The sequence below is a fragment of the Tachyglossus aculeatus genome, chromosome 1, assembly GCF_015852505.1.
Source record: "Tachyglossus aculeatus isolate mTacAcu1 chromosome 1, mTacAcu1.pri, whole genome shotgun sequence".
NCBI lineage: Eukaryota > Metazoa > Chordata > Mammalia > Monotremata > Tachyglossidae > Tachyglossus > Tachyglossus aculeatus.
The window spans coordinates 103,499,670-103,621,565 of NC_052066.1; the positions used below are offsets into that span (position 1 = coordinate 103,499,670).

At 46.8% G+C, this 121,896-nt stretch overlaps 2 protein-coding genes across 2 annotated transcripts; both read right to left on the minus strand.

Annotated features, from left to right (window-relative positions):
• Positions 1 to 16,948: 16,948 nt before the first annotated feature.
• Positions 16,949 to 41,019, minus strand: COMMD2 (COMM domain containing 2). Its single transcript, XM_038751523.1, has 5 exons — positions 40,756 to 41,019; positions 39,448 to 39,525; positions 29,519 to 29,601; positions 27,010 to 27,183; positions 16,949 to 17,487 (listed from the first exon to the last, which is right to left on the minus strand). The coding sequence occupies exons 1-5, from the start codon at positions 40,820 to 40,822 to the stop codon at positions 17,290 to 17,292; spliced, it is 600 nt and encodes a 199-aa protein (XP_038607451.1). The 5' UTR covers positions 40,823 to 41,019; the 3' UTR covers positions 16,949 to 17,289.
• A 12,365-nt stretch (positions 41,020 to 53,384) lies between these two features.
• On the minus strand, positions 53,385 to 115,511 carry ANKUB1 (ankyrin repeat and ubiquitin domain containing 1). The gene is made up of 6 exons (XM_038751510.1): positions 115,392 to 115,511; positions 108,629 to 108,772; positions 88,105 to 88,321; positions 79,091 to 79,205; positions 69,860 to 70,777; positions 53,385 to 53,855 (listed from the first exon to the last, which is right to left on the minus strand). Exons 1-6 carry the CDS (start codon positions 115,479 to 115,481, stop codon positions 53,684 to 53,686), a joined length of 1,656 nt encoding a protein of 551 aa, XP_038607438.1. The 5' UTR covers positions 115,482 to 115,511; the 3' UTR covers positions 53,385 to 53,683.
• Between the last annotated feature and the right edge of the window lie 6,385 nt (positions 115,512 to 121,896).

Genomic DNA, 121,896 nt, shown 5'->3' on the forward strand with positions numbered 1-121,896 from the left:
TGAATTCCTTTAATGGTATTTATTGAGCACTTACCATGTGCAGAGCACCCTACTAAGCACTTAGTAGGGTACAATCTACCCATGCAGACAGGATTACTGTTTAGGACTCGTTCCATCTCTGTACCCCAGTGCTAACATGACTGCTTAGTTGACATGCTTTTCCAGTCACCAAGGCAGTCCCTCTCACGCTCCCTACCACCAAAGGAAGTCCCAGGGATTCATTCATTCATTCAATCGTATTTATCAAGCGCTTACTCTGTGCAGAGCACTGTAGTAAGCACTTGGAAAGTACAATTCGGCAACAAGGAGAGATAATCCCCGCCCACAACGGGCTCACAGTCCAGAAGGGGGGATACAGACATCAGAACAAGTAAACAGGCATCAATAGCGTCAATATAAATAAACAGAATTAGAGATATTTATACCCATTAGAACAAGTACGGCACTAGTCAGAGCCATCAGTCAGTCAGTCAATAGTACTGATTAAGCACTCACTGTGTACAGAGCGCTGTACTAAGCGCTTGGGAGAGTACAACAATAAACAGACACATTCCCTGCCCACAACGAGCTTCGTCTTCTTGAAACAATCCCTATCAAAAATACCTTGTCTGCAGAGCTTCCACCTATGCTTTTGAGCTCTCCTGGGTTCTATTGTAACAGAAAGTATTAGTAAAAAAATCCACGCTCTGTTTGCTGGCTAGTGTGTGAGATGTTGTTAGAATCATTAAGAAAAGCAGATTCTATACATTTTCCTATATCCGTTGTCCAGTTTCCCCGTAAAGACATTGCACTTGGATCTGTCCCCATTGGGCTCTTGGAGTTCACCCCACCCTCAATCCCACAGCATTTATATACATAGCATATACATACATACATATTCCCCCTCCCCATCCCCCCCGTCTTACCTCCTTCCCCTCCCCACAGCACCTGTATATATGTATTTATGTTTGTACATATTTATTACTCTATTTTACTTGTACATATTTACTCTATTTTATTTTGTTAATATGTTTTGTTTTGTTGTCTGTCTCCCCCTTCTAGACTGTGAGCCCGCTGTTGGGTAGGGACCATCTCTATATGTTGCCAACTTGTACTTCCCAAGCGCTTAGTACAGTGCTCTGCACACAGTAAGTGCTCAATAAATACGATTGAATGAATGAATGAATGAATATATTGAGAAGCAGTGTGGCTTAGTGGAACGACCCTGGGCTTGGGAGTCGGAGGTCACAGGTTCTAATCCCAGCTCCGCCACTGATCAGCTGTGTGACTTTGGACAAGTCACTTGACTTCTCTGTGCCTCAGGTACCTCATCTGTACAATAGGGATTAAGACCGTGAGCCCCATGTGGGACAACCTGATTACCTTGTATCTAGAACTGTGCTTGGCACATAGTAAGTGCTTAACAAATGCCCTGACTCTGTCAATTGTCAGCTGTGTGACTTTGGGCAAGTCACTTATCTTCTCTGTGCCTCAGTTACCTCATCTGTAAAATGGGGATTAAGACTGTGAGCCCCCCGTGGGGCAACATGATCACCTTGTAACCTCTCCAGCGCTTAGAACAGTGCTTTGCACATAGTAAGCGCTTAATAAATGCCATCATTATTATTATTAAATGCCATCATTATTATTATTCTAGACTGTGAGCCCGTTGTTAGGTAGGGACTGTCTCTATATGTTGCCGACTTGTACTTTCTAAGTGCTTAGTACAGTGCTCTGCACACAGTAAGCGCTCAATAAATACAATTGAATGGATGAATGAATGAATTATTATTATATCTGGAATTTATTTATTTACATTAATGTATGGCTCCCTGTCAAGGCCGTGAGCTTGTTGTGGATAGGGAACATGTCTACCAACTCCGTAACACTGTACTCTCCCAAGAACTTAGTAATTAATAATGGCATTTATTAAATTCTTACTTTGTGCAAAGCACTGTTCTAATCACTGGGGAGGTTACAAGGTGATCAGGTTGTCCCTCGGGGGGCTCACAGTCTTAATCTCCATTTTACAGATGAGGTAACTGAGGCCCAGAGAAGTGAAGTGACTTGCCTAAAGTCACACAGCTGACAATTGGTGGAGCCGGGGTTCGAACCCATGACCTCTGACTCCAAAGCCCGGGCTCTTTCCACTGAACCACGCTGCTCTGTACACTCTAAATGCTCAGTAAATAGCATTGAGTGACCGGTTGAAGACACGGCCATGTTCGTCAGGAGGTAAGGTGGTTTATTGGGAAAAGGATGAGGATAGGGATCTGTAGTCCTGAATTTGAGCCCCAGCTCCACCACTGGCCTGTGGACCTCTCTGGGCCTGTTTCCTCATATCTGTCTCTCCCTGCCTCACAGGGAGAGATACTGAGGAAAAAAAAGAAATAATTGATGTGCAAAAGCATTTTGAAAAAATAAGAGCACCTTACCAATCTAAGGTCTTTATCGTAGAACATTTGCATCTCCTGCATTGTGGGTCCTCATGGCCTGATTTATCGCTCATGGCCTGATCCTCTAGTTTTCCCTCACCAGGCCTCAGTATGTCGTCAGAAAATTTCCAGACATGTCCAAAGACGCCATCATTTAAAGGGTTCCAAGGGAGTGCTGCCCCACAATTAAATATTCCTTTTGTGGTAGAAAAACGAAACTGCTCGCTTCCTCAGAGGTTTGCTGGAGGAAGCAGGCTGGTGAGAGAGAACTCGTGTGTGTCTGGGCCCGCTTTGAGTGAAAGCCATCAGGAGGAATAATATCCCTTCTGCCGTCCCAGAAACATCTGGGAAGATGTTGGAAAACCATCTCTGAAGGGCAAGAGCAGTTCCTTTTAGTTTTCCACTCAGCAAAAGCCAGATAGCAAGAAGTGGTTTGGGGGCTAGCCCACACCACTAACCGCCTTTCCCACCCTCAGACGTCTATTTCCTTCGGAGCGGCGGGCTCTCTGACACTCTGCCGACCGTACGACTGTCTGAGATGCTTGAGTCTGGGAACGACGTCACCCGGAGCCCACAGGGCTGGTTTAGAAACCACCCTCTTCCTGGGGAGAATCACCGGGCCCGGGATTTGGGTCGTTGTCGATTCCGGATTGGACCCTTTCTCCCTTTCTCATCCCCCAGGCCTGGAATGCCCTCCCTCTGCCCATCCGCCAAGCTAGCTCTCTTCCTCCCTTCAAGGCCCTGCTGAGAGCTCACCTCCTCCAGGAGGCCTTCCCAGACTGAGCCCCTTCCTTCCTCTCCCCCTCTTCCCCCTCTCCATTCCCCCATCTTACCTCCCTCCCTTCCCCACAGCACCTGTATACATGTATATATGTTTGTACATATTTTTTTTACTCTATTTATTTATTTAATTTATTTGTACATATCTATTCTATTTATTTTATTTTGTTAGTATGTTTGGTTTTGTTCTCTGTCTCCCCCTTTTAGACTGTGAGCCCACTGTTGGGTAGGGACTGTCTCTATATGTTGCCAATTTGTACTTCCCAAGCACTTAGTACAGTGCTCTGCACATAGTAAGCGCTCAATAAATACGATTAATGATGATGATGATGAGACCACCTCGGCTGTGTTTGAGAGGGCACCTCCCGGAGAGATTTGCCACGTGGGCCACGTTCCTTCTGCCCCATACGGTGATTCTGGCTGGACAGGAAATCTCAGGAGGGTTTTCTACCCCGTGAAGCTCAGCAGTGACGGACGTGGCCCTGTGGTAAAATCAGAGTTGGCGGGTATTGGGCTAACCATTGCTCCCTTCTAGCTCGACCTTTCCAGCAACCTTGGTAAACTCCTCCTGCCCAAAGTCCATACACCCTCCCCAGCGGCAGAGGTAAATCTACAGGCTTTCAGAGCGACTCCTCATCCATTCCGGGCTCTTTGCAAGCGAGGGGATCGGGACTGAAAAAAAGTTCCCCTCTGTGCTCCGGGCCCGTGAACAGGGAGTTGTGTGTTACCGAAGCAAACCTTCCTCTGTGAGTCCCATGGCTTTCCCCCCTCTAACGTTGTCAGTGGCCACAGAACAGTTCTTATTTTTAGTGGCAGGCTGGTTGGAGCTGGAAACCCAGAACTGAAAGAGGAGAGGGAAAAACAGTCCGTCTACTGCAAATGTATGAGTTGGGTAAGGCCGCAGACGTTAACGACTGCATTGTTTTGAGCAGTCTGGGAGTCGAGGGAAAGGGCCAAATGTTCGTGAAAGGCTGGATTCTGGATAGTTGCACTGCGGTTAGGAGAGGGATCTGATACTAATCTCATTTTCTCTGAGGCTAGTTTCGCCCCAGAGTTTGCTCTAGTGATGAATGTTGTGGGAACCGTGCCCAGGAAAACTCTTGAATGAGGTGAAAAATAAGGCCTGCAGCCCCTGGGAGATTAACAATTGCCCCTTCTTTTTCACCTATTGCCCCTTCTTTTTCAGACTGACTATTCATTGATTCATTTATTCATTCTGAGGAGAGCGTTTCTGTTATCAAGGGCTAAGCCCTCTGCAAAGCACAGCTCCCAACCCTTCAGGGGGACGACTTTCCCTTCAGCTTTCTGAATAATGATACCCTGTTGGGTTAGAGAAGCAGCGTGGCTCAGTGGAAAGAGCCCGGGCTTCGGAGTCAGCGGTCGTGGGTTCAAATCCCGCTCCGCCAATTGTCAGCTGTGTGACTTTGGGCCAGTCACTTCATTTCTCTGGGCCTCCGTTCCCTCATCTGTCAAATGGGGATGAAGACTGTGAGCCCCCGGGGGACAACCTGATCAGCCTGTAATCTCCCTAGCGCTTAAAACAGTGCTTTGCACATAGTAAGCGCTTAATAAATGCCATCATTATTATAATTATTCCATTTGGACACCCACAACGACACTTTTTAGCATCCATATCCAGCCTGTGACTGCCAAGGTCTACTGGCCTGACTCAATCCACATTCAGAGTCATTCATTCATTCATTCAATCATATTTATTGAGCACTTACTGTGTGCCGAGCACTGTACTAAGCACTTGGGAAGTACAAGTCGGCGACATATAGAGATGGTCCCTACCCAACAACGGGCTCACAGTCTAGAAAGGGGAGACAGACGACAAAACAAAACATGTGAACAGGTGTCAAGTCGTCAGAATAAATAGAATTAAAGCTAAATGCACATCATTAACAAAATAAATAGAATAGTAAATATGTACGAGTAAAATAAATAGAATTATAATTCTGTACAAACATATATACAGGTGCTGTGGGGAGGGGAAGGAGGTAGGGCGGGGGAGATGGGGAGGAGGAGAGGAAAAAGGGGGCTCAGTGTGGGAAGGCCTCCTGGAGGAGGTGAGCTCTCAGTAGGGCCTTGAAGGGAGGAGGAAGAGAGCTAGCTTGGCGGATGTGTGGAGGGAGGGCATTCCAGGCCAGGGGAGATCTCCTGGTGGTGCTGTTATTTCGTCTTAAGTTGAGCCTCTTGATTTTTAAAGTTTCTCCCCGGGAGGGATCCATCAGCACTCTAGTTTTTGTTTAGTTCACTCGTGGCAGGGAACCACCTACCGACTCTGTAACTCTATTGTATTGTACCCTGACAAACACTTAATGCAGTTCTCTGCACACGTTCAGCGTTCAATGAATACCATTCACGGATTGATTTAAAAAAAAATGATATTTGCTAAGTGCTTACAGTGTGCCAGGCATTGTACTAAGCACTGGATTAATTGATTGCAGAGATTAGGAAGTGAGTAATTTTAGTGAGTAATCACTGCTGCTCTATAGCCACCCCTTGCCCACAGCTTTGCTGCTAATACCCAAAGTGAAGAAGCATGACCTACTGGAAACAGCATGGGCCTGGGATTCAGGGGATCTAGGAGCTAAAACCAGCTCCAACTCTTGGTTCCTATGATACCTTGTGCAAGTCATTTAAACACTCAATCATTTGTATTTATTGTGAGCTTACTGTGTGTATAGCACTGTATTAAACCCTTGGGGAAGTACCACATAACGGAGCTGGGAGACATGTTCTCTGCCCACAACACTCTTATTTCCCTATGTCTTCATTTCTCCATATAATGGGGATTAATACCATTCTCCCTCCTTCTTGTGAGCCTCATGTGGGAGCGGGACTGTGTCCGATTTGCAAACATTTTATCTACTTCAGCCCTTTGGACAGTGAATAGTGAATGCTGAACAAATACTCCAATTATTACAATCATGATGATTATTATTAGAACTGGCAAACTGCAGGATGCAGGTCCCTAACTCCAGTGTAAGACTCCCAAAAGACTTCAGGAAAAATGATAATTTGGGGGAAGCAAAAGAGAAGGAACCTCCCTAGCGCTCACCTTGTAATCTCCCTAGCGCTTAGAACAGTGCTTTGCACATAGTAAGCGCTTAATAAATGCTATCATTATTATAAATGGGAACTAGAGCAGAAGACAGGTTTGAAGTGAGGGTTGGCAAATGAGAAGAGCACTAATTCCATGACCCTAGGAAGTCTTGGAATCTTGTAGGATGTGTGGAAAAGGGCAAAAGGAGAAAAAAGGAAAAAAAAAACCTAGGCTAGAGCATAAGGTAAATAAAGAGAGCTTTTAAGGCTTGCATTTGCATATAACTCTTTTGGGAATGGTCTTTCAGCCCCATCTGAGAAGAGAAGAGAAGCGAAGCAGCGTGGCTCAGTGGGAAAGAGCATGGGCTTTGGAGTCAGAGGTCGTGGGTTCAAATCCTGGCTCTGCCAATTGTCAGCTGTGTGACTTTGGGCAAGTCACTTAACTTCCCTGGGCCTCAGTGACCTCATCTGTAAAATGGGGATTAAGACTGTGAGCCCCCCGTGGGACAACCTGATCACCTTGTAACCTCCCCAGCGCTTAGAACAGTGCTTTGCACATAGTAAGCGCTTAATAAATGCCATTATTATTATTATTATTATCTGCCTCAGCAGGGCAAAGCAATACAATGTGCATCGGACAAATCTCCAGTGACCAGCCAATTTTTCTCCAGTATCTGAGAATCTCCTCCTTGTTGCCACTGAAATATGCCAGTACCATCTCTAAAAACGTCCGACACTGCACAAATTGCAGGTGAAAAAATAATCCCAAGCAGGGTGGAGACTCGTTTTGATATCTTTTTTTTAAAAAAAACCCCACAAAACACTTATCATATTTTATAAGAACTCCAGTTTTTAAATGCTGAAAAAACCCTTTCTCCTTCCTTGGAGGAAAAGCGGGGAAGCCAGCGGAGGTGGCTTTCAGAACTCGCTGGGAAAGTGGAATCATTTACCGCAATGAAGCTCAAAGGCCACCGGCAGGTTCTCTTCCTCATTCCCCAAATTTCTCTCAGGTCGTCTTTAGGTTTCTAGTTAACCAGAGAGGCCTTTTTGTTTCGTAAACTAAGCACATTCCTTCTTAACCACAGGCATCCACTTCTCACTGGATTTATGACAACCGGGAAGGTGGTGTGAGGGCAGAGGAGCAGAGCATTTGTTTTTCCCATCGCACTTCACAGTAGTAACCCCCCTGATAATAATAATAATAATAATAATAATGGCATTTATTAAGCGCTTACTATGTACAAAGCACTGTTCTAAGCACTGGGGAGGTTACAAGGTGATCGGCTTGTCCCACTGGGGGCTCACAGTCTTAATCCCTATTTTACAGATGTGGGAACTGAGGCCCAGAGAAATGAAGTGACTTGCCCAAAGTCACACAGCTGACAGTCGGCGGAGTCAGGATTTGAACCCATGACCTCTGACTCCAAAGCTCGGGCTCTTTCCACTGAGCCACGCTGCTTCTCTATCGTCGACAGCAGCTGAATGATATCCGTGGACCTTCTTAATGTCCTGTCTGCCCCATGGGTTTCCATTCGGCAATTCCAAGGCCCTCTTTCCCCGTCTCTTTGGGAAGCAGTGTGGCCAAGTGGAAAGAGCCCAGGGCTGGGAGTCAGGGGTTCTACTCCTGACTCTGCCACATCGATCAACGGTATTTATTGAGCGCTCACTGTGTGCTAAACACTTGGGAGAGCGCAAAATGGCAGGGTCAGTTGACATGTTCCATGACTAGAGGGGGAGAGAGACGTTAAAATAAATTACAGATAGACAAAATGGGCCATATAACCACATGCCTGCTGGGTGACTTTGGGCAAGTCACTTAACTTTTCTGGGCCTCAGTTTCCCCATCTGTAAACAGGGTTAAACACCTGTTCTCCAACCTCTTTAGACTGAGAGCCATATGGACCAGGTACTGTGTCTGGCTGGATTATCCTGAATTAACTAATTAACCCTACCACTTATTAGGTGCTTAGAGAAGCATCGTGGCTCGGTGGAAAGAGCCCGGGCTTGGGAGCCCGAGGTCATGGGTTCAAATCCTGGCTCCGCCACTCGTCAGCTGTGTGACTTTGGGTAAGTCACTTCACTTCTCTGGGCCTCAGTTCCCTCATCTGTAAAATGGGGATTAAGACTGTGATCCCTATGTGGGACAACCTGATCACCTTGTATCCTTCCCAGTGCGTAGAACAGTGCTCTGCACATAGTAAGCACTTAACAAATGCCATCATTATTATTATTATTATTATTACTATGTGCCAGGCACTGTATTCATTCAATCATATTTATTGAGTGCCTACTGTGTGCAGAGCACTGTACTAAGCTCTTGGAAAGTACAGTTCAGCAACAAATAGAGACGATCCTTACCCAACAATAGGTTCACAGTCTAGAAGGATAATAATAATAGTATTTGTTAAGCACTTACTATGTGCCAGGCACTGTAGTAAATGCTGGGCTGGAAACAAGCAAATCGGGTTGGACTAAATCCCTGTCCCTCATGGGGCTCACAGTCTTAATTCCCATTTTCCAGATGACGTAACTGAGGCCTAGATGAGTGAAGTGACTTGTCCAAGGTCACACAACAGAGAAGTGGCAGTCAGGATTAGAACCCTTGACCTTAATAATAATAGTGATGGTATTTGTTAAGCGCTTACTATGTGCCAAGCACTGTTCTAAGTGGGGGGTAGATACAAGGTCATCAAGTTGTCCCACGTGGGGCTCACAGTCTTAATCCCCATTTTACAGATGAGGTAACGGAGGCCCAGAGAAGTGAAGTGACTTGCCCAGAGTCACACAGCTGATCAGTGGCGGAGCCGGGATTAGAACCCACGACCTCGGACTTCCAAGTCCGGGCTCTATCCACTACACCACGCTGCTTCAAGTTGATCCAACACCTTCTCATCCTGAGGCCTAAACCTCGATCACCGCTATTCCTAGACTGTTTGCTTGGACTCCTTACCAACCCTCCCCTCCCTTGATGCTAAAGTCCACAACCTCAACACCACCCTTGGCCCAAATGTCTAGATTGTAAGATCGTCCTCTAGACTATAGACTCATTACGGGCAGGGAACGTGTCTACCAACTCCGTTCTATTGTCCTCTCCCAAGCGCTTAGTACAGGCCTCTGCATACAGTAATCACTCAGTAAATACGATTGATGGATTGATCTGTCTGTCCTTCTGTCGCTCTCTCACACCAACTCCGCGCCTCCCTCCCGCGGCCTGGATTGCCACCTCCATAATCCCTCCCCTCCCCTCTCAATCAATCAATCAATCATATTTATTGAGCGCTTACTGTGTGCAGAGCACTGGACTAAGGGCTTGGGAAGTCCAAGTTGGCAACATCTAGAGGCGGTCCCTACCCAACAGTGGGCTCAGTCTAGAAGGGGGAGACAGAGAACAAAACCAAACATATTAACAAAATAAAATAAATAGAATAGATATGTACAAGTAGAATAAATAGAAGATCTAGGTACCGGGCAGACTCCCACCCCTTTACTCCGACCTGCTACAATTCAGGCCTCTCCTCTACTCAACATTAATTCTACTTCTCCCCCATCGACTCCCATGCCCACACTGCCACCGATTACTCCAAATCTTTATCATTTCCCTTAAGCCCTCACCGCTCTGCCACTCCTTCTCATTTTCCTTTTCCTTTCCAGCCACCTCGCAAAACATTTCTCAAGAAGCCTTCCGACTAAAGCCCGGGAACTAGGGAGGGCTGGGAAGGGCAGGAAGGAGATGGAGTTACTTACCCAGGAAATCCACAGAGGCAAAAAACACAAAGAGAGGTGTACTTTCCACCAGGCCGAGTGGAGACCGAGGTGGGATTATTAGACTTGGGCTTTTTCATTTATGATATTGAAATTGGGGTCATTTTGCTGTATCACCCCAGATTAAGACCAAAATAAATCATCTGATAGGTGATCTGAGAAAGTTGTATATAAAACACGATCCTGTCAGTTCTACCTTCACAACACCTCTAGAATTCATCCATTCCTCTCTATCCAACTGCTACCACGCTGATCCAAGCAATTACCATATTCCACCTTGACTATTGGATTTGCCACTTTGCTGACTATCCCGTGTCCCATCTCTCCCCTGTCTACTCCATACTTCTACCCCGATTGTTTTCTTAAAAATAAGTTGAGGTGACATCTTCTTGTTCACCCAAACCTTCTAGTGGTTATCCACCCTCCCACCCAAGGGAAACTCCACACCATCAGCTTTAAAGCACTCAATCAATCCGCCCCTCCCCCGCAACCTTACCCATCAATCATCGTATCTATTGAGCGCTTACTGTGTGCAGGGCACTGTAATGATAATAATAACAATAATGATGGTGGCATTTATTAAGCGCTTACTATGTGTAAAGCACTGTTCTAAGTGCTGGGGAGGTTACAAGACGATCAGGTTGACCCATGGGGGGCTCGCTGTCTTAACCCCCATTTTCCAGATGAGGTCACTGAGGCACAGAGAAGTTAAGTGACTTGCCCAAAGTCACACAGCTGACAAGTGGCGGAGTCGGGATTTGAACCCATGACCTCTGGCTCCAAAGCCCGGGCTCTTTCCACTGAGCCACACTGTTTCTCTAAGTGCTAAGAGAATACAATGTACTAAATACAGGTGTACTAAGCACTTGGGAGAATACAATATTACAGTCTTGTTAGACACATTCCCTTCCCACAAGGAGTTTATGGTCTAGAGGGGGAGAGAGACATTACTATAAATAGATTATAGATAAGCACAAAAGCGATGTGGGGCTCAGAGTGAGATGACTAAAGGGTATAAATCTAAATGCAAAGGCGATGCAGAATGGAGTGGGTGTAGGGGAAATGAGGGCTTAGTCAGGGAAGGCCTCTTGGAGGAGATGAGACTTCAAAGGTGGGGAGAGTGGTGGTCTGTCGGTTCAGGCCAGAGGCAGGATGTAGGCGAGGGGTCGGCGGGGAGATGAACTCCAGATCAAGGTCCAGTGAATAGATGGGCATTAGAGAAGCAAAGTGAGCGTGCTAGGTTGTGGAAGGAAATCTGCGAGGTAAAATAGGAGGGGACAAGGTGATTAAATGTTCTAAAGCTGGTGGGAAGGAGTTTCTGTTGGATGCGGAGGTGGACGGGCAACGACCAGAGGTTTTTGAGGCCTGGGGAGACGTGGAGTGAATTTCGGTTTGGAAAAGCGATCTGGGCAACAGAGTGAAATATGGACTGGAGTGGGGAGAGACGGGAGGCAGGGAGGTCCGGAAGGAGGCCGTATCAGCAGTAGTTGCGGAGGGGTAGGATGACTGCGTGGGTTAGCTCGGTAGCAGTTTGGATGTTGCGAAGGCAGAACCGACAGGGTTGGTTCAATCTGGTGACAGATTGAATATGTGGGTTGGATGAGTGAGAGGAGTCGAGGATCGGGCTCAGGTTACGGGCTTGTGAGACAAAGGTGGGGGTGGTGCTGTCTACAGTGATGGGAAAGTCACAGGGAGGGTGGGAAGAGAGAAGTTACATTTTGGACATGTTAAGTTTGAGGTGTCTGTTGGAGAGACATCCGAGTACAGGAGGAAATGTGAGACTGTAGAGAAGGAGGGAGATCAGGGCTGGAGATGTAGATTTGGAAATCATTTACATAGAGATGATAGTTGAAGCCATGGGAGCAAATAATAATAATAATGATGGCATTTATTAAGCGCTTATTATGTGCAAAGCACTTTTCTAAGCGCTGGGAGGCTACAAGGTGATCAGGTTGTCCCACAGGGGGCTCACAATCTTAATCCCCACTTTCCAGATGAGGGAACTGAGGCACAGAAGTGAAATGTCTTGCCCAAAGTCACACAGCTGGGATTTGAACCCATGACCTCTGACTCCAAAGCCCGTACACTTTCCACTGAGCCCCGCTGCTTCTCTGATGAGTTTTCCAAGGGAATGAGTACTGAAGGAGAAGAGAAGGGACCCAGGACCGAGCCCTGGGAGTGGGAGGCGGAGGAGGAACCTGCGAAAGATATTGAGAAGAAGCAGCCACAGAGATAGGAGGAGAACCTGAAGAGGACAGGCTCGGTTAAACTAAGGGTAGATAATGTTTCCGGGAGAAGGGGGTGGCAACAGTGGCCAAGGCAATTGAGAGGTCGAGATTTAGGATGGAGTAGAGGCTGTTGGATTTGGCAAGAAGGAAATCGCTGGTGCCTTTAGAGAGGGCAGTTTCCATGGAGAGCACCTCACTAATATACTACAATCCAGCCCACGAACGCCTCTCCTCCAGTGCCAACCAACTCACTCTACCTCAATCTCGTCTATCATGCTCTTGACTACCTAACCCTCTTGCCTAGAAATTCCTTCCCCCCTCATATCTCATCCCCCCTTCCCAACAAAGTCCTCATTTCCCCCATTTGCACCCCTATAATAATAATAATGGCATTTATTAAGCACTTACTATGTGCAAAGCACTGTTCTAAGAGCTGGAGAGGTTACAAGGTGATCAGGTTGTCCCACGGGGGGCTCACAGTTTTAATCCCCATTTTACAGATGATGCAACTGAGGCACAGAGAAGTGAGAAGTTAAGTGACTTGCCCGAAGTCACACAGCTGACAACTGGCGGAGTCGGGATTCGAACCCATGACCTCTGACTCCAAAGCCCGGGCTCTTTCCACTGAGCCATGCTGCTTTCTTGGTCAGTCACCTATACATACCATCATCATCATCATCATCATCATCAATAGTATTTATTGAGCACCTTCTGTTTGTAGAGCTTGGGAGAGAACAATACAGAGTTCGTAGACACATTCCTCACCAACATAAGCTTCTAGCCTAGAGAGGAAGAAGGACACATAAATATAATTTATAAGATATAGCTTATAAATAATGTACATATGTGGAAAGACCATGGGCTTGAGAGTCCGAGGTCATGGGTTCTCACCTTGGCTCTGCCACTTCATTCAGCTTTGTGACTTTGGACAAGTCACTTCACTTCTCTGTGCCCCAGTAACCTCATCTATAAAATGGAGATTGAGACTGCGAGCCCCACTTGGGACAACCTGTAACCTTGTAATAATAATAATAATATTGATGGCACTTGTTAAGCGCTTACTATGTGCCAAGCACTGTCCTAAGCGCTGGGGGCGATACAAGGTGATCAAGGTTGTTCCATGTGGGGCTCACAGTCTTAGTCCCCATTTTACAGATGAGGTAACTGAGGCCCAGAGAAGTTAAGTGACTTGCCCAAGGTCACACAGCTAAGTGGCGGACCCAGGATTTGAACCCATGACCTCTGACTCCCAAGCCCAGGCTCTTTCCACTGAACCACGCTGCTTCTCTATCTTGTATCTCCCCCAGCCCTTAGAGCAGTGCTTGGCATATAGTAACCGCTCAACAGATACCATCATTATTATTATTAAATGTCCAAAGGCCACAGATCCATGTGCATAGATGAGGCAGAAGGGAAAGGGGGTCGGGGAATAGAAGACTTAATTAAGGACAGCTTCTTGAAGGAGATGTGACCTGAATAAGACTCTGAATGATGCCACTGTTGGGTAGGGACTGTCTCTATATGTTGCCAACTTGTACTTCCCAAGCGCTTAGTACAGTACTCTGCACACAGTAAGCGCTCAATAAATACGATTGATGATGATGATGATCCAGCAAACATGGAGTTCCAGGCCAGAGGGAGGATGTGGAAAAGGGGTCACGGTCAGTGGCAAGATAGATGAGATCGGGGCACAGAGAGCAAGCTGGCGCTGGAGGGGCAAAGTATGCAGGTTGGGCCCCGTGAGTTAAGGTAGGAAGGGGAGAGCTGATTAAGCGCTTTAAGGCCGACGGTAAGGTGTTTCTGTTTGATGCAGAGACGGATGGGCAACCAATGGAGGTTTTTGAGAAGTGGGGAGACATAGACCTGTACCCTTTCAGTATTTGACATTTTACCCACCCTCAGTCCCTTCCCTGCCCTGCCCCTATCTGTAATTATCCCAACTGGATTACTGCATCAGCCTCCTCTCTGATCACCCATCCTCCTGTCTCACCCCACTTCAGTCTATACTTCACTCTGCTGCCCGGATTATCTTTGTTTAGAAACGCTCTGGGCATGTCACTCCCCTCCTCAAAAATCTCCAGTGGTTGGCTGTCAACCTACTAATCAAGCAAAAACTCCTCAATCTCGGCTTCAAGGCTGTCCATCCCCTCGCCCCCTCCTACCTCCCCTCCCTTCTCTCCTTCTCCAGCCCAGCCCACACCCTCCGCTCCTCCGCCGCTAACCTCCTCACAGAGCCTCGTTCTCGCCTGTCCCGCCGTCGATTCCCGGCCCACGTCCTCTCCCTGGCCCGGAATGCCCTCCCTCCGCACATCCGCCAAGCTAGCTCTCTTCCTCCCTTCAAAGCCCTACCGAGAGCTCACCTCCTCCAGGAGGCCTTCCCAGACTGAGCCCCCTTTTTCCTCTCCTCCTCCCCATCTCCCCGCCCTAACTCCTTCCCCTCCCCACAGCACTTGTATATATTTGTACAGATTTATTACTCTATTTATCTTACTTGTACATATTTAATATTCTACTTATTTTGTTAATGATGTGCATATAGCTATAATTCTATTTGTTCTGACGATATTGACACCTGTCTACAAGTTTTGTTTTGTTGTCTGTCTCCCCCCTCTAGACTGTGAGTCCATTGTTGGGTAGGGATCATCTTTATCTGTTGCCGACTTGTACTTCCCAAGCGCTTAGTACAGTGCTCTGCACACAGTAATTGCTCAGTAAATACGATTGAATGAATTTATTCCAATGTCTACCTAGTCCGGTAGACCCTAAACTTCTTGTGGGCAGGAATTGTGTATCCCAAGTGCTTAATACAGACTGTGAGCCCACTGTTGGGTAGGGACCGTCTCTATATGTTGCCAACTTGTCCTTCCCAAAGCGCTTAGTACAGTGCTCTGCACACAGTAAGCTCTCAATAAATACGATTGATTGATTGATAATACAGTGCTCTGCACACATTAAGGACTCAGTACATACCACTGATTATTTAGGACCCAGTTGAGGGTTTTGTGAAGTCCCTAGTGACCTCAGCCAAACCAGAGTCCCAAACGAGACAATGACGAAAGTCATGAATCAATCAATATGACAAACTGGAAAGGATCACAACAGAAGAGATCAAAGTTGAGATCCATGAGGTAACATTTAATGCCCCCAGTGTTTAAAACTGCAGGTGTCCAGTGGATGGTCTGATTACCGGAAGTGCTTTAGCCACATAGCTGCCTGAAAGTTTTGCTTAAAGAAAGGTTTAAGCCTAAAAATTCCCCCCAGTTAACACCCCTTAGCTCTAATTCCAGGTAAACCTTGAGCAGAAAGAAGTGTTTTACATGGAAATGTCTTTCGGCTGAGTCTCAGGAGAGCAGGCAGTCTCGGCAAAGAAAATGCCAAAAGAATCGCCTTCACCTTCCTGCACCTCCCAGAGTCACGAGGGAGGAAGGGGAAGAGTTTTCTCACTATATTCGAGTCCGTCGCCTTCCAGGATGTCTCCATCGCTTCTGACGGGGTGGGGAGGACCAGAGGCCCTGCTCCCATTATCTGCAATGCTCGGGTCTGACCTGAGGCCTGACTGTCTAACACAAGGGCCCCCGACTTCGTAGAGAATAATAATAATAATAATAATGGCATTTATTAAGCGCTTACTATGTGCAAAGCACTGTTCTAAGTGCTGGGGAGGTTACAAGGTGATCAGGTTGTCCCACAGGGGGCTCACAGTCTTCATCCCCATTTGACAGATGAGGGAACTGAGGCACAGAGAAGTCAGGTGACTTGCCAAAGTCACACAGCTGACAATTGGCGGAGCCGGGATTTGAATGGCACTAAGATGGAAGGCGCACCAACCAAAGAGAGCAAGGTCCTAGTGTAAGCTCTTGTGGGCGGGGAGTGTGTTCATTTATTGCTAAATTGTACTCTCCCCAGCGCTTAGTACAGTGCTTTGCACACCGTAAGCACTCAAAAATACGATTAAACGAATGAATGAATGAAAAATAACCCTGCCTCTGAAGAGAGTGAAGCTGCTTCATTTGTGGAATAATAACAATTATGGCATTTGCTTAGTGCTTACTGTGTGCCAAACACTGTACTAAGCACTGGGGTGGATACAGGCAAATCTGGTTGGACCCAGTCCCCGTCCCATGTGGGGCTCACTGACTTAATCCCCATTTTCCAGATGAGGTAACTGAGGCCCAGAGAAGTGAAGCGACTTGCCCAAGGTGACATGGCGGACAAGTGGGGGGGGTCAGGATTAGAACTCATGACCTTCTGCCTCTCAGGCCCGTGCTCTATCCACCACGCCACGCTGCTTCTCACCCAGAAATGCAGGAGAAAGACCAGCTTTGACCAGGCTGCTTAATTTGAACATTTTGAATAATACCAGTGGTACTTGTTAAGCGCTTCCTATGTCTCAAGAACTGCGGTATTTACAAAATAATCAGGTTGGATTTAGTCCCTGTCCCACACTGGGGCTCCCAGTCTAAGTAGGAGTGAGAACAGATATTGAATCCTCATTTTACAGGTGAGGAAACTGAAGCCCAGAGAAGCGAAGTGACTTGCCCAAGAACACACAGCAGGCAGGTGGCTGGAATCAGAACTCCGGTCTTTTGACTCCCACTGTGCCAAGATGCTCTTTCCACTAGGCCGAGATGTTTCACTCAGTCCCTTAAGCATTTGTGAAAAACTTATAATCGGTTTCTTTTCTTTTTTTAAAAAAAAGTCAGTCAGTTGAATTAGCTTGATCTGAATTAGTCAAGGTGACTTTTTATTTCCATATTTGATACATCAGGTCAGAAGGAAAAGCAAAAGAGAACATATTCAATTGAGGAGCTAAAGGTGAACCCGCTGTACCGAGAGGTAGCGATAAACATAGACGGAACGGATGAACAACTCTCGGTCGCTTTTAGGCGATGGCTCGGTACGCGGTCCACATTCGAAACCCACCTGAAGTCCGAAGACATCGATCGGACCGCTAGGAAGCTAGCGCCGAGAGGAGCTTCGCTTGAGCTGGTTATCGGGGTGGCAGCGAACGCCCGGTAAATGATCGGAGGAGGTGGCCGGCGAGCTTTGCTGAACCGTCACTTGATGTTGCGGACGATTCTCCGGCAGTGGTTGGTTTTCATCTCCCCCAGCGCCCGCTCCAGTTGGCGAATCAGGTGGAGCAGCGTGGCCGGGTCCGTCTGCAGCACTTCGGTCCTCTGCTCCCCGTCCTGGCTGAGGTGGAGCTTCACCGTCACGGCCGGTTTGATCTGCTGCCTCAGACTTCGGCTCGCCAGCTGGTCGTTTCGGTGGAAGGGGCGATTAGAGTTATACGCGCGATACGTTCGATGCCAAAAAGTACGGGGTTTTGGGTTTTTTTCCCCCAAAACGTCCATTTGAAAACGGAGCTCTTCACGATCAGGGTGGTTGATGCTAACCAACTACTACCGTAATGACCGGCTGTTAGGTTTTTCAATGTGCTAAAGCTATTTCAATAAAAATGGGCATATTGACACCTCTGTCCTTTGTCCTCTAGACTGTGAGCTCGTTGCGGGCAGGGAGTATCACTGTTTAGCATTGTACTGCACTTTCCCAAGCGCCTAGTACAGTGCTCTGCACACTGTAAGTGCTTAATAAATGGACTGAATGAATGAACACCTTAAAGTCCCCTAAAGCCGTAAGTACATAAATGAAAATGTACTGATCCCAGGTGACACAAATGCTACTGGGTAATAAGATTAGCTGCAACGCTAATTCCTTTACCCTTGAGTTATCGTGGTGAATTAAAAATCAATCAGATTTATTGAGCGCTTACTGTGTGCAGAGCGCTTGGGAGAGTACAACATAATGCAATTGGAAATCAATCATATTTATTGAGCGCTTACTGTGCTAAGCACTTGGGAGAGTACAATATAAAGCAATTGGTAGACACGTGCCCTGACCACTGCGAGCTTACAAGTCTAGACGGTAGTAAAAGCACAAACAACCCCAAAATAATAATAATAATTATAGCATTTGTTCAGCGCTTACTATGCACCAGGCACTGTACTAAGTGCTGGGGAGGCTACAAACACAAAAATTAATCAGGTCTAAAGAATCAGGCCATTTAAAGGTAACTCTTTTGGCCCTGCATTGGAATTTCCATCCTTTATTCACCCCCTCCCTCATCCCCACAGTTCTATGCATATTTCCGTAATTTATTTATTTACACTAACGTCTGTCTCCCCCTTTAGACTGTGAGCTCGTTGAGGGCAGGGGACATGTCTACCAACTCAGTTATATTGTACTCTCCCAAGCACTTAGTACAGAGCTCCACAACAGAGCGTGTTCAATCAATCAATCAATGGTATTTATTGAGTGCTTACTGTGTGCAGCGCACTGTACTAAGCGCTTGGGAAGTACAAGTTGGCAACATATAGAGACGGTCCCTACCCAACAGTGGGCTCACAGTCTAGAAGAATTCAATATTCAATAAATACAACTGATTGATTGTTTTCCTTTCAGCTTCTACGGGTCTAACATATTATTATGTGTCTAGTTGTGCACTCTCTCAACCTCATCAAATTTTACAAACTCCCGCAATCTGCAAGAGTCCAGTTGAGCATCATCATCAATCGTATTTATTGAGCGCTTACTGTGTGCAGAGCACTCTACTAAGCGCTTGGAAAGTACAAGTTGGCAACATATGGAGACGGTCCCTACCCAACAGTGGGCTCACAGTCTAGAAGAATTCAATATTCAATAAATACAACTGATTGATTGTTTTCCTTTCAGCTTCTACGGGTCTAACATATTATTATGTGTCTAGTTGTGCACTCTCTCAACCTCATCAAATTTTACAAACTCCCGCAATCTGCAAGAGTCCAGTTGAGCAGGAACCGGGAACCCTGATAATTTGTGGTGGCTGAAATTAGGGTTCTTGCCCTCCGGTGGTCTTTTTATTGAGCCTTTTTATTGGAAGGTTTTAAGCTTTGAAAAGAATCCCCGGAACAGTACCCTTTATGGATTTGGATCTCAAACAGCATATGTACTTTTAAAACAACGGCCCAGATCCCATGGCGGAGAAAGTAGATTGGGTACTGAGAAGATAATAACGATGGCATTTACTAAGCCCTTACTATGTGCAGAGCACTGTTCTAAGCGCTGGGGAGGATACAAGGTGATCAGGTTTGTCCCACGGGGGGCTCACAGTCTTCATCCCCATTTGACAGGTGAGGGAACTGAGGCCCAGAGAAGTGAAGTGACTTGCCCAAAGTCACATAGCTGACAACTGGTGGAGCTGGGATTTGAACCCATGACCTCTGACTCCAAAGCCCGGGCTCTTTTCCACTGAGCCACGCTGCTTCTCTGGACTGACATTTTGAGGTCACCAAGAACCCTTCCTTAAAGTACGATTCTAGCACAATCTTTGGCATTTTTTGAGTGCTTACTGTGTGCAGAGCACTGTATTAAGCGCTTGGGAGTCAGTAATAATAATAATAATAATGATGATGATGGTATTTGTTAAGTGCTTACTATGTGCAAAGCACTGTTCTAAGCGCTGGGGAGGTTACAAGGTGATCAGATTGTCCCACAGGGGGGCTCACAGTTTTAATCCCCATTTTACAGAGGAGGTAACTGAGGCACAGAGAAGTGAAGTGACTTTCATTCATTCATTCATTCATTCAGTCATACTTATTGAGCGCTTACTGTGTGCAGAGCACTGTACTAAGCGCTTGGGAAGCACAAGTTGGCAACATATAGAGACGGCCCCTACCCAACAGTGGGCTCACACAGTGACTGCGTGACTTGCCCAAAGTCACCCAGCTGACAGTTGGCGGCGCCGGGATTCGAACCCATGACCTCCGACTCCAAAGCCCGGGCTCTTTCCGCTGCGCCACGCTGCTTCTCCGTGCAATAAGCACTAGGATTGTCCGTACGGGCAGAGATCACTTAGCTGCCCCTATGTCTCCAGGTGGGGCTGGGTCTAAAGCATCTCAGCTAGCTAGCCGCCTCTGCTCTTCTCAAAAAGGCCGTTGGGAAAAGGGAATCACGACTTCCCTCAGGAAAAACAATCCGTTCACGCCTCCCGACCCACATACCGTGGCTGGAAGGCTGTGGCCGTTTGGCCAAATGCCAAGCACCGTGACCTAATGGAAAGAACACCAGCCTGGGAGTCGGGAGGACCTGGGTTCTAATCCCGGCCCTGCCACTTGCCCGCTCGGTGACTTTGGGCAAGTCACTTTACTTCAGAGAAGCAGCGGGGCTCAGTGGAAAGAGCCCGGGCTTTGGAGACAGGGGTCGTGGGTTCTAATCCCAGCTCCGCCAACTGTCAGCTGTGTGACTTTGGGCAAGTCACTTCACTTCTCTGGGCCTCAGTTCCCTCCTCTGGAAAATGGGGATTAAGACTGTGAGCCCCCCGTCGGACAACCTGATCACCCTGTAACCTCCCCAGCACTTAGAACAATGCTTTGCACATAGTAAGTGCTTAACAGATGCCATCATTATTATTATTATTCTCTGGGCTTCAGTTACCTCATCTGGAAAGTGGGGATTTAAGACAGTGCTATATAATAATAATAATAATAATGATAATAATAATAATAATAATAATGATGGCATTTATTAAGTGCTTACTATGTGCAAAGCACTGTTCTAAGTGCTGGGGAGGTACAAGGTGATCAGGTTATCCCACAAAGGGTTCAAGTCTTAACCCCATTTTACAGATGAGGTAACTGAGGCACAGAGAAGTGAAGTGACTTGCCCAAAGTCACACAGCTGACACTTGGCGGAGCTGGGATTAGAACCCATGACCTCTGACTCCAAAGCCCGGGCTCTTTCCACTGAGCCACGCTGCTTCTCTATAGGACAGGGACTGCGTCCAACCCTATAATCTTGTACCTACCCCAACACTTACTATTTCCCCCTTCTAGACTTAAGCCCGGTGTGGGCAGGGATTGTCTCTCTTTACTGTTGAATTGTACTTTCCAAGCGCTTAGTACAATGCTTTGCACATAGTAAGTGCTTAATAGATGCCATCATTATTATTATTATTCTCTGGGCTTCAGTTACCTCATCTGGAAAGTGGGGATTTAAGACAGTGCTATATAATAATAATAATAATAATGATAATAATAATAATAATAATAATAATGATGGCATTTATTAAGTGCTTACTATGTGCAAAGCACTGTTCTAAGTGCTGGGGAGGTACAAGGTGATCAGGTTATCCCACAAAGGGCTCAAGTCTTAACCCCATTTTACAGATGAGGTAACTGAGGCACAGAGAAGTGAAGTGACTTGCCCAAAGTCACACAGCTGACACTTGGCGGAGCTGGGATTAGAACCCATGACCTCTGACTCCAAAGCCCGGGCTCTTTCCACTGAGCCACGCTGCTTCTTTATAGGACAGGGACTGCATCCAACCCTATTATCTTGTACCTACCCCAGCATTTACTATTTCCCCCTTCTAGACTTAAGCCCGGTGTGGGCAGGGATTGTCTCTCTTTACTGCTGAATTGTACTTTCCAAGCGCTTAGTACAGTACTCTGCACATGGTAAGACTGTGACTAGACTGTGAGCCCACTGTCGGGTAGGGACTGTCTCTATATGTTGCCAGCTTGTACTTCCCAAGCGCTTAGTACAGTGCTCTGCACACAGTAAGCCCTCAATAAATACGATTGATTGATTGATTGATTAAATACGACTGAATGAATGAATTTAGCAAAGTGCCTGGCATAAAGTAAGTGCTCAACAAATACCATTAAAAATAAATAAGTAAAGAGTGTCCTACAGGCCATCGGGAAGATGCTCCCCAACGGAGAGGGTTTTGCGTCAGTCACTGATCCTCAAGCTTTTCAGTCTGAGCATTATCTGGTAGGGCAAGAGTCGTCTCTGGCTACTCCCCAAAAGGATGGAGATGGAATTGGGGAGGTCCTCCCGGCTTCCCCTCCGGTTCCCAGGGACTGACGGGAAGAAAGGGTTGGCCTACCGCTCTCCATCTTTTGGCTCCCAAAAGATCATCCTAAAATTACTCCTGCAAGCGTCCCGAAGAACCCAGATCTGTTCCAAAAGGAGACAGGGAGGTGGACGCCGCTGGGCGGAGGGAAAGGATGGGGGAAGAGGGCAAAGAGGAAATGCTGGGGGACCAGCAGTGCCTAACTTTCCTGACTTACCACCGCGTGAAAATCCCCCACCATGTTCTCTATGAAACAGCAGAAGGAAACAGTGGCCTTTCACTCCAAGGACACCTGGGTGCCTTCAAAGCCTCCCGTGAAGTCGAGGCTCTTTCCACGGAAGGGGCAGACTTTACGCGGTGGAAGTGAAATGACTTCTAGAATGGGTAGGGACCGTCTCTATATGTTCCCAACTTGTACTTCCCAAGAGCTTAGTACAGTGCTCTGCACACAGTTAGCGTTCAATAAATACGATTGAATGAATGAATGACTAGAAGCAGCCAATCACAGGAATATCAGGCCAGTAGGCACATACATATGTAGAAAAAGAAGGAGCGACCCCAACTCTTGGTCTTTGACATGTGAGTGGTGCGCGGGGAAACCACCCTTCATTCTGCCCCAAGCCTTGCTGGAACCGTCGGCACGCCACGCGGATGGGAACCGCTGTTCCAGAAAGATGGAAGGGGACAGCTTCTGCATTCCTATCTAGAAATTCCATATTAAAAATTATTTATTTATACGAATGTCTGTCTCCCCCTCCGGGCTGGAAGCTCTTTGTGGGCGGGGAACGTGTCTACCAACTCTGTTGGATTGTTCTCTCCGAGCAGTCGGTACAGTGCTCTGCACACAGTAAGCACTCAATAAATACCACTGAAGATGAGGATGATGATGACGATGAAGTGCTTCCTCTCCCACATGAGCAATCTACTTTTTTTTTCGCCACGGAAGCGGATTTGTCTCCAAAGTTACACGGATCCTCCATTCCCAGGGGAGGCGGAGCAAATCACCTGGGCTGGCTCCAGGCAGATAGGCTGGTCTGGGCAAAGCTCGGAAGGCTAGCGATATTATTAGTATTATCATTGAATTTATTAAGTGCTTACTATGTGTCAAGCACCGTTCTAAGCGCTGGGCTAGAAAGAGCCCGGGCTTTGGAGTCAGAGGTCATGGGCTCAAATCCCAGCTCCGCCAATTGACTTTGGGCAAGTCACTTCACTTCTCTGGGCCTCAGTTACCTCACCTGTAAAATGGGCATTAAGACTGTGAGCCCCCCCGTGGGACAACCTGATCACTCTGCGACCTCCCCAGCGCTTAGAACAGTGCTTTGCACATAGTAAGCGCTTACTAAATGCAATAAAAAAACCTAAAGTTAAGGAGGTCAGCCACAGTGGTCAGAACATGGGGCTCACAGTCTAAGTAGGAGGGAGACCGGGGATTGAATCCCCATTTTGCAGCTGAGGAAACGGAGGCTGATGATGTAGCGACGGTTCCCTGGCTGGATGGGATCATCATCATCATCAATCGTATTTATTGAGCGCTTACTGTGTGCAGAGCACTGTACTAAGCGCTTGGGAAGTACAAGTTGGCAACATATAGAGACGGTCCCTACCCAGCAGTGGGCTTGCAGTCTAAAAGGGATGGGATGCTGCTGCACCTGGGCTCAAGAGCGATTGGCGCATTATTCACGCCTGGAAAGAGAGAGCTCCTTCTCGCACCTTGGTGCGGCACAGAGGGAAGGTCCACAGAGCCGCAGTTTGTAGGGGCTGACGGTCGGGAAGGTGGCGGGGAACGTATCTGTTTGGCGCTTAGTCCAGCGCCCTTCACACGGTAACCGCTCTTTTAGACTGTGAGCCCACTGTTGGGTAGGGACTGTCTCTATATGTTGCCAACTTGGACTACCCAAGCGCTTAGTACAGTGCTCTGCACACAGTAAGCGCTCAGTAAATACGATTGATTGATTGATTGATAGATACGACTGAATGAATGAATGGAAGTCCTCCCCAGGCCCGACTGGAAAGAGACTGTGGGCACGATGCTTTGCCGAGCTGTCCGAGGTCGAGCTGGAACAGACCCCTGGGCCAGGCACCCGGGCCGCAGTGTCTCTGAACCACGCCCTGGACAGAAAAATTGTATTGGAAAAAAAAAAAATCCTTCTAAATTTGAATCTGGGCCCAGAGGCCTTGTCAAAAGTCAGGCGTCAGAATAGAGGTGAGCCATTTTTAATCGCAAGATTACTACTAGTAAGTGGGCTGTTCAGCCGGGGAATAAAAACATGAGCTCATGAACATGAGCTCTCTCTCCCTACTCCCCCTCCCCATCCCCACAGCACCTGTATATATGTATATATGTTTGCACAGATTTATTACTCTATTTATTTATTTTACTTGTACATATTTATTCTATCTTATTTGGTTTATATGTTTTGTTGTCTGTCTCCCCCTTCTAGACTGTGAGCCCGCTGTTGGGTAGGGACTGTCTCTATATGTTGCCAACTTGTACTTCCCAAGCGCTTAGTACAGTGCTCTGCACACAGTAAGCGCTCAATAAATACGATTGATTGATTGATTGATTGATAGATACGACTGAATGAATGAATGGAAGTCCTCCCCCGTCCCGTGACTGGAAAGAGACTGTGGGCACGATGCTTTGCCAAGCTGTCCCAGGTCGAGTTGGAACAGACCCCTGGGCCAGGCACCCGGGGGGCAGTGTCTCTGAACCATGCCCTGGACAGAAAAATTGTATTGGAAAAAAAAAATCCTTCTAAATTTGAATCTGGGCCCAGAGGCCTTGTCAAAAGTCAGGTGTCAGAATAAAGGTGAGCCATTTTTAATCGCAAGATTACTACTAGTAAGTGGGCTGTTCAGCCGGGGCATAAAAACATGAGCTCATGAACATGAGCTCTCTCCCCCCACTCCCCCTCCCCATCCCCCCCTGCCTTACCTCCTTTCCCTCCCCACAGCACCTGTATATATGTATATATGTTTGTACAGATTTATTACTCTATTTATTTATTTATTTTACTTGTACATATTTATTCTATTTATTTTATTTGGTTTATATGTTTTGTTTTGTTGTCTGTCTCCCCCTTCTAGACTGAGCCCGCTGTTGGGTAGGGACCGTCTCTATATGTTGCCAACTTGTACTTCCCAAGCGCTTAGTACAGTGCTCTGCACACAGTAAGCGCTCAATAAATACGATTGATTGATTGATTGATTGATAGATACGACTGAATGAATGAATGGAAGTCCTCCCCCGTCCCGTGACTGGAAAGAGACTGTGGGCACGATGCTTTGCCAAGCTGTCCCAGGTCGAGTTGGAACAGACCCCTGGGCCAGGCACCCGGGGGGCAGTGTCTCTGAACCATGCCCTGGACAGAAAAATTGTATTGGAAAAAAAAAATCCTTCTAAATTTGAATCTGGGCCCAGAGGCCTTGTCAAAAGTCAGGTGTCAGAATAAAGGTGAGCCATTTTTAATCGCAAGATTACTACTAGTAAGTGGGCTGTTCAGCCGGGGCATAAAAACATGAGCTCATGAACATGAGCTCTCTCCCCCCACTCCCCCTCCCCATCCCCCCCTGCCTTACCTCCTTTCCCTCCCCACAGCACCTGTATATATGTATATATGTTTGTACAGATTTATTACTCTATTTATTTATTTATTTTACTTGTACATATTTATTCTATTTATTTTATTTGGTTTATATGTTTTGTTTTGTTGTCTGTCTCCCCCTTCTAGACTGAGCCCGCTGTTGGGTAGGGACCGTCTCTATATGTTGCCAACTTGTACTTCCCAAGCGCTTAGTACAGTGCTCTGCACACATTAATTGCTCAATAAATACGACTGAATGAATGAATGAATGAGCTCCACAGCACTTGTGTACAAGCCTGTAGTTTCTTTATCTATATTAATGTCTGTCTCCCCCTCTAGATGGTAGGCTCGCTGTGGGCAGGGAATGTGTGCCACCACTTGTCAGCTGTGTGACCTTGGGCAAGTCACTTCACTGAGCCTCAGTTACCTTATCTGTAAAATGGGGATGGAGACTGTGAGCCCTACGTGGGACAACCTGATTACCTTGTACTTCCCCCAGCACTTAGAAGAGTGCCAAGCAAGTAAGCACTTAACAAATACCAACATTATTATTATTGTTATACTGTTACACTGTACTCTCCCATGCGCTTAGTACAGTGCTCTACACACGGGGAAATGACATGGCATAATGGATAGAGCATGGGCCTGGGATTCAGACGGTCATGGGTTCTAATCACGACTCCGTCACTTGTCAGCTGTGTGGCCTCGGGCAAGTCAGAGAAATCTCTGTGCCTCCGATTCCTCATCTGTAAAACGGGGATTAAGGTTGAGAGCCCCATGGGGGACAGGGACTGGGTCCAACCCAATTTGCTTGTATCCACCCCAGCGCTCAGTACAGTGCCCGGCACATAGTAAGCACTTAAATACCACAATTCCTATTATCAATATAATAATAATGATATTTGTTAATCGCTCACTCTGTGCCAAGCACTGTTCTAAGTGCTGGGGGGCGATACAAGATGATCAGGTTGTCCCACGTGGGGCTCACAGTCTTAATCCCCATTTTACAGATGTGGTAACTGAGGCCCAGAGAAGTGAAGTGACTTGCCCAAAGTCGCACAGCTGACAAGTGGCGGAGCCGGGATTAGAACCCATGACCTCTGACTCCCAAGCCCGGGCTCTTTCCACTGAGCCACGCTGCTTCTCCAGTAGTAGTAAGTGCTCAATGAATACAATTGACTGACTAAAAATATGACTATCTTAAAATAATGGGATTTAAGGAAGAGAAATATATAGGGTGTGAGACCTTAATAGTAGGTAGAAAAATGTTCAGATTTTCTAGTAAATAGTCATCATACCTGCACATCTAGCCTCCACTCAAGGTTGTGGTAACTGGGGAGGTCGGGCGCCAGCTCCTTCAGTAGGATTCTGATCTCTTTTCTGTTGTCCAGGTAAAGCTGAAGCAGCAACTGGTTCAGTTCTTCCCCGAATCCCAAAACCAGCACAGAGTCGTGGAAATCCAGTTCAGAAATCTAGGAGAGAACAAAAACAGAACAGAACAAAAACAGCCAAGTGCAGCCGTGCCGAGCTTTCACGCAGAGAAGGGGCGGGCGAGGCGGCAGCAGGGGGCTGGGCTGCCCCCTCCACCAGTGGAAAGAGCCCGGGCTTTGGAGTCAGAGGTCACGGGTTCAAATCCCGGCTCCTCCACTTGTCGGTCGTGTGACTTTGGGCCAGTCACTTCACTTCTCTGGGCCTCAGCTCCCTCATCTGTGAAATGGGGATTAACGCTGTGAGCCCCACGTGGGGCAACCTGATCACCTTGTAACCTCCCCAGCGCTTAGAACAGTGCCAGTCTCCTTCTCCTCCCCCCTTCCCCACAGCACTTGTGTCTATTTGTATATACTTATCATTCTGTTTATTTCATTAATGATGTGTATATAGCTGTAATTCTATTTATTCTGATGGTCTTGACACCTGCTTAAATGTTTTGTTTGGTTGCCTGTCTCCCCCTGCTAGACTGTGAGCCCGTCGTTGGGTAGGGACCGTCTCTATCTATAGCCGACTTGTACTTTCCAAGCGCTTAGTACAGTGCTCTGCACACAGTAAGTGCTCAATAAATGCAATTGAATAAATGAATACATGAGTGAACTTTTTAATTGAGAAAACAAAACCTGTCTTCACAGTCGTTATAATACTAGTCAAGAAAAATATGACTTACAAGTTTCAAGTCCCGTAAAAGAGTCTGTTACGGTATACTCTCTAATAGATTAAAGGAAAGATCACTTTTTAGTAAGGAAACTTTCTTTTTAATGGTATCTGATAAGGGTTTACTATGTTCCAGGCACTGAACTGAGCACTGGGGGGGCTACAAGCTAATCAGTTGGACACGGTTTGTATCGCGCACGGGGCTCACAGTCTTAATCCCCACTTTACAGATGAGGTAAGTGAGGCCCAAAGAAGTGAAGGGACTGGCCCAAGGTCACACAGCAGACAAGTGGCTGAGCGGGATTAGGAAGCAGCGTGGCTCAGTGGAAAGAGCACGGGCTTTGGAGTCAGAGGTCATGGGTTCGAGTCCCAGCTCCACCACAAGTCTGCTGTGTGACCTTGGGCAAGTCACTTAACTTCTCTGAGCCTCAGTTACCTTATCTGTAAAGATGGGGATTAAGACTGTGAGCCCCACGTGGGACAACCTGATCACACTGTATCCCCCCAGTGCTTAGAACAGTGCTTTGCACATAGTAAGTGCTTAACAAATGCCATCATTATTATATTATTACTATTATTATTATTTAACTCTCAGGCCCGAGCTCTTTCCACCAGGCCACGCTGCTTCACTTCTCCAAAACAACTCCTACCCCAAATCTCCAAAAATTATCAACCGAGACAGGAACACATGTGGGAAAGAAAACACTTACCCCAACCCCACAATATTTACGCAAATATTCTCCTACTGTACTATTTCTCCTATCCCTAATCGACTTCGACTCCCTTCCCCACAGCACGTGTATATATGTATATATGTTTGTACATATTTATTACTCTATTTATTTATTTATTTATTTTCCTTGTACATATCTATTCTATTTATTTTATTTTGTTAGTATGTTTGGTTTTGTTCTCTGTCTCCCCCTTTTAGACTGTGAGCCCACTATTGGGTAGGGACTGTCTCTATATGTTGCCAACTTGTACTTCCCAAGCACTTAGTACAGTGCTCTGCACACAGTAAGCGCTTAATAAATACGATTGATTGATTGATTGATTGATTCCCTTCTCTGGGCCTCAGTTACCTCATCTGTAAAATGGGGATTAAGACCGCGAGCCCCACGGGGGACAGGGACTGTGTCCAACCTGATTTGCCTGTATTTCTAGATTGTAAACTCCAGACTGTCAACTTGTTAGGGGCAGGAAATGAGTGTTTTATTATTGCGTTGTACTCTCCCGCTTGCTTAGCACAGCCCCCTGCACACGGTAAGTGCTCAGTAAATCGATTTACTGATCGACCTACCCCAGCCCTTAGTAGAGTGTGTGGCATGGTAATTCTTAACAAACACCATTTAAAAAACAAACTGGGGGAGCTGGGATTAAAACCCAGGCCTCCTGCCTCCCAATCTGGTGCCCTTTCCACGAGGCCACTGGGCAAGTTGAAGGGGAAATGGAGGAAATTGGCCGATTTCACCTACAAAATCCAATCACTCCTAATGGAAGGACTTAGCACGTGCTTCTCCTGCGCAGATTTGGCACGGAAAACATTCCATAAAACACGCTCATCCCATACAGACCAGCTCTGACAGCTGACAAGAATACTTTATACCGTTTTTCTTTGGCATTGCTGAAAGCTAACAGGGAATAATGCCTGCCGGGCCTTACCATAAGCTTTGAACTCTCAGTGAGAAGATACGTTAATCCTTCCACTCCATGCTGAACTGTGTCACTACTCACGTTGAGTTTTCCTGAAAGAAAGTGAAATCAATCAATCAATCAATCAATCAATCGTATTTTGTCACTACTCACATTGAATTTTCCTGAAAGTGAAATCAATCAATCAATCAATCATATTTATTGAGCGCTTAATCTTAATGTGCATGCTCTTTCATCAGCTAGCCATGTTAAAAACCTGGTTTTGCTTTTCTCCGTGAGCACCCCAATACCCCCCACAGCCATGGTTTTGCCATAAAGTTTTTTTTAATGGCATTTATTAAGCGCTTACTATGTGCAAAGCACTGTTCTAAGCGCTGGGGAGGTTACAAGGTTAAAAGTTCCAAAGGGAATGCTGGGCCTCACGCACAATGAGCACTTTGGTTGCTAACGGCGCATTACAATCAATCGTATTTATTGAGCGCTTACTGTTTGCAGAGCACTGTACTAAGCGCTTAACACTGTACTAATTACAGAATTGGTGAGCTACATTACAACCCTTAGTTGCAACTGGAATTCAGAATGATCTGGATTCTAATCTTGCCTCTGCCACTCATAATAATAATAATAATAATGATGGCATTTATTAAGCGCTTAATATGTGCAAAGCACCGTTCTAAGCGCTGGGGAGGTTACAAGATGATCAGGTTGTCCCACGGGGGGCTCACAGTCTTCATCCCCATTTTACAGATGAGGGAACTGAGGCACGGAGAAGTTAAGTGACTCGCCCAACGTCACACAGATGACAATTGGCGCAGCCGGGATTTGAACCCATGACCTCTGCCTCCAAAGCCAATGCTCTTTCCACTGAGCCACGCTGCTTCTCCCATCTGCTGTGTGAACTTGGGCAAGCCACATCACTTCTCTCTGCCTCAGTTACCTCAGAGGATTAGGACTGTGAGCTCCATGAGACGTGGATTGTGTCCAGCCTGATTTGCTGGAATCTACCCCACTGCTTAGCACAGTGAATGGCACATAGTAAGCGTTTAATAAATACCATTAGAGAAGCAGTGTGGCGCAGTGGAAAGAGCACGGGCTTTGGAGTCAGAGGTCATGGGTTCGAATCCTGGCTCCACCAATTGTCACCTGTGTGACTTTGGGCAAGTCACTTAACTTCTCTGCGCCTCAGTTACCTCATCTGTAAAATGGGGATTAGGACTGTGAGCCCCACGTGGGACAACCTGATCACTTTGTGATCTCCCCAGCGCTTAGAACAGTGCCTTGCACATAGTAAGCGCTTAATAAAAATGCCATTATTATTATAAAAAAAAACCACCTGGGGTAGGAGGCATTTTGGAGGCAGAAGGGTCAGACAGACATTGCCCAATCCTGGGCTGGCCACCTTAACCCCAATTTTTCAAGACCAACTCCTTAAATAGCCAAGCACACTCTGGTTGACCACAATCAATCAGTGGTATTTATTAAGCGCTCACCATGTGCAGAGCACTGTACTAAATGCTTGGGAGCGTTGACTACAACAGAGTTAGCAGACACATTCCCCGCCCACAAAGAGTTTACAGTCTACAGGGGACGTGAGAAGCAGCATGGCCTAGTGGATAGAGCCCGGGCCTAGGGAGTCAGAAGGTCATGGGTTCTAATCCCGGCTCCGCCACTTGTCTGCTGTGTGATCTTGGGCGAGTCACTTCACTTCTCTGGCCCTCAGTTACCTCATCTGGAAAATGAGGATCGAGACTGTGAGCCCCACGTGGGGCAAGGACTGGGTCCAACCCAGTTTGCTTGTATTCACCCCAGTGTTTAGTACAGTGCCTGGCACATTCAATCGTATTTATTGAGCGCTTACTGTGTGCAGAGCTCTGTACTAAGCGCTTGGGAAGTACAATAATAAGCCCTTGACAAATACCATAACTATTATTAAATAATAATAAGGATGGTATTTGTTAAGCACTTACTATGTGCAAAGCACTGTTTTAAGCACTGGGGGGGGATACAAGGTGATCAGGTTGTCCCACGTGGGGCTCACAGTCTTAATCCCCATTTATTATTATTCTTTTTTATTGTTATAATTATTATTTATTATTACTATTATTATTAATGCGCAGTCCAAGCTCTTGGGTGGCTAGATAAATACTCACCTGGACGTACAACTTTATTTTAGGAACATTTAGTCCGAGCAATGGAGGGTGTGTGTTGAGAGGGGGAGGGAGGGTAGTAAGCATCTAATTTCTCTACTGTATACAATGCTCTTTGCAGAGGAAATTCAGTCATTCATTAAATCGTATTTTTTGAGCACTTACTGTGTGCAGAGCACTGTACTAAGCACTTGGGATGTACAAGTTTGCAACATATAGAGACGGTCCCTACCCAACAGCGGGCTCGCCGTTTAGAAGGGGGAGACAGACAACATAACAAAACATAAAAACCAAATAAAATAAATAGAATAAATATGTACAAATAAAATAAATAGAGTAATAAATCTGTACAAACATATATACAGGTGCTGTGGGGAGGGGAAGGAGGTAAGGCAGGAGAGGGGGAGAGGAAGGAGGGGGCTGAGTGTGGGAAGGCCTCCTGGAGGAGGTGAGCTCTCAGTAGGGCTTTGAAGGGAGGAAGAGAGCTAGCTTGGCGGATGGGCAGAGGGAGGACATTCCAGGCCCGGGGGAGGACGTGGGCCGGGGGTCAACGGCGGGACGGGCGAGAACGAGGCATGGTGAGGAGGTTAGGGGCAGAGGAGTGGAGGGTGCGGGCTGGGCTGGAGAAGGAGAGAAGGGAGGGGAGGTAGGAGGGGGCGAGGAGATGGAGAGACTTGAAGCCCAGGGTGAGGAGTTTCTGCCTGATGCGTAGGTTGATTGGTAGCCACTGGAGATTTTTGAGGAGGGGAGTAACATGCCCAGAGCGTTTCTGCACAAAGACGATACGGGCAGCGGCATGAAGTATAGATTGAAGTGGGGAGAGACAGGAGGATGGGAGATCGGAGAGGAGGCTGATGCAGTAATCCAGTCGGGATAGGATGAGAGATTGAACGAGCAGGGTAGCAGTTGGGATGGAGAGGAAAGGGCGGATCTTGGCGATGTTGCGGAGGTGAGACCGGCAGGTTCTGGTGACGGCTTGGATGTGAGGGGTGAACGAGAGAGTGGAGTCGAGGATGACACCAAGGTTGCGGGCCTGTGAGACGGGAAGGCTGGTAGTGCCGTCAACAGAGATGGGAAAGTCAGGGAGAGGGCAAGGTTTGGGAGGGAAGACGAGGAGTTCAGTCTTGGACATGCTGAGTTTTAGATGGTGGGCAGACATCCAGATGGAGATGTCCTGAAGGCAGGAGGAGATGCGAGCCTGGAGGGAGGGGGACAGAGCAGGGGCAGAGATGTAGATTTGGGTGTCATCCGCGTAGAGATGATAGTTGAAGCTGTGGGAGCGAATGAGGTCACCAAGGGAGTAAGTGTAGATAGAGAACAGAAGGTGACTGAGAACTGACCCTAGAGGAACCCCTACAGTAAGGGGATGGGAGGGGGAGGAGAAGCCCGCAAAAGAGACCGAGAATGAACGGCCAGAGAGATAAGAGAACCAGGAGAGGACGGAGTCTGTGTAGCCAAGGTTGGATAGCGTGTTGAGGAGAAGGGGGTGGTCCCCAGTGTCAAAGAAGGCAGCTGAGAGGTCGAGGAGGATTAGGATAGGGTAAGAGCCGTTGGATTTGGCAAGCAGGAGGTCACTGGTGACCTTTGGGAGGGCAGTTTCCGTGGAATGTAGGGGACGGAAGCCAGATTGGAGGGGGTCGAGGAGAGAGTTGGCATTGGGGAATTCGAGGCAGTGGGTGTAGACGACTCATTCAAGGAGTTTGGAACGGAATGGTAGGAGGGAGATGGGGCGATAACTAGAAGGTGAGGTGGGGTCAAGAGAGGGTTTCTTTAGGATGGGAGAGACGTGGGCATGTTTGAAGGCAGAGGGGAAGGAACCAGTGGAGAGTGAGCGGTTGAAGATGGAAGTTAAGGAGGGGAGGAGGCTCTGGAACTTGTCTGCAGTGTCACCTTGAGAAAGTCGCTTTACTTCTCTGGGCCTCAGTGACCTCATCTGTAAAATGGGGATAAAGACTGTGAGCCCTCCCGTGTGACAACCTGATCACCCTGTAACCTCCCCAGTGCTTAGAACAGTGCTCTGCACATAGAAAGCGCTTAATAAATGCCATTATTATTATTAAGAAGGTGAGGACGAACTAGAGGGATGATCATAAGAATATTTATAGTATTTGATACGCACTTGCTATGTACCAGGTACTGTTCTAAGCCCTGGGTTGGATACAGGCAAATCAGGTTGGACAAGTCCTTGTCCCACATGGGGCTCACACTCTCAATCCCCATTTTCCAGATGAAGTAACTGAGGCCCAGAGAAGTAAAGCGACTTTCTCAAGGTGACACTGCAGACAAGCTCAAGAGCCGGGGATTAGAATCCATGACCTTCTAACTATCAGGCTTGGGCTCTATCCACTAGGCCACGTTGCTTTCCCCAGTGAGGTGAGGCTAGAAGGGGACAGGATAATAATGATGGTATTTGTTAAGCGCTTACTATGTGCAAAGCACTGTTCTAAGCGCTGGATGGGGCGGGGTTGGAGGGAGAGCTCACCTCCTCCAACTCACCTCCTCCAGGAGGCCTTCCCAGACTGAGCCCCCCTTTTTCTCTCCTCCTCCTCCCCATGGCTCCCGCTCCCTCCCTCTGCCCTACCTCATTCCCCTCCCCACAGCACTTGTATATATTTGTACATATTTATTACTCTATTTCTTTTATTAATGATGCGTGTATAGCTATAATTCTATTTATTCTGATGGTATTGACACCTGTCTACATGGTTCGTTTTGTTGTCTGTCTCCCCCCTCTAGACTGTGAGCCCGTTGTTGGGTAGGGATCATCTCTACATGCTGCCAAATTATACTTTCCAAGTGCTTAGTACAGTGCTCTGCATGGTTGAATGAGGCCTTCCCAGACTGAACCCCTTTTCTCTCTCCTCCTCCCCACCCCACTGCCCCCGCGCCCTACCTCCTTCCCCTCCCCACAGCACTTGCACATATCTGTCCAGATTTATTACTCTATTTTACTTGTACATATTTACTATTGTATTTGCGTGGCTCAGTGGACAGAGCACAGGCTTCGGTGTCAGAGGTCATGGGTTCGGATCCTGACTCCGCCAACTGTCAGCTGTGTGACTTTGGGCGAGTCACTTAACTTCTCAGTGCCTCAGTTCCCTCTTCTGTAAAATGGGGATGAAGCCTGTGAGCCCCCCCTACCCCCTTCTAGACTGTGAGCCCGCTGTTGGGTAGGGCTCACAACCTCCAATGGCTACCAATCAATCTGCGCATCAGGCAGAAACTCCTCACCCTGGGCTTCCAGGCTGTCCATCCCCTGGCCCCCTCCTACCTCACCTCCCTTCTGTCCTTCTCCAGCCCAGCCCGCACCCTCCGCTCCTCTGCCGCTTATCTCCTCACCGTAAGGCCTCGTTCTCGCCTGTCCCGCCATCGCCCCCCGGGCCTGGAATGGCCTCCCTCTGCCCCTCCGCCAAGCTAGCTCTCTTCCTCCCTTCAAGGCCCTGCTGAGAGCTCACCTCCTCCAGGAGGCCTTCCCAGACTGAGCCCCTTCCTTCCTCTCCCCCTCGTCCCCCTCTCCATCCCCCCCATCTTACCTCCTTCCCTTCCCCACAGCACCTGTATATATGTATATATGGTTGTACATATTTATTACTCTATTTATTTATTTATTTATTTTACTTGTACATATCTATCCTATTTATTTTATTTTGTTGGTATGTTTGGTTTTGTTTTCTGTCTCCCCCTTTTAGACTGTGAACCCACTGTTGGGTAGGGACTGTCTCTATGTGTTGCCAATTTGTACTTCCCAAGCGCTTAGTACAATGCTCTGCACATAGTAAGCGCTGAATAAATACGATTGATGATGATGATGATGATAGGGACTGTCTCTATATGTTGCCAACTTGGATTTCCCAAGCACTTAATACAGTGCTCTGCACACAGTAAGCGCTCAATAAATACGACAATGAATGAATGAACATGATCACCTTGTAACCTCCCCAGTGCTTAGAACAGTGCTTTGCACACAGTAAGCTCTTAATAAATACCGTTATTATGAGTTATAATTCTATATATTTTGAAGGTTTTGACACCTGTCTACATGTTTTGTTTTGTTGTCTGTCTCCCCCCTCTCTCCTGTGAGCCCGTTGTTAGGTAGGTACTGTCTCTATATGTTGCTGACTTGCGCTTCCCAAGCGCTTAGTACAGTGCTCTGCACACAGTCAGAGCTCAATAAATACGATTGAATGTGAGCCCGTTGGTTGCCTACTTGTGCTTCCCAAGCGCTTAGTCCAGTGCTCTGCCCACAGTAAGCGCTCAATAAATACGATTGAATGAATGGATGAATGAATGGATGGATAAATTAGAGAAGCAGCATGGCTCAGTGGAAAGAGCGCGGGCTTTGGAGTCAGAGGTCATGGGTTCAAATCCCGGCTCTGCCAATTGTCAGCTGTGTGACATTGGGCAAGTCACTTAACTTCTCTGGCCCTCAGTTACCTCATCTGTAAAATGGGGATTAAGACTGTGAGCCCCACGTGGGACAATCTGATCAATTGTATCCCCCCCCCCCCCCAGTGCTAAGAACAGTGCTTTGCACATAGTAAGCGCTTAATAAATGCCATCATTATTATTATCATCATCATCATCATCATCATCAATCGTATTTATTGAGTGCTTACTATGTGCAGAGCACCGTACTAAGCGCTTGGGAAGTACAAATTGGCTATATATATATTATTATAATATATTAATATATTATTACATAATATATATTATATTAAATACAATATATATATATTATTGGCAATATCATTATTATTATTATAAATGAATGAGTAGAGGAATGGGGCGGGGCTAGGAGGACCGGAAGGGGCGGGACCACAATGGGGCGGGGCCAATAGGAGGACCGGAGGGGCGGGGCCAAGAGGGGGACCGGAAGGGGCGTGACCATAGAAGGGACCGGAAGGGGCGGGGTCAGAGAGGGGCAGGGCCAGAATGGGAGCAGAAGGGGCGGGGCCCAGAGAGGGGCAGGGGAAAGGGGCGGGGCTACGGGCAGCGAGGGGCGGGGCCTGGGGAACCCGGAAGGGGTGGGGCCAGAATGGCCGTCGTTGAGGGTCCGTCTCTGTTGCCGACTTGTACTTCCCAAGCGCTTAGCACAGTGCTCTGCACACACTGAGCACCCCATCAATACGGCTGAATGAATGGATGAGGAAGGGGCGTGGCTGGGAGAGAGGACCGGAAGGGGCGGGGCCGGGGGGGGCGGCCGTTGTTGGGTCGGGGCCGCCTCTCGACGTTGCCGACTTGGGCTTCCCGAGCGCTGGGCCCAGTGCTCTGCACACAGGGAGCGCTCAGTAAACACGACGGAATGAGTGAATGGGCGGGAAGGGGGCGGGGCCGGGAGGGGCGGGGCTAAGAGGGGAAGGAAGGGGCGGGGCCTAGAAAGGGACCGGAAGGGGCGGGGCCAGAGGCGGGCCTAGAAAGGGCCCGGAAGGGGCGGGGCCAAGAGGGGGCCGGAAGGGAAGGGGCGGGGCCACGGTGGCCGTCGTTGGCGAGGGACCCTATGGCCTCCATGTGGTGCCAACTTGTCCTTCCCAAGCGCTTAGCCCAGTGCTCTGCACACAGTAAGCGCTCAATAAAGACGAATGAATGAATGACTTGTACGCACACAGTAAGCGCTCAATAAATACGACCGAATGAATGGCTTGTACTTCCCAAGCGCCGAGGCCAGTGCTCTGCACACAGTAAGCGCTCAATAAATACGACTGAATGAATGGCTTGTAGTTCCCAAGCGCTGAGGCCAGTGATCTGCACACACTAAGGGCTCAATAAATACGATTGAATGAATGACTTGTACTTCCCAAGCGCTGAGGCCAGTGCTCTGCACACACTAAGGGCTCAATAAACACGACTGAATGACTTGTAGTTCCCAAGCAATGAGGCCAGTGCTCTGCACACACTAAGGGCTCAATAAACACGACTGAATGAATGGCTTGTACTTCCCAAGCGCTGAGGACAGTGCTCTGCACACTGTAAGTGCTCAATAAATACGACAATGAATGACTTGTACTTCCCAAATGCTGAGGACGGTGTTCTGCACACAGTAAGCGCTCAATAAATACAACCGAATGAATGACTTGTACTTCCCAAGCACTGAGGACAGTGCTCTGCACACTGTAAGTGCTCAATAAATACGACAATGAATGACTTGTACTTCCCAAGCGCTTAGTACAGTGCTCTAAATACAGTAAGCGCTCAATAAATACGAACGAATGAATGATTTGTAGTTCCCAAGCAATGAGGCCAGTGCTCTGCACACAGTAAGGGCTCAATAAATACGGCTGAATGAATGACTTGTACTTCCCAAGCAAGGAGGCCAGTGCTCTGCACACAGTAAGCGCTCAATAAATCCGACTGAATGAATGACTTGTACTTCCCAAGCAATGAGGCCGGTGCTCTGCACACAGTAAGCGCTCAATAAATCCGACTGCATGAATGACTTCTGCCCATCCTCCAAGCTAGCTCTCTTCCTCCCTTCAAGGCCCTGCTGAGAGCTCACCTCCTCCAGGAGGCCTTCCCAGACTGAGCCCCTTCCTTCCTCTCCCCCTCGTCCCCCTCTCCACCCCCCCCATCTTACCTCCTTCCCTTCCCCACAGCACCTGTATATATGTATATATGTCTGTACATATTTATTACTCTATTTTACTTGTACACATCTATTCTATTTTATTTTGTTAGTGTGTTTGGTTTTGTTCTCCGTCTCCCCCTTTTAGACTGTGAGCCCACTGTTGGGTAGGGACTGTCTCTAGATGTTGCCAACTTGGACTTTCCAAGCGCTGAGTACAGTGCTCCGCACACCGGAAGCACTCAATAAATACGACTGATTGACTTGTACTTCCCAAGCAATGAGGACGGTGCTCTGCACACAGTGAGGGCTCAGTATCATCATCAATCGTATTTATTGAGCGCTTACTGTGTGCAGAGCACTGTACTAAGCGCTTGTGTGGTACAAGTTGGCAACATATAGAGACAGTCCCTACCCAACAGTGGGCTCACAGTCTAAAAGGGGGAGACAGAGAACAAAACCAAACATACTAACAAAATAAAATAAATAGAATAGATATGTACAAGTAAAATAGAGTAATAGAGTAATAAATACGTACAAACATATATACAGCTTAGCACAGTGCTCTGCACATAGTAAGCGCTCAATAAATACGATTGATGATTGATGATATACAGGTGCTGTGGGGAAGGGAAGGAGGTAAGATGGGGGAGGGAGAGGGGGACGAGGGGGAGAGGAAGGAAGGGGCTCAGTCTGGGAAGGCCTCCTGGAGGAGGTGACCTCTCAGTAGGGCCTTGAAGGGAAAATGATGGCATTTATTAAACGCTTACTATGTGCAAAGCACTGTTCTAAGCGCCGGGGAGGTTACAAGGTGATCAGGTTGTCCCACAGGGGGCTCACAGTCTAAATCCCCATTTTCCAGATGAGGTCACCGAGGCCCGGAGAAGTGAAGGTACTTGCCCAAAGTCTCACAGCTGACAAGCGGCGGAGCCGGGATTTGAACCCATGACCTCTGCCTCCAAAGCCCGGGCTCTTTCCACTGAGCCAGTAAATACGAAGGCGCCGAGTCCAGCGCTCCGCACAGGGTAAGCGCCCCATCCACCCGACTGAGTGAGTGCATGGGCAGAAAGGGGCGGGCCGGGTCATCATCATCATCATCAATTGTATTTATTGAGCGCTTCCTGTGTGCAGAGCCCTGTACTAAGCGCTCGGGAGGTGCAAGTTGGCAACATGTAGAGACGGTCCCTACCCAACAGTGGGCTCCCAGCCGGGGGCGTGTGCCCCCCACTTACTGGCGGCCCCGTCGTAGACCTTGGGGTTGGCCCCCTTCCGCAGGAACTCCACGGCGATGCGCCCGAACTCGGCCACCACTGCAACGACAGGCGGGCCCTGCTCAGCCTCCTCCTCCGTCCTCCCTCCCCTCCCTCCTCTCCATCCTCCCTCCCCCCTCCCCTCCCTCCTCTCCATCCTCCCTCCCCTCCATCCATCCTCCCTGCAACGACAGGTGGGCCCTGCTCAGCCTCCTCCTCCGTCCTCCCCCTCCCTCCCCTCCATCCTCCCTCCTCCCTCCCCTCCATCCTCCCTCCTCCCTCCCCTCCATCCTCCCTCCTCTCCATCCATCCTCCCTGCAACGACAGGCGGGCCCTGCTCAGCCTCCTCCTCCGTCCTCCCCCTCCCTCCTCTCCATCCTCCCTCCCCTCCATCCTTCCTCCTCCCTCCCCTCCATCCATCCTCCCTGCAACGACAGGCGGGCCCTGCTCAGCCTCCTCCTCCTCCTCCGTCCTCCCTCCTCCCTCCCCTCCATCCTCCCCCCTCCCTCCCCTCCATCCTCCATCCATCCTCCCTGCAACGAAAGGCGGGCCCTGCTCAGCCTCCTCCTCCTCCTCCTCCGTCCTCTCTCCTCTCTCCCCTCCATCCTCCCCTCCTCTCTCCTCTCCATCCTCCCTCCTCCCTCCCCTCCATCCTCCCTCCCCTCCATCCTCCATCCATCCTCTCTGCAACGACAGCCGGGCCCTGCTCAGCCTCCTCCTCCTCCTCCATCCTCCCTATCCTCCCTCCTTCCTCCCCTCCATCCTCCCTCCTCCCTCCCCTCCATCCTCCATCCATCCTCCCTGCAACGACAGGCGGGCCCTGCTCAGCCTCCTCCTCCTCCTCCTCCTCCGTCCTCCATCCTCCCTCCTCTCCATCCTCCCTCCTCCCTCCCCTCTATCCTCCCTCCTCTCCATCCTCCCTCCTCCCTCCCCTCCCTCCTCCCTCCTCCCTCCCCTCCATCCTCCCTCCTCCCTCCCTGCAACGAAAGGCGGGCCCTGCTCAGCCTCCTCCTCCTCCTCTGTCCTCTCCATCCTCCCCCCTCCCTCCTCTCCATCCTCCCCCCTCCCTCCTCTCCATCCTCCCTCCTTCCTCCCCTCCATCCTCCCTCCTCCCTCCCCTCCATCCTCCCTCCTCCCTCCCCTCCATCCTCCATCCATCCTCCCTGCAACGACAGGCGGGCCCTGCTCAGCCTCCTCCTCCTCCTCCGTCCTCCCTCCCTCCTCCCTCCCCTCCCTCCTCCCTCCCCTCCCTCCTCCACCCTCCCCCCTCCCCCCTCCCCCCGGACTGACCGTCGCCGCCCACCGTGGGCAGGAAGGCGAGGTGCTCCTTGTGCTCCTCCGACAGGACCAGCAGCATGGCCGCTGCTGGGGGAGGGACCGTCTCTCTCTGCGGCCGGCCTGGGCTTCCCAAGCGCTCAGTCCACTGCTGTCAGCGCTCAGTCCAGACGACGGGATGAACGACCGCCTCGCTCTGCTGCCCACTCGTCCCTCCCGAGCGCTCAGTACGGCGCCACGCACACAGGAACCGCTCAATAAAGGCGATGGGGTGAATGAGTGAGGAGTGAGTGAGTGAATGAATGAATGAATGAATGAATGAATGAGGGGCGCCCCCTTCCGGCCGCCCCCCCCGCTCGTCCCTCCTCCCCACTTCCGGTCCGCCCGCTCCGGCGCCATCCCGCTCCCCGCCGGCAGAGGGCGCGCGAAGTAATAATCGTAATAATGACGGCATCTATCATCATCATCAATCGGATTTATTGAGCGCTTACTGTGTGCAGAGCACTGGACTAAGCGCTCGGGAGGTCCAAATTGGCAACACGTAGAGACGGTCCCTACCCAGCAGTGGGCTCACAGTCTAAAAGGGGGAGACAGAGAACAAAACCAAACATACTAACAAAATAAAATAAATAGGATAGATAGGTACAAGTAAAATAAATAAATAAATAGAGTAACAAATACGTACAAACCTATATCCATATATACGGGTGCTGTGGGGAAGGGAAGGAGGTAAGATGGGGGGATGGAGAGGAAGGAAGGGGCTCAGTGTTCAGCGCTTACTATGTGCCCAGCCCTGTTCTAAGCGCTGGGGGCTGTTCTGAACGCTGGATATAATTCACAATGAGAATGCCGGCATTTGTTAAGCGCTCACTATGTGCAAAGCCCTGTTCTAAGCGCCGGATATAATTAACAATCATAATGACGGCATTTATTAAGCGCTTACTATGTGCAAAGCACTCTTCTAAGCACTGGGGACTGTTCTGAGCACTGGATATAATTAATAATCATAATGACGGCATTTATTAAGCGCTTACTATGTGCGAAGCATTGTTCTAAACGCTGGGGACTCTTCTAAGCACTGGATATAATTAACAATGATAATGACGGCATTTACTAAGCGCTTACTGTGTGCAAAGTATTGTTCTAAGCGCTGGGGGCTGTTCTAAGCATTGGATATAATTCATAATGCTAATGACGGCATTTATTAAGCGCTTACTATGTGCAAAGCCCTGTTCTAAGCGTTGGGGAGGTTCTGAGCACTGGATATAATTAATAATCAATCAATCGTATTTATTGAGCGCTTACTATGTGCAGAGCACTGTACTAAGCGCTTGGGAAGTACAAATTGGCATCACATAGAGACAGTCCCTACCCAACAGTGGGCTCACAGTCTAAAAATGAGAATGCCGGCATTTATTAAGCGCTTACTATGTGCCAAGCACTGTTCTAAGCGCTGGGGGCTGTTCTGAGCACTGGATATAATCCATAATCATAATGACGGCATTTATTAAGCGCTTACTATGTGCAAAGCCCTGTTCTAAGCGCTGGATATAATTAATAACGATAATGACGGCATTTAGTAAGCGCCTACTATGTGCCAAGCACTGTTCTAAGCGCTGGGGGCTGTTCTGAGCACTGGATATTATTCATAATGATAATGACGGCATTTATTAAGCGCTTACTATGTGCCCAGCCCTGTACTAAGCGCTGGGGACTGTTCTAAGCACTGAATATAATTCATAATGATAATTATGGCATTTGTTAAGCGCTTACTATGTGCCAAGCCCTGTTCTAAGCGCTGGGGACTGTTCTAAGCACTGAATATAATTAACAATGATAATGACGGCATTTATTAAGCGTTTACTTTGTGCAAAGCCCTGTTCTAAGCGCTGGGGACTGTTCTGAGCACTGGATATAATTCAGAATGATAATGTCGGCATTTATTAAGCGCCTACTATGTGCAAAGCACCGTTCCAAGCGCTGGATATAATTAATAATGATAATAACGGCATTTATTAAGCGCTTACTATGTGCAAAGCACCTTTCTATGCGCTGGGGACTGTTCTGAGCACTGGATATAATTCATAATGATGATGACGGCATTTATTAAGCGCTTACTATGTGCCAAGCCCTGTTCTAAGCGCTGGGGGCTGTTCTAAGCATTGGATATAATTCATGATGCTAATGACGGCATTTATTAAGCGCTTACTATGTGCCAAGCACTGTTCTAAGCGTTGGGATGTTCTGAGTACTGGATATAATTAATAATCATAATGACGGCATTTATTAAGCGCTTACTATGTGCCAAGCCCTGTTCTAAGCGCTGGGGACTGTTCTAAGCACTGGATATAATTCATAATCATAATGACGGCATTTATTAAGCGCTTACTATGTGCAAAGCACTGTTCTAAGCGCTGGATATAATTAATAACGATAATGACGGAATTTATTAAGCGCCTACTATGTGCCAAGCCCTGTTCTAAGCGCTGGGGACTGTTCTAAGCACCGAATATAATTCATAATGATAATGACGGCATTTATTAAGCGTTTACCATGTGCAAAGCCCTGTTCCAAGCGCTGGGGACCGTTCTAAGCACTGGATTTAATTCATAATCATAATGACGGCATTTATTGAGCGCTTACTATGTGCAAAGCACTGTTCTAAGCGCTGGATATAATTAATAATGATAATAACTGCATTTATTAAGCGTTTACTATGTGCAAAGCATTGTTCTAAGCGCTGGGGACTCTTCTAAGCACTGGATATAATTAGTAATGATAATGACGACATTTATTAAGCGCCTACTATGTGCCAAGCCCTGTTCTAAGCGCCGGGGACTGTTCTAAGCACTGGATATAATTAATAATGATAATGACGGCATTTATTAAGCGCTTACTATGTGCCAAGCCCTGTTCTAAGCGCTGGGGACTGTTCTAAGCACTGGATGTAATTCATAATAATAATGACGGCATTTATTAAGCGCTTACTATGTGCCCAGCCCTGTTCTAAGCGCTGGGGACTGTTCTAATCACTGGATATAATTCATAATGATAATGTCGGCATTTATTAAGCGCCTACTATGTGCCAAGCCCTGTTCTAAGCGCCGGGGACTGTTCTAAGCACTGGATATAATTAATAATGATAATGACGGCATTTATTAAGCGCTTACTATGTGCCAAGCCCTGTTCTAAGCGCTGGGGGCTGTTCTGAGCCCTGGATATAATTCATAATGATAATGACGGCATTTTTTAAGCGCTTACTATGTGCAAAGCACTGTTCTAAGCACTGGATATAATTAATAATAATGACGGCATTCATTAATGAGAGCAGCGTGGCTCAGTGGAAAGAGCAAGGGGTTAGGAGTCAGAGGTCATGGGTTCAAATCCCGGCTCCGCCACATGTCGGCTGTGTGACTTTGGGCAAGTCACTTCACTTCTCTGGGCCTCAGTTCCCTCATCTGGAAAATGGGGGTGAAGACTGTGAGCCCCCCGTGGGACAACCTGATCACCTTGTAACCTCCCCAGCGCTTAGAACAGTGCTTTGCACATAGTAAGCGCTTAATAAATGCCATTATTATTGGAAGCAGCGTGGCTCAGTGAGAAAGAGCCCGGGCTTTGGAGTCAGAGGTCATGGGTTCAAATCCCGACTCCGCCACTTGTCGGCTGTGTGCCTTTGGGCAAGTCACTTCACTTCTCTGGGCCTCAGTTCCCTCATCTGGAAAATGGGGATGAAGACTGTGAGCCCCCCGTGGGACAACCTGATCACCTTGTAACCTCCCCAGCGCTTAGAACAGTGCTTTGCACATAGTAAGTGCTTAATAAATGCCATTATTATTGGAAGCAGCGTGGCTCAGTGAGAAAGAGCCCGGGCTTTGGAGTCAGAGGTCATGGGTTCAAATCCCGGCTCCGCCACTTGTCGGCTGTGTGACTTTGGGCAAGTCACTTCACTTCTCTGGGCCTCAGTTCCCTCATCTGGAAAATGGGGATGAAGACTGTGAGCCCCCCGTGGGACAACCTGATCACCTTGTCTCCCCCCAGCGCTTAGAACAGTGCTTTGCACATAGTAAGCGCTTAACAAATGCCATCATTATTATTATTAAGCGCTTACTATGTGCCAAGCCCTGTTCTAAGCGCTGGGGATGTTCTAAGTACTGGATATAATTCATAATGATAATGACGGCATTTGTTAAGCGCTTACTATGTGCAAAGCACTGTTCTAAGCGCTGGATATAATTAATAATGATAATGACGGCATTTGTTAAAGGGTTACTATGTGCAAAGCCCTGTTCTAAGCCCTGGGGACTGTTCTAAGCACTGGATATAATTAATAATGATAATGACGCCATTTATTAAGCGCTTACTATGTTCAAAGCACTGTTCTAAGTGCTGGATATAATTAACAATGATAATGCTGGCATTTATTAAGCGCTTACTATGTGCCAAGCCCTGTTCTAAGCCCTGGGGACTGTTCTAAGCACTGGATATAATTAATAATCATAATGACGGCATTTATTAAGCGCTTACTATGTGCCAAGCACTGTTCTAAGCGCTGGGGACTGTTCTAAGCACTGGATATAATTAACAATGATAATGACGGCATTTGTTAAGCGCTTACTATGTGCAAAGCACTGTTCTAAGCGCTGGGGACTGTTCTGAGCACTAGATATAATTCATAATGATAATGACGACATTTGTTGAGCGCTTACTATGTGCAAAGAACTGTTCTAAGCGCTGGGGACTGTTCTAAGCACTTAATATAATTAATAATGATAATGATGGCATTTATTAAGCGCTTACTATGTGCAAAGCACTGTTCTAAGCGCTGGGGACTGTTCTAAGCACTCTTCCCCCCCCCCCCCCCCGCCTTACCTCCATCCCCTCTCTACCGCACCTGTGTATATGTATATATGTTTGTACGGATTTATTACTCTATTTATTTTACTTGTACACATTTATTCTATTTATTTTATTTGGTTTATATGTTTTGTTTTGTTGTCTGTCTCCCCCTTCTAGACGGTGAGCCCACTGTTGGGTAGGGACCGTCTCTAGATGTTGCCAACTTGGACTTCCCAAGCGCTTAGTACAGCGCTCTGCACACAGTAAGTGCTCAATAAATACGATTGAATGAATGAATGAGTGGGGACTGTTCTAAGCACTGGATATAATTCATAATAATAATGATGGCATTTATTAAGCACCTACTATGTGCAAAGCACTGTTCTAAGCGCTGGGGACTGTTCTAAGCACTGGATATAATAATAGTGATGATGGCATTTATTAAGCGCTTACTATGTGCAAAGCACTGCTCTAAGCGCTGGGGGCTGTTCTAAGCACTGGATATAATTAATAATGATAATGACGACATTTTTTAAGTGCTTACTATGTGCCGAGCCCTGTTCTGAGCGCTGGGGACTGTTCTAAACACTGGATATAATTAATAATGATAATGATGGCATTTATTACATGCTTACTATTTGCAAAGCACTGTTCTAAGCACTGGATATAATTAATAATGATAATGACGGCATTTGTTAAGCGCTTACTATGTGCAAAGCACTGTTCTAAGCGCTGGGGGCTGTTCTAAGCACTGGATATAATTAATAATAATGATGGCATTTATTAAGCGCTTACTATGTGCAAAGCACTGTTCTAAGTGCTGGGGACTGTTCTGAGCACTGGATATAATTAATAATAAGAATGATGGCATTTATTACGTGCTTACTATGTGCAAAGCACTGTTCTAAGCACTGTATATAATTAATAATAATGACGGCATTTGTTAAGTGCTTACTATGTGCAAAGCACTGTTCTAAGCGCTGGGGACTGTTCTAAGCACTGGATATAATTAATAATGATAATGATGGCATTAATTAAGCACTTACTATGTGCCAAGCACTGTTCTAAGCGCTGGGGGAGATACAAGGCTATCAGGTTGTCCCACGGGGGGGTTGGCACAATTTTAATCCCCATTTTCCAGATGAGGTAACGGAGGCCCAGAGAAGTGAAGCGACTTGCCCAGAGTCACCCAGCTGACAAGTGGCGGAGCCGGGATTGGAACCCACGACCCCTGACTCCAAAGCCCGGGCTCTTTCCACTGAGCCACGCTGCTTCCCTACTAACAATAATAATAATAATGTTGGTATTTGTTAAGCGCTTACTATGTGGCAAGCACCGTTCTAAGCGCTGGGGAGGTTACAAGGTGATCAGATTGTCCCACGGGGGGCTCACACCAATTTAATGCCCATTTTCCAGGTGAGGTAACTGAGGCACAGAGAAGTGAAGTGACTTGCCCAAAGTCACACAGCTGACAGTTGACGGAGCCGAAACCCCGAGATTGATTAACCGCCCCCCCCGGGGCCACACACTCCGCTAACCGCTGGGGCTCATCGTAAGGACAACGATCGGGGCATTGGTCAAGCGCTTACTATGTGCCAGACGCTCTACTGAGCGCCGGGGTACATGGGATAATAACAATAATCGCAGCACACTGTAAGCGCTCAATAAATACGATTGAGTGGATGAATGAATGTCCATCTGCTGCTGCTGCTGATGATGGTATTTGTTAAGCGCTTACTGAGCGCAGAGAAGCAGTGTGGCTCAGTGGAAAGAGCTCGGGCTTTGGAGTCAGAGGTCATGGGCTCATTCATTCATTCATTCACTCATTAATTAATTAATTAATTCATTCATTCATTTTCTGGGCTTCAGTTCCCTCCTCTGTAAAATGGGGATTAAGATGTGAGCCCCCCGTGGGACAACCTGATCACCTTGTAACCTCCCCAGCGCTTAGGACAGTGCTTGGCACATAGTAAGCGCTTAACAAATGCCATCATTGTTATTCTTATTCTCTGGGCTTCAGTTACCTCATCTGGAAAATGGGGACTTAAGACAGTGTCCTTCCCCTCCCCACAGCACCTGTGAGCCCACAGTTGGGTAGGGACTGTCTCTATATGTTGCCAATTTGTACTTCCCAAGCGCTTAGTACAGTGCTCTGCACATAGTAAGCGCTCAATAAATACGATTGATGATGATGATGATGATTATTATTATTTGTTAAGCGCTTACTGTGTACCACCCACTCTGCTGGGCACTGGGGTAATAATAATAATAATAATAATAATAATGATGATGATGATGGCATTTTTGAAGTGCTTACCATGTGCCAGGCACTCTACTAGGCACTGGGGTAATAGTAATAATAATAATAATGATGGCATCATGCAGCCGAGATCAGAACACAGGCCCTTTATCTCCCAGGCCTATGTGCCAGGCACTCTACTGGTCCCTGGGGTAATAATAATAATAGTAATAATAATAATAATAATAAGGACGGCATCATGCAGCCGAGATCAGAACACAGGCCCTTTATCTCCCAGGCCTATGGGCCAGGCACTCTACTAGGCACTGGGGTAATAATAATAATAATAATAGTAATAATAATAATAATAATAATGACGGCATCATGCAGCCGAGATCAGAACTCAGGCCCTTTATCTCCCAGGCCTATGTGCCAGGCACTCTACTAGGCACTGGGGTAATAATAATAATAATAATAGTAATAATAATAATAATAATAATAATAATGACGGCATCATGCAGCCGAGATCAGAACTCAGGCCCTTTATCTCCCAGGCCTATGTGCCAGGCACTCTACTAGGCACTGGGGTAATAATAATAATAATAATAATAATAATAATAATAATAATGACGGCATCACGCAACCGAGATCAGAACTCAGGCCCTTTATCTCCCAGGCCTGTGCTCTTCCCAACAGGTCACAATGCTCCTGTGGCGGGCAAGAATTCCCCTAGCAAGCAGGATGAAGGCAACCTTGCGAACAGGGCTGTTATTGTAAGTTTATTAGCATTGCCAAGGGAACCAAGTTCATCAATTTACAGTTATCAGAAACTAATTTCAGACATCGCAAATTTGGCTCCCAGCAAGGTACTAATGGCAATTATTAAATACTAGATTAGGTTCAGAGGAACAAGTGAACTATAGCAGTTCACAAGCAGGCTCTTTTGTCCTGAATTTCACTGAGGTGATTAAAGCCATGAACTACGACACTATCGTACCTCTAAATCTTTGTTTTCTATTGAAGAAAACATGGACGCGATAAAGCTTTTAGGGGAGGTAGGGTTTTGCCGGGATGCGGTTATTGTGTTGATGATGAATTGTCCTTATTCACCTCTTTTTTTAAAAAGCTGCAGCCACTTAAATCTTTTTGGCTGATCTGTTACGTTAAAATCAATCTAGAGCCCCGCTATAAAATGATGCAGTAATAATGATGGACATATGTGTGTTTTCCCCCAAATAAAATTTAAAATGTTATGTAAACTATCTAGCATACTCCAACTTCAGTGAACAAGGGAAAATTAAGTTCAGGCCTTCAGTATAAATCGGAAGGTATATAATCCAGTAAATGCCGTTGCCTGTATTTCATCATCATCAATCGTATTTATTGAGCGCTTACTGTGTGCTGAGCACTGTACTAAGCGCTTGGGAAGTGCAAGTTGACAACATATAGAGGCAGTCCCTATATTTGTATATATCTTCACAAACTCCTTTGATTTGGCTAATTTACTTGGATTATTTAGCCGTAGTCCAAGTTTATTCGTCCTGTTGAGAAGCCGTTAACTGTCCTGCTCTAGTCTGAAAGAAGATGTTTCATTAAGACTGTTCTCTGGGGCCTGTACTGACATTCAGAATGATCTTGTTTGCATAGAAACTGCTTTGCTCAGTGATTTGATGCCTAGACCCCTTTGATGGAATTAAAATTAGGGATATCTCCAGGGCCCCTCTCAGGTTTGTACCTGGAGAGTTTCCAGTACACTGCCAGTCTCGGCTATGGGAGGGAGAGTCAAGCAATCAATCAATCAATCAATCAATCATATTTATTGAGCACTTACTGTGTGCAGAGCACTGTACCAAGAGCTTGGGAAGTCCAAGTTGGCAACATATAGAGACAGTCCTTACCCAACAGTGGGCTCACAGTCTAAAAGGGGGAGACAGAGAACAAAACCAAACATACAAACAAAATAAAATAAATCGACTAGATATGTACAAGTAAAATAAATAAATAGAGTACCCGTTCCATTTCTAGCTTGGCCAGTGGCTAGCTGGACTGTGAGCCCACTGTTGGGTAGGGACCGTCTCTATATGTTGCCAACTTGGACTTCCCAGGCGCTTAGTACAGTGCTCTGCACACAGTAAGCGCTCAATGAATACGATTGATTGATTAATTGATTGATAGCGAGTGGAAGGCAATCGGCTTCAAGTCAAAACTCACCTGCGCTGGGCAGTGGCAGCGTGGAAGAGATTCGAGAGCAGAGACTCAAGTTTACCAGGGGAAGAAGGCAGTGGTAAACCAGCACTTCCGTATTTTTTCCAAGAAAACTCTATGGAGACACTACCGGAACAATGGCAGCTGGAGGTGAGGCGCTCTCAAGAGATGTGTCCATGGAGTTGCTATGGGTAGCAGATGACTCGACGGCCAAAGACAAGGCAATATCGCTGTGTCTCTTCTTTCTGCTGTACCTGCCCGGGCACTTCGTGCACCGCATTGCACACAGTGAACGCTCATTCAAAGCCCCGCTTCAGTCTGTGCTTCACTCTGCTGCCCGGATTATCTTTGTCCAGAAACGCTCTGGGCATGTCACTCCCCTTCTCAAAAATCTCTGTTGGTTGCCTGTCAACCTACGTATCAAGCAGAAACTCCTCCCCCTGGGCTTCAAGGCTGTCCATCCCCTGGCCCCCTCCTACCTCCCCTCCCTTCTCTCCTTCTCCAGCCCAGCCCGCACCCTCCACTCCTCCGCCGCTCACCTCCTCACCGGGCCTCCCTCTCGCCCGTCCCGCCATCGACCCCCGGCCCACGTCCTTCCCCTGTCCTGGAATGCCCTCCCTTCCCACATCCACCAAGCTCGCTCTCTTCCTCCCTTCAAGGCCCTACTGAGAGCTCACCTCCTCCAGGAAGCCTTCCCAGACTGAGCCCCCTTTTTCCTCTCCTCCTTCCATCCCCACCTCTGCCCTACCTCCTTCCCCTCCCCACAGCACCTGTATATATTTGTACAGATTTATTACTCTATTTATTTTACTTGTACATGTTTACTATTCTATTTATTTTGTTAATGATGTGCATATAGCTATAATTCTATTTATTCTGACGATTTTGACACCTGTCTACATGTTTTGTTGTCTGTCTCCCCCTTCTAGACGGTGAGCCCACTGTTGGGTAGGGACCGTCTGTATATGTTGCTGACATCAATCAATCAATCAATCAATCATATTTATTGAGCGCTTACTGTGTGCAGAGCACTGTACTAAGCGCTTGGGAAGTACAAGTTGGCAACATATAGAGACAGTCCCTACCCAACAGTGGGCTCACAGTCTAAAAGGGGGAGACACAGAACAAAACCAAACATCCTTACAAAATAAAATAAATAGAATAGATATGTACAAGTAAAATAAATAAATAAATAAATAGAGTAATAAATCTGTACAAACACATATGCATATATACAGGTGCTGTGGGGAAGGGAAGGAGGTAAGATGGGGGAAGGAGAGGGGGAGAGGAAGGAAGGGGCTCAGTCTGGGAAGGCCTCCTGGAGGAGGTGAGCCCTCAGTAGGGCCTTGAAGGGACTTATACTTCCCAAGCGCTTAGTACAGTGCTCTGCACACAGTAAGCGCTCAATAAATATGATTGAATGAATGCTAATTATATGCAAAGCACTGTTCTAAGCGCTGGGGAGGTTACAAGGTGATCAGGTTGTCCCACGGGGGGCTCACAGTCTTCATCCCCGTTTTACAGATGAGGTCACTGAGGCACATAGAAGGTAAGTGACTTGCCCAAAGTCACACAGCTGACAGGTGGAGGAGCCAGCTTTTGAACCCATGACCTCTGACTCCAAAGCCCGGGCTTTTTCCACTGAGCCATGCTGTTTTCTCAGACACAGTGTCCCTTAGGGGCATATAGTTTTAGTAGGAGGGAGACCGGGTGTTAAGTCCCCATTGTACAGGTGAGGAAACTGAGGCCCAGAGGAGGTGCGTGACTTGCCCAAGATCATACAGCAGGCAAATGGCGAAACTGGAGTGAGAACCCAGCTCTTCTGACTCCCAGATTTCAGAGACTCTTTGAAAGTCGCTTCGCTTCAACAACATTCAGCCTAACCCAGGGGACAGACCCATAGAAATCCCCAGCGCATTCACCCTCCCGCACAGGAGAATCTGAAATTGGCACTAAATGAAGGGAAAATTAGTAGCCACAATTTAAAAAAATCATTAAACGAACCTCGTGCCGAATCGCGGCCGTGAAATCGGGAATCCCATTAGATCAAGTCCGGAGTGCCCTCCCCACAGCCACCTGTATATATATTTGTACAGATTTATTACTCCATTTATTTTGCTTGTACATATTTACTATTTATTTTGTTAATGATGTGCATATAGCTTTAATTCTATTTGTTCTGACGATTTTGACACCTGTCTGCATGTTTTGTCGTCTGTCCCTTCTAGACTGTGAGCCCATTGTCGGGTAGGGACCGTCTCTGTATCAATCAATCGTATTTATTGAGCACTTACCGTGTGCAGAGCACTGTACTAAGCGCTTGGGAAGTATGTTGCCGACTTGGACTTTCCAAGCGCTTAGTGTTCTGCACACGGTAAGCGCTCAATAAATATGACTGAATGAATGAACGGGTTTTAAAACAAATCCCTTAGGGATTAAGATTTTAGAACAAAGCGGCAAATTTCTTTGTTTTTATGTAAAAGGCCATCGCGTCGAGGACATCTGGTGCTTTTTCTTAATTGAACTTTAAAGACGTGGAACTGATTCGTCTGTAAAAGAGCCCGGGGAGGTGGCCGGGGTGCCGGGGCTAGAGTTACAGGGCAGGAGTGTTTCCATTTCCCAGATGGGCGCTTCCCCCGGCCGAAGGAGGCCCCTTTGGAGTGGTTACTCCAAAAATGCATCTATTAGAGTCTCTCATCCCTCTCAGCGGGGGCATGTGGCCAAAATACATTGCACTGAAATACAATCTATTTTATGCCCCCGCCCCCCCCCCCAGCAAAGCACTCATGGACAGGAAGGTTCAATAGCCTTATAGAAATATTTTTATTAAAAATACCATAGCATCCAAACGGTACATTAGTGTTAATGGATTTTTCTGTTGTTCCGAACAGCAGCCTAATCCTATGGAAATATTGAATTTTCTGGCCTTAATGACGCCCTCGGGGAGCTTTTACTTTGAACCCGCGAATTCTGCACTTCTATAAACATCATTAGAGGGAAGAAGACGTTTTCAAAATTGTTTCACGGGTCTAATTATTTTCAAAGCATAGATTTGCGCTCTCTGAGAACATTTCACGACACATTAGCCCACGGCAGGCAGCCAGTGCTGTCTTTGAAGTATCAGTGGGTCGTTACCAACCTGATCACCTTGTAACCTCCCCAGCGCTTACAACAGTGCTTTGCACATAGTACGCGCTTAACAAATACCATCATCTAATGGTATTTAATAATAATAATTATTATTATTATCATTACCATCAGTGAGCAAAGATGACTGCCATCTCATCTCTAGACTGTAAACTGGCGGGCGGGGAACGTGTCTGCCGACTCTGTCGTACTCTCTCAAGCGCTCAGTACAGTGCTCTACACATAGTAAGCGCTCAGTAAATGCCACTGGTGATTATGATGACATCTGATTACAGGATTGGAAATCCACAGAAAGGGTCTCCTCTTGCTCTACAGGGTTGGCCTGCTAGGTCTACGCACTTGAGATGGTGATGTCTGAAGCCTGAATGATCTCAATGCGCTTTCACTCGGTATTCTGCACCCTCTGGAAGCTCATTTTGGGTAAGTTCAAATAATTTCGATGAGACGATAACTTAGTGCAAGGCTTTTTCTTAAAGATAATTTTTCAGTTTAAAAAAAAAATCTGAATTGCAGGTGCTAGGACACGGAGCCAAGTCCAGCGGGGGTCATCTCGCCTTCTCGAAGCTCACGCCCCGGCAGATTTTGATTTGCAGTCAGGCTTCTTCCCGCAGTCGGGTTGGAAACGCTCCTCTTGGCTAGAATCCTTGCTATGGCTAACTGCTGCAGCCATCCTTTCTCTTTAAAGGCACTGAAAATAAAACAACGCCGTTAGGTCTTCTCTCCCGAACGTAATAGATGATGTTACCCCGTGGGACTCCGGTTTTAGAATCTGAAGAAATGGCAGGTGGGGAAATCTGCCTCGGGAGATAATCTTCAGGAGGCCCTTCTAAATTGGGATTTAGGGAGGGCAGAAGAGGGAGGATGAGGACGGCAGGGACACAGAGAGAAACCAAGAGGGAGGGAGGGCCAGAGAAGTAGAAAGGCAGAGGGAAGCAGAAGGAATCAGGGAAGCAGAAAGAGTCAGATAGGCAGAGTCGAGAAGGTAGAGAGATTTGGAAAATGTCGAGGGAGACCAGGAGAAAGATAGGGAGGAAGAGGGAAGCCCTATGGACTGAGAGAGCCTGACCGAAAACATTCACCCTCAACTGAGGTGGGGATTAAGGGAAACACCTAAACGTGCCGGATTTTGCCTTCAGTTGCTGGTTTTAGCAGCTGTTCAGGTTAAATGACTTGTACGTAGTTACTATTCTATTTTGTAATGATGGGCATCCAGCTTTATTTCTATTTATTCTCACGCCATGCCACCTGTCCATGTTTTGTTGTCTGTCTCCCCCTTCTAGGCTGTGAGCCCACTGTTGGGTAGGAACCATCTCTATATGTTGCCAACTTGTAATAATAAGGATGGTATTTGTTAAGCGCTTACTAAGTGCTTCCCAAGCGCTTAGTACAGTGCTCTGCCCACAGTAAGCGCTCAATAAATACGATTGAATGAATGAATGAAATTACTTCCTGATGTTGCTGGTCAAAGATTCATTCATTCATCCTTTCAGTCGTATCTATCGAGCTATTGAGCACTCAACGTATACAGAGCGCTGTAGTAAGTGCTTGGGAGAGTACAATTCAACAACAAACATATTCTCTGCCCACAGTCCAGAGAATATATTATTTATTTATGAATAAATAAATGACACGTATATATGCAAGTACTGTGTGGCTGGGAGTGGGGAGGAACAGAGGGAGCAAGACAGGGTGACTCAGAAGGGAGTGGGAGAAGAGGAAAGGGGGGCTTAGTCGGGGGGGGGCTTAGTCCTGGAGGAGATGGGCCTTCAATAAGGCTTTGAAATGGGGGCGAGTAACTGTCGGATTTGAGAAGGGAGGGCACTCCAAGCTAGAGGCAGGACGTGGGCAAGGTAGATGAGATTGAGGCACAGCGAGAAGGTTAGCATTTAGAGCATTAAAGAAAAAACCATCCGAAAAAACTGGGTCTTTTCCTCTTTTTAAGGATCGACTGCATCACCGGTATTCACCCAGTGTCTACCGCGGGGCGTCGTGCCTCAGAGTTTCCAAAGCTACATTGGGAATCTGGGCTCCATCCCAAAAGCCACTTGAACGCCAGCCAAGTTGTAGAATACACTCCTAGTTCTCCTATAATGTAGGAGCTGGGAAGCAGCGTGGCCCAGTGGAAAGAGCCCGGGCTTTGGAGTCAGAGGTCATGGGTTCAAATCCCGGCTCCACCAATTGTCAGCTGTGTGACTCTGGGCAAGTCACTTCACTTCTCTGAGCCTCAGTTCCCTCATCTGTAAAATGGGGATTAAGACTGTGAGCCCCCCGTGGGACAACCTGATCACCTTGTAACCTCCCCAGTGCTTAGAACAGTGCTTTGCACATAGTAAGCGCTTAATAAATGCCATCATTATTATTATTGTTGTTGAAGAACCTGGTGTTGGGGGAAAATCACTTTACAGTGATTGTCGATTCAACAGAAATTAGGGAGTTTGAAGATTGATGGTTTTTGATACAAAATCTTACACTGTTGTATCCACCACTGGTAGCAGAATGTTTTCTACCCTTGTCCCTCACCGCTCTTTTACTGTCTTTGTACACACTAAAGTTGCTCAAAACACTAAGTACTGTAGGGTAGCACTCCATAAAGCTGAGATGGAGGCTTCCAATTGATTCACCATCACACCTTCACCAACATCAGATGCGTGCACACGGCTGTTGTGTATCGCATCGCATCTTAATAATAATAATAATAATGATGGTGGTGGCATTCATTAAGTGCTTACTATGTGCAGAGCACTGGTCTAAGCACTGGGGAGGTTACAAGGTGATCAGGTTGTCCCACAGAGGGCTCACAGTCTTCATCCCCATTTGACAGGGGAGGTAACTGAGGCCCAGAGAAGTGAAGTGACTTGCCCAAAGTCACACAGCTGACAATTGGTGGAGTAGGGATTTGAACCCATGACCTCTGACTCCAAAGCCCGGGCTCTTTCCACTGAGCCACGCTGCTTCTTTAACCTTGACCGTTATCATTCATTCATTCATTCAATTGTATTTATTGAGCGCTTACTGTGTGCAGAGCACCGTACTAAGCACTTGGGAAGTACAGTTATCAGCACATGCAGACAACCACTGCTCCCTTCATTGAAGGTAACTGGCATCACCAACCTACGGATGAGGTTATACACGGATCTGTGCTGTGGGAAAAATAAAATTCCCTAATTCTTCTGTTTTATAGCCAAATTGTGTAATGAGAATGAGTGTCAAAACAGAATGGACTGTCAAATCGTCAAATTGTCAAATGATTGTCAAATCCCCATAAATCACCCACCTCAATGAACAGTCTGAAATTATTAGCTGAGACCATCCGCAGTGGAAACTAAGCCCCCGTTTCTTCTCCTCCCACTCCATTACGTGGATTTGCTCCCTTTATTCACCCCTCCCTCAGCCCCACAGCACTTTTGTAGCTATCTGTAGTGTATTTATGTATAATAATAATGATGACATTTATTAAGCGCTTACTATGTGCAAAGCACTGTTCTAAGCGCTGGGGATGTTACAGGGTGATCAGGCTGTCCCACGGGAGGCTCACAGTCTTAATCCCCATTTTACAGATGAGGTAACAGGCACAGAGAAGTTAAGCGACCTGCCCAAAATCACACAGCTGACAATTGGCGGAGCCGGGATTTGAACCCACGACCTCCGACTCCAAAGCCCGGGCTCTTTCATATTAATGTCTGCCTTCCCCTCTAGACTCTAAATTCATTGCGGGCAAGGAACTTCGTCTACCGACTCTGTTATATTGCTATATTGTACTCTCCCAAGCACAGTGCTGGGCACACAGTAAATGCTCAATAAATACGATTGATGATGATTGATTGATTGGAAGCGTTGTCCTCACCACCTCCCAAAACCAAGGGGTTTCATTGCTTGAGTTTGTTCTTTTAAGGCCTCTTTTATGCATCTGGCATTTAGAAGCCCTCTAAGAGGTCTAACTTATACCTGCCCGGGCTGCATGCAGTATATTCTGTTGTATTTTCCCGTGTTTAGTACAGCGCACGGCACATAGTAAGCACTCACTAAATACCATTAATTGATGGATCGATTGATCCAAAGGGCCTTATCATGGGGCTTTCAATAAAAAACAACTCAAAGCTTCATTACCTCTCAGTGGCAACGATTTTTCAGCTAGGCGAGGTACAGAGAGAGGCACCTCAGCTTTACCCTTCAGAGGACAGAGCTGCCAATTTCAACAGACGAGGTTGATTCTAAGATCTCATTACCTTATTGTTGTTTCAATAAATAGAAAATCAGAAGTGCAGTGCCTGAGGAGCTTTAGAGGTTTAAAACCATTTAAAACCTAATTCTTTTCCTCTCTGTGTGAAATAAGTGGGAGGCAGTGTGGCCTAGTGGATAAAGCACGGCCCTGGGAGTTAGAGGACCTGGGTTCTAATCCCTGCTCTGCCACTTGCCTGCTGTGTGACCTTAGGTAAGTCACTTCTCTTTGTTTCAGTTTTCTCAACTACAAAAAATGGATATTCAGTACCTGCTCTCCTTCCTGTGAGCCTCATATGGGACAGGAACTGTTTCTGGCCATATTTGTATATATCTAACGCTTAGAACAATACTTGACACATAGTAAATGCTTAAAAAATGCCATAAAAGAGAGAAATATACTTGGAAATCCCCTTCTGAATTCCAAGTGCTTATCAGCTGACTGGTAGTTCTACCACTCTATCCACTTCTGGCTCCCCTACTGAGGGTCCCAGTTCTTGATCCTATCAATAATTCTATTAATAATAATAATAATAATGGTACGTTATCTGACCTTGGCTTCACAGACTCCGTCCTCTCCTGGTTCTCCTCTTATCTCTCCGGTCGTTCTTTCTCAGTCTCTTTTGCAGGCTCCTCCTCCCCCTCCCATCCCCTTACTGTGGGGGTTCCCCAAGGTTCAGTGCTTGGTCCCCTTCTGTTCTCAATCTACACTCACTCCCTTGGTGACCTCATTCGCTCCCACGGCTTCAACTATCATCTCTACGCTGATGACACCCAGATCTACATCTCTGCCCCTGCTCTCTCCCCCTCCCTCCGGGCTCGCATCTCCTCCTGCCTTCAGGACATCTCCATCTGGATGTCCGCCCGCCACCTAAAGCTCAACATGTCGAAGACTGAGCTCCTTGTCTTCCCTCCCAAACCCTGCCCTCTCCCTGACTTTCCCATCTCTGTTGACGGCACTACCATCCTTCCCGTCTCACAAGCCCGCAACCTTGGTGTCATCCTCGACTCCGCTCTCTCATTCACCCCTCACATCCAAGCCGTCACCAAAACCTGCCGGTCTCAGCTCCGCAACATTGCCAAGATCCGCCCTTTCCTCTCCATCCAAACCGCTACCCTGCTCATTCAAGCTCTCATCCTATCCCGTCTGGACTACTGCACCAGCCTTCTCTCTGATCTCCCATCCTCGTGTCTCTCTCCACTTCAATCCATACTTCATGCTGCTGCCCGGATTATCTTTGTCCAGAAACGCTCTGGACATATTACTCCCCTCCTCAAAAACCTCCAATGGCTACCGATCAATCTGCGCATCAGGCAGAAACTCCTCACCCTGGGCTTCAAGGCTGTCCATCACCTCGCCCCCTCCTACCTCACCTCCCTTCTCTCCTTCTACTGCCCAGCCCGCACCCTCCGCTCCTCCACCACTAATCTCCTCACTGTACCTCGCTCTCGCCTGTCCCGCCATCGACCCCCGGCCCACGTCCTCCCCCGGGCCTGGAATACCCTCCCTCTGCCCATCCGCCAAGCTAGCTCTCTTCCTCCCTTCAAGGCCCTACTGAGAGCTCACCTCCTCCAGGAGGCCTTCCCAGACTGAGCCCCTTCTTTCCTCTCCCCCTCGTCCCCCTCTCCATCCCCCCGTCTTACCTCCTTCCCTTTCCCACAGCACCTGTATATATGTGTATATGGTTGTACATATTTATTACTTTATTTATTTATTTATTTATTTTACTTGTACATTTCTATCCTACTTATTTTATTTTGTTGGTATGTTTGGTTCTGTTCTCTGTCTCCCCCTTTTAGACTGTGAGCCCACTGTTGGGTAGGGACTGTCTCTATGTGATGCCAATTTGTACTTCCCAAGCGCTTACTACAGTGCTCTGCACATAGTAAGTGCTCAATAAATACGATTGATTGATTGATTGATTGGTTAAGCACTGTTCTAAGTGCTGGGGAGGTTACAAGGTGATCAGGTTGTCCCAAAGGGCGCTTACAGTCTTAATCAATCAATCGTATTTATTGAGCGCTTATTGTGTGCAGAGCACTGTACTAAGCACTTGGAAAGTACAAGTTGGCAACATATAGAGACAGTCCCTACCCAACAGTGGGCTCACAGTCTAGAGGGGGGAGACAGAGAACAAAACCAAACATACTAACAAAATAAAATAAATAGAATAGATATGTACAAGTAAGATAAATAAATAGAGTAATAAATATGTACAAACATATATACAGGTGCTGTGGGGAAGGGAAGGAGGTAAGATGGGGGGGAAGGAGAGGGGGACAAGTATAAAATCCCCATTTTATACAGACGAGGTAACTGAGGCCCAGAGGAGTTAAGTGACTTGCCCCAAGTCACACAGCTGGCAATTGGCAGAGCCGGGATTTGAACCCACAACCTCTGACTCCAAAGCCCGGGCTCTTTCCACTGAGCCACTGAGCCACGCTGCTTCTGTTCTGTTTGTAGCTCTGCTCCATTCAGTCTAGATTTCCTAACTTCCAAATTTATTGTGACAGAATTTGTCACTCAGTCTAGCTCTGTTGGCAAGCTATGTTGCCAACTTGTACTTCCCAAGCACTTAGTACAGTGCTCTGCACACAGTAAGCGCTCAATAAATACGATTGATGATGATGAGGAAACTCTGCACCCAGTAAGCGCTCAATAAGTACGATTGAACGAATGAATCAAGCCCTTCCCTCGTCTGCCAAGTTGTCTCGAGTGTTTGAGGTTCTTTGTTCTTTCCTCTCTGGTGAAAACACACTGAAGGGGAAGCTGATGTCAGTTGATTGTGAAAAAGTGAAGGTATTTCCTTCTTTTGCCTTTCGGCTCAGAGATCAAATCGGATCAATGGACCAGAATAAGGACTTTTTTTTTTTAACGGTATTTGTCAAGTCGCTTTTCTACGAAAACGTTCTGGAAACGTCAACCTGCTCCTCAAAAAACTCCAGTGGTTGCCCAGCTACCTCTATATCAAACAAAAACTCCTCTCCATTGTCTTGCCCACCGGCCACCTTGCCTCACTTCTCTCCTTCTACAACCCAGCCCACACACTCCGCTCCTCTGGTGCTAACCTTCTCACTGTGCCTCCATCTCTCCTGTCCTACCGTCGACCCCCGGCCCACGTCCTACCTCTGGCCTGGAATGCCCTCCCTCCTCAAATCCACTAGACAATCCCTCTCCCTCTCTTCAAACCCTTACTGAAGGCCCATCTCCTCCAGAGGCCTTCCCAGACTAAGCCCCACTTTTCCTCATCTTCCCCTCCCATCTGTGTCACCCTGACTCCCTTTGCTCTGTTCCCCTTCTAGCCCCAAAGCACTCACGTACATATCTTTAATTTTATTTATCCCTTTGCTCTTCCCCACTCCCAATCAATCTATCAAAATCAATCAATCAATCAATCAATCGTATTTATTGAGTGCTTAATGTGTGCAGAGCACTGGACTAAGCACTTGGGAAGTACAAGCTGGCAGCCCCAAAGCACTTATGTACCTATCTGTAATTTTATATATTTGCGTTGAAGTCTGTCTTCCCCACTCTAGACTGTGAGCTCGTTGCGAGCAGGGAATGTCACCATTTATTGTTGTAGCGTACTTTCCCCAGTGCTTAGTACAGTGCTCTGCACACGGCAAGCATTCAATAGCTACTACTGAATGCATGAATGCTATGTTCATTCATTCAATCGTATTTATTGAGCGCTTTATTTATTTATTGAGTAAGCATTCAATAGCTACTACTGAATGCATGAATGCTATGCTCATTCATTCAATCGTATTTATTGAGCGCTTACTGTGTGCAGAGATCTGTGCGAAGCACTTGGGAAGTACAAGTCGGCAACATTCATTCATTCATTCATTCAATCGTATTTATTGAGCGCTTACTGTGTGCAGAGCACTGTGCAAAGCACTTGGGAAGTACAAGTCGGCAACATTCATTCATTCAGTCATTCAATCGTATTTATTGAGCACTTACTGTCTGCAGAGCACTGTACTAAGCACTTGGGAAGTACAAGTCGGCAACATTCATTCATTCATTCATTCAATCGTATTTATTGAGCGCTTACTGTGTGCAGAGCACTGGACTAAGCGCTTGGGAAGTCCAAGTTGGCAACATAGAGAGACGGTCCCTACTCAACAACAGGCTCACAGTCTAGAAGGGGGAGACAGACAACAAAACAAAACATGTAGACAGGTGTCAAGTCATCAGAATAAATAGAAGTAAAGCTAGAGGCACATCATTAACAAAATAAATAGAATAGTAAATATGTACAAGTAAAATAAACAGTAATAAATCTGTACAAATATATATATACAAGGGCTGTGGGGAGGGGAAGGAGGTAGGGCAGAGGGGGGATGGGGAGGAGGAGAGGAAAATGGAGGCTCAGTGTGGGAAGGCCTCCTGGAGGAGGTGAGCTCTCAGTAGGGCTTTGAAGGGAGGAAAAGAGCTAGCTTGGCAGATGTGCGGAGGGAGGGCATCCTGGGCCAGGGGGAGGACGTGGGCCGGGGGTCGACGGTGGGACGGGCGAGAACGAGGCCCAGTGAGGAGGTTAGCGGCAGTGGAGCGGAGGGTGCGGGCTAGGAGAGAAGGGAGGGGAGGTAGGAGGGGGCCAGGGGATGGACAGCCTTGAAGCTCAGGGTGAGGAGTTTCTGCCTGATGCGCAGATTGATTGGTAGCCACTGGAGATTTTTGAGGATGTGCCGAGCACTGTACTAAGTGCTGGGGTAGATACAAAATGCCTGAACACAGTCCATGTCCCACAGCTTTATTCCCCATTTTACAGATGAGGTAACTGAGGTACAAAGAAGTTAAGTGACTTTGCACAGGGTCACCCAACAGATAAGTGGCAGAGCCAGGATTAGAACCTGAGTCCTTCTGATGCCCAGGCCCGTGCTCTATCCACTAGGCCGCTCTGCTTCTCAAGCTTTCATTTCATCATCATCAATCGTATTTATTGAGCGCTTACTGTGTGCAGAGCACTGTACTAAGTGCTTGGGAAGTACAAGTTGGCAACATCTAGAGACGGTCCCTACCCAACAGCAGGCTCACAGTCTAGAAGGGGGAGACAGAGAACAAAACCAAACATACTAACAAAATAAAATAAATAGAATAGATATGTACAAGTAAAATAAATTAATAAATAAATTTGCCAGGGCAGGGAAGAAAGGAAACTAGTTTAGACAGAGAGGTTGATGTAATCAGAACAGCTCTATCTGCTGCAGCTTGTCCTCTAGACCGTAAGCTTATTGAAGGGAGGAAACATGTTATAGTGTAATAATAATGATAATAATAGTAATAATGGCATTTATTAACCGCTTACTATGTGCAAAGCACTGTCTTAAGCGCTGGGGAGGTTACAGGGTGATCAGGCTGTCCCACGGGGGGCTCACAGTCTTCACCCCCACTTTACAGATGAGGGAACTGAGGCCCAGAGAAGTGAAGTGATTTGCCCAAAGTCATACAGCTGACAATTGGCGGAGGCAGGATTTGAACCCATGACCTCTGACTCCAAAGGCCGGACTCTTTCCACTGAGCCACACTGTACTCTCCCAAGTGCTTAGTACAGTGATTTGCTCACAGTCAGCATTCAACAAATACAGTTGAATGAACGAATGATATCATCTGTTATGTTACACTCTCTTATGTGCTTAGAGAGAGGCAGCGTGGCTTAGTGGAAAGAGCCCGGGCTTGGGAGTCGGAGGTCATGGGTTCCAATCCCAGCTCCGCCACTTGTCAGCTGTGTGACTTTGGGCAAGTCACTTCACTTCTCTGTGCTTCAGTTCCTTCATCTGTAAAATGGGGATGAAGACTGTGAGCTCCCATGGGACAACCTGATCACCTTTGTATCCACCCCAGCGCTTAGAACAGTGCTTTGCACATAGTAAATGCTTAAAAAGCCCATTGTTGGGTAGGGACCATCTCTATATGTTGCCGACTTGTACTTCCCAAGCACTCTGCACACAGTAAGCGCTTAATAAATACGATTGAATGAATGAATGGATGAACAAATGCCATCATTATTATTAGTAGTAGTACAGAGCTCCACACACTGCATTCAAGCGCTTAGTACAGTGCTCTGCATACAGTAAGCGCTCAATAACTAATTGAATGAATGAATGAATTCAATAAATATGACTGATTGATTGATGTGCCCTTTCTTGATGTAACTTTGGAGCCACTGTCTTGATTTCCTGTGTATATGTATATATACCTGTATATATACACCTGTATATACCTGTATATATGTATATATGTTTGTACATATTTATTACTCTATTTATTTATTTATTTACTATACTTGTACTTATCTATTCTATTTATTTTATTTTGTTAGTCTGTTTGGTTTTGTTCTCTGTCTCCCCCTTTTAGACTGTGAGCCCACTGTTGGGTAGGGACTGTCTCTAGATGTTGCCAACTTGGACTTCCCAAGCGCTTAGTACAGTGCTCTGCACACAGTAAGCGCTCAATAAATACGATTGATGATGATGATGATGATTTCCTCAAAATCCCAGGACAACGTAAGTCCTTGAGGATTGGAACAGGGCACATGTTTGGTCCAGTTTTAAAAAGGGAAAAAGAAGAACCTGATAGATGGAGACCAGCCATCATGACTTCACTTCTCTGGGCCTCAGTTCCCTCATCTGTAAAATGGGGATGAAGACTGGGAGCCACACAAGGGACAATCTAATCACCTTGAATCTATTCCAGCGCTTAGAACAGTGCTGGGCACATAGGAAGAGACCCTGTCTTCTAGACTGTGAGCCCGTTGTTGAGTAGGGATCGTCTCTATTCGTTGCCGAATTGTACTTTTCAAGCGCATAGTGCGGTGTTCTGTACACCGTAAGCACTCAGTAAATCTGATTGAATGAATGAACAAATACAATTATTATCATTATTATTATTACAATTCCTGGTACCTAGTAAGTGCTTAACAAACACCATAAAAAAGTGACCTTAATGAGGCTGAACAATATTGATGACTGGGAAAATACTAGAATGAGTAAGTTACAATCTCCAACTCCCTGGGAAGGAACCAACACAGCTCTGTGACGAGCAACGGTCCCAGAGGAAGAACCGTCTCTATACGTTGCCAACTTGTACTTCCCAAGCGCTTAGTCCAGTGCTCTGCACACAGTAAGTGCTCAATAAATACGATTGAATGAATGAACAAACTCTCGTTCTCTGATAGGGACAGGCGGCCAGGACAAGGGGACAGCTGTCACAACACTTTGCTTTCACCTCCCTGGGGCCTCCTCATCGATCCCAGGGGAAGCAGCGTGGCTCAGTGGAAAGAGCCCGGGCTTTGGAGTCGGGGGTCATAGGTTCAAATCCCGGCTCCGCCGCTTGTCAGCTGTGTGACTTTGGGCAAGTCACTTCACTTCTCTGGGCCTCAGTTATCTCATCTGGAAAATGGGGATTAAGACTGTAAGCCCCCCCGTGGAACAACCTGATCACCTTGTAACCTCCCCAGTGCTTAGAACAGTGCTTTGCACTTGGTAAGCGCTTAATAAATGCCATTATTATTCTCTGGGCCTCAGTTACCTCATCTGTAAAATGGGGATTAAGACGGCGAGCCCCACGTGGGACAACCTGATTACCTTGTATCTCCCCCAGCACTTAGAACAGTGCTCAGCGTAACAAATACCATCATCATCACCATCATCATCATGAACGGGGGTCGAGATTCATTCATTCAATCGTATTTATTGAGCGCTTACTGTGTGCAGAGCACTGTATTAAGCGCTTAAAAATAATGGTATTTGTTAAGTGGTTACTATATGCCAAGCACTGTTCTAAACTCTGGGGAGGATGCAAGGTGATCAGGTTATCCCACGCGGGTCTCACAGTCTTAATCCCCATTTTACAGATGAGGGAACTGAGGCCCAGAGAAGTGAAGTGACTTGCCCAAAGTCACACAGTTGGCAAGCGGCGGAGCCGGGATTAGAACCCATGACGTCTGACTCCCAAGCCCTTGTTTTTGTCACTGAGCCACACTGCTTCTCCTCAAGATGCCTCTGGAGGATCTCTCAAGACTTGGGTATTTGAACGGACTAGTGAATGACAGCATTTCATCAAAGAAGCAGCACTGCTTAGTGGACAGAGCGCGTGCTTGGGAGTCAGACGGCTTTGGGTTCTAATCCCGACTCTGCCACATGTCTGCTGTGTGACCTTGGGCAAGACACCTCACTTCTTTGGGCCTCAGTTACCCCCTCTGTAAAATGGGAATTAAGACTGGGAGCCCTATGTGGGACAGGGCTTGACTAACTCGAGGCCTTCCCACACTGAGCCCCCTTTTTCCTCTCCCCTTCCCCATCCCCCCTGCCTACCTCCTTCCCCTCCCCACAGCACCTGTATATACGTTCGTACAGATTTATTACTCTATTTATTTTACTTGTCCATATTTACTATTCTATTTATTTTGTTAATGATGTGCATCTAGCTTTACTTCTATTGATTCTGATGACTTGACACCTGTCCACATGTTTTGTTTTGTCGTCTGTCTCCCCCTTCTAGACCGTGAGCCTGCTGCTGGGTAGGGACCGTCTCTATATGCTGCCAACTTGTACTTCCCAAGTGCTTAGTACAGCGCCCTGCACACAGTAAGCGCTCAATAAATACGACTGAATGAATGAACAATTGAATCTACCCCAGCACTTAGAACGGAGCTTGGCACTTAGTCAGTGCTTAACAAGTACCATTATTATTATTATTGTTGCTATTATTATTACGGTACATGGATGCTCATCCTAGCTCTGTCACTGGGCTGCTGTGTGACCTTGTCACTTCACTTCTCTGAGCCTCAGTTCCCTCTATTGTAAAACGGGGAATTACTACTTGTTCTCCCTCCTATTTAGACTGTAAGTCCGATGTGGGAGCTGATTTTATGAAGCGATCATCATCATCATCAATCGTATTTATTGAGCGCTTACTATGTGCAGAGCACTGTACTAATCGCTTGGGAAGTACGGGACAGGCGGGACAGGCGAGAGCGAGGTACGGTGAGGAGATCAGCGGTGGAGGAGCGGAGAGTGTGGACTGGGCTGTAGAAGGAGACAAGGGAGGTGAGGTAGGAGGGGGCGAGGGGATGGACAGCCTTGAAGCCCAGGGTGAGGAGTTTCTGCCTGATGCGCAGATTGATTGGTAGCCACTGGAGATTTTTGAGGAGGGGAGTGATATGCCCAGAGCGTTTCTGGACAAAGATAATCCGGGTGGCAGCATGAAGTATGGATTGAAGTGGAGAGAGACACGAGGATGGGAGATCAGAGAGAAGGCTGATGCAGTAGTCCAGACGGGATAGGATGACAGCTTGAATGAGCAGGGTAGCAGTTGGGATGGAGAGGAAAGGGCGGAGCTTGGCAATGTTGCGGAGCTGAGACCGGCAGGTTTTGGTGACGGCTTGGATGTGAGGGGTGAATGAGAGAGCGGAGTCGAGGATGACACCAAGGATGCGGGCTTGTGAGACGGGAAGGATGGTAGTGCCGTCAACAGAGATGGGAAAGTCAGGGAGAGGGCAGGGTTTGGGAGGGAAAACAAGGAGCTCAGTCTTCGACATGTTAAGCTTTAGGTGGCGGGCGGACATCCAGATGGAGATGTCCTGAAGGCAGGCGGAAATGCGAGCCTGGAGGGAGGGGGAGAGAGCAGGGGCAGAGATGTAGAGTTGGGTGTCATCAGCGTAGAGATGATAGTTGAAGCCGTGGGAGCGAATGAGGTCACCAAGGGAGTGAGTGTAGATCGAGAACAGAAGGGGACCAAGCACTGAACCTTGGGGAACCCCCACAGTGAGAGAATGGGAGGGGGAGGAGGAGCCTGCAAAAGAGACTGAGAAAGAACGACCGGAGAGGTAAGAGGAGAACCAGGAGAGGACGGAGTCTGTGAAGCCAAGGTCAGATAGCGTGTTGAGAAGAAGGGGGTGGGCCACAGTGTCGAAGGCTGCTGAGAGGTCGAGGAGGATTAGGACAGAGTAGGAGCCGTTGGATTTGGCAAGCAGGAGGTCATTGGTGACCTTTGAGAGGGCAGTTTCCGTGGAATGTAGGGGACGGAAGCCAGACTGGAGGGGGTCGAGGAGAGAGTTGGTGTTGAGGAATTCTAGGCAGCTCGTGTAGACAACTCGTTCAAGGAGTTTGGAAAGGAATGGTAGGAGGGATATGGGACGATAACTAGAAGGTGAGGTGGGGTCAAGAGAGGGGTTTTTTAGGATGGAAGAGACATGGGCATGTTTGAAGGCAGAGGGGAAGGAACCAGTGGAGAGTGAGCGGTTGCAGATGGAAGTTAAGGAGGGGAGGAGGGACGGAGTGAGAGATTTCATAAGATGAGAGGGAATGGGGTCAGAAGCACACGTGGCCAGAGTAGCACTAGAGAGGAGGGAGGAGAGCTCCTCTGAGGATACTGCTGGGAAGGATGGGAGAGTAGCGGAGAGGGTTGAGAGCTGGGGAGTTGGAGAAGTGGGGGAGTGACTTTGGGGTGCTCAGACCTGGTGGATTTAATTTTATTAATGAAATAGGAGGCCAGATCGTTGCGAGTGAGGGAAGGAGAAGGGGGAGGAAAGGAACCAGGGGCCTGAGAAGGGAGTTAAATGTACGGATGAGCAGACGGGGATGATGTGCATGGGTGTCAATAAGGAAGGAGAAGTAGTTTTGTCTGGCCGAGGAGAGGGCTGAGTTAAGGCAGGAAAGGATAAACTTGAAGTGAATGAGGTTGGCATGGTGTTTAGACTTTCGCCAGCAGCGTTCGGCAGCTCGAGCATAAGAGCGAAGGAGGCGGACAGTGGCAGTGATCCAGGGCTGTGGGTTAGTGGTGCGAGAGCGGCGAAGGGAAAGGGGAGCGAGTGAGTCTAGCTGAGTAGAAAGGGTAGAGTTGAGAGATGCAGAGGTTACAAGGCAATCCCTTCCCCACAGCACCTGTATATATGTATATATGTTTGTACATATTTATTACTCTATTTATTTTTCTTGTACATATCTATTCTATTTATTTTATTTTGTTAATATGTTTGGTTTTGTTCTCTGTCTCCCCCTTCTAGACTGTGAGCCCGCTGTTGGGTAGGGACTGTCTCTATATGTTGCCAACTTGTACTTCCCAAGCGCTTAGTACAGTGCTCTGCACACAGTAAGCGCTCAGTAAATACGATCGATGATGATGATGATGATCCGATGGGGCTCAGAGTCCTAATCCCCATTTTACAAAGGAGGGAACTGAGCCCCAGAGCAGTGAATAATAATAATGGTGGTATCTGTTAAGCGCTCACTAGGTACAAAGCACTGTTCTAAGCGCTGGGGGGGCTACAAGGTGATCGGGTTGTCCCACTTGGGGCTCACAGTTTCCATCCCCATTTTACAGATGAGGTAACTGAGGCACAGAGAAGTTAAGTGGCTTGCCCAAGGTCACACAGCTGACAAGTGGCGGAGCCGGGATTACACCTGTATATATGTATATCACCTGTATATATGTATATATGTTTGTACATATTTATTACTCTATTTATTTATTTTACCTGTACATATCTATTCTATTCATTTTATTTTGTTAATATGTTTTGTCTTCTTGTCTGTCTCCCCCTTCTAGAGTGTGAGCCCTCTGTTGGATAGGGGCTGTCTCTATATGTTGCCAACTTGTACTTCCCAAGCGCTTAGTACAGTGCTCTGCACACAGTAAGCGCTCAATAAATACGATTGATTGATTGATTGATTGATTGATTGATTATCTTGTATCTACCCCAGGGCTTAGTACAGTGCTCGGCACATAGTAAGCACTAAACACAAACCACTATTACTTTTATTATCATTCGTTATCCTGGGCTCTCACGCTGTATCACGCATGATGCCATTATGAGATGTTGCGCATTCCTGCAAGGTAACATCAACGCGATGACGTCGCAGGGAACGAGGCGACGGGAGAACAGGGAAGCTGGGCCTATGCACTGAAGTAGCGCGTCCCCGTATCTTGCAGACATCCAGAGGTCCAAGGTTATTCCACCCATTTCTTCCAAGAGGAAGGGAAGCCCTCCTAAGCCCTCATTTCCTCTTCCCCCAGTCCCTTTCTCTAGCACTTGGATGTGCACAGTTTATTCACCTCACCCTAGAACCCCTCAGCCTTTATCTCCCTTTCCGGTATTTATTTATGGATATAAATGCCAATCTCCTCCTCTAAGACTGTAAGCTCCTTGTGGGCAGGGAATGTGTCTACCGACTCTGTTATGCTGTACTCTCCCAAGCGTCTAGTACAGTGCGCTGCGCTCGATAAACACCACTGATCGACTGGCGGGTTGATCGCGGACAGCACGGCCTAGAGTAAGAAATACAACAGGGTCCCACTGCCTCAGCTCTAGAGATCCGCCTCTCCCACGTACGCACAGGGACTATAAGCTCGTTGTGGGCAAGGGTTGTATCGGTTTATTATTAGGTTGTACTCTCCCAAGCGCTCAGTACAGTGCTCCGTGCACAGTAAGCGCTCAATAAATCCGATTGAATGAACGAATGAAGTACCTTGCGGCAGCTAAGCAGTAGATGGCATTCTCTCTTGGCGTCTTCCCACTGTGTTCAGAGAAAGATTTGAGGGAGGAATTCAGGAAAAGAGCAGCGTTGCGGGAGGGAGAGTATAAAGGAGCCTGGGAATGTCCACGTCTTGAAAGCGGGGGAAGAGGAACGCTATCGAAGCTCCCATCCTTGATCCCGGTGGTGAAGTCTGCCTTCTGTTTCTTACTCCTTGCCTGCCTTCTTTGCAGTTCGGGCATCTCGGGGCCCTCTTCAACCGGAGGCAGTCGGAGGGTTTCCTCGCGAAGATCCCGCCGGGAAGCCCCGCAGGGATTCCCCACCCTGAGACCTTGGGTTCGCTCGAGGATTCTCAGCAGTTTGGAAGCCTTTAGGCCGACGGGGCTCACGGCCTTCGGCTTCCCTCTGGAAGTCATCCTAGGCTCCGTGAAACCGTCCACCAAAATGACGTCCCCGACCCGCGCCCCGCGCGATCCGCTAGGCCGCTTCGGAGTCGGGATGCGACTCTGCGCCCGGAGAAGCCATCGTTTCAGCCCGACGTAGATTCTCATGGGGACGGAAATTTTCGAAAACGAAACCACGGACCGCATCTTGGCCGCCAGATACAACACGCAGTCCTTCCGCTTGTTTTTGATGGCCAGGGGGAGTGGAACCTGACCCTCCGCGTTTGGGCACTCCAGGCAGAGCGCGCTGTGGTTGACGAAGGCCTTAAGGATCAGCAGTTGGCCTTTCTCGGCAGCCGCGTGGACGGGGCACTTGGTGACATCCGGGTGATGGGTCTCGTGACACCATTCTCGATAAGGGTGAACGCCGACTGGTTCGTTAGGCCTCGCCCCCTGCTTCAGGAGCCATTCGGTAAGCTCGACGTGCCCGTGAAATGCGGCGATGTAAAGTGCTACCCTCTTCTGATAACTGCGTGAAGGACACGGGGGGAGAAGATTGTGAGTTCGTCAACTGACGCGGTACGCGGCACCGATTGTTCAGTAGGGACCGTCTCTATATGATGCCAACTGGTACTTCCCAAGCGCTTAGTACAGTGCTCTGCACACAGGAAGCGCTCAATAAATACGATTGAATGAATGAATGAAAACACACTCTTTTAAATTGACCCTACTCGGCCAAACCCAAACTACCCCCGTGAAAATAATCCGGCACCTGCTTTTCCCTCTATCCCTCTCAGAATCACCCCCGGAGAGTTTCCAGTCCTCTACCATCATCATCATCATCAATCATATTTATTGAGCACTTACTATGTGCAGAGCACTGTACTAAGCGCTTGGGAAGTACAAATTGGCAACATATAGAGACAGTCCCTACCCACCAGTGGGCTCACAGTCTAAAAGGGGGAGACAGAGAACAAACCCAAACATACTAACAAAATAAAATAAATAGAATAGATAGGTACAAGTAAAATAAATCAATAAATAGAGTAATAAATATGTACAAACATATATACATATATACAGGTGCTGTGGGGAGTCTTGGCTACGGGAGGGAGAGTCAAGCGGAGGCCTACCCATTCCATTCTCCCCCTTCTAGAGTGTGAGCCCACTGTTGGGTAGGGACCGTCTCTATATGTTGCCAACTCGTCCTTCCCCAGCGCTTAGTACAGTGCTCTGCACACAGTAAGCGCTCAATAAATACGATTGAATGAACGAATGAATGAATTCCCAGCTTGGCCAGTGGCTAGCGAGTGACTGGCAATCAGCTACAAGTCAAAACTCACCCGTGCTGGGCAGCAGCGGCCTAGGAGAGAGTCAAGGGCGGAGACTCGAGCTTATTGCGCCGAAGGAGGCAACGGTAAACCACTTCTGTATATTTACCAAGAAAATTCTCTACATACACTACCAGAACGATTGCAGACCTGGCACATAGTAAGTGTTTCACAAGTACTATCATTATTATTATTAGCAGGCGTTTCACTGCTTTCTTTCTTATAAAAATCCAATGTAGCAATCCTCAGATTCCATTATTCAGCACCCGAATTTTCACTTCAAGCGTGTGGCCTGCTCGTCTTGTCTTATGCCGTCGAGTTGTCTCCAACCCATAGCGACCCCACGGACACATCCCTCCCAGACCGCCCCGCTCTCCATCTACGATCGTGCCGGTAGTGATCCACAGAGTTTTCTTGGTCAAAATACAGAAGTGGTTTATCGTTGTCTCCTTCCACGCAGTAAACTCGACTCTCCGCCCTCGACTCTCCCCCACGCCGTTACTGCCCAGCACGGTGAATTTTGACATGTAGCAGATTGCCTTCCGCCCGCTAGCCACCGGCCAAGCTGGGAATGGAATGGGTAATCAATCAATCAATCAATCGTATTTATTGAGCGCTTACTGTGTGCAGAGCACTGTACTAAGCGCTTGGGAAGTACAAGTTGGCAACGTATAGAGACGGTCCCTACCCAACAGCGGGCTCACAGTCTAGAAGGGGGAGACAGAGAACAAAACCAAACATATTAACAAAATAAAATAAATAGAATGGACACAGAGGGTAGGCCTCGGCTTGACTCTCCCTCCCGTAGCCGAGACTGGTAGAGGACTGCAAGCTCTCCAGGTTTGACCCTGAGAGGGGTGGCCTGCTAGAAAACAAAAAAAATCACACGATATCTTTTGGACTGTAAGCTCATTTTTGGGCATGGAACCTCTCCACCCTCCCTGTTGTATTGTACTCCTCCAATTGCATAGTACAGTGCTCTGCACATAGTAAACACTCAGTAGATAAGCATTCATTCAGTCGTATTTATTGAACACTTACGGTGTGCAGAGCACTGTATTAAGCGCTTGGGAGAGTACAATATAATAATTAACAGACACATTCCCTGCCTAGAATGAGTGGATAGTGGATAGAGAGCATAGTCCTGGGAGTCAGAAGGACCTGGGTTCTAATCCCGGCTCTGCCACTTGTCTGCTGTGTGACCCTGGGCAAGTCACTTCACTTCCCTGGGCCTCAGTTACCTCATCTGTAAAATGGGAATTAAGACCGTGAGCCCCCATTTGGGACAGGGACTGTGTCCAAACCGATTATCTTGTATCTACCCCACTGCTTAGAGCAATACCTGGCATATAGTAAGTGCTTAATAAGAGAAGCACTTGAGAAGAGAAGCAGCGTGGCTCAGTGGAAAGAGCATGGGATTTGGAGTCAGAGATCATGGGTTCAATTCCTAGCTCCGCCAATTGTCAGCTGTGTGACTTTGGGCAAGTCACTTAACTTCTCTGGGCCTCAGTTACCTCATCTGTAAAATGGGGATGAGGACTGTGAGCCCCACATGGGACAACCTGATTACCTTGTAACCTCCCCAACGCTTAGAACAGTGCTTGGCACATAATAAGCGCTTAATAAATTCCATTATTATTATTATTAATAATAATAATAATAAGCACCACAATTATTATTATTATTATATGCCATTGGATATTTCCAAAGGCCCAGGGTTCTAAATAACTCAGTACTGTGTCCTGACAAATGAGTCTTCTGGACTGTGAGCCCGTTGTTGGGTGGGGATCGTCTCTATCTGTTGCCGAATTGTACTTTCCAAGCGCTTAGTACAGTGCTGTGAGCCCACTGTTGGGTAGGGACCGTCTCTAAGTGTTGCCAACTTGTACTTCCCAAGGGCTTAGTACAGTGCTCTGCACACAGTAAGCGCTCAATAAATACGATTGATTGATTGATCGATTGCTGTGCACACAGTAAGCGCTCAGTAAAGACGATTGAACGAATGAATGAATGAAATGATGAGAGCGTGCTGTGCAGAATCAGATTGAAGACTACCATCTGCTGGATTGTTGGGATAACGGGTTAGCTTTTGAGCCTTAGAAAAGCATTACCGTTCAGGTCAGAAACAGGATATTTCAATTTGATTCATTTTCTCCTCTAAGATACTCTTCAGCGGACATTCAGAGATTGTCACTTATAGCAATCTGCACTTTCTTCTTGACTGTCACGATGTAGACAGTGCGCCTGTCTACGCTATCGAGTCTGGACGCAAAAGGTTGTAAGTACTCGCCACCCCCCGTCAATCAATCAGTCAATCAATGTGTAGAGCATTGCACTAAGCCCATGGGAGAGTACAATATAAAAGAGTTGGTAGACACGTTCCCTGCCCACAATGAGCTACCCCTACAATATTAAAATAGAAATTTAATTAAAATTTAAAATCCCTTCCCACAATGAGCTACCCCTACAATATTAAAATTAAAATTTAATTAAAATTTAAAATTAAAGTCTTCTAGACTGTGAGCCCACTGTTGGGTAGGGACCGTCTCTATATGTTGCCAACTTGGACTTCCCAAGCGCTTAGTACAGTGCTCTGCACACAGTAAGCGCTCAATAAATACAATTGAATGAATGAATGAATGAATGAAAATTGTGGTATTTGTTAGACACTAACTATGTGGTAAGCACTGGAACAGGGTCAATATAATCAGGTGGACACAGTCCCTGTCCCACGTGGGGCTCTCAGTCTAAGTATGAGGGGGAATAGGTATTGAATCCCTATTTTACAGATTATAAATGATTTATTTATATTAACGTCTGTCTCCCCCTCTAAATTGTAAGCTCACTGTGGTCAGAGAAGACTTTATTGTAGTGTACTCTCCCAAGCGCTTCGTTTAGTGTTCTGCATAAAGGAAGCATTCAAGAAATACCGTTGATGTTGTTGATGATGATGATGAGGAAACTGAGGCCCAGAGAAATTAAGTGACTAGCCCAAGGTCACACAGCGGGCAAGCGGTGGATCGAGGACTAGAATCCAGGTCCTCTGACTCCATGCTCTTTCCACTAGGCCATGCTGTGTCTTCCCATTGTTGGCACTTAAAAAGAGTTCCTTGCTGAAATAATGTGCTTCTCCCAGTCAAGGCCTATCTGTTTTTGAGCTTGCCTCTTCAATTCAATTCAGTCGTATTTATTAATAATGATGGCATTTGTTAAGCGCTTACTATGTGCAAAGCACTGTTCTAAGCGCTGGGGGGGATACAAGGTGATGAGGTTGTCCCACGTGGGGCTCACAGTCTTCATCCCCATTTTACAGAGGAGGGAACTGAGGCTCCGAGAAGTTAACTGACTTGCCCAAAGTCACACAGCTAATTGGTGGGGCAGGGATTCGAACCCATGACCTCTGACTCCAAAGCCCGTGCTTGTTTCACTGAGCCATGGTATTTATTGAGCGCTTACTGTGTGCAGAGCACTGTAGTAAGCACTTGGAAAAGTACAATATAGCAATACTCTGCACACAGTAAGTGCTCAATAAATGTGATTGAATGAATGAGGGGCAATCCCTGCCAACAGTGAGCTTACTGTATAGAGAAGCAGCATGGCTCAGTGGAAAGAGCTCTGGCTTGGGAGTCAGAGGTCATGGGTTCTAATCCCGGCTCTGCCACGTGTCATCTGTGTGACTTTGGGCAGGTCACTTCACTTCTCTGAGCCTCAGTTACCTCATCTGTAAAATGGGGGTGAAGACTGTGAGCCCCACATTCATTCATTCATGCATTCAATCGTATTTATTGAGCGCTTACTGTGTGCAGAGCACTGTACTAAGCACTTGGGAAGTACAAGTTGGCAACATATAGAGACGGTCCCTACCCAACAGCGGGCTCACAGTCTAGAAGGGGGAGACAGACAACAAAACAAAACATATTAACAAAGTATATTAAATAGAATAGTAAATTCATTCATTCATTCAATCGTATTTATTGAGCGCTTACTGTGTGCAGAGCACTGTACTAAGCGCTTGGGAAGTCCAAGTTGGCAACATACAGAGACGGTCCCTACCCAACAGTGGGCTCACAGTCTAGAACGGGGAGACAGACAACAAAACAAAACGTATTAACAAAGTATAATAAATAGAATAGCAAATATGTACGAGTAAAATAAATAGCGTGCTAAATCTGTACAAGTATATATACAGGTGCTGTGTTGAGGGGAAGGAGGTAGGGCGGGGGAGGAGAGGGAGAGGAAGGAGGGGGCTGAGTGTGGGAAGGCCTCCTGGAGGAGGTGAGCTCTCAGTAGGGCTTTGAAGGGAGGAAGAGAGCTAGCTTGGCGGATGTGCGGAGGGAGGGTATTCCACGCCAGGGAATCCCCCTCAGTGCTCCCCCTCAGGGATCCCCATTGTATCCCCCTCAGTGCTTAGAACAGTGTTTCGCACATAGTAAGCTCTTAACAAATGCCATTATTATTATTAGAGGGGGGGAGACAGACAACAAAACAAGACAGACATCAGTAGAAATAAAATTACAGAGATATACGTAAGCGCTGTGGGGCGGGGAGAGGGGGAAGAGCAAAGGGAGTGAGTCAGGGTGATGCGGAAGGGAGGGGGAGATGAGGAAAAGTGGGGCTTAGTCTGGGAAGGCCTCTTGGAGGAGATGGGCCTTCGGTAAGGCTTTGGGAGAGGAATTGGCAGATTTGAGAAGGGAGGGAGTGCCAGGCCTCTTGACGTTCCAATCCTGAAAATCCCTCCACTTAAGGAGGGCAAAACCTTTCCCCGTTTCTGATTTCTGGGCTGGTCTGGCTGCTGCCAGCATCTCCGAACACCTACTACTTGGAATTACTATTATTATTATTATTAATTATTTTTGGTATTCGTTTAATACTTCCTATGGGTCAGGCACTGTACTAAGCGCTGGGGTAGATATCAGCTAATCAGGTTGAACACAGTCCACGTCCCATATGGGGCTCACAGGTCTTCATCGCCGTTTTACAGATGGGGTAACTGATGCACAGAGAAATGAAGTGACTTGCCCAGGGTCACACAGCGGACGAGTGGCAGAGCCCGAAGCAGAACCCAAGTCCTTCTGATTTCCAGGCCCGTGCTGCTTTTCAAGGTAGGCTTTCCTTTTCCCACTTGGAGTTATTTGCCTTTCCCACTCATCTTTTCCCAAATAACAATCCAAACGTGCTGGGTGATGCAGCTGGACTGGTGAAGAGAAGACAAGCGACGCTTTCCCCAAACAAGAAGACATCAGGAAAAGGCTGCTTGAGGTGGTTTGGGTGCTTTTTTAGACATGTCTTAAAATCTCCTGACATCTAAACCGAAACAGAATCAGCCTTTTAAGGTGAGTGAAGGTTCACTGTAGCTAGCAGGTGCCAGAATTGAGCGCAGCGTGCTTTGCAACAGGGAACATCTCTGCACAAACCAAACTCCTAACATCCTCCTTTACCAGCAGCATCCCTTTAACATCATTTTTTAAAAAGTAATTTGTTCCTCCAGGCATTATACTAAGCACTCGGGTAGATTCATTCAGTTCATTCAGTCATATTAATTTAGTGCTTACTTTGTGCAGAGCACTGTACTAAGCACTTGGGAGAGTACAATATAACAATCACCAGACACATTCTTTGCCCACAACGATCTTACAGTCTAGAGGGGAAGTTGGGCACAGTCACGGTCTTAATCCCCATTTTGCAGATGAGGTAACTGAGGCCCAGAGAAGTAAAGCGACATGCCTGAAGTAAAGCAACTTGCCTAAGGTCACACAGCCGGCAAGGGCGGCTCAGTGGAAAGCGCCCGGGCTTGGGAGTCCGAGGTCGTGGGTTCTAATCCCGGCTCTGTCACTTATCAGCTGCGTGACTTTGGGCAAGTCACTCAACTTCTCTGGGCCTCAGTTACCTCATCTGATTAGACTGTGAGCCCCACATGGGATGACCTGATGACATTGTATCTCCCCCAGCGCTTAGAACAGTGCTTGGCACATAGTAAGCGCTTAACAGATACCATAATTATTACATGGCAGAGCCGTGATTAGAACCCAAGTCTTTCAGACTCCCAGGCGCATTTCCCCATCTACTAGGCCACACTGCTTCTCTATGATTTTCAACAGGAACAGAGAAAAGCGGACAGATTCATTCATTCATTCATTCAATCATATTTATTGAGCACTTACTGTGTGCAGAGCACTGTACTAAGCGCTTGGGAAGTACAAGTTGGCAACGTATAGAGACGGTCCCTACCCAACAACGGGCTCACAGTCTAGGTCAGTATCAGAGGTTGTTGAGGAACCAGACTATTTGGATGCGGTCATTTAATAATAAATAATAATGATGGCATTTATAATAATAATAATGTTGGTATTTGTTAAGTGCTTACTATCATCATCAATCATATTTATTGAGCGCTTACTGTGTGCAGAGCACTGTACTAAGCACTTGGGAAGTACAAGTTGGCAACATATAGAGACAGTCCCTACCCAACAGTGGGCTCACAGTTTAAAAGGGGGAGACAGAGAACAAAATCAAACATACTAACAAAATAAAATAAATAGAATAGATATCATCATCATCATCATCAATCATATTTATTGAGTGCTTACTGTGTGCAGAGCACTGTACTAAGCGCTTGGGAAGGACAAGTTGGCAACACATATAGAGACAGTCCCTACCCAACAGTGGGCTCACAGTCTAAAAGGGGGAGACAGAGAACAAAACCAAACATACTAACAAAATAAAATAAATAGAATAGATATGTACAAGCAAAATAAATAAGCGCTGGGGTAGATACAAGGTAATCAGGTTGTCCCACGTGGGACTCACAGTCTTCGTCCCCATTTTACAGATGAGGGAACTGAGGCCCAGAGAAGTGAAGTGACTTGCCCAAAGCCGCACAGCTGACAAGTGACAGAGCCGGGATTTGAACCCACGATCTCTGACTCCAAAGCCCGGGCTCTTTCCACTGAGCCACGCTGCTTCTGCTTACTAAGTGTAAAGCACTGTTCTAAGCCCCGGGGAGGTTACAAGGTGATCAGGTTGTCCCACGGGGGGGCTCACAGTCTAAATCCCCATTTTCCAGATGAGGGAACTGAGGCCCAGAGAAGTGCAGTGACTCACCCAAAGGCACACAGCTGACAATTGGCGTGACCCCTGACTCCAAAGCCCGTGCTCTTTCCACCGAGCCACACTGCTTACCTCATCTGATGAAGACTCTGAGCCCCACGTGGGACAACCTGATGACCTTGTATCTCCCCCAGCGCTTAGAACAGTGCTTGGCACATAGTAAGCGCTTAACAAATGCCATCATTATTAAGTGGCGGAGCCACGATTAGAGTCCAAGTCTTTTGGACTCCCGGGCCCGTGCCCTATCCACTAGGCCACACTGCTTCTCTGTGATTTTCAACAGGAACAAAGCGGACAGTAGACCGGTATTAGAGGTTGTTGAGGAACCAGACTATTGGGATGTGGTCATTTTAGGGGGAAGGGGGAGTGTTCGTTCACTTAGAATCCGTTTCGAGATGCCTTACTTGAGTACGGGTTCCTCTTCTGCTAGGTAGCGCTGAGCCTCAAGCTTCCGGCCTAAAAGACAGCCAGCCAGAAATTCTTTCCAGCCATCCCACACGTCCAGCCGAAGGGTTGTGCCTGGAGATAGAGTGGGCGCACAGTTGGGGCTGGAAAGACCTGGTGGAGGACCTCTTGCGGGTTTTGGTTTTGTTCCCTGTCTCCCCCTTTTAGACTGTAAGCCCACTGTTGGGTAGGGACTGTCTCTGTATGTTGCCAATTTGTACTTCCCAAGCGCTTAGTACAGTGCTCTGCACATAGTAAGCGCTCAATAAATACGATTGATTGGTGGATTGATTGCGGGATGGTAGCTCCACCCTCTCCCACATCCCTCCCGCTAGGCTGGGTCCTCTCCGGGAAATTGGATTCTTTTTATGGAATTTGTGAAGCGCGCTTACCATGTGTCAGGCACCGCATCAAGTGCTGAGGTAGATACAAGCTAATCGGGGTTTCATTCATTCAGTCAGTCTGAGGTAGATACAAGCTAATCGGGGTTTCATTCATTCATTCATTCAGTCTGAGGTAGATACAAGCTAATTGGGGTTTCATTCATTCAGTCAGTCTGAGGTAGATACAAGCTAATTGGGGTTTCATTCATTCATTCAGTCTGAGGTAGATACAAGCCAATCGGGGTTTCATTCATTCAGTCAGTCTGAGGTAGATACAAGCTAATCGGGGTTTCATTCATTCATTCAGTCTGAGGTAGATACAAGCTAATCGGGGTTTCATTCATTCAGTCAGTCTGAGGTAGATACAAGCTAATCGGGGTTTCATTCATTCATTCAGTCTGAGGTAGATACAAGCTAATCGGGGTTTCATTCATTCATTCAGTCTGAGGTAGATACAAGCTAATTGGGGTTTCATTCATTCATTCAGTCTGAGGTAGATACAAGCTAATTGGGGGTTCATTCATTCATTCAGTCTGAGGTAGATACAAGCTAATCGGGGTTTCATTCATTCATTCAGTCTGAGGTAGATACAAGCTAATTGGGGTTTCATTCATTCATTCAGTCTGAGGTAGATACAAGCTAATTGGGGATTCATTCATTCATTCAGTCTGAGGTAGATAATAATAATAATAATAATAATTGGCATTTCTTAAGTGCTTACTATGTGCAAAGCACTGTTCTAAGCGCTGGGGAGGATACAGGGTGATCAGGTTGTCCCATGTGGGGCTCACAGTCTTAATCCCCATTTTACAGATGAGGTAACTGAGGCCCAGAGAAGTTAAGTGACTTGCCCAAGATCACACAGCAGACATGTGGTGGAGTTGGGATACAAGCTGATCGGGGTTTCATTCATTCATTCAGTCTGAGGTAGATACAAGCTAATCGGGGTTTCATTCATTCAGTCAGTCTGAGGTAGATACAAGCTAATCGGGGTTTCATTCATTCAGTCAGTCTGAGGTAGATACAAGCTAATCGGGGTTTCATTCATTCATTCAGTCTGAGGTAGATACAAGCTAATCGGGGTTTCATTCATTCATTCAGTCTGAGGTAGATACAAGCTAATCGGGGTTTCATTCATTCAGTCAGTCTGAGGTAGATACAAGCTAATCGGGGTTTCATTCATTCATTCAGTCTGAGGTAGATACAAGCTAATCGGGGTTTCATTCATTCATTCAGTCTGAGGTAGATACAAGCTAATCGGGGTTTCATTCATTCATTCAGTCTGAGGTAGATACAAGCTAATCGGGGTTTCATTCATTCATTCAGTCTGAGGTAGATACAAGCTAATCGGGGTTTCATTCATTCATTCAGTCTGAGGTAGATACAAGCTAATCGGGGTTTCATTCATTCATTCAGTCTGAGGTAGATACAAGCTAATCGGGGTTTCATTCATTCATTCAGTCTGAGATAGATACAAGCTAATCGGGGTTTCATTCATTCATTCAGTCTGAGGTAGATACAAGCTAATTGGGGTTTCATTCATTCATTCAGTCTGAGGTAGATACAAGCTAATTGGGGATTCATTCATTCATTCAGTCTGAGGTAGATAATAATAATAATAATAATAATTGGCATTTCTTAAGTGCTTACTATGTGCAAAGCACTGTTCTAAGCGCTGGGGAGGATACAGGGTGATCAGGTTGTCCCATGTGGGGCTCACAGTCTTAATCCCCATTTTACAGATGAGGTAACTGAGGCCCAGAGAAGTTAAGTGACTTGCCCAAGATCACACAGCAGACATGTGGTGGAGTTGGGATACAAGCTGATCGGGGTTTCATTCATTCATTCAGTCTGAGGTAGATACAAGCTAATCGGGGTTTCATTCATTCATTCAGTCTGAGGTAGATACAAGCTAATCGGGGTTTCATTCATTCATTCAGTCTGAGGTAGATACAAGCTAATCGGGGTTTCATTCATTCAGTCAGTCTGAGGTAGATACAAGCTAATCGGGGTTTCATTCATTCATTCAGTCTGAGGTAGATACAAGCTAATCGGGGTTTCATTCATTCAGTCAGTCTGAGGTAGATACAAGCTAATTGGGGTTTCATTCATTCAGTCAGTCTGAGGTAGATACAAGCTAATCGGGGTTCCATTCATTCATTCAATCATTCATTCATTCAATCGTATTTATTAAATGCTTACTGTGTGCAGAGCACTGGACTAAGCGCTTGGGAAGGACAAGTTGGCAACGCATAGAGACGGTCCCTACCCAACAGCGGGCTCACAGTCTAGAAGGGGGAGACGGAGAACAAAACAAAACGTATTAACGAAATAAAATAAATAGAATATGTACAAGTAAAATAAATAAATGAATAGAGTAATAAATACATGCAAACATATATACAGGTGCTGTGGGGAAGGGAAGGAGATAAGGCGGGGGGATGGAGGGGGGAGGAGGGGCAGACATAAATAAATAATATTCATAAATAATAATAATAATAAATAAATAAATAATAAACAATTTATTTATAATGATAAATAAATAAATAATCATAAATAATCATATTTATTGAGCGCTTACTGTGTGCATTCATTCATTCAATCATATTTATTGAGAACTTACTGTGTGCAGAGCACTGAACTAAGCGCTTGGGAAGTCCAAGTTGGCAACATATAGAGACGGTCCCAACCCAACAGCGGGCTCACAGTCTAGAAGGGGGAGGCCACAGTCCGTGTCCCACATGGGGCCCGTAGTCTCAATCCCCATTTTACAGAAATATCCGACACGTGGAGAAGTTAAGTGGCTTGCCCAAGGTCACCCAGCAGACAGGCAGCAGAGGCAGGATTAGAACCCAGTCCTGTGCTCCATCCGCTAGGCCATGCCGCTTTTCAGCCCTCCCCTCCCACCTGCATTTGCATCAGAATTTCATGATTGGCAGATGTTCCAAACGAATCAGAAAGAAACAATCAGCTTATGAGGGAGATGGAAATCCACCCTTTCTACTAGGTGGAGGATTATTATTATTATTATTAATAATAATATTGATAATATTACTATCAATAATAATAATAAATACTAAACCAACATAAAAGACGGGGACAGATGCCCCAAATAAAAACAAAAACCAGGGCGTGGCTGCCATCTCTTAGAAGAGTGCCTTGCACGTAGTAAGCACTTAACAAATGCCATTATTATCGTTATTAAAGAAATAGCCCAGTCACACCGATAACCCAATCAAACGCACCTTGGGCGAGTCACACCCCTATCTGAACAAGGAGAAGAAACAGGGGTGACCTCAGCTGTAATTCATCTAGTGGAAAAGGGGCAAGGCTTAAGGCGGAGTTGGATGCTTTAAGATTGCGTCTCTGCCCTGGCCACCATCACGGTGACCACAGTTTAGGCCAAACAAACGCACAGTGTGCTTCTGGTTTATTGGTGATCGCGTATGGATTCATTCATTCATTCAATCGTATTTATTGAGCGCTTACTGTGTGCAGAGCGCTTGGGAAGTACAAGTTGGCAACATATAGAGACGGTCCCTACCCAACAGCGGGCTCGCAGTCTAGAAGGGGGAGACAGACAACAAAACCAAACATATTAACCAAATACAATACGTAGAATATCCTCTATCCACTGAGTCACGCAGTGGAGTTGCTAGACCTGATCCCTGCCCATTAGGAGCTTGCGGTCGAAGTCAGAGTTGTCTCTCTTGTCGAAGAAGAGCTCGGAGCTGACTCTCTGGACGACGATGTCCCAGGGATAGACCGAACGGGTGCAGCTCGTCGATGTGGCCAGGATGGCATCAGTGGCAAACACGTAGAATAGTAAATCTGGAAGCTCCTTGTCGTTCCCAAAAGCTCTCCCCGGAGTCTTCACGGCGTCCCTGACTCCCAATCCGCCAGGTCTTTCTTGTAGAGAAGCAGCGTGGCTCAGTGGAAAGGGCCCGGGCTTTGGAGTCAGAGGTCGTGGGTTCAAATCCCGGCTCCGCCAATTGTCAGCTGGGTGACTTTGGGCAAGTCACTTCTCTGGGCCTCAGTTCCCTCTTCTCAGGGATGCCGGAGCACACGAAAAAGCGTGGGGATGACAACTCCAATAGCTAAAAAAGGACTCTATAGGCAACATTTAAACACGCGGGGAAAATGGGGTTTGCATCACTCCCTAGAGGCTCTGATTCATAATGAGGCCTTTATATTCCTTTAGCAATTCACTCAATCATCTATAGTATAGCTCCTTGTGTGCAGGGCATGACTTTTTTCTGTATTTCCCAACCACTTAATACAGTGCATTACGCTAAGTGGTTGCCGCGTTTACAAATGTTTTTGGAGAGGAAAAACATTGCTAAAATCCCCTTGTGTCTTCCGGTCGGAAACCATTTACTGTCTTTGAAATGAGAATATTCATTCATTCCTTCATTCATTCAATTGCATTTATTGAGCGCTTACTGTGTGCAGAGCACTGTACTAAGCACTTGGGAAGTACAAATCGGCAACAGAGACAGTCCCTACCCAACAAGGGGACAGTGCTTTGCACATAGTAAGCGCTTAACAAATACCATCATTATTATTATTATTAGAAGAGGGGAGATAGACAAAAAAAACCAAGTAGACAGGTGTCAATACCATCAGAATAAATAGAATTATAGCTATTTACACATTATTAATAAAATAAATATTTGTACATATTTACTATATGTACAAATAAAATAGAGTAATAAATATGTACAAATATATACAAGTGCTGTGGGGAGGGGGTTAGGGGAGGGCAGAGGGAGGGAGGGGAGGAGGAGGAGGAGAGGAAAATAATATTAGCAACAATAATTGTATTTATTAAGCACTTACTATGTGGCAAGCGCTGTACTAGGCACTGGGATAGATACAATATAAGCAGAAATAGTCAGACACAGTCCCTGTCCCACAAAGGGTTCACATCTAAGGTGCAAAGGGAATGGGTATATTCACTCCTTTTTTTACAGATAAGGAAAACTGAGGCACAGAGAAACTGAGCGATGTGCTAAAGGTCAAGTCACAGCTTCTCTGTGTCTCATATCACTCCTGATTCCCCAGTCCTTGCTCTTTCCACTAGGTCAGGCTGCTTCTTTGTATTTGTCCTAGATTTTTATGTTGGTTTAGTGTTTATTATTATTATTATTATTATTATTATTATTGTTATCATTTTAACTACTACTACTAATAAAGTTAGTATATTTAGGTACTTACTATGTGCCTCACACTGTACTAAGGACTGGGGATAATCAGGTTGGGTACAGTCCCTGACCCACGTGGGGCTCACTGTCTAAGTAGGAGGGAGAACAACTACTGAATCCCCATTTTACAATGAGGAAACTGAGGCCCAGAGAAGTGAAGTGACTTGCCCGAGGTCACACGGCAGGCAATTGGAAGAGCTGGGATTAGAACTCAGGTCCTCTGACTTCCAGGGCCATGCTCTTTCTAATAATAATAACAATAATAATAATGATTGTGGTATTTGTTAAGCACTTATTATGTGCCAAGCACCATACTAAGTGCATGGGTGGATACAAACAAATTGGGTTGGACGCAGCCCTGTCCCGCATGGGGCTCACTGTCTTAATCCCCATTTTACAGATGAGGTAACTGAGGCACAGAGAAGTGGAGTGAATTATCCAGGGTCACACAGCAGACAAGTTGTGGAGCTGGGCGGTATTCGAACCCAGGTCCTTCTGACTCCCCGGGCCATGTTCTATCCACTAGACCACACTGCTTCTTAGTCTTTCGGGGTCCTTGTGGGTCTGTCGTCAATCCCCTCTCCCACGGTTATAATTTCAGATTGTGAGCCCTTGAGGGCCAGGGATCATGTCTAATTCCAACTGTATACTTTCTCAGTGTTTGGTGCAATGTTCTGCCCATAGTCAGTGCTTAAGTAATATTACTGCTGCTACTACTATCAATCAATCAATCAATCAATCATCGTATTTATTGAGCCCTTACTGTGTGCAGAGCACTGTACTAAGCGCTTGGGAAGTACAAGTTGGCAACATATAGAGACAGTCCCTACCCAACAGTGGGCTGGCTCACAGTCTAAAAGTCTACTACTTATGGTATTTGTTAAGTACTTGTTAAGTATTTGTCAAGTTAAATAAATAAATATTTATTATTTATTATTTAAGGATTGGGGATAATCAGGTTGGGTACAGTCCCTGACCCACGTGGGGCTCACTGTCTAAGTAGGAGGGAGAACAACTACTGAATCCCCATTTTACAATGAGGAAACTGAGGCCCAGAGAAGTGAAGTGACTTGCCCAAGGTCACACAGCAGGGGAAGCAGCGTGGCTCAGTGGAAAGAGCCCGGGCTCTGGAGTCAGAGGTCATGGGTTCAAATCCCGGCTCCAGCACTTGTCAGCGGTTTGACTTTGGGCAAGTCACTTCACTTCTCTGGGCCTCAGTTACCTCATCTGGAAAATGGGGATGAAGACTGTGAGCCCCCCCGTGGAACAACCTGATCACCTTGTAACCTCCCCAGCACTTAGAACAGTGCTTTGCACATAGTAAGTGCTTAATAAATGCCATCATCATTGTTATTATTATTCTCTGGTCCTTAGTTACCTCATCTGTAAAATGGGGATTAAGACGGTGAGCCCCACGTGGGACAACCTGATCACCTTGTAAATGCCCCAGTGCTTAGAATAGTGCTTTGCACATAGTAAGTGCTTAATAAATGCCCTCATTATTATTATTATTATTATTGTTAGTACTTACTATGTGCCAAGTACTATTCTAGGCACTGGGGTAGATACAAGGTAATGAGATTGGACACAGTCCCTGTCCCACGTGGGGCTCGCACTCTTAATCCTCATTTTACAGATGAGGTAACTGAGGCACAGAGAAGTTAAATGGCTTGCTCAAGGTCACACAGTAGACAAGTGGTGGAGTCGGGATTAGAACCCAAGACTTATGACCCCCCAAGCCCATGCTGTTCCCACTACACCATGCTACTGCTCCTACTACTCTCCTCTCCCCCTCCCCATCCCCCCGTCCTACCTCCTTCCCCTCCCCACAGCACCTGTATATATGTTTGTACAGATTTATTACTCTATTTATTTGACTTGTCCATATTTACTATTCTATTTATTTTGTTAATGATGTGCATCTAGCTTTATTTCTATTTATTCTGACGACTTGACACCTGTCCACATGTTTTGTTTTGTTCTCTGTCTCCCCCTTCTAGACTGTGAGCCCATTGTTGGGTAGGGACCGTCTCTATATGTTGCCGACTTGTGCTTCCCAAGCGCTTAGTACAGTGCTCTGCACACAGTAAGCGCTCAATAAATGCGATTGAATGAATGAATGAATACTACTGCTGCTACTACTACTACTACTGCTACCACCATCATTGCTGGGAAGAGGAGGTATTAACAAGGAGGGAAAATGGAAGGGCTATTGAAAGTCCAATTAATGCTCACAGAAAACATATAACCTTGGCCCTGCTTGAAAAGATTGTAGAGATTGCAGGGATTGTCTCTACCTGTTGCTGAATTGCACCTTCCAAGCGCTTAGTACAGTGCTCTGCGCACAGTAAGCGCTCAATAAATACGATCGAATGAATGAGTGAATGAAAAGATGAAGTCCAATATGTATAATTTTTCCTTCAAACTCTTTGGTGTCATAGTTTGGTGGAGTCTATAGTATGACAACTATGATTGGTGATTCATTACTATTTCAATAAGGCAACTAGAACTCAGACCCCACTAGTATAATTTAGGGCAGAATCATTGTGGGAAATAAATTAATTTCCTGGATGTTCTACATTTAGGAATGAATTAAATGATGGAGGAAAAACCGAAACAGCAACAAAAAGCCACCTTTCCCACTTAATTCCCATAAGGCTGAGCCTTATCAACACAACATTGTGAGTAATTTGGTGTCTGCCTTCCTCCAACAGAAAGCAAACTCTTGTGGCCAGGGAAAGCATGTTGTGTTTCTGTGGCACCTTCCCAAGAGCTTAGTACAGTGCACAGCACTCAGTGGGAATTCAATAAATACAACTATTAATATTACTGCTCCTACTGTTACTATTATCACTACTATTGTTACTAATCGGTCACATTTATTGAGTGTTTACTGTGTTGTAATAATAATAATAATTATAAAACCCCCTTTTAGACTGTGAGCCCACTGTTGGGTAGGGACTGTCTCTATATGTTGCCAATTTGTACTTCCCAAGCGCTTAGTACAGTGCTCTGCACATAGTAAGCGCTCAATAAATACGATTGATGATGATGATGATGATGATGATGAATAATGGCATTTATAAAGTGCTTACTGTGTGCAAAGCACTGTACAGGATACTACCCTGTTCATGATGATGATGGTATTTGTTAAGCGCTTCCTATGCTCCTAGCACCGTTCTGAGCGCTGGAGGGGAATACAAGGTGATCAGTTTGTCCCACGTGGGGCTCACAGTCTTCATCCCCATTTTACAGATGAGGCAGCTGAGGCACAGAGAAGTTAAGTGACTTGTCAGAAGCGACTCCACGGCATAAGACGAGACAAAATTCCCAAATTAGGGATGCAGGGGTATACTGTGAGCAGATAATAAGGCCAGGGCCACCTACCAACATCTGCTTGGTAATCTTTCAGGGTGTTGCAGTCGTACATTTCTCTCCCCCGGGGAGTGCGCAGGCAGAAGACGCCCAAAGGGAAGCCCAACAGCTGGCTGATGAGCGTTTTCAGGTAGGAGACCTTTTCCTCCACCACGTAAATGTTCCCCATGATAGGGATTGTGTCTTGGGTCACGGCGTTGTAGACATAGAGGACGGGCTTGTCTTCTTCCTAAGGAAAATGAACGAGCCAGAGAGCGTGGAATTAACGCTGAGCTCAGTTGTCCCGGTACCTCCAGCGACGCTTTAGCGGAAACTTGATGGTTTGGGAGAAGGAATGGCTAATTCACAACAGTAGAGGGACGTTTAATACAGCGCTGCAGTGGCGGCAGGGAATGAGGCAGTCGACTCTCCGGTCACATTTATACAAACACCAGCCCCATCACGCAAGAAGGGAGGGTTTATTCTGCAAGTCAGCCCCAGGAAGAACGAGGTTGCAAGACTACTGACCCGAACTGAGCTTTGTTTCCTTGACCCTCGGCTATCGGACCTATTTTAAAATCAAAAATGATGACCATTGTGTCTGCAGGCTAGTTCTTTACCTCTGACCATTCCTTTTTATTCAATGGTGTTTGCTAAGCACTTGCTACGTGCCAGGCATTGTTCTAATCGCTGGGGTAGATACAAGACAATCGATTTGGACAGGGTCCCTGTCCCACATGGGGCTCACAGTTCTTAATTCCCATTTTACAGTTGAGGTAACAAACAATGGAGAAGTGAAGTGACTTGTCCGAGGTCACACAGCAGACAAGTGGCAGAGCCGGCAATAATAATAATAATGATGGTATTTGTTAAGCGCTTACTGTGTGCAAAGCACTTTTCTAAGCGCTGAGGAGGTTACCAGGTGATCAGGTTGTCTCATGGGGGGCTCACAGTCTTCATCCCCATTTTACAGATGGGGGAAATGAGGCCCAGAGAAGTGAAGTGACTTGCCCAAAGTCACACAGCTGACAGTTGGTGAAGCTGGGATTTGAACCCATGATCTCTGACTCCAAAGCCCGTGCTCTTTCCATTGAGCCACACTGCTTCTCTAGAACCCAGGCCCTTCTAACCCTCAGGCCTGTGCTCGATCCACTAGGCTACACTGCTTCCCTGGAGACAGTCATCATTTCCTCTCGTGTTTATGTAGGAAGCCGCACTGTGTAGACAACTTCCCGCGGAGTCCGAGATCGTGGCCCCAGTTCAAGCTGCTGTGAACACCCCGCCGTGACCCAAGACATGAGATCGATTACAAATAGCGGCTCGGATCCTTTTCTCAATGGGTAAGGAGACGCGATTCGCTCCCACGCTGCTCCTAGCCTTGCGTTGGGGGTGTGCACCGCCATGGGTTTGGGGGGCGGAGGGGAGATTCCCACAACTGCCTGGGAAACTGACTGCATTCCAGGCCCAATCATCATCATCATCATCATCATCAATCGTATTTGTTGAGTGCTTACTATGTGCAGAGCACTGTACTAAGCGCTTGGGAAGTACAAATTGGCAACATAGAGACAGTCCCTACCCAACAGTGGGCTCACATCGAGGGCACGGCTCTGGGACTCGAGCCTCATCAAGTCAGCCTAAATAATAATGATGGTATTTGTTAAGCGCTTACTATGTGCAAAACACTGTTCTAAGTGCTGCGGAGATACAAGGTGATCAGGGTGTCTCACGGGGGGCTCACAGTCTTAATCCCCATTTTACAGATGAGGTAACTGAGGCCCAGAGAAGTTAAGTGACTTGTCCAAAGTCACACAGCTGACAAGTGGCGGAGCCGGGATTTGAACCCACGACCTCTGACTCCAAAGCCCGGGCTCTTTCCACGGAGGGGGATGGTCTGACGATGCCGTTTTCGGTAGTTGAGAGGTAAGAAGCTGATGAAACGTTCCCTGGTTACATTTCGAGCAAAATCCACCCGTCATCATCCATCATCAATGGTCTTTATTGAGTGTGTACTGTGCGCAGAGCACTGTACTTAGTACTTAGGAGAGTTCAGTACAACACCCAGTCCTTCCAGAATACCAGACTTACATCCTAGCCAAACCCCACATTAACAAAAAGTCACGTTTGAGCATTCAAAGAGCTCCTCTGATCCCCTGGAAAGCTGTATTCTATTTATTTTATTTTGTTAGTATGTTTGGTTTTGTTCTCTGTCTCCCCCTTTTAGACTGTGAACCCACTGTTGGGTAGGGACTGTCTATATGTTGCCAATTTGTACTTCCCAAGCGCTTAGTGCAGTGCTCTGCACATAGTAAGCGCTCAATAAATACGATTGATGATGATGATGTATTCGAATAGACTCATGTTGTCAGCTGAAGCTTCCCCAGTTCCCTAACAACGTTCTAGCGAAAACGCATAATAAAAACTCACGTGATAGCAGAAGCTAGCCTCGCTGATGATTGAAATCAAGGAAAGAGGGCCTAGGCGAAAGAGGAGTAAAAATAGCCTATTTTAAGACCTCTTTGTCCATGCTACAAAGGAAACGGAAAGGGAACGGCGAAACCTGGATAGAAGCAAGGTGGATTTTATCTGCTTAGCACTTATTGGGTTTGATTCTCCCACATCTTCAAGGACGTGAGCACGGTTTTGGGACAGAGGAGTTGTGCATATCCACAAATCTGAGTTTGCTCCACGAACTCAATAAATACGACTGATTGATTGATTGATTGGTTTTTCCTCCATCATTTAATTCATTCCTAAATGTAGAATATCCAGGAAATTAATTTATTTCCCACAATGATTTTGCCCTAAATTATATTCGATCAACAACGATCGAATGAATGAATGAATTCATCAGCTTTGATTCTGATAAGAAGGCAGTGGCTTTTGCTGGGATTCAGATGCGAGCAACAGATGTAAAATCAATCTGCTAGACCGTAAACGCGGTGCGGGCAGGGATTATGTCTACCCACTCTGTTGTATTGTGCTCTCCCAAGTGCTTAATCCAGTGCTCTGCATACAGTAAGCGCTCAATAAATACCATCGACTGGTTCCATCAGCAAGGGCATCAGACATACACAAAAGGGAATGTGTCTGTTTATTGTTCTATCGTACTCTCTCAAGCACTTAGTACAGTGCTCCGAACACCGTAAGAGCTCACTAAATATGATTGAATGAATGAAAAAAGATTCTTCACGTGAATTTGCAGAAACTATGTAGTTCCTGAATGTTTTAAAACATGAACACCGAACATAAAAGTGTTTGCATCAGAACCTGACGGCTGAAAACTAGATGGCCTGATATGAAGCCAATGGAATGACTCTTGGAAGTGGAAAAGGATTTGGTGGTTGTGGGCATTGGAGCCAAATGGGCTGTGGGAAGATGAGAGGAGTGACTGAATCCCCCTACTGAATCGGACTCATTTTTCCGGAATTTAGTTATTTCTTTGTCTTTGCCTTAGTGCAGCTTGGTTGGGAAATGCCGCCCCAGGAACACCTCAGACTGGATTGGAAACTCAGCCTCTTGGCTCCTTTTTGGCATTTTCAGGAAAAGAAGTGGAGCGGAGGCCTGAAGCTAAATGGGAGCTCCTCTCTCCCTTTCAATCAATCATTCCGTCAATCGATGGTATTGAATAAGGGCTTACTGTGTGCAGAGCACTGGGGAGAGTATTATAGAATAGAGTTGGTAGACACGATCCCTGCCCAGCAGGAATTTGCAACCTAGCGGGAGAGACAGATATTAAAATATAATAATAATAATAATGATGGCATTTACTAAGCGCTTACTATGTGCAAAGCCCTGTTCTAAGCACTGGGGAGGTTACAAGGTGATCAGGTTGTCCCACGGGGGGCTCACAGTCTTCATCCCCATTTTACAGATGAGGGAACTGAGGCACAGAGAAGTGAAGTGACTTGCCCAAAGTCACACAGCCGACAGTTGGCAGAGCCGGGATTTGAATATGTTACAGGTAGGGGAAGGAACGGACTAGGGGGATGTGTAGGGGCTTTCTTGTCTGAAAAACTGTGAGCTTCAACATACACTGATTAACAGTCTGACCACAATCCAAATGATTGAATCCAGAAATTTAATTCCCTCCTGGAGCCCACCGTGCTCTATCTCTCCCTCCTCATTAATAATAATAATAATAATAATAATTATGGTACTTGTTAAGCACTTACTATGTGCCAAGCACTATTCTAAGCGCTGGAGAAGATGCAAATTAATCAGGTTGGACACACTCCAACCTTGCCAATTGTTTCACTTTCGCTGTAGTCTGTGAGCTCACTTTGAGCAGGGAGCACGTCTACCAACAATGTTGAATTGTATTCTACCGAGCGCTTAGTATAATGTCCCGCTCTTGGTGGACAGAGTATGGGCCTGGGAATCTAATCCTGCTTCCACCACTCATCTGTTGTGTGACCTTGGGGAAGTCACTTCACTTCTCTGGGCCTCAGTCACCTCATCTGTAAAATGGGGATGAAGACTGTGAGCCCCACGTGGGACAGGGGCTGTGTCTGGCCTGATTTGCTTGTAACCACCCCAGCGCTGAGTACGGTGCCCGACACATAGAAAGCTCTTAGCAAATACCACAATAACAATTATTAATAAGCAGTAAATAAATGCGATGGAATGATTGATTGATTGACAAAATAGAAAGCATCAGGTTTGAACTCCTTAAAGTCTCACCCTCACCTCCCAACTTCCCCACAACCCCCACATGACTCACGAGAAGCAGCGTGGCTCAGTGGAAAGAGCCTGGGCTTTGGAGTCAGAGGTCATGGGTTCGAATCCCGGCTCCGCCACATGTCTGCTGTGTGACCTTGGGCACGTCACTTAACTTCTCTGAGCCTCAGTTACCTCATCTGTAAAATGGGGATTAAGACTGTGAGCTCCACATGGGACAACCTGATCACCTTGTATTTCCCCAGCGCTTAGAACAGTGCTTTGCACATAGTAAGCGCTTAACAAATGCCATCATTATTATTATTATTATCCTTCTTAGCCTTCCCTCAGGGGGATGTCTCTCACCTGCTTTCAAAAGCTACCCCTTCTTCCCCTACACTGAGAAGAGAGGGTGAATAGGGTGACAAATTGAGAGGTTACTCAAGGAAGGCCTCTTGAATAAGACATAATAATAATAATGGCATTTGTTAAGCACTTACTATGTGCAAAGAACTGTTCTAAGCGCTTGGGGGATACAAGGTGATCAGGTTGTCCCACGGGGGGCTCACAGTCTTCACCCCCATTTTACAGATGAGGGAACCGAGGCCCAGAGAAGTCAAGTGACTTGCCCAAAGTCACACAGCTGCCAAGTGGCAGAGCTGGGATTAAGACCCATGACCTCTGACCCCCAAGCCCGGGCTCTTTCCACTGAGCCACGCTGCTTCTATTACTATTATTAATAAACAGTCAATAAATACGATCGAATGATTGATTGACAAAATAGAAACCATCGGGTTTGAACTCCTTAAAGTCTCACGCTCACCTCCCAACTTCCCCACAACCCCCACATAACTCATCCTTCTCAGCCTTCTCTCACGGCTTTTAGTGACTTTAGTGAGTAAGGCTTTAAGATAGGGAGATTGGTGGACTGTCATGTGCGAAGGGGTATATGATGCAGTGTCAGAGGATGTCTTCTAGACTGTGAGCCCGTTGTTGGGTAGGGACCGTCTCTATATGTTGCCAATTTGTACTTCCCAAGCGCTTAGTACAGTGCTCTGCACACAGTAAGTGCTCAATAAATATGATTGAATGAACTGAATGAATGAAGACTCGTGCGTGGTTGTGCATTAGTACCATAATGTGACTTTTCCTTAACACGGGCTTTTATCAGAGTGAGGCTATGAGCCGACCAGACCAGAGTGAAGATCTGAGCAAGGGATCGGCAGTGAAATAAGCAAGATCAGGGAACAGTGAGGAGGTTGGCATTAAAAGAGCCAAGCTGGGTTGTAGTTGAAGACCAGCGAGGTTAGGTAGGAGGGGGCGAACCGATCGAGTGCTTTAAAACCAATGGTAAGGAGTTTCTGTTTGATAAGGAGAAGGATGGGTGACTGTTGGAGGTTTTTGAGGAGTGGGCAGATGTGGACTGAATTTTTTGTAGAAAAATAATCCAGGCAGCAGGGTGAAGTATAAACTCAGCTCCCTTTCCCCTTCACGTCGCCCCGACTCGCTCCCTTTGCTCTACCCCGCCCTCCTCGCCCCACAGCAGTTGTGTATGTATGTACATATGTATAATTCTGTGTATTTATATTGATGCCTGTTTACTTGTTTTGATGTCTGTCTCCCCTCTCGAGACTGTAAGCCCAGTGGGGACAGAGATTGCCTCTCTTTATTGCTGAATTATAGTTTCCAAGCACTTAGTACAGTGCTCTGCACACAGTAAGTGCTGAGTAAATACGATTGAATGAATGACTGAATGACAGGGAGGTCAGCGAGGAAGCAGATGCTGTAGTGGAGGCAGGATAGTAATAATAATAATGATGGCATTTATTAAGCACTTACTATGTGCAAAGCACTGTTCTAAGCACTGGGGAGGTTATCAGGTGATCAGGTTGTCCCACGGGGGGCTCACAGTCTTAATCCCCATTTTACAGATAATAATAATAATAATAATAATGATAGCATTTATTAAGCACTTACTATGTGCAAAGCACTGTTCTAAGTGCTGGGGGGTTACAAGGTGATGAGGTTGTCCCACGGGGGGCTCACAGTCTTCATCCCCATTTTACAGATGAGGTAATAGGCCCAGAGAAGTGAAGTGACTTGCCCAAAGTCACCCAGCTGCAAGTGGCGGAGCCAGGATTAGAACCCATGACCTCTGACTCCCAAGCCCGGCCTCTTTCCACTGAGCCACGCTGGATACAATAAGGGCTCGGATCAGCATGGTAGCGTTGGAGAGGAAGGGGCAGAGTCTAGAGGAGCTGTGAAGGTAGAATGGGCAAGATTGGTGGGTTGAATGAAAGAGTTGAATCAAGGATAACGCCAAGGTTACCAGCTTGTGAGACAGGAAGAATGGTGATTTTGTCTACAGTGATGGGAAAGTTGGTGGGAGGACAGGGTTTGTTTGAGAAGAAAGTAGTAATAATAATGGTGGCATTTGTTAAGCGCTTACTATGTGCCAAGGACTCTTCTAAGCGCTCGGGGAGAAACAAGGTCATCAGGTTGTCCCACATGGGGCTCACAGTCTTCATTCCCATTTTACAGATGAGGGAACTGAGGCCCAGAGAAGTGAAGTGACTTGCCCAGTGTCACCCAACAGACAAGTGGCGGAGCCGGGATTAGAACCCACGATCTCTGATTCCCAAGTCCGGGCTCTTTCCACTGAGCCACATAGCTTCTCTAATAATAATAATAATAATAATGATAATAATGGCATTTATTAAGCGCTTACTATGTGCGAAGCACTGTTCTAAGCGCTGGGGAGGTTACAAGGTGATGAGGTGGTGTCACGGTGGGAGCTCACATTCTTAATCCCCATTTTACGGATGAGGTAACTGAGGCACAGAGAAGTGAAGTGACTTGCCCAAAGTCACACAGCTGACAGTTGGCGGAGCCGGGATTTGAACCCACGACCTCTGACTCCCAAACCCGTGCTCTTTCCACTGAGCCACGCTGCTTCTCCTAATGAGGTCATGCCATCCGCTCAGCCACCTCATTACTTCTGTCATTCATGTTTGTTTTTTATATCTAGTCTCACAGTCTTGTAACTACGGTACAGTCATTCCTTTAGGCCTCCTTGTCTTCTCCACTAGACTGTAAGGTTCTTGAGGGCAGGAATCTGTCAAATCCCTTTATGCTCCCCAGAGATCTCATACAGTGCTCTAGATTCCTCGGTACTCAATCAGAATTAGGGAGTGTGAACATGGAAACTCCAATCAGGCAAACATGAGCTACGTTTCTTTAAAGGGACATTGCAGTTAGTCATTAGCCGGCCTCTCCTTTTCTGCGTGGATTTGTGTTTCTGAAAAAACCTGTGTTAAGGAAAAGTCACATTGTGGTGCTTATGCACAACCATTCATTCCTTCAATCGTATTTATTGAGCGCTTACTGTGTGCTAAGCGCTTGGGAAGTACAAGTTGGCAACGTATAGAGACGGTCCCTACCCAACAGTGGGCTCACAGCCTAGAAGATGCGCAAGTCCTCTTCTGACACCGCATCACGTTTTAGCCACACAGTCACACTTCATCAGAAAAACGTTCCCTAATTCCCTCACAGTGTTCTAACCAAAAGCCATACTGAAAACAAGCCTTATAATAATAATAATTAATAATTTTGGTATTTGTTAAGCGCTTACTATGAGCAATGCACTGTTCTAAGCGCTGGGGAGGTTACAAGGTGATCAGGTTGTCCCATGTGGGGCTCACAATCTTAATCCCTATTTTCCAGATGAGGGAACTGAGATACAGAGAAGTTAAGTGACTTGCCCAAAGCCACATAGCGTACCGACTGAATTTTCTATCCTGGCTGCTCTTTTTTGTCCCGTTCCTCTGGGAATACGGTGCCGAGAGTAAAAAATCAGCTCTGTTATGCTTAATATCCTCAAATAAAAGAAGGAAAATGCTCATTAAATGTTTATGGGCAGAGTGGATTGGTGCCAAAATTTGCTGCTAATTTTCTCTACCTACGTGGTAGCTTTGGGTATCAGCTGTTGACTTGGGACCCCTCTTTTCCCTGCAAATTCAGCATCATTTTCTGACCGGAAGCTAACTCAACAGTCCCACTTGAAAACAATGGTTAAATTTGTCCCAAATGAATAACTATGTGAGCTCATGCCTATGTAGTACTTTTTCATTTTTATTTTAGGGAAGTCTTTGAGGGAGAAGATTATAAGCACCCTCCTTCCTCTCCCCCTCGTCCCCCTCTCTGTTCCCCCCGCCTTACCTCCTTCCCTTCCCCACAGCACCTGTATATATGTATATATGTTTGTACATATTTATTACTCTATTTATTTATTTATTTTACTTGTACATATCTATTCTATTTATTTTATTTTGTTAGTATGTTTGGTTTTGTTCTCTGTCTCCCGCTTTTAGACTGTGAGACCACTGTTGGGTAGGGACTGTCTCTATATGTTGCCAACTTGTACTTCCCAAGCGCTTAGTACAGTGCTCTGCACACAATACATGCTCAATAAATACGATTGATTGATAAGCACGGTGTTTATTACATCCAAATACAGTGTCCTAGCAGTGTATTTCAATAGTGCCTTTATTCTTTTTCTCAAGAGGCATGAGGCTTTCATTCATTTACGGAGATCTTCGGGCCTGGAACTTGACCTGGATGCTTTAGCTAATCTCCCACCTGAAGTCGGAGGATTGGACTAAATGATTCTTTGAAACGATGATTTTAAAGCCGTGCGGTATTGGGCTTAATGTATGTTTCCTGTTGAGAAGCAGCATGGCCTAGTGGATAGGGGACAGGCCTTGGACTCAGAAGGATCTGGGTTCTAATCCCGGCTCCATCACTTGTCTGCTGTGTTACCTGGGCCAAGTCGCTTCACTTCTCTGTGCTTCAGTTACCTCATCTGTAAAATGAAGATGAAGATCGTGAGCCCCGTGTGGAACAGGGACTGTGTCCAACCTGATTAGCCCGTATCTACCCCAGCACTTTCCCCTCTCATCTTTCCCTGAGCAGCGTGGCTCAGTGGAAAGAGCCCGGGCTTTGGAGTAAGAGTTCATGGGTTCGAATCCCGGCTCCGCCAGTTGTCAGCTGTGTGACTTTGGGCAAGTCACTTCACTTCTCTGGGCCTCAGTTACCTCAACTGTAAAATGGGGATTAAGATTGTGAGCCCCTCGTGGGACAACCTGATCACCTTGTAACCTCCCCAGCGCTTAGAACAGTGCTTTGCACATAGTAACACTTAATAAATGCCATCATTATTATTATTATTATTATTATTATTATTATTATTATTATTATCTGTCAAATGGGGATGGAGACCGTGAGCCCCACGGGAGACAGGGATTGGGTCCAACCTGATTCTGTGGTATCTACCCCAGCGCTTAGAACCATGCCTGGCACATTGTAAGCGCCTAATGAATACCACAGTTATTATATGTAGCCGAAGTCGATCAGACATGCTCTTGTAACCCAGTGCCCGATTGAACACTTCTGGCTCTATTGTGCCCACCTCTAGAGGAGAAGGGCATGAATAAAATGCCAGTGGCCAGTTTTGTGAGCAGCAAGGAGGGGGCCGTTTGGGGAGAAGGACTGCTTGAGACCCTTCCCAGGGAGTGTTACTGCGTGCAAAGCACTATACTGAGCGCTTGGGAGAATACTGTATAAAACGGACACATTCCCTGCCCACAACAAGCTCACAGTCTAGAAGGGGAGACACACCTCTGGTCCATGGGCCCTGAAGTGTGTCTGACTGGTAGGGGAGACCAGAAGACCTGCCCCACTTCCCAAGCGCTTAGTATAGTGCTCTGCACACAGTAAGCGCTCAATAAATATGATTGAATGAATGAATGAATGAATGAATGTGGGCAGGGAATGTATCTGTTCATCGTTGTATTATACTCTCTCAAGTGCTCAGTACAGTGTTCTGTACTCAGTAAGTGCTCAATAAATACGACTGACTGACTGACTGACAGAAAGAGCACGAGCCTGGGAATCGGAAGTATCTGAGTTCTAATCCTGGCTCTGCCACTTGACTATTGTGACCTTAGGAAAGTCACTTCACTTCTCTGAACCTGTTCCCTCATCTATGAAATGGGGATTAAGATTGTGAGCCCCCCATGGGACACGGACCGTGCCCGACCTGATTAGCTCGTGTCTACCGCAGCGCTTAGTACAGTGTTACGCACGGAGTAAGCGTTTAATAAATACCATAAAAAAAAGTGCGTAGAGGTGGCGCTTCTTGGACCTCAGACAGGAAGCAGCAAGCTCTTTGCCAGCCCTAGGTTCTGAAATGAGGAACGTTTATTACCCCCTTGTCTCATTTTGTTAGTATGTTTGGTTTTGTTCTCTGTCTTCCCCTTTTAGACTGTGAGCCCACTGTTGGGTAGGGACCGTCTCTATATGTTGCCAATTTGTACTTCCCAAGCGCTTAGTACAGTGCTCTGCACATAGTAAGCGCTCAATAAATACAATTGATGATGATGATCTCACGCTGTCGCGTCGTCTCCGACCAAAAGCGACCCCACGGACGCATCTTTCCCGGAACGCCCCACCTCCGCCTGAAATCGTTCTGGTCGTGGATCTATGGAGTTCTCTTGTTCAAAACCTGGAAGTGGTTTACCAATGCCACCTTCCACGCAGTCAACTCGAGTCTCCGCCCTCGACTCTCTCGCGTGAAGCTGCTTCCCCGGGCACAGGGGAGTTTTGACTCGTAGCAGGTTGCCTCCCACTTGCTAGCTCTCTTCCTCCCTTCAAGGCCCTATTGAGAGCTCACCTCCTCCAGGAGGCCTTCCCAGACTGAGCCCCTTCCTTCCTCTCCTCCTCGTCCCCCTCTCCATCCCCCCATCTTACCTCCTTCCCTGCCCCACAGCACCTGTATGTATGTATATATGGTTGTACATATTTATTACTCTATTTATTTATTTATTTTGCTTGTACATTTCTATCCTATTTATTTTATTTTGTTGGTATGTTTGGTTTTGTTCTCTGTCTCCCCCTTTTAGACTGTGAGCCCACTGTTGGGTAGGGACTGTCTCTATATGTTGCCAATTTGTACTTCCCAAGCGCTTAGTACAGTGCTCTGCACATAGTAAGCGCTCAATAAATACGATTGATTGATTGATTGATTGATTGATAGCCACTGGCCAAGCTGGGAACGGAATGGGCAGGCCTCTACTGGACTCTCCCTCCCTTAGCCGAGACTGGTAGAGGGCTGGAAACTCCCCAGGTGTGATCCTGAGAGGGGGATTTCCCCCGTAATACAGTCTAAATTGAAATAAAGGGTCCCATGATGTCTTAGAGGCCCAGAATTTGGCCTTCCTGCTAAGAGGGCTGTGTTGGGAGGCAGCATGGTTTAGTGGCCAGGGTATCAATCTAGGAATCGCATGGCCTGGTGGCAAGTTCCAGCTCCATCAGTAGCCTGCTCCAGGACCTCACTTTCCTCGTCTGTTTATTTATTTATTTTATCCATTTATTTATTTTGTTAGTATGTTTGGTTTGGTTCTCCGTCTCCCCATTTTAGGCTGTGAGCCCACTGTTGGGTAGGGACTGTCTCTCTATGTTGCCAACTTGGACTTCCCAAGTGCTTAGTACAGTGCTCTGCACACAGTAAGCGCTCAATAAATACGATTGATTGATTGATTGATTGATCTGTTGAATGGGGATAATAATAACTACGTCTTTTCTACCTCACGGGGATAGTGTGAAGTTAAATGAGATCATTCGTGGCAAAGTTCATCATAAATTCAAAGTGCTAGTGTTATATTATTCAATCATTCGATCAGTGAGTTCTGTGTTGAGAGCACTGTACTAAGCACTTGGGAGAGTATAGTACAATACAGCTGGTAGACATGTAATATTTCGTGTTTGGCCATTTAGTAGTAACAATAGTACTGAATTTATTTTTCACCTACTTTGAGCAGACTGGAAGTCTGAGGATCTGAGTTCTAATCCCGGCTGTGCCACTTACCTGCTGTATGACTTTGGATGAGTCTCTTAATTTCTCTGTGCTTCAGTCCCCTCGTCTGTCAAATGGGTTTTAAATGCCTGTTCTCCCTCCCATTTAGACTGCGAGCCCCAGGTGAGACATGGACTCTGTCTGATCTGACTGTTATCACACGTACCCCAGCATTTAGAACAGTCCTTGGCACATAGTAAGCGCTTAATAAATGCCATCATTGTTATTATTATGGGTTCAAGTCCTGACTCCTCCAACTGTCAGCTGTTTAACTTTGGGCAAGTCACTTCTCTGTGCCTTAGTTACCTCCTCTGTAAAATGGGGATTAAGACTGTAAACCCCCCATGGGACAACCTGATCACCTTGTAACCTCCCCAGTGCTTAGAACAGTGCTTTGCACATAGTAAGCGCTTAATAAATGCCATCATTATTATTATTATTATAGTGAGCACTTAACAAATACCAGAGTGGCATTATTCTTTCTCTGTTACTACTACTACTAAGACAAAGAATAAGAGAAGGTCTAAATGTGGGGATTCAAACATGCCCCATGAAATATTGAAACGAATAAATATGACCGTGCTAGGGAAATTATGTAGGAGGGCCTGACTGTGACCGTAGGAGGGGGATGGCTTCCTGAGGGAAGGGGAGGAGAGTAGTCTGATTTTCTGGGTGAAGGGGAGGTGTGAGTGATGGATGATCGATTTAAGAGTCCAGAGAGTCAGTGCGGGGATGGCCAAGAGTGTAAGCTGGGTGGGCCAGAGAACCAGGTGTAGGATCTCATCCCCCGGGCCTGGAATGGCCTCCCTCTGCCCACCCGCCAAGCTAGCTCTCCTCCTCCCTTCGAGGCCCTACTGAGAGCTCACCTCCTCCAGGAGGCCTTCCCAGATTGAGCCCCTTCCTTCCTCTCCCCCTCGTCCCCCTCTCCATCCCCCCATCTTACCTCCTTCCCTTCCCCACAGCACCTGTATATATGTATATATGTTTGTACATATTTATTACTCTATTTAGTTATTTATTTTACTTGTACATATCTATGCTATTTATTTTATTTTGTTAATATGTTTGGTTTTGTTGTCTGTCTCCCCCTTCTAGACTCTGAGCCCACTGTTGGGTAGGGACTGTTTCTATATGTTGCCAACTTGTACTTCCCAAGCGCTTAGTTCAGTGCTCTGCACACAGTAAGCGCTCAATAAATACGATTGATTGATTGATTGATCTTTCTGTAACCTCTAGTCTGTAAGCTTCCTGTGGCCAGGGAACGTGTGTCTGTTATATTGCACTCTCCCGAGTGCTCAGTACAATAGTCTGCACACAGTTATCTCTCAGTAAATATGATTGACTGACTGACTGACTAACCTAATCCCTGCCCCGCCACATGCCTGCTGTGCGACCTCGGGCAAGTCACTTCATTTCTCTGTGCTTCAGTTCCCTCTTCTGCAAAATGGGAATTCAATACCAGTTCTCCCTCCTACCTAGACTGTGAGCCCCATATGGGACATGATAATAATAATAATAATAATGATAGTAATGGCATTTATTAAGCGGTTACTATGTGCAAAGCACGGTTCTAAGCGCTGGGGAGGTTACAAGGTGATCAGGTTGTCCCACGGGGGGCTAACGATCTTCATCCTCATTTTACAGATGAGGGAACTGAAGCACAGAGAAGTGAAGTGACTTGCCTAGAGTCACACAGCTGACTGAACCCATGACCTCTGACTCCAAAGCCCGGGCTCTTTCCACTGAGCCACGCTGCTTCTCCACCCCCGCGCATAGTTGAATGAGTGAATGAATTTAGGACAACCTGATCACCTTGTATCCTCCCCAGCAGGTTTTGCATATAGTAAGCGCTTAACAAATGCCACTGTTATCATCGGTCAGGAGGGAGTAGCCAGCTGGCAGAGAACCTCCAACCCGGCAGGCAAGAACTTGGCCCCGATGCAGGTGATGTCAGGGAACCACTGGGGGGTTTCGGGGCGGGAAGGATGGGATCCGACCGGGATTTCAGGTGACCGGAGTGGACGGAGAAGGTCAGAGGCCGGGGGCGGGAGGCTGCTGCGGTAGTCGACGGGAGGCGGGATGAGGGTTTGCACTTGGGGAGGCAGCGAGAGAGGAGAGAAAGAATTAAGCAACAGAAGAGCGGGTAATTATTTATATTTGGTCTCCTGACACTGCTCTGAAATAGCACGATGCTGCCAGTGCAGGCCTTCTGACATCCGAGGCTGTGATAAGCCCATGCCAGCCCCGTTCTTTAGGGGAGAAATCGCCTCCAGCGACAATTAAATGCCACCAGCCTCTTCGGGCCCCACGGAAGTTGGGCCACATCGTGACACTAGACTGTAAGCTCGTTGTGGGCAGGGAATGTGTTATATTGTTATAGTGTACTCTCCCAAGCGCTTAGGACAATGCTCTGCACACAGTAAGCGCTCAATGAATACGATTGACTGACTGACATCATCTTGCCTTTTATCCTACAAGCTAGAGGGGGCCCGGAGTGGGAATGGGCTGGCTGATTCTCTGTGGGTGGGAGATTGTCTTATCATTAATATTAATAATAATAACAACGATAGTAATAATGCTAACTATTATTTTCTGGGGGTGGGAGCCCAGCCCAGCCCGCACCCTCCACTCCCCTGCCGCTCATTTCCTCACCGTGCCTCGTTCTCGCCTGTCCTGCCGTCGACCCCCGGCCCACGTCTTACCTCTGGCCTGGAATGCCCTCCCTCCTCACATCCGCCAAACTATCTCTCTTCCCTCCTTCAAAGCCCTACTGAGAGCTCACCTCCTCCAGGAGGCCTTCCCAGACTGAGCCCCCCCTTTTCCTCTGCTCCTCCTCCCCACCGCCCCAATTCCCTCCCTCTGCTCTACCCCCTCTCCGCCTCATAGCGCTTGTATATCTTTGTACCTATTTATTATTCTATTTATTTTATTAATGATGTGTATGTATCTATAATTCTATTTATCTATTTTGATGTTATTGATGATATTGTTTTGTTTTGTTGTCTGTCCCCCCTCTTCTAGACTGTGAACCCATTGTTGGGTAAGGATTGTCTCTGTTGCCGAATTGTACTTTCCAAGTGCTTAGTACAGTGCACTGCACAAAGTAAGCTCTCAATAAATATGATTGAATGAATGAATGAATTTAGGACAACCTGATCACCTTGTATCCTCCCCAGCGCTTAGAACAGTGCTTTGCACATAGTAAGCGCTTAACAAACGCCATTATTATTATTATTATTAAGCACTTACTATGTACCAAGTACTGTACTAAGCACTGGGATAGGGGCAAGATAATCAGGTTGGACACAGTCCCTGCCCCTCCTGGAACTCACAGTATAAGTAGGAGGAAAGCAGCATTGCCTAGTAGAAAGAGCAAGAGCCTGGGAGTCGGAGGACCTGGGTTCTAATCCTGGCTCCACCACTGTTCTACAGTAGTGTGACCTTAGGCAAGTCATTGAACATCCCTGAGCGTCAGTTTCCTTGTCTATAAAATGGGGATTAGTATCTACTCCCTTCGATTTAGTCTGTGAGCCCCAGGTGGGACAGGGACTGACTCCAATGTGATTATCATTCATTCATTCATTCATTCATTCATTCAATCATTCATTTAATCATATTTATTGAGCACTGTACTAAGCGCTTGGGAAGTACAAGTTGGCAACATATAGAGACGGTCCCTACCCAGCAGCGGTTTCACAGTCTAGAAGGGGGGAGACAGACAACAAAGCAAAACATATTAACAAAATAAAATAAAGAGAATAAATATGTACAAATTAAATAAATAAATAAATAAATAGAGTAATAAACCTGTACAAACACATATACAGGTGCTGTGGGGAGGGGAAGGAGGTGGGGGGGGGGGAATGGGGAGGAGGAGAGGAAAAAGGGGGCTCAGTCTGGGAATAATAATAATGGCATTTATTAAGCGCTTACTATGTGCAAAGCACTGTTCTCAGCGCTGGGGAGGTTACAAGGTGATCAGGTTGTCCCATGGGGGGCTCACAGTCTTCATTCCCATTTTACAGATGAGGTAACTGAGGCCCAGAGACATTAAGTGACTTGCCCAAAGTCACACAGCTGACAAGTGGTGGAGCCGGGATTTGAACCCATGACCTCTGACTCCAAAGCCCATGCTCTTTCCACTGAGCCATGCTGGGAAGGTCTCCTGGAGGAGGTGAGCTCTCAGTAGGGCTTTGAAGGGGGGAAGAGAGCTAGCTTGGCGGATGTGTGGAGGGAGGGCATTCCGGGCCCGGGGGATGACGTGAGCCGGGGGTCGACGGCAAGACAGGCGAGAACAAGGTACGGTGAGGAGGTTAGTGGCCGAGGAGCGGAGGGGGAGGGCTGGGCTGGAAAAGGAGAGAAGGGAGGTGAGGTAGGAGGGGGCGAGGGGATGGACAGCCTTGAAGCCGAGAGTGTATCCATCCCAGTGCTTGGAAGAATTCTTGCCACATAATAAGCGCAGAGCAAGTACATCGATAATAGCAATAGCGGTAATTCCCATTTTACAGATGAGGAAATTGAGGCACAGCTCATTGAAGTGACTTCCCAAGTGGCAGACTGGGGATTAGAACCTAGGGCTTCTGTCTCCCAGGCCCGTGGTCTTTCCACTGGGCCACACTGCTTCCCGTGAATCTCTGAAACCAGCATGACTTGGCCTTGCCTAAGTCTGTGGTTGGCCACCATTGTCCAAGTTGCTTTCAGGAGGTCTAAGGCAAAATTCCTGGGAGTATTAGGGGTGTTAATTAATCTCCCTGCCAGTCCGGTGCTAATGATTACCTGCCCTTTCCATTCTGGCTCCTTTCCCTTTCCCCTTCCCCTCCTTCACGCCAACACGCCTTCCCCACCGCACCCCGGCATCGGCCCCAACCCAAACCGGTTTAGGCTGTTACGCTCCTGAGGAGAGTGATGTGGTCCCCCGGGAATTTATAATGAGCTTACACGTTCTCGGGGGACGAACCTGATTAGCTTGAATTATAATAATAATAACTGTGGTATTTTTTAAGTGCTTACGAGGTGCCAGGCACTGTACTTAGTGCCGGGGTGGATACAAGCAAATCGCGTTGGACGAAGTCCCTGTCCCACGTGGGGCTCGCGGTCTGAATCCGCGGTTTACGGATGAGGTAACCGAGAAGTGAAGTGACTTCCCCAAGGTCACACAGCCGAGAAATGGACGATAGGAATCTAATCTTAATTAGATTCATTCTAATGTTGGGATTAGAGCCCATGACCTTCTGACTCCCGGGCCTGTGTTCTATCCACAGCCCTACTGAGAGCTCACCTCCTCCAGGAGGCCTTCCCAGACTGAGCCCCCTCCTTCCTCTCCCCCTCCCCATCCTTACCTCCTTCCCCTCCCCACAGCACCTGTATATATGTTTGTACGGATTTATTACTCTATTTTGTTTGTACATCTTCTATTTATTTTATTTTGTTAATATGCTCTGTTTTGTCGTCTGTCTCCCCCTTCTAGACTGTGAGCCCGCTGTTGGGCAGGGACCGTCTCTAGATGTTGCAAGCTTGTACTTCCCAAGTGCTTAGTACAGTGCTCTGCACACAGTAAGCGCTTAATAAATACGATTGAAGGAATGAAGGAAGGAATGAAAGGAACAATGGATCCAAAATGCTTTTCCCCCTTACCTCTGTAGAGTTGGACTGCGCCGACTCAATCAGCTTCATTCCCCCTAAAGCTGATTTCATAAATGCCTCCTCCTAGATCTCCACGTGACCGGCCCCGTTGAATAACGACAGCAAATCCGGCCCGTTCCTCCCGGAGACCGAAACATCAATCAATCAATCATATTTATTGAGCGCTTACTGTGTGCAGAGCACTGTACTAAGCGCTTGGGAGGCATTAAGGAATCTGGAAGGGGAGGGCGTATCGAGAATATTGGCTAGATGAAGCCGGGCTCCCGACTGAGAAAAATTCTAGGATCCCGGACTAGGAAACGACACAAAGGCAACTGAGCCACAGAAACTCACAATCTAACAAAAACCTTACTTAAAACCTTGCTGCCTATTTAAATCTCGTCATTTGATGGGGTTTTTTGACCTTAATATTTCTGGGGCAAAAATCTGTGCATTACTGACTTGAGGCAATTGAGGCCTTGAGGAACTACATTTTGCTGGAGATCTGAGGCCTCTGATCAGGGCTCAGTGGAAAGAGCCCGGGCTTTGGAGTCAGAGGTCATGGGTTCAAATCCCGGCTCTGCCAATTGTCAGCTGTGTGACTTTGGGCGAGTCACTTCACTTCTCTGGGCCTCAGTTACCTCATCTGTAAAATGGGGATGAAGACTGTGAGCCCCCCGGGGGGCAACCTGATCGCCTTGTAACCTCCCCAGCGCTTAGAACAGTGCTTTGCACATAGTAAGTGCTTAATAAATGCCATCATTTAGACTGTGAGCCCACTGTTGGGTAGGGACTGTCTCTATATGTTGCCAACTTGTACTTCCCAAGCGCTTAGTGCAGTGCTCTGCACACAGTAAGCGCTCAATAAATACGATTGATGATGATGATGATGATCATTATTATTATTATTATTATTATTTTTATTTTTATTATTATTATTGGGCTGAAAACTCCCCTCATGGCAACCTGGTGAATCTGATTGATTATCCCTTGGCCCAAAATTCTTTTGTATAGCTTCTTTGCACGCTTCCACCCACATTTCTTATGTGGATCAGAGCAGCCTCTTCCCCTCCAAAGCCTGCTTCTGGTCAGAATTCCTTCCCTTGGCTGAGAGGGACAGGGAAGGCATTAATCAGGCAGCCTACTGCCTTTAGACTGTAAGCTCACTATGGGCAGGGAATGTGTCTGTTATATTGTTACACTGTCCTCTCCCAAGCACTTAGTGAAGTGCTCGGCATACAGTAAGCGTTCAATCAATACGATTAATCAATCAATCAATCAATTAATCAATCAATCCAGTCTGTGCAATCTGAAACTCTCCAATTGGAGCGGAGGAGATCCCTAGCTTTCAGAACTAGCCTCCCCCAATGCCGACAGGGAGAGATTATCATCCTTTCTTTTAGCGGCCTAGTGAACTTCCCCCGCCAAGCCCACTGTTGGGTAGGGACCGTCTCCATATGTTGCCAACTTGGACTTCCCAAGCGCTTAGTACAGTGCTCTGCACACAGTAAGCGCTCAATAAATATGATTGAGTGATTGGTGCTCAGTGGTACTAGGTGGTTAATCAATCAATCAATCAATCAATCGTATTTATTGAGCGCTTACTATGTGCAGAGCACTGTACTAAGCGCTTGGGAAGTACAGATTGGCAATACATAGAGACAGTCCCTACCCAACAGTGGGCTCACAGTCTGAAAGTGGGCTCACAGTCTAAAAGGTTAAGGTTAAGGCTTATAATAATAATAATAATTTTGGTATTTGTTAAGCGCTTACTATGTGCAAAGCACTGTTCTAAGCGCTGGGGAGGATACAAGGTGATCAGGTTGTCCCATGTGGGGCTCACAATCTTAATCCCCATTTTACAGATGAGGTAACTGAGGCACGGAGAAGTGAAGTGACTTGCCCAAAGTCACACAGCTGACAAGTGGCGGAGCCGGGATTTGAGCCGATGAGCTCTGACTCCCAAGCCCGGGCTCTTTCCACTGAGCCATGCTAGGAATTGTCAAAGTGGGATACTGACCCTCGTGCTCAAGGAGATGGGGGTGTCAGAGATACTGAATCAGCTCTTTACTGGCCCTCTCAGCTTCTCTCTGTGTTCCCCCAACAGTGCTTGAACAATGCTTGACACATAGTAAGCGCTTAAGAAATACCATCATTATTCTGACTTCCATGGCCGGGCTGTTCCCACTGGTCCACACAAATGACCCTCTGAGACCATATGTATTTTACATTAATGACCTGGTGTCCCGTCTTACAATCAGAGAGGTTTTATTGCTCTGAAGTAGTTTTAGCTAGATGGGTCGACCGTGATTTCATTTTTTCATCAACGAGCACGGGGTCAGATGAATCCCGGTCTTTTCATACCTTCACTGTGCACTTTAGAGTTGAACAGGCGGTTATCCCTATATCAGCCAGGACCCAGCTATTCTTCAACACTGCCCCAGCATAAATCAGCTCCAGGTACTTCCGACCTTGTTTATCTTCAGCCAGTGGGACGTGGAAATAATCCTAAATGTGAAAAATAGGCTATTATAAGAACAACCTGCAGCAATGGATAGAAGAGCCCAGAGCGGAAGAAATCATCATCATCAATCATCATCATCATCATCAGTGACATTTACTGAGTCCTGACTGTGTGCAGAGCACTGTAGAAAACACTGGGGAGATTACGGTACAACAGAGTTGGAAGACACAATCCCTGATCGCAACAAGGTAACAGACTAAAGCGCTTAGTACAGTGCTTTGCTCACAGTAAGTGCTCAATAAATAGAATTGAATGAATCGTTCAGAAACCAGCCTACAGTTTGCATCAAGATCATTTCAGTTCCTTAGACTTTGAGCTCTCTATGGGGTAGGGATTGTATTTGACCTGATTGTCTTATATCTAGCACAGTGTACAGTGCTTGACACATAGTTAGCACGGCTTAGTGTATAAAGCACGAGCCTGGGAGCCAAAAGGTCCTGGGTTCTAATTCCGGCTCTGCCACGTCTGCTGTGTGACCTTGGACAAGTCACTTCTCTGGGCCTCAGTTACCTCGTCCGTACAATGGGGATTAAGGGTGTGCACCCCATGTGGGACAGGGACTGTGTCCAACCTAACTTGTACCTACCCAGTAAGCGCTTAAACAAATACCTTCATCATCATCATCATCATCATCAACAGGGCATGGCACATCGTAAGCATTTAATAAGTACCATAATTATTATTATCATGTGGGTCACTGCAAATTCGGTAGAGGTTTGATAGTGCAAACCAAGTTTCCATCAGGGGATCTTGCCATTTTACAGTCAAATCAATCAATCAATCAATCGTATTTCTTGAGCGCTTACTGTGTGCAGAGTACTGGACTAAGCGCTTGGGAAGTACAAGTCGGCAACACATAGAGACGGTCCCTACCCAACAGCGGGCTCACAGTCTAAAAGGGGGAGACAGAGAACAAAACCAAACACACTAACAAAATAAAATAAATAGAATGGATATGTACAAGTAAGATAAATAAATAAATAGATAGAAAATGAAACTCAATGACCCTTCTCCTACTTAATGGCTTGTAAGGAGTCCTCACTCTTCCACTTCATCATCATCATCAATCGTATTTATTGAGCGCTTACTATGTGCAGAGCACTGTACTAAGCGCTTGGGAAGTACAAATTGGCAACATATAGAGACAGTCCCTACCCAACAGTGGGCTCACAGTCTAAAAGGGAGAGACAGAGAACAAAACCAAACATACTAACAAAATAAAATAAATAGAATAGATATGTACAAGTAAAATAAATAAATAAATAGAGTAATAAATATGTACAAACATATATACATATATACAGGTATGTCAGCTGTGTGACCTTGGGCAAGCCACTTAACTTCTCTGAGCCTCAGTTACCTCACCTGTAAAATGGGGATTAAGACTGTGAGCCCCACGTTGGACAATGTGATCACGTTGTATCCTCCCCAGCTCTTAGAACAGTGCTTCGCACATTCGTAAGCGCTTAACAAATGCCATTATTATTAGAAGGGGGAGACAGACAGCAAAACAAAACATGTGGACAGGTGTCAAGTCATCAGAATAAATAGAAATAAAGCTAGCTGCACGTCATTAACAAAATATATAGAATAGTAAATATGGACAAGTAAAATAGAGTAATAAATCTGTACAAATATATATACAGGTGCTGTGGGGAGGGGAAGGAGGTGGGGGATGGACCCCAACTCCTCTGAGAGGCCTTCCCTGACTAAGCCCTCATTTCCCCTATCCCCCCCTCCTCTGCATCGACTGTGTGCTTGTCTGTGTACCCTTTAAATACTTTGATCATCATCATCAATCGTATTTATTGAGCGCTTACTGTGTGCAGAGCACTGTACTAAGCGCTTTGATCCACACCCAACGTCAACAGCACTTTTGTACCTATCCTTATGTTCTACTACTTCCCCTATTTGTCATGTATTTAAACGACTGTCTCACCCTGTAGACTGTAAGCGCTTTCATTTATTCATTCATTTGGTGGTATTTATTGAGCGCTTACTGTGTGCAGAGCACTGTGCTAGGCGCTTGGGAAGGTACAATGACTGTGCGCCCACTGTTGGGTAGGGACTGTCTCTATATATTGCCAACTTGTACTTCCCAAGTGCTTAGTACAGTGCTCTGCACACAGTAAGTGCTCAATAAATATGATTGATTGATTGATTGATTACAATGTAGCAACAAAGAGAGACAATCCCTGCTCACAACGTGCTCACAGTCTAGAGGGAATAATTTCAGTACTTGTTAAGCACTTACTGTGTGCCAAGCACCGATCTAAGCACCGGGGTAGATACGAGTTAACGAGGTTGGACACAGTCCCTGTCCTGCATGGGGCTCCCACTCTTAACCCCTATTTTCCAGATGAGGTAACTGAGGCCCAGAGAAGTGAAGTCAGTCGCCCAAGGTCACCCAGCGGACGAGGGGTGGAGCCAGGATTAGAACCCATGACCTTCCGACTCCCGGGCCCAGGCTCTATCCGCTAAGCCACTCTGGCGTCATCAGGGATCGTGTCCACCAGCTCTTTTGTCCTGAACTCTCCAAAGCTCTGAATACAGTACTCTGCACACAGTAGGCGCTCAATAAATACCATTGATCGATTGACTGATTAGTTACAGTCCAGAGGATTTGTAGAGGCCCAGAGAATTCTTGGTTCCACGGCAAAGTCCAGGGACTTTCCTAGGAGTGTGGGTTGGCCCAGTGTGGCCTCTGGGCATTGTCTCGTGTGTGTGTAGACATATTTGATTGCAAGAAGGGGGCGGGGGGAAGGGAAGATTGAAGGGGTGGACGCAGAGAAGGATCAATCAATCAATCAATCGTATTTATTGAGCGCTTACTGTGTGCTTGGGAAGTACAAGTTGGAAACATATAGAGACAGTCCCTACCCAACAGTGGGCTCACAGTCTAAAAGTGTGGAGGGGGGGGACCCAAGGATGGCTCCTAGGTCGATAACACTTGGAGGACTTTTGGGCTCCGGGTGTCCTTGGGTTGCCCGGTTCCCTCGGAGTTCCTCTGAGACCACCCTCTACTCTTCTCTCCCCTCTGGGACCCTAGAAAAAGGCGGAAGATACAGAGGGTACATGTGGTATACCAGCCATTAAAACCAGATCTACCCCCGGGGGAATGAATTAGGAAATGACTCTAATGCAGGATATTCATTCATTCATTCAATCGTATTTATTGAGTGCTTACTGTGTGCACAGCACTGTACTAAGCGCTTGGGAGGTACAAGCTGGCAACCTATAGAGATGGTAACTACCCAACAATGGGTTCACAGTCTGCTGCCTCTGCTGTATTTACACTTATGATACACTCTGTGACTGGTAAAGTCGGCCTAGTAGAAAGGGCATGGGTCTGGAAATCATCATCATCATCATCATCAATCGTATTTATTGAGCGCTTACTGTGTGCAGAGCATTCAAATCAGAGGACCTGGGTTCTAATCCTGGCTCTGGCACTTGCTTGCCCTGTGGCCTTGGGCAAGTCACTAAACTCCTCCGTGTCACCTTCTAATGCTTCTAGTAGAAGTGAAGTGACTTGCCCAAGGTCACACAGCAGATATGTGGTGGAGCCGGGATTCGAACCCATGACCTCCGACTCCAAAGCCTGTGCTCTTTCCACTGAGCCCTGAGGAGTCCAGTCCGTGCCAGTTATCATCCCATTTCCTCTTGACTGTAGAAATATTTATTCCCCACTCAGTCCCTCCTGTTGGTGAAGTGGGCACTGCCCAGCCCGTGGGTTTTCTTTTTTTGCGGGGTAGGGAGAGGGGGTCTTCTGAGTGAGACCTCGTTGCCTATTTACTTATTTTGATGTCTGCCTCCCCCCTTCTAAACTGTGAGCCCACTGCGGGCAGGGATTGTCTCTCTTTGTTGTTGAATTGGACTTTCCAAGCGCTTGGTACAGTGCTCCGCACACAGTAAGCGCTCCATTAATATGACAGTGGAGGAAAGAATGGCAAAACAAATATTGGATGACAGGCACGGCCCGTCCCAGCGCAGGCAGAGGGGGTCCGTGAAGGTCGGATGCTAAGGCGGCGTTGCCTAGAGAGGCAGCCTGGCCTAGTGGAGGAAAGAGCGCGGGCTTGGAGGGTCGGAAGATCGGGCCTCTAATCCTGGCTCCTCCACTCATCCGCTGTGTGACCGTGGGCAAGTCACTTCACTTCTCTGGGCCTCAGTTCCCTCATCTGTAAAATGGGGATTAAGACTGTGAGCCCCATGGGGGACAGGGATTGTGTCCAACCCGATTTCCTTGTTTCCATCCCACTGCTTAGTACAGTGCCTGGCACATAATAATAATAATGATAGTGGTATTTGTTAAGCGCTTACTATGTGTGAAGCACTGTTCTAAGCACTAGGGGGATATATGTTGCCAACTTGTACTTCCCAAGCGCTTAGTACAGTGCTCTGCACACAGTAAGCACTCAATAAATGCGATTGATTGATTGATTGATTGATACAAGGTGATCAGGTTGTCCCACATGGGGCTTATAGTCTCAATCCCCATTTTACAGATGAGGTAACTGAGGCACAGAGAAGTGAAGTGGCTTGCCCAAGGTCACACAGCTGACAAGTGGCTGAGCCGGGATTTGAACCCATGACCTCTGACTCCCAAGCCCGTACTCTTTCCACTGAGCCACACTGCTTCAACTAATATCATGATAATAATAATAATAATAATGACCATTAGTATGATTATCTTGTATCTACCCCAGTGCGTAGTGCATAGTGCCTAGCATACAGTAAATGCTTAAAAAATACCAGTAATTCTTAACAAATAACAACTAGTAATAATAATAATGATAATGATGCCGGAAGGGACAGGGTATGGTCAATCCCATCAGCAGGAGCTCCAATAATGAGAACAGAGGAAACGATGGGGTGCTTTATGGATGAACATAAAATCAATCAATCGATTAACTGCATTTATTGAGCACTTACTGTGTGCAGAGCACTGTGCTAAGTGGTTGGGAGAGTACAGTGTAACAGAGTTTGCATCATCATCATCAATCGTATTTATTGAGCGCTTACTGTGTGCAGAGCACTGTACTAAGCGCTTGGGAAGTACAAGTTGGCAACACATAGAGACAGTCCCTACCCAACAGTGGGCTCACAGTCTAAAAGGGGGAGACAGAGAACAAAACCAAGCACATTAACAAAATAAAATAAATAGAATAGGTATGTACAAGTAAAATAAATAAATAGAGTAAGAAATATGTACAAACATATATCCATATATACAGGTGCTGTGGGGAAGGGAAGGAGGTAAGATGGGGGGGATGAAGAGGGGGACGAGAGGGAGAGGAAGGAAGGGGCTCAGTCTGGGAAGGCCTCCTGGAGGAGGTGAGCTCTCAGTAGGGCCGACCAACAGAGTTGGTGGACTCTGCCCACAGTGAGCTTCCAGTCTAGCAGGGAATACCCGGTATTCCTCTCATGTATACCCCCACCCCGGCCCTTTTGGAAGTCCAGGTGCCTTAGAGGTAAGCTGTTCGACCATCTGATGATGTGTTTGGGGAGCCATGTAACTTTTCTACTGGCCTCCAAGGCTTCTCCTGATGAAGTGGCAGGCTTAAGGCGGGGTTGTCTGCTGCCAGGGTTCCTCCTCCAACTTAGAAGTGACTCTAACGACAGCGTGGCCTAGTGGCTAGGACATGGGCCCAGGAGCCAGGAGGACCTGGCTTTTTTCGTTTTGATGGCATTTATTAAGCGCTTACTATGTGCAAAGCACTGTTCTAAGCGCTGGGCAGGTTACAAGGTGATCAGGTGGTCCCACAGGGGGCTCACAGTCTTCATCCCCATTTTCCAGATGAGGTAACTGAGGCCCAGAGAAGTGAAGTGACCTGCCCAAAGTCACACAGCTGACAATTGGCGGAGCCGGGATTTGAACCCATGACTCCAAAGCCCGGGCTCTTTCCACTGAATCCCGGCTCCACCACTTGTCTGCTGTGCGACTTGGTCGGGTCAGTTCTCTTCTCTGTACCACGGTTACCTCATCGGTAGAATGGGGATGAAGACCGTGAGCCCCATGTGGGACAGGGACTGCGTCCATCCCGATTAACGTGTATCTACCCCACTGCTTAGAACAGTCTTTGATACATCGTAAGCACTTAGCAAATACCATCGTCATTATTATTATTATGTCCAGCTGTCTCCCCCAGGCCAAAATTCCCTTTGGGATAATAGGGCTTCATTTCTCTGGACTTCCCAGGAGATTTCTGCATGCCATAACAACAGCCCCTTTCTTTTAGTCCCCGGAATAATAATAATGATGATGGTATTTATTAAGAGCTTCCTATGTGCAAAGCACTGTTCTAAGCGCTGGGGGGGAATACAAGGTGATCAGGTTGTCCCAAGTGGGGCTCACAGTCTTAATCCCCATTTTACAGATGAGGTAACTGAGGCTCAGAGAAGTGAAGTGACTTGCCCCAGGTCACACAGCAGACATGTGGCGGAGCTGGGATTCGAACCCATGACCTCTGACTCCAAAGCCCGGGCTCTTTCCAGTGAGCCATGCTGCTTCTCATCGCAAATAGCAAATGCTGCACAGCCCCTGTACATACCCAACACGCTAAGCCCCAGAGCTTTCATTCTAATAAGGGTTTGGTAGCTTACCTTTATCATCAGCTTTACAGCCTGCACTGTGTCATCTGGGGACGCATCAAAGGACTCAAAGACTCCCTCAAAGGCTACGAAAATCCTCATTCTGCAAATTCCTGGTGAGAGATTTCTGGAAGCTAACAAACCATGCTGGCGGCGGGGGGAGGAAAAGTTCCCATCCACAGTTAAGGGACCCAAATGACAGCCAGCTGCTGCTCTAAATGCCAGCCTTCGAGCTGAGGGTGTCTCTCCCAGACAAGCCTCTACCGGGAATATTCCCACAGATCACCGGAGCTCAGACACCGGGCTACAGTGAAGCCCAGTGGAGCCCAAAGACAACATCCATCCTGTTCCCATATAAAGGAAACCAACAAGCCGCACAAGTCAAGGCAAGTGTGAACAAGCTCTGGGCATGCAAACGTAAGATCACCCTGCGCGGACCAAACTTATCCGACCGTAACCTTCTCGAACCCGGTATTTATTTTGGTGCCGCCGATAACTGTGCGGAAAGGGGCACCGGATAAAGACTTGGCAGACGGCAAGCAGAAATACTCTGGGTTTTACCGCGTGTGGTAATCCCTAAAGTTCTTGGTAAATAGGTCTGGTGAAGCGTTCTTGTTTCCATGACCACTCCGCCTTCTTCATTTCCTGGCAGGGCCCAGGGATCTCGGACTGAGGGAGGGACCTGAATTACTTGCACAAAGAAGATGAGTGTAAAGGCCAGGACAGTGGCCCTATTGTTCCTTCCGCCCATCCCTTCACACGCCAGTAGCAAGCTACGTGATAGCCACTCCATAATAGTTGGTCTTTCTCTTGCCGCTTTTGTGCCCAGGATTTAAAGCACCTTGCCGGTGTTTCCCTTAATCCGTCTTCAGCACACCCATATAATGGTGGCGGGAAGTATTTGGAACACCATTTTTAGCAGGGCAGAAGACAAGCGGAGCAAAGTTTCATTGCCTTTGGGTTTTTTTTGCTGGTATTTGTTAAGTGGGTGCTGTTACGTATTTGCCAGGCACAATACTAACCACTGGGATACATGCAAGTTGTATACAGTTGTATCCAGTTGGGAAGCAGCGTGGCTCAGTGGAAGGAGCCCGGGCTTTGGAGTCAGAGTTCATGGGTTCAAATCCCGGCTCCGCCGATTGTCAGCTGTGTGACTTTGGCCAAGTCACTTCACTTCTCTGGGCCTCCTCTGTAAAATGGGGATTAAGACTGTGAACCCCCTGTGGGACAACCTGATCACCTTATATAATGGCATTTATTAAGCGCTTACTATGTGCAAGGCACCGTTCTAAGCACTGGGGAGGTTACAAGGTGATCAGGTTGTCCCACGGGGGGCTCACAGTTTTAATCCCCATTTTACAGATGAGATAACTGAGGCACAGAGGAGTTAAGTGACTTGCCCAAAGTCACACAGCTGACAATTGGCGGAGCCTTGTAACCTCCCCAGCGCTTAGAACAGTGCTTTGCACATAGTAAGTGCTTAATAAATGCCATCATTATTATTATTATTATTACAGTCTTTGTCCCCCGTAGGGCTCACAGTCCCATTTTACAGAGGAGTTGACTGAGACACAGAAAAGTGGAGCGATTTGCCCAAGGTCATACAGCAGACAAGCGACAGAGCTGGGATTAGAATCCAGGGCCTTCTGAATCCCAGGCTCGTGCTTAATCCGCCAGGCCACACTGGCTTCTCACGTAGCTTGCTCAGCCCCACGGGATATGGAACCTAAAACTCAAGACTTCTGACTCTCCTCAACTGTGGTGAGCTCAATAAGGTCAGAGCTTTAGTAAGCGCTAGGTAAATATGATGAAATTGATTGATTTTACTTGTACATATCTATTCTATTTATTTTATTTTGTTAGTATGTTCGGTTTTATTCTCTGTCTCCCCCTTTTAGACTGTGAGCCCACTGTTGGGTAAGGACTGTCTCTATATGTTGCCAATTTGTACTTCCCAAGCGCTTAGTACAGTGCTGTGCACATAGTAAGCGCTCAATAAATACGATTGATGATGATGATGATCAGCTCCAGATGAGGGAAAGACGGAAATGGGCGTGATTCCTTTCAGGAAAGAAGGTCGCTGTGGCCCTTGAAGTCAGAAGCCTGCCCACCCTGCCTGGGGGACTGTTTGCAGCGTATTAAAGAGCCTCCTGTTTATTCATTCATTCAATCGTATTTATTGAGCGCTTACTGTGTGCAGAGGACTGTACTAAGCGCTTGGGAACTACAAGTCGGCAACGTATAGAGATGGTCCCTACCCAACAACAGGCTCACAGTCTAGCAGCAGCATGAGAAGCAGCGTGGCTCGGTGGAAAGGGCACCGAGTCAGAGGTCATGGGTTCAAATCCTGGCTCTGGCAACTGTCAGCTGTGTGACTTTGGGCAAGTCACTTCACTTTTCTGTGCCTCAGTTATCTCATCTGTAAAATGGGGATTAAAACTGTGAGCCCCCCGTGGGACAACCTCCTGATTACCTTGTAACCTCCCCAGCGCTTAGAACAGTGCTTTGCACATAGTAAGAGCTTAACAAGTACCATCATCATCATCATTATTATTATTATTATTATTAGGATAGAAGTCTAGTCTTGTAAACTCCCCAGTGCTTAGAACAGTGCTTTGCACATAGTAAGTGCTTAATAAATGCCAACATTATTATTATTAAGTCTAGCTGTTGAGGCTAGCGAGCCTTTCTGAGGCACAAAAAACCCAGCTAACTGGTTGCTGAGCCTTTTTTTTTCCTTTCAGTGGTATTTGTTAAGCACTTACTACATGTGAGCCGTTGTTCTAAACTCTGGGATAGAAACAAGCGATTCGTATCGGACACAGCGCCCGTCCCCCATGGGGCTCAGTCTTAATCCCCATTTTACGGTTGAGGTGACTGAGGCAGGGAGAAGTTAAGTGATTTGCCCACGATCCCACAGCGGATAAGTGGTGGAGCTGGGATTAGAACCCACATCCTTCTGACTCCCAAGACTCTATCCACTCGGCCTCACTGCCTCCGCTTCCCGCCACGTAGCTTCCAACTGACCCCTGCTTCTGATGGTCCTTTAGAGGTGTTGGGATGGGGCAGTTGGCCTCAGAGCAAGGGCAGAGATGGCCCAAATTATATGTCCACCACTGAGGGGCCCCGTAATAATAATAATAATAATGATGGCATTTATTAAGCGCTTACTATGTGCAAAGCACTGTTCTAAGCGCTGGTAGAGACTGAGGTTCTGGGCTGGCACTCTGGACTGATTCAACGCTACTCCTTCTAGGTAGAAGAGGGGAAAAAAAGTATTTTTATGTTGGGGGGAGGGAAGAACGTCCAATCAATCGATCAATAGATTGATCAATCAATCAGTGGTATTTATTGAGCATTTACTCTGTGCGGAACAGAGTACTAAGCACTTGAGAAAGTACAATATAGGAGAACTGGTGAACATATATCCTGCCCACAATGAGGTTTCAGTCTAGAGGGGGAGACAGACATTAAAATAAATTATGGACGTGGACATCAGTAATGTGGGGCTGAAGGTGGGGTTTTAAAGGGTCTTGTCTTATGCCTTCGGGTCATCTCTGAGCGATGATAATAATAATAATAATGGTACTTATTAAGCACTTACTATGTGCAAAGCACTGTTCTAAGCGCTGGGGAGGTTACAAGGTGATCAGGGTGTCCCACATGGGGCTCACAGTCTTCACCCCCATTTTACAGATGAGGGAACTGAGGCACAGAGAAGTGAAGTGACTTTTCCAAAGTCACACAGCTGACAAGCGGTGGAGCTGGGATTTGAACCCATGACCTCTGACTCCAAAGCCCGGGCTCTTTCCACTGAGCCATGCTCGGGGGAGCGAATCTCCCCCAGAAGACCCCACCTCCACCTGCAGTTGTTCAGGTAGTGTATCTATAGAGTTTTCTTCGTAAAAATATGGAAGTGGTTTACCACTGCCTTCTTCCTAACAAAGGGTACAAATCCAATATAATTTTATTACCCTGTCTTCCTGGAAAGACCTGTCAAGAAGGAGCACATAATAGTGCAGTATTTGAGTGACTACATCCCCGACTCATTCATTCATTCATTCATTCAGTCGTATTTATTGAGCGCTTACTGTGTGATGATGATGGCATTTATTAAGCGCTTACTATGTGCAAAGCACTGTTCTAAGTGCTGGAGGGATGCAAGGTGATCAGGTTGTCCCATGGGGGGCTAGCAGTCAATCCCCATTTTATAGATGCGGTAACTGAGGCACAGAGAAGTGAGGTGACTTGCCCAAAGTCACACAGCTGACAATTGGCGGAGCCGGGATTTGAACCCATGACCTCTGACTCCAAAGCCCATGCTCTTTCCACTGAGCCACACTGCACTGTACTAAGTGACTCCTTGTTGTGTAGAGATAGAGGACACATCAAATCCACCTGCAGGCGGGTATCCTCTATTCACCAAACTGAAGTTGGAAACCCCAACTCATCGTTATAGCGTTTGAGTCCTAGTTTGCTCATTTAGACATCTCTCCCCGGGCATCTTCGTAAATGCTGCGATCAACTGCGAAGATCAAAAGATTTGCTTTTAATGGGATAGCCAGTCTTAATTTTTTAGAATGTCTTAGAATCGATTTTCAAACATTCTCTCCCGCTTTGTTGGGAACCAAAGGATCGCTTTGGGGGGAACACAGAGGACTGTTTCTATTTCAACTGAGTGAAAATCGACTCAACGCATCACGGCACTTGGCATTCCAGAAAAGATGTGCTTTCTTTGACTCTCTAGAGCAAAGTAGAGTTCGTCGCAAGCTGCTTGAAGTTTGCCGGAGCTCTGTTATAAAAATGATGGCACGGCCCCAGGTTAAAGCCGACCCACTTGGGTTTAAGGAAATGCCAATACGTTGAATCGAACTCAACAGGTTGCCAAGTAAGCGCTCAATAAATACGATTGATGATGACGATGATGGACAGGCACAGTTAAATCCGTTGGAAAACTGAAAGGAATTTCTAAGCACATCTTGAAGGGGAACGCTACCCAACGGCAGCACGGCCTGGTGGAGAGACCACTGGCTTCGGAGCCAGGAGGACCTGTTACTCTATTTATTTATTTTATTTGTACGTATTTATTGTATTTATTTTATTTGGTGAATATGTTTTGTTGTCTGTCTCCCCCTTCTAGACTGTGAGCCCGCTGTCGGGTAGGGACCGTCTCTCTATGTTGCCAACTTGGACTTCCCAAGCGCTTAGCACAGTGCTCTGCACACAGGAAGCGCTCAATAAATACGATTGAATGAATGAATGAATGAATGAATGTACATAGCTGTAATTTATTTATCTGTACTGATTTCTGTCTCCTCCCTCTAGACTCTAAGCGTGTTGTGAGCAGGGAATGTGTCCGTTTACTATGGTATTGTACTTTCCCAAGAACTTAGTACAGAGCTCAGCACACGGTAAGCGTGCAATAAATGGGATTAAATGAATGAATCCCCCGTGGTCCCTCTCTAATGTCTTTGGATGGAGACTGCCTGGCAAAATTTCCATTCAAGGAAATCAGCGAGAAGCAGTGTGGCCTAGTGAGAAGAGCCTGGGCCTAGGAATCCGCATGTCTGCTGTGTGACCTTGGGCTAGTCACTTCACTTCTCTGTGCCTCAGTTCCCTCATCTGTAAAATGGGGATGAAGACTGCAAGCCCCACATGGGACAACCTCATCTCCTTGTGTTCCCCCCAGCGCTTAGAACAGTGCTTTGCACATAGTAAGCGCTTAACGAATACCGACATTATTAGGAATCAGATGACCTGGGTCCTAATCTTGGCTCCACCATTTATCTGCTGTGTGACCTTGGTTAAGTCATTTAACCTCTCTGTGTCTGTATAAAGGGGATTCAATACATTTTTTAAAAATGGTATTTGTTAACCACTTACTATGTGCCAGGCACTGTACTATGCACTGAGGTAGTTTGGGGAAGCAGCCTGGCCGAGTGGATAGAACACGGGCTTGGGAGTCAGAAGGATGCGGGTTCTAATCTCGGCTCTGCCGTTTGTCTGCTCTGTGACCTTGGGCAGATCACTTAATTTCTCTGGACCTCAGTTGCCTCATCTGTAAAATGGGGGTTAAGACTGTGAGCCCCGTGTGGGACCAGGATCGTTCATTCATTCAGTCATATTTATTGAGCGCTTACTGTGTGCAGAGCACTGTACTAAGTGCTTGGGAAAGCACAAGCACTTGGGAAAGTTGGACTGTGTCCAATCCAGTCACCTCGTATCTACCCCAGTGCTTAATATAGTAAGCGCTTAACAAATACCACAATCATTATGAAAATTATTATTACAAGCCAATTCAAATGGGATAGAATTCACAGTCTTAATCCCCATTTTACAGATGAGGTAACTGAGGTCCAGAGAAATTAAGTGGTTTGCCCAAGGTCACGTAGCCGACGAGCGGCGGAGCCGACATTAGAACCCACATCCTTCTGAAACCCCAGGCCCGTGCTCTACCCATTTCACAGGTGAGGTAAATGAGGCAAAGAGAAGTTCAGTGACTTGTCCAAGGTCACAC

Bases quoted from the DNA above. Each gene is read 5' to 3' on its own strand.
- COMMD2 (XM_038751523.1), bottom strand. From the start codon at position 40,822: ATGCTGCTGGTCCTGTCGGAGGAGCACAAGGAGCACCTCGCCTTCCTG. The intron at 29,602-39,447 runs GTAAGTGGGGGG...ACTTTCTTTCAG, and splicing joins GGTCTACGACGGGGCCGCCA to GAAAACTCAACGTGAGTAGT. The intron at 27,184-29,518 runs GTAAGGCCCGGC...GTTCTCTCCTAG, and splicing joins CTGAGAGTTCAAAGCTTATG to ATTTCTGAACTGGATTTCCA.
- ANKUB1 (XM_038751510.1), bottom strand. From the start codon at position 115,481: ATGAGGATTTTCGTAGCCTTTGAGGGAGTCTTTGAGTCCTTTGATGCG. The intron at 108,773-115,391 runs GTAAGCTACCAA...TTTCACATTTAG, and splicing joins CTGTAAAGCTGATGATAAAG to GATTATTTCCACGTCCCACT. The intron at 53,856-69,859 runs GTACTTCATTCG...TTTTATTTTCAG, and splicing joins TACTGCTTAGCTGCCGCAAG to TGCCTTTAAAGAGAAAGGAT.